The sequence below is a fragment of the Leptinotarsa decemlineata genome, unplaced genomic scaffold (genome assembly GCF_025532065.1).
Source record: "Leptinotarsa decemlineata unplaced genomic scaffold, Ldec_3_MD MMD2_P_RNA_scaffold_9, whole genome shotgun sequence".
Taxonomy (NCBI): Eukaryota; Metazoa; Arthropoda; class Insecta; order Coleoptera; family Chrysomelidae; genus Leptinotarsa; species Leptinotarsa decemlineata.
The window spans coordinates 4,521,339-4,665,517 of record NW_027412536.1 but is presented as its reverse complement, the minus strand read 5'-3'; the positions used below and the strand labels follow the sequence as shown (position 1 = coordinate 4,665,517).

At 34.9% G+C, this 144,179-nt stretch overlaps 7 protein-coding genes and 2 long non-coding RNA genes across 16 annotated transcripts in view; 3 read left to right on the top strand and 6 right to left on the bottom strand.

The window, feature by feature from the left end:
- The window catches only part of LOC111509695 (solute carrier family 25 member 35), a 9,575-nt gene extending 838 nt beyond the window's left edge, over positions 1–8,737 (bottom strand). Inside the window, exons 1-3 of the mRNA XM_023165487.2 lie at positions 8,412–8,737; positions 3,547–3,794; positions 2,407–2,629 (exon numbers count right to left, since the gene is read on the bottom strand). Coding sequence (XP_023021255.2) covers positions 2,407–2,629; positions 3,547–3,794; positions 8,412–8,643 — 703 coding nt within the window. The 5' untranslated portion in view covers positions 8,644–8,737. The remainder of the gene's footprint in view (positions 1–2,406; positions 2,630–3,546; positions 3,795–8,411) is intronic.
- An 8,742-nt stretch (positions 8,738–17,479) lies between these two features.
- Positions 17,480–28,510, top strand: LOC141480481 (uncharacterized). The gene is made up of 2 exons (XR_012464370.1): positions 17,480–17,647; positions 27,932–28,510. It is a non-coding gene; the product is annotated as an uncharacterized lncRNA (long non-coding RNA).
- Positions 21,731–43,476, bottom strand: LOC111509694 (solute carrier family 25 member 35). The gene is made up of 4 exons (XM_074170496.1): positions 43,152–43,476; positions 37,502–37,740; positions 28,965–29,190; positions 21,731–22,241 (listed from the first exon to the last, which is right to left on the bottom strand). Exons 1-4 carry the CDS (start codon positions 43,393–43,395, stop codon positions 22,036–22,038), a joined length of 915 nt encoding a protein of 304 aa, XP_074026597.1. The 5' UTR covers positions 43,396–43,476; the 3' UTR covers positions 21,731–22,035.
- Positions 29,197–32,556, bottom strand: LOC111509697 (uncharacterized). Its single transcript, XM_074170495.1, is given in 2 exon segments — positions 29,197–31,358; positions 31,361–32,556. Coding segments are annotated over 2 exon segments (975 nt in total). The 5' UTR covers positions 31,704–32,556; the 3' UTR covers positions 29,197–30,726.
- A 4,429-nt stretch (positions 43,477–47,905) lies between the features above and the next one.
- LOC111508111 (solute carrier family 25 member 35) lies at positions 47,906–76,946 on the bottom strand. 4 transcript variants are annotated; one of them, XM_023163541.2, is made up of 6 exons: positions 76,859–76,946; positions 62,190–62,317; positions 61,546–61,805; positions 56,800–57,038; positions 53,314–53,539; positions 47,906–48,689 (listed from the first exon to the last, which is right to left on the bottom strand). In XM_023163541.2, the coding sequence occupies exons 3-6, from the start codon at positions 61,787–61,789 to the stop codon at positions 48,487–48,489; spliced, it is 912 nt and encodes a 303-aa protein (XP_023019309.2). In that variant the 5' UTR covers positions 61,790–61,805; positions 62,190–62,317; positions 76,859–76,946; the 3' UTR covers positions 47,906–48,486. The 4 variants fall into 4 exon arrangements, with proteins under 4 accessions (XP_023019309.2, XP_023019306.2, XP_023019308.2 ...); XM_023163538.2 differs by having other exon boundaries at positions 61,546–61,851; positions 76,859–76,945; XM_023163540.2 differs by having other exon boundaries at positions 61,546–61,808; positions 76,859–76,945.
- LOC141480480 (uncharacterized) lies at positions 57,710–65,375 on the top strand. The gene is made up of 2 exons (XR_012464369.1): positions 57,710–57,934; positions 65,321–65,375. It is a non-coding gene; the product is annotated as an uncharacterized lncRNA (long non-coding RNA).
- Positions 76,947–79,378: 2,432 nt separating the features above from the next.
- LOC111508110 (E3 ubiquitin-protein ligase MARCHF2) lies at positions 79,379–80,822 on the bottom strand. Of its 2 annotated transcripts, none has more exons than XM_023163536.2 (2): positions 80,259–80,822; positions 79,379–80,203 (listed from the first exon to the last, which is right to left on the bottom strand). In XM_023163536.2, the coding sequence occupies exons 1-2, from the start codon at positions 80,385–80,387 to the stop codon at positions 79,481–79,483; spliced, it is 852 nt and encodes a 283-aa protein (XP_023019304.1). In that variant the 5' UTR covers positions 80,388–80,822; the 3' UTR covers positions 79,379–79,480. The 2 variants fall into 2 exon arrangements, with proteins under 2 accessions (XP_023019304.1, XP_023019305.1); XM_023163537.2 differs by having other exon boundaries at positions 80,361–80,821.
- Positions 80,823–81,878: 1,056 nt separating this feature from the next.
- LOC111508107 (solute carrier family 2, facilitated glucose transporter member 1) lies at positions 81,879–143,497 on the top strand. Of its 4 annotated transcripts, none has more exons than XM_023163532.2 (10): positions 81,879–82,031; positions 82,187–82,350; positions 107,052–107,171; positions 116,304–116,589; positions 133,956–134,096; positions 134,258–134,395; positions 134,445–134,644; positions 141,564–141,776; positions 141,828–142,099; positions 143,112–143,497. In XM_023163532.2, exons 2-10 carry the CDS (start codon positions 82,267–82,269, stop codon positions 143,260–143,262), a joined length of 1,605 nt encoding a protein of 534 aa, XP_023019300.2. In that variant the 5' UTR covers positions 81,879–82,031; positions 82,187–82,266; the 3' UTR covers positions 143,263–143,497. The 4 variants fall into 4 exon arrangements, with proteins under 4 accessions (XP_023019300.2, XP_023019301.2, XP_023019299.2 ...); XM_023163533.2 differs by having other exon boundaries at positions 81,891–82,035; XM_023163531.2 differs by having other exon boundaries at positions 81,901–82,133.
- Positions 87,874–91,904, bottom strand: LOC141480479 (zinc finger MYM-type protein 1-like). Its single transcript, XM_074170493.1, has 2 exons — positions 91,388–91,904; positions 87,874–90,979 (listed from the first exon to the last, which is right to left on the bottom strand). Exon 2 carries the CDS (start codon positions 90,964–90,966, stop codon positions 88,042–88,044), a length of 2,925 nt encoding a protein of 974 aa, XP_074026594.1. The 5' UTR covers positions 90,967–90,979; positions 91,388–91,904; the 3' UTR covers positions 87,874–88,041.
- Positions 143,498–144,179: the final 682 nt, after the last annotated feature.

Here is a 144,179-nt window from a genome sequence, read left to right as displayed (position 1 = left end):
AAAAACGTCAGGTATAAAAACCTGCAGTTCAGGGCTAACAAACCCGGAAAATAAAATCGACACATTAAAAATATTTTTCATTCACTTCGTATTTAAAACTAACATTATAAATAATCAAATGTAGAGCCGGTAGACCCAGTCATTGTAGCAAATCCATTTTGATATTAAGTTGAGTCAAGTTGAGAATATATTACAGATATCAGGAAATCATTCCTGATTTTTCTCAATGAAAATGTTCGCTCAAATTTCAATACTCCAACATCAGAGGACTGCTAATAATAAATAATATTGTTCTCAGGATGTGATAATATTGGTCATTTTTGATGCTATGGTTTTGCATGAAAAATTACCTTCATTGTCCATTCCAAGACATTGTCTTGCACTAATATTAGTCATCTGATGTTGGGATAGTGAAAATAAATCCCAGTATATGTGTGGAAGGATTTTGCTTTCAATCTATTGAAAAAGCATACATTATCAAATACACATCAACATTATCAACTTCATTTGTATCCACCGACCCATAATAAATTACTTTCAAAATTTGGAATGGAATATAATGAAAACTTATCAGCTCTAGAAAGCAATGTTCGTTTTTCTGGTGTGAGTATGAGCCTCGATAATTCATAAGTTCATTTTTTACGGTTTGAATACTGGTAGGACAAGAAATAGAGGTTCACAGTTTTCTCATGTTTTGGAGAGCCGAAAAAAAAATGCCGGTGAAGAAAGGAAGAAATAAATCTCCGAAGAACCGATCATGAACAATTTTATAATGAAAAAAGATATCCAACTCTTCTGCGACTCTTTGAATCCATCCGAGTCATTGTATATGAAACGTCACCAATGAAAGAATTGCTCCACTTTGTATGGAATCGAGAATCCTCAAACCATACTAATATGAACAGTATACTAAAATGGTCGAAGCTTAATACATCATTAGAAGCTATTGTGAAATGAAATAACTTCTTTCACGGAAAAAAAACTCTCGTTGTTTTTGCTTTGTCGTTATTGCTGTTTGTGACTTTCGGCTTGGACAGTATGATTTAGGTAAAAATCAAATCAGACTTTTTTTCTTTGATTTATAATTCCAAAATCTTCACAAGGTCGTTTGTCTCGTATCATGGAGTCAACTGCAAATCTATGAAATGACAAGAGTTGCGTTGTTAGGAGTAGTAGAATGGAAGCAAGAATTAATACCTCCCCAAGGTTACATCAATCACCACACGAAGACAGACACGAAGGCAGAATCGAACAAAAAAATCTTTCAGCAGTAACTTACGATCTTAGCTGCAAACTATGAGCAAGGCGTTCTTAAGAAGTTACTGGTAAAAAAAGGCTGTGAATTTTGGATATATCCATAACCAACTACTGCAAAGTTATAAGATCTCCAATCCAAGATCGAGATGATCAATATTGTGATCAATAACTTTATTTGTTTTCCAATTTATGTATAATGCAGCTGATCTGACAGATTTAACATTTTTCAGAAGAATAAAGTGAACGAAAACTGATGCGAAAAATGGTTACCTACCCCAAGGATATATTCATTCAAATGCGAATTTTTTTAACAAACTACGTATCAGAGAACTCATAGATTTCAAGAATTACCTACGAATGAAAATGAAATTTATTAGAGTTACTGCCAGCAAACACGAACGAAATACAGTCCTTAGAGATGTCCTTAGATGAGTGTGAAAAAGATTGACTATTACGTTAAGATATTTGACTACTATACTGGAGATTCATATGCAACTTAAACATTTTCAAGCATGCCACATTTTATGAAACGAAATTTCTCCGCTGCGTCTGTCTGTTTATTTGAACGCGATCAACTCAAATACTATCAAAATTGATTTTCATGGATTTTAACCAATGGACAGAGTGACTCAAGATGAAGGTTGGTGTGTATAATTACTTTTTTGCAAATTGGTTGAAATATGACGATGATATTGAAATGACATTGAAATTTGATAAATATCTCCTGATTTTGACAAACTATTTTTATCTGTATGCAGTGTAAAATCGAGTCATCACAAGCGGCATTTTGCCCTTCAAATATTTAAAGCTAGGATTCCCATTCCTTGAGGGTGAAGGGATGTAGGGTTGAAAATTACATATCTAAATGGAAACTTGGATACTAAATTCTACCGATCCTAACATTTTTTCAATATTACAAAAATGATGTTCAAGCTCCTTATTTTCAAAATAAAATGTGTTGACTACAGATCACGACAATATTGTAATAAGTACGCTACAAAATGCCTAAGTGCCAACTGTCTCGAGGGTCACCGATTAAACACCAGTCATGCTCAGATCGTGCATCATTCCACATCCTAGCCATCCTGTCCATATATTCAGTAACACAAATATCACTGAACTGGCGTTAATTAATGACATTATCATTACCTTGTTTGTACATATTTGTTAAGACCATATCGAAGGGGGTCATTGCCATACTGAGGACGACTCCAGCAGCTGTACCAGCCAGCATGGTGGTGAACAATGGATGTTGTTGGAACGTTTCGAATTTGTTTAAACTTTCTTTGGCAACTGCAAAGGAAGTTAACTGGGAGGTTCCTATGAAGGCTCTTGGCAAAGAAGCTGTAGCTCCTCTGAAGAATCCTCTTATCTGAAAAAAAAATTTATATAGATAAATCTTGATGATAGATGCCAAAACAAGGCTGATAAATAACAATATGCCTAGTGATGAAATCTGTTTGAAAAATCTATCAAAATCTATTTTTTTGTTAATCAGTTCTCACCTTCTTACGAACGACAGCTCTCAAAAGTCGAAAAAAGGATTAACAAAAGTATATCGAAAAGTATATCTGTAGTTGGATTCAGGCTATTCTTCGCATACATGCTGTTCCAAAATGAAAATTGAAGTACCATTCTTCAATCTATCATATTTTTTCGTAATAAAAATATTGCTTGCCTCAAAAATAATATTACTGGGATCAATGTATTGAAACGAAAATAAAAAAAAATAAGTAGATTATTAATAAGTTACACAAATCATGTTTCTTATCAATAGCGATATCAAATTCTTTATGTATGGCAATATATGTTATTACAATGATGAAAGCATATTTCTTTCACAATAATTATAGAATATATCCGAATATTTTCGGTTTGATAATTAGTTGCGATTTTCAAAATACATCGCTTTAGATTGTCAAAAAAGTCAATATTTGAGAAATTTAATGAAACTTTTTGAGAAATATATCCGATAACAAAACCTAATAAATAGAAAACAAGTTGAGCGTATTTCCTTGTTAATGATGACAGACATAATATCTATAATTGAAGACTGACGAAGCTACCGTGTAGTGAGAACATTGAGAACATTCAATAATTATTATCATAGATCGCAAAAATTGCCCATTTTTTTTTCTTGCTTTTTCCGTTGAACGACTAATGTTCTTCAGTAGAAAGGCTATTTTCTATCGTTTAAAAAATTTTTAAAAAGTTGAGTTAATCAACTTCAATATACAGATTATATTGATTTACCCCTTTCAAGAATTCCAAATATTTAATTATACTCACTCCATGTTCTCTGTAGATTCTCTTTATGGTATCCATGTAACCCGACGACTTTTTTTCATTGTTGTTATTGCTATTGTCAGCAGATTGGGCTTGGTCAATTTCATGTTTGGTTTTCACCAGATAAAATGGGTTAGATAAATACTGGCCTAGAAGGCCACCGACGCTGCTTGTAAGAATACTTTTGGGTACATTAACTTTTCCATCTTCGTTAGTAGTAAATCCCCTGTTCTGTCCAAACTGATACGTGCCTGAAAATATATTATAAATTTCATCATTAGGATTAGTAGTTAAGGATTTTCCTTTAATTATTATAATAAAAATAATAATATTCATCAACAGTACCGTACTGTCACATCAGATAGAAACCAAACCGTTTGCTGTACATGTGCTTTTTTGTCATTGAAACAGAATTGTAGTTTGTGTAATTGAGGACTTGTTTATTCTGTGGACATTCATGATCACTTTAATGTATTATTGCATGTTTATTACACATCTGATAAAGGAAGAAAATAAATTAGTTGGAAGCCATGGAAATTAATAAATCAATTAAAAACCCGAAATATTCACCCCTAAATGAGAAACTCGGTTCATGTAGGTCTCCACTCTTGAATTTATAAGTTTGACAACCCCGGTAATTTCTATAATTTCCAGTGTTGAATTTTATAGTTGGCACCCTTGTCCATTTAACTACCTCTCATTCCAGCTCACGTACAAACTCCCTGTAAAACCTCGTTTCCAGATCTCAAATGTATTATGTTAGTCAAGGAAGCTATAGATTATGCTGTAGACGACCGCTCCCGATATAGAAGGCCCAGACAATCTGTCGAATGAGGCCTTCATGTCCCCCGTTAAAAGATGAACAATATTTTCATCCAAACACCCCAGCCAGGTAGGGGTCCACCGTGACGGGCGGTACTGATGTCTGAGGACATTCATGCCACCACCCATGATCAGTCAGATCAGTTATGACCCGCTCGTCCTTCTGAATAAGCGCCAGTCCTAAGGGTAAGGGAGCCAGGCTCCAACCTGTTTGAAATCAAAACGACATGGGTCAAATGTATTAGTTACTTTTATACTTGATAATGGGATAAAACGCAAAACCGGTCGTGAAAATAAAATATCTAGTAGAAATTAGAGAGAAGTTTTTTCATTCATTACATCAAAGTGAAAATGGTAGTTGTGAAGAAGTTGATTTTTGGAGACAAAAAAATGAAATGGACAAAAAGTCAAGACTCTTCATACCACACTGATGAATGTGTGGTTCTGAATACGTTTTTCGGTGGAAAAAAATTAAAAACCTGTTATTTTCGACTCAATGAAGTTCACAGGTGTGGTAGAAGCCGTCATCTGTTTAGATTATAATGATAATATGAATAATATTCATAACAGTCCTTGAGGGTGGTGGAAGAGTATCAGGACAAACACCGCAGATTTGGTTATGGGAACTATCGTGGAAGAACAGAGTTGCTGCTACAAATATATTTGCCATTCCAGTTCTACTCTACTCGTTTGGAGTAATGAAGTGGTCGCGAAAGGAGCTGTATCAACTCGACGTAAATACCCCAAAAATGATGCATCTCCATGGGAGTTTCCATCCCAAAGAGTCCGTTTCACGGTTGTACTCCTCCCGAAACAAGCAGGAGCTCTTCATTTCTCTTCAGGGCAGCTGCCCGAGTGGCTGATAAACTCGGTTCAGTTGGAACGCGTCCAGCGAAAGGTCCATATAAAAGCCGCAGATATCACTTCACTCCTGCGGCAACACAAGGATAAGCCAATGCATGAGGTCTTCTTTAAAAACATAGGCTTATCAAAGAGCTTTGCTCAGGTTGAATGTGCTGACATCAGAATCTGAGGGGTTCATCAAGGCCTGCCAGGATGGTGTCTTCAATACCTTAGTCTACCGCAGTTCCGTGATGGATATAGAGGTTCCAGACCCAAGCTGTAGAGACAACCGCGAAGCGCCTGAGAACCTAATGCACTGGGTGTCAGTATGTTTAACATATGCGATCCATCGACGTGAGGCGGCCCTAAGAGTGCTTCATCTATCACGGCACTTTCACGGTATTGATGAGACACCAGTGTTGCCCTACGCTCCGGGGATATTGAATCCTTTGTGGAAAACGAGAAGTGCCGAATTTATTAGAACGATTCGTTCCCCACCCTCAGGCTCATACAAGCTAATGAGCCTGATGTAGTCCTTCTCGACCACCAGAGCAAGACGATATTTGTCATGGAGTTTTCAGCTCCTGGCGAGACGAATATCGTCCGAAAAGAGGAGAAAAAACGGATGAAATATCGGGATTTTCTCTTAGAACTCCGCAAACTCTATCCAGACCACTCTGTCAAGATGTTTGTTCTGATTATTGAGTCCTTGGTGGAATGATGCCCTCTCTACTCTCGAATCTTAAAATCATACTGGATTGCCTCACTGAGACAGAAATCTTAGCCACACAGATGCAGAAGGCTGTCATTCTTGGCTCACTGCGCTTGCTCAGGGCATATGATTCTCGGAACCAATGATCACTTAACGCACGGTGTGGGGAGTGGTCATTGGTTGATAATGCTAGTGCGCCCTCCCAAATGTATCGGGGCTTCGGGGGATAGGGCCTGACCAGCGCACACTACGGTGAAAAAAAAGTCAATTAAATAATAATCGAACATAAAGTAATTATATCGAGGTTAATTTGTTCATCTAAATTTCGTCTAGATACTTTTAATTTGATATCATATGATGAAACACTCATAGGTGATATATTTGTACTGATAACTTGTGCCTAGAAACTAGTGAATTTGAAAATTAGGAGGTATGAATTTTTGAGCGGCTATATTAGTATATTGAGTATATTGACTTTTTTCAGGAAGCATAAATGTGGGGTCATACAAATGACTCAAATCTACTATTTATTCCATCAAAATGGTTTTCAATATTTGTGGAAATTTCCTTTGTTTCACACAATTTAGCGTGACTTTAATTTTGTTACTCTCATAATTGACGTTTCAAGAAAAATATAAAAAAAAAAATCTGGCCTCAATTTTCAAACTTCGCATTCAAAATATGTTTGATTTTGATGAATGGGGAAAAAATGAAGATCATTATGATAATATAGCAGTCAAGTCGTTCAATGCCATCAATATTTTTTCATGAGAATCTCTTTTACACAGTTCCTCAACTCAGCAGATGATTGAATTAGATAAAGAGGGTCTGTTAACAATCCAGTAGAACTGGGTATATGAATTTATTCCAAACAAAACACATAGAGTTGACTCTTCAAATGATGAATACACAAGGACCTATATTCCAGAAATAGTAATTCAGATATTTCCATATTCTATAACGAAAAATAACGAAAAGTAAATTGAAAATGTACACACAAAATAATGAGTGGCTTTGAATCTGGAGAACTATACCTATAAATTAGGGGAGAGGTTGCATAATATTATTGTCACTTTTTTCCTATATGTATATATTGTCACTTTCATATTGCCTCGTTTTATAGTACGCTTGCGCCACACCAATTGAAACTTTGAATTCACGCCCTATGCAGAGAACGAGCAGGCCATTATATTCATTCGAAGCCACCGATATGGAAATGTTTCATTAAGTTTCTATTTAAATTAAATTATATTATTTTTGTTTTGGGCATGACGGACCTCCTATGCGTTACAATTTTCTGTCAAAAATATCAATATAGTTGTATTATCTCAAACTCATAGGGATGTGGTATTACAATTTTCATTATTGTAAATGTACGGTACTGATTTCATCACTCATATAAAGATGATTCATTGGAAATTTCATTTCTGTGGGAAGTTCAGCATATAACTTCAGTTTTTTAATGAAATCATTCTTATCGAAAACTTATGATTGTCTTTTTCATCAACCTTCTTTGGATATATTCACCTTCCACAAAGAAGGTCGATAAAATCTGATTTTCCTCCACAAAAATAACTTTATCGTTCAGTATTTATGATTGTTATTATGAAAATTCTGATATGTAAAAAATGGTACAGAAAATCATCATTAATGTTTTGATTGCAGTGTACTATTACAAAAGTCAACAATATTTCATCATGACGTCTTTTCTCTCATCATTGCGGATGATGAACTTGAAAAATATACATCTTACTAAGAAAGCTACAAAGATAAAATATTACGAAATATTGACAACCAATTTGGTCGTTTACTGGAAAGTAACTTTCACAGATTTTAACTCTCGTAGATTTTCCAAGCAACTTATTTTATTTGTGTATTTTTGAGTAAATAGAAATTGTTTCCATTTTAGGAATTTTCAAATTTTCATTTAACAACTTTTTTTTAAACAGCGAGCAGTTTCTGATCGCCGAAATGAAGAATTGTCACGATTTATTACATTGTTTTATTAACAGTTGATCATTTTCAAGTAAATTTGCTAGAAACGAATATTTTTCCAAAAATAAAGCTTATTTTCATTCAGAATAATTTGAGAAATGCTTATTTTTATAGATTTCAATAAACCATATGCCATGATTGCATCTACATTTTATTATCTAATAGGGACCTTTGAAAATGAAAAACCAAAATAGTGTTTAGAATCCGAAAAATAAAAATAAATCTTTCTCATTATTCAACGCTCAACATATTCCACCTACATACATACATCATTTTCAATTGTGTTGATGTTAATGAAATTTTTTTAATTTTTTGAGCCTTTCACAAGGATCACATTTTTTTTACTTAAATTTGTTTCAACATATGCTTTTTCGTTTAATGTTTCAATATATGTTTGGAAAAATAAAGAAAAATATCTACTTTTAGTTTTGGATATTTAAAAAAAAAGCTTGAAATTTTTAAAAATAATGGCTTATATTTGGATTTTTTTTCTTACCTAATTTCATTCCGTAACTGACAAGATATGCCCCAAGGGCAGGCGACAGTCCCTTCTGAAGACTCTTCAAACCATCTTGTCTAGCTACATGGTACCCAGCGTGCAAAAAGTTCGTATATTTTTTTGTAAATTGACTTTTTTTGCTGATTTCCATGTGATGTTTGACAACTTCCAAAGGATTTGTGAAAAAACCCGCACTCGTAGCTGCTAGTCCACCGATAAGAAACTCCATTGTGGCTATTGGCCGTTGAGTCGAGAATTTTTCTCAAACTTTGGGCCTGTCTTCGAACTTTTTTTGTGCACTGACGAGAACTGTGAGGATTTTAGGTGAAACTACATTTTTATAAGATTTTTTGTTAATATCAGTTGAATAAATTTAATTGTTGAAAAGGAAACAGGTGGGGAAAGATAAATCAATGGTGGAAACCGTACGGTAGGAACCGCTAACACCAGTGATCATTCCAAGTATCTTTACTAAACCATATCTATTGTGAATGATACTGTCATAACAGGGTTTGAACAGATACAGTTTTGACAAATTTCAACAAGATTTGATGAAATCAATCATATGGTGTTGACAAAAAGGTTACATTATAGTTACTGTAATTTTTTTCAAAATTGTTTCAATAACATCCTGATTTTTTTTTTATTTAGACTGTCATATGTTTTCAGATATTGTGCAAAGTCTTATTTAAAACACGTCTCTTCAATATTCATGTCGAATAATCATAATATCATGTTTTCATACATCTCAAACATCTTGTCAAATCTAGAAAGAGACTCGAGAATTATCTCTCGCTTTCACCGTCCTCTAACGAATGTGCATCTTGGGTGAGAGCACATATAAAGTTAAAAAGCTGTGATAACAAATATTCATTAGTGGTGAAAGTTCTCTATTTGTCCGTTCAGTAAATGTCAAGTCATATTTAATGAATTGATTCGAAATGTACCAAATGTAGGCAAAAAATATGCAGTGGGTGAATATGAGGAGTTTTTGAAAATTGCCAAAAGTAAAACCGTTTATTTTCTTATTATTCAGTGGGCTATGCTTGAAGACTGGCACTAAACAAATCTAAAGAAATTAACTTTAAACGTTCAAGCCAGTCTCGGATATATCTACACAGTAGGTTGAATGGACTGACGCCAATCAGAAAACAACTGCTCCCCTGGCTTATACCACGAAGGGCGTTGGATTATATCCGACAGGCGTCAGTGCAAGAATCTTCACAGTAGATGTTTTGTAGATAACTGAATATTTTTTAGCCTTTGCTGAATTGTTATCACTCCATAATAGGAAAAACACCATTTTTTCATTTGAAAGTGATTAATGACATTATTTAAATTTATCTACTAATTTGTGACGGAACGGTAGTAGTGAGTATAACTCAGTATAATAAATTAAATTAATCTTTTTTCTAATTTCTCACAAACACATGATTCTTTTTGAAAACAATTGAGTTTTTCTCTTCTATGATTAATTTCAATTTCCCATAAAAAATGGAGGGATTTCACAAAAATCTTTTCAAAAACATACTTCAAAATTATGTAATTCAAAACCAATCGAATTACTTATGTATATTCGAACGAGAATGTTTTATTATTTTTCACTACAATATTCTGGGAGTTACGAATTTGCAACCATCGATGGAAAAGGCATCCATCTTTCAAAATACCACGCATTATCTGTGTGGTTTTTTAAGGAGGAAATTTTGATAGGTACTTCGTAATTGAGGCTAGTAATAAATCTATTTGCATTATGCATGCGATTGAAATCACACTTAACATTGAGAAAACATTTGCATTATATACATTATATACAAACTCTAGTGTAGAACATCCATCTGAATAGTTTCTGCTGATTTTTTTGTTGAAAAATGTCATTCAATTCTATTTCTCCGATTGCTTTCACAACAGAAAAAATAGAAGAGTGACGCGAAATGTGAAGAAAATGGATGTGTGTTCAAATTAGTTCTAACGATTTTTCCATGTGAAAGTGTAAACATTTTATTCTTCCATCGTATTCAATTTTCATTTTGTTATTTTTTCGATAGAAATAGTTTGCAGTTTTATCGGTATATCAATACAAATGTGGTTTCTTGAACATTTTGGCATTTCTTAATCAAACTACCGATTCTTAAATCAAGATGTTGCTCTGTAACTACTAACTACTACCAAATAATTTTTCCAATTATGTATGAACAAACAACTTCATTTTGAACTTGTGGTACGTATTGAAAGTACAATAAAATTACAGGTAAAATCAGTAAAAAATCAATACTCGGATGAGAAAGCCAAAAAAATTGACGATAAACTTTCAACATACTTATAATAAATAAAGCAAGTTTGTGAGCTTTTCTGATCTGAAATGTTAGTAATTATTGAAATTTTTGAGTTGAATCACCTGCGAGTAATTGCAAATCTTATCTGTCTCACAAAATAATCTTCTCAATTTCGCAACTGAAAGCTACGCAGATCTATCAATAAGTTTTAACCGAACTCATTTGGATGGATTAGAATTCGTCTGTGAACATATATCAATTTACTCACCTGTAGATATGATAATTGATGGATGAAAAGTGTTGTTGAGAATTAAAAATCTATGTAAATTTGATACAAATGCTATCCAATACTATTTGATTCATCGTACTGAATTTTTGTGTAAGATGAAAAAACTTTGATGTACATATTGAAGGAGACTTCATTGTGAGATTTGATATAAGTTTACAAAACTGCGACTGGTTCATAAGAGCTCGAAATGGTTGCCTTAAACTTTTTGACATATGAACAGCCTATCCGATATTTCACGCCAAACATTCTCGAACACAGTAACGTCAATATCTCTACAAATATTTATTATTCTCTGCCGTATATCCAATATTCAAGCAGGTTCAGTTCCGTACACCTTTCGCTTCAAATAGCCCCATAAAAAAAATCCGAAGGTATCAAATCTGGCAAGCGGGCTGGCTAGTCTGTAGGACCCCGACGGCCAATCCAACGACCGGGAAAAGTATTATCTAAATAGTTTCTCACTTGTCTGGAGTAATGTGGTGGTGTTCCATCTTGTTGGAATACAATATCCATATCGAATTCATTAGGATTCGCTTCGACGATTTCATTGATGAGAGGGTCAACAGTAGTTTCCAGCATATTCAAATACAGTTCCCCTTTTGAATTTTTATCAATACATAGAGGTCCTACAATATGATTTCCCAATATTCCCGCCCAAACGTTAATTTTTTCTGAATATTGGGAAAACCGAAAACTAAATGAGAATGTTCTAACTGAACAATGATATTCATTGTCGTACTGATATTTTTTGTCGTTTTTATAAACCAAAAATAACTCAACAAACCTTATCGGCTTGCTGAAATTGCCATATAGCATATAAAAAGAAATATTTCTAGAAATATCGATATTAATGTGTTTGTCTTCAGGATTATCATTAAATGTTCCGCCATTTTGCAGTACGTGAAGATATTGACTTCATATTCTAGAGTTGCGAAAAGTTGGCACATTTATGTCGCTGGAATTGCAAAGGCTGCTTCTTAAAAGTTTGGCAAATTGTTCCGAATCAGTAAACTGAAGCAACTCTTAATGCTTTATAGAGCTCAGATCAGACCTTCTTTAGAGTATTGTTCTCATGTATGGATGCCATCACGTACAACTTTGATAGCCTGGAATATCGAAGAAAGGTTGGAGATTTGTCTCTCTTCTATAGATACTTTCACGGGAAGTGTTCAAGTGACTTGGCACATTTGATTCCACCAAGAGCGGTACATATCAGAAATACGCGACGGACAGTGGCTGCTCATCGTTTTGAGGTTCAACTCAGTACACCTCGAACTTCAGTGTTTAAAAATTCTTTCATCTGGAGAACTACGTTAATGTGGAATAAACTTCCTGAGAACTATTTTTCAAATTGATTTAATCTTCAGCGATTCAAATCCAATGTGAATCACTACTTTCGCACAGGCACCGATCTGAGAACACCTTAATAATTTTCCTGTTGTGCTTGTGTTTTGTTAAAAAAACGTATCAGCTGTTTTCTAACCAGCAACACTCAGAAGTGTTTATTAGAGTCTTGTAATCATTAGCAAAAGGCAAATGATTTCATCTTCATAAAAAATGTAAAAGTTAATATTTTTTTCAATTTAGTTATTAGGCTCATAAGATAAACATTTGTATAAGATCTTATCATCATTGTTTGACAGCAGATGTTTGTCAGAGGAAAATATCCGAATCTTATTTATGACTTACAAATATTCATTCCAGAAGTGACTGAGAGAAGATTATTGTACTAGACAAGAAAATGTATTTTTCTATTATTATGTATTTAGATCAATAAAGTGCGTTACTCGTTAATCTTTCATTTTGAAGCATTCTGATAACTAATCATTCGCTGTTCTGAATTACCTAAGCCAGACGACGTTATCGATGAGCTCATATTTTTACGAAAACTTCTAAAAATATTTCCATTGGTTGACTGGTCAAAAACCACAGATGGATATCGACTGTTTTGATTTTATAACTATATAAATATATTCATCTTTCATTTTAAGTTTGACATAAATATCATTTGTGAAAACTTCGTGTCAATCAATCAACTTATATAACAAGCAATTGACGTTGCACAATTCTCTGTTATGTTCTGAAAACATACTAACAATGTAACTGATTGATGAAAACTACTGACTTAATGATCTTGAATATACCCATACTCATTTAAATTTCAATTATGAATACTATTAGACCGGGAGCCCGTGACAGAAATTTTGACCCCGTTTTTTACCGTCTGCCTTTTTCAGGGAACATATTTACAGCTACAAGCAACACTATTATGCATTAAACGAATTTTTTACTCATGTAACACATGCTTATACCTCAACTCTAGTTTGCGAAAAAGAAGCTTTTACCGTCTGCCATTCATGCAAACGGGGGGCTAGGTTACGCAACCCGCAAAAAGGTAATTGGCAGACGGATACATGGTGTTCTGGCTAGAACATGAATTCATTTAACAAAAAAAAAATGGTTAACTGAAATCAATTTTTTACCGTCTGCCAAGCACAGCGTAGACTAACAGTAGCATGAAATGAACGAACAGACGAATAGACCGTGTTTATACAACTGGAAAATATTTTTTAATTTGCAAAAATAATGATTAAATTTTACCGATATTTTACCGTCTGCCATTGTTTCCTTGTAATATGTATTTTTATTAGGTAGACAAATTGTCAATTGGCAGACAAATAAACCGTGTTTATACAACTAAAAAATATGTTTTAATTTGAAAAAAAAAATATTAACTTTGACGAACGTTTTGCCGTCTGCCATTGTTTCATTGCATTATATATTTATTAAGTAGACAAACTGTCAATTGGTAGACGAATCGACCGTGTTTAGACGGGAGTAGTTGACAATATGTGATGACACAAGTGTCAATGATATTTCACAAGATAGATTTTTACTCCAATATTCATACCCAACCATTTGCAATGACTTAATTTTTTTTTAATTGACATTGTTGTTTACAAGGTAAATGTGTCTAGAACCGTTGTTATTAAAAATATTTAATGTTATAATTATAGGAACGATATTTCTTGTTTGTCTTTCGTTCGGCGAGAAAACAATAGATTGAAAGTGCAGCATTTGGTAGAATCTGCCGTATTCTATCTATATCATTAATGAATATAAATTATTAATGAATAATACAACGGTACCAAAAACCAAAACATAAATGTACAATTGTGTAGTACCAAAAATTATAGAACTTTTGATTCAGTAAAAACTTATGCTACACAGTGGAATGATGTTTCTTTGTTGAAGAGTAAAAGCGATCAAGTAAGTGCTGATTCAGAGATCAGCGTCAACATCAACAAAGATATTTTCTGCGCAAAGAAGATTCCGGAAAAGTTACTGAAGCATTTCAAAAATAAGATAAAAATAAATGTACCGAAATTCATTTTACCCATCGATTGTGAGGTTGTCATCAATATGGATGGTATATCAGGAAATGTATGATTTTGAGAAATGAAGTTAGACAATTCAATCGAAAACCAATTGGAGAAAATGTCACTGTAACTGACCTCATAGCTGGAGAATGTTCCATGCCGTCATATTCAACAAATTTTTATACTACCATGCTTGCTGAATTTAATTATAGACGAAGGAAAAATGCGCATACCGCTTGGCTTGTTAATTCTTTTGGTTCCGATGCAATTTATTCCATACGTAATGATTCAATAAAACTATCTAAACAAATAACTTTGGCTAGTACAGTGAAATTTATGACTAACAGCAAAAAACTTGAAAATTCTCCATAAATTTGATCATATATGCAGCTACGAAACAATTCAAAGTCTAGAAAATGAAGCTACATATTCTCTCACGAAAAATCCATGTATTTCTAAATCTCGTGTATTTGTCATTATTTATTCCCACTTTATCAAAACAATTGTTGAAAAAAATGGTAATAGAAGTTGTGTCGTTTCAAGTTGTGTCAAGAAGTTGTGTCCACTGAAATTGATGAAAATCTCTTATGAAGTAACATTGAAATTTGTGTCATCAAAAATTGTCTAATTTTCTCATCTGCACACGGTCTATTCGTCTGCCAATTGACAGTTTGTCTATTGAATTATTATAAAGTGCAAGAAAACAATGGCAGACGGTAAAACATGGGTCAAAGTTATTACTTATTTTTACAAATAAAAGAAAATCAGTTGTAAACACGGTCAATTCGTCTGCCAATTGACAATTTGTCAATTCAAGAGGCAGACGGTGAAAAATGGTTCAGAGACAGTGTAAAAAAATTGTTAATTAACTAATGCCTACAAATTATTATTACACCGGCAAACCGTCTGCCTTGTGAAAATTCGTTCATTTCATGCTAGTGTTATTCTACGCTGTGCTTGACAGACGGTAAGAAATTCATTTTAGTTGACCATTTTTTTTATTAAATAAAAAATTCATGCTTAAGCCAGAACACCATGTAACCGTGTCAATAATTTTTTGCGGGTTGCGTAACCGCATGAATGGCAGACGGTAAAATGTTGGTCAAAGAAGCATTCTTTTGCAAACTAGAGTTAGTGTACTCGAACCATAGGCAAACAATTCGTTTAACGCATAATACTGTTGCTTTTGACTGAAAATATGTCCCCTGAAAAAGGCAGGCGGTAAAAAGTGGGGTTAAAATTTCTGTCACGGGCTCCAGGCCTGTATCTTTTTCTATTCTATCCATTCAAGTTATTCCGTCTCAGTTTTAATGCGTTATCTTGTCCTATCTCTTTACATGTTTGCCTATGATCCTAGCGTCTGAGGGGAGGGGGACAAAAGTCCTGTTGTCCCCTTCTGGATTCGAATAGGACCAAATTCTTCAGGATCTTTTATTACTGAAAATTGTTTTGAGATAGTGAAAGGGGCTCACAATGTAAATTCAACTTGATTGCAAGTCAGAAGGAACAGTCTTCAATCGTTTTTTAATGAAGGTAAACTGTCTCCAAATTGACATTACATTATATCTTTGCAAACCAAAGGAATCGCTCGTCTAAAGCTTTAATTTTAAGGAGATTCAGAGACGCACAGGAAACTTCTCAAAACTCTCAGAGACCGATGTTTGTGAGAAAGGGACATCTTACGTTGGATTTGGAAAAACAGATTTCAGAAAGTGGTTTTCAAAAAGTGTCGTTCGAAATTCATCGAGCTTAAGCTCGAAGCACTGGGCATATAGACAACAGAAGTTTGCCATGTACCTCTTGACACATATCGCTCTCGGTGGAATCAAACAAGCTAAGTCAGTCGAACAATTCCAGTGAAAATATTCATAGAAAACAGGCAAGTTTGCAATATTTCTTCAATATGCCAGGTTATCGATGTTGAATAATGTTTAGGTTTTCAGTCAGGTGAATGCCTCTTTTCTGTAATGAATCCAACAGTTTCAGCTTGTGACTAGTGATGACGCTATGCACAATAAAGCATTAAAAATTGCCGAGGAAAGTATAAATTCCTAGTTCGAAATAGTGTTCCAAATTTCTGAGGATCTATGGCTATATCTGTAACATGATTGTGACAAGACATGGTGGTTTCCAATTTGACACCCAATAAATTAATTGAAGCTGCGGAATTGTATGCAATGATGACATTATTATGTCCGATGCTGCCACATTTGCCTTCTCAGAGGAAATTTATGCCTGGATACCTATTGTAAGTACTTGGTTATTGCCATCCCAAACCTAAATTTTCTCAAGATCTTAATTAGGATAAAAAATTTCTTGTTGTCGTCAAAGATGATTTTAGGATATCTAAATCGAAAGAAGAAACAAGCGCGCTGTCGTCAGCAGAACAGTGTATTGGATTTCTGGTTTTTCCCAATAGGTTCCTAATACTACTTGTGATTATTTTGCTGTTGCAAAAGTATCAGAGAAAGAACCATTGATGGTTATTTGTAAAAAGAACGGTGTTGAGAATATCGGAGTGCCACGAACAAAGACACAAAGATGATCGCAAACCATAACATCGAAGTTAAATTAGTAAAACCTCTTGTCAGACACAATTTAAGGCATATGAGATATCAAGCGCAACAGCCTGAGATTTTCTGTGTTTCTTGATTGCATTTTTCCAAGGCTGGTCACATATGTAAGAAAGTCGCCGGTTGATCTCTGTTTTCAGAAAGTATATAGAACTCACAATAATAATAATTTCAAATTTTCACAATATAGACTTTATTTCCAAAACGAGTTTCACTGCATAGTAGCATCCTCAGTTGGACTGTTGGACCAGTTCATCTGGTCAAACTTTTTCTTTACTTCCAATATTTTCAATTCAGTGCCCATTTTGAAAACAATTCCGAAAGAGGATACCTGATTATTTGCTTGAAACACTTGAAATATATGTTTTACTTTCTAACGATACATATATGAGATTTGAAATTCATTTTGGTTGAGTTCGTTATATCGCGATTTCAACGGCGACTTATTGACTCTAATTCTCTGAATCAATTGAATGACCCTGCTCTTATTTGCGTCATTGAAAACGAATAACAATTTTTCATTTTACCAACCACTCATACTTAGGTATGAACGGTGGCTTTCCAACTATGCGTACTTACGTCGTCAGTTTTTTCATCCTGTTTATCTGTGTCATTCAAAAGGATAGTGTGGTTTATGAAAAACCACTTGGTCTGGTTATGAACTTTTTCAAGTGAAAATAATTAATATATTATTAAGATTTTATTCGCAAATGTGGTAAGTCACAACATAGTCACAATGTGAATAATCAGATTGCCATTTCTTATCTGAAGTCTGCCTACTTGTTGATGTGCTGTTCTACTTTGATAATGGAGATATACGCTTCCGAAGGTCGAAAATATCGAAAATCAAAATATATTCCGAGACTATATTTGGCAAACAGAAAACATAAAATGTGTTCACATGTTGAAAAAATTGTTCTATAATAACTTTTCAATTTTTAGCCAGATCTTGATAATTTTTAATAAGGAAGGAGGAACTTTTTCCCAGATTGATTCTCATCAAACAAATTTTCTGTCATTTAGGTTTACGGCAGCTCTTAGGTGAAATACAACTCTTGGATGAAACTCAAAACCATCCTGTATAAAACTTCGGTTCATTCCCTATACATTGTTTCTTCATTTATTTTGATATCACGATTCGTTTCAATATATGATGACAATATATATAAATGGCGAAAATTCATAAGCATTGCATTTTCTCTCCGCGTTCTTTATTCTTTATAATAATTATGGAAACATTACAAATTTAACGATAAGCAGCAAGAAGTTGATAAAGAAAACAATAAAACAATTTTTTACTATCGGGTGTTGCCTCTTCTAGCTTGGACGATAACTTCCATTCTCCGAAGCATTCCACGAACTAGCGTTCGAATATACACCCGGAACATGTTATCCCACCCCTCTATGAGCGCAACACTAAGTTGTTTTTTGTTCGTAAATGGACTTTCGCAACTTTTTGCACATCTACTTAGATAGTTCCAATCCTCAATAGGATTTACATCCGGTGAGCATGTTTGATCATGACATATGACGAATATTTAAAGAAAATGCAATATTGTATTCAATGATTCATAAATTTGAAACGATTTGTGGCATCAAAATGAATGAAGAAAAAATGTATAGGTAATGAACCACGCTTGTATAGCAGATAGTTTTGAGTGTTATTCAAAAAATTCATTCCATCACAGATGATAGAAACACAACTTTGTTTTCACCCTGTTTGATGTGAATCAAAATATCAGAATCGAGTTGAATATAAAAACAGTTATTTCAGATTAAATTTTGTTGAATTTCATGGTCCATGTTTGTGTTCAATAAAAGTATAACTGATGAAACACTAGTGAGAGATTATGAATGTAAAAACACATTTTGGTTTTGAAATAAAGAGTCAATGGCATTTCCAAATGTCGAACAGTCATTTTTTCTCTCATTTCACATTCCCTTCACAAGTGACGAAGTCCCAGAGCTTAGAAATCCTAAATAGAAAACTACTAATTTCGCAACAAAGTTTGTTTTTGTGTATTGGCAGAATTGTCAAGAAAAATATTTTTTGTTATTTACCAAAATATAGTTTATATATTGTCAATAGTACCTACTTACTTTGTATTATGTAACATTTTTTCATTCTGGAATTTGTTTTGGGTCAGTAGAAGTTTCTACTTCAAATTTGATGATTTCTAAAATCAAATGAGTTGGAAGAATAAGACCCCCCGTATACAATTTTTTAATTTATTACAACGATTTTTTTCCAACACCAAATCGTTATTTTTAACACCTCGACACGTGTTTCGATCACCAAGTGATCATCTTCAAAGAGGAAGATTAAAACTGAACTCTCTGAAGATCACTTGGTGATCGAAACACGTGTCGAGGTGTTAAAAATAACGATTTGGTGTTGGAAAAAAAAACTCCAGTAATATTCATTACTACACCAAAGATTCCAAACAGTGCATCATAAAAACATATTTTGCGTACTTAGTAGCGAGATAAGTCACAATATCATATACCTAGAGTTGGGTCGACTGAAAATTACGCTTTTTTTTTCAATAAAATTTGCGATAAAACTCAAACGTTTATATAGCATATTTTTCATCTACAAGTAAAAAAGGAAGTCAAAAAAATTAACGTATGCGTTTGCTTAATCAGAGAGAGCTCTTTTAGAATGAGAGCTGCTCTCAGTACCTACACCAAAAAGAGATGGGTTACAAAAACGTAGGTCGTCGACAATTTCTTATATTTTGAGAGTATATGTACACGACAGTAAAAACCATAATAACCCCATTATTTAAAAAAGGCGATGAGACAGACATTATGAACTACCGACACATATCACTCACTACACACCTGAACAAAGTATTCGAAAAAATCATAAAAAAGGGTAATATCACATGTCTCAAAATATAATATTATAGGTATCTGACCGTCAATTTGGGTTTCGTGAACAATTATCTAGCCAAAACGCAATCTTAGCTCTTACTTCAGAAATATTATCTGCTCTTAATGAGAATAAACCCCTATGCGTTTTCAATGACTTGTTGAAAGCATTCGACACAATTGACCACAACCTTTCACTGAAAACACTTGAGATATTGGTATAAGAGGTATTGCTCTGAACTTGTTCAAGAGCTTTCTCGCCAATAGACTTTAGTGTGTAAACATTAATGACATTTTGAATGATACACAAGAAACTGTTATAGGAGTCTCCCAAAGCACAGTTCTGAGGCCAGTTTCATTCAACATGTATGTTAATGGCAGAGGTAAAATATTGGGCTTCGCAGATGATACAGCCATTTTTTACAAGGCAAATAGCTGGTAGCAACTGGAACATGTAGTTAAATCGGATCTGGTTTTGATTAAAAATTGGCTCGAACATCGATTACTGACAGTAAATCTGGAGAAAACTCACTGTATACCTTTCAGTTGCAATAATTCCTTGTTTTTCACAGCTGAAAATTGATCATTATGTAATACCTACTTCCCGAAGCTAAAGTGAAATACTTGAGAGTAATAATAGTATGTTTGTGATAAGTTCCGTTGTATACTTTTTAAATTTAAATTTTTGGTAAAAATATTAACGAACTCTAACCTCAAAATTTTGTACCATGCATTTGTAGCGAGTCACCTGAGTTACGGAATTGCTTGTTGGTTGTTGTTGCTCCAAAACAGGTTCCTGAAATCAATATTACACAAACCACCTTATTATTCAACTGAAACGAAGCAAAATTTTTAACATTCGCCAGCTCTTTTAGTATAATAGATATAGAAATTTCGCTCTACCGACTCAATTGCACAACACCCGCAGAAAAAATGATCATGTTATTCCTCTGACACAAAAATCAATTTTCCAACACTCTTATACTTAACTGGCTCGGAAATTATTTAATACTATTCCTGAGGAGGCAGATTTCAAATATATATCATGGAACCAAACACAATGTTGTAAGTTGAGCATATGAAGTTATTTTGTCTGAAACAAATTTGCACTATAATAATATCGATACCGTCAATTCATATATGCTCGTCCAATAATTTCAGTCCAAAAAAAATCAAACGAAATATAATTCAACAATTGAATACATATGATATAGAGCGCTAAACTATTCTGAAAAATTCCTTTTTTGTTTCAATATTGTCCATATCGCTTATACGACACAGTTTAACCAACATTTATGACCAAAAAATATATACCCTGACATTTTATGTAACATTTGTTTTTGTGTTTGATAAAATATCTAAAAATTAAACTTTTCTTATCCCTTGATTTGGCCGCTTTGTTTTCCAGAAAAAATAAAAATGAAAAGCGGATAACGCTATACATTGAAATGTTTTGCCATTTGCCAAGTTGAAGTTATTGCTGTGACGAAAACTCAGCAATACTATTTCATTTTGAATAATTTGAATATACTCGTGGTTGAGTTCATTTTTGATCTTATATATCAAAGGGCTGTCTACAAGAACCGTCAACCAAACAATCAAAAACCCGTAAAAATGCTTTCATAACGACTGAGCAGTGCGGTCAGTTTCAGAAAATTATTCATCTAATTATTTTTTTTATCAACCCCCTCCTGGCATCAAACCGGAATTTATTTTTCCACAGAAATTTCGAAATAAATCGAGTCACTATATTTTATATTGATATTTCAGGTTTGATTATGAAGGCTAGAATTATATTGAATATTTTTTCATTGAATGTATCTAAAAGGAATTATATTGGTTGGCAGAGAAATATTCGAGAAAAGCAAATGATCCGGCTGGTACAGTTCGAAGTCATCTAACTATTCAGGAGAAAAACACAAAATCTTCCAAAACGGTTTTTAATAATTTCATGCTCAGTTCACGACAGATAAAATTTTTCATATGTTTTCACATTTGAAAAAAAAATAGCCTATTAGAAAAATCATCCATCTCCACATTTTCGTTCATTGAGAAATTTAGGATAAACACTTTCAATGAACACCCTGTATAAAATATGTTTACAATATTCACCTTTCGTTATCGGTTATCTAAAAATTGGAGTAAATAATACAGTACGTATTAATGTATCCAAAATAATCAGATCTTCAACATAACATTTTAAAATGCGATAACCTGCAAAAATAACGATTATGGTTTACTTTCAGCAATAAATTTCTCATGGAGAGATTTTAATTGGTCCCAAAAAACTAATGATAACACTGTATGTGGACCCAATCTGAAGTACATGGGACCAAATCCTTTATAAAAAGCTGATAGTCCTTCAGTTTCATAGATTTTCATAACACAGTTCATATAGCTTGTGTACATTAGGCCTTTTCCTCTTGCATCAGTAGCTGAAAAAATGTCAAATCATAAAGAAATGTCCAACTATGTTGAGGGAGATATAGGTACAATACATTTTTACATTTTATCTAATATATGAAAATGAATGTTTGTTGGTTGGTTGGTTGGTTGGTTAGTTGGTAAATGATGAACTTCTACATTGCTCAACCGATCGTGATGAAACTTGACATGTATAAGTAATATTTCATAGAGAAGGATTTTAGGCTATTAATTTTTCTGTAACTCGTCACTAGATGACGTAGAACAATTTTTTGAAAGCACTGTTCTATAACGCTGCGCACGCCTAAGTTCGTTGATTCTGATTCTGTCAAAACATTGGAACAGCAGCGATACAGCAATATAGTCCTAATTAGTACTACAACTACCAAATTCTACGCGAGCGAAGCCGCGGACAACAATTAGTAATATATAAAAATGCCTTTACATTAAAAAGAGGTATATTTTTCAAAATACCTCTTCGATTGAAAACAATATGGTTGAACTTCAACCACTGAAGTAAGGCTAGCAGAAAGCGGCATTTCTTTTGGCAACTAAGTGTTACACTTGGCTGCAGCATACTGATGATGTACCAAAAGCCCGAAATACTTGTCTATGGTTTGTCCTTCTTAGTGTTATGTCCGATAAAATTATTTTAGTAGTTTTCTTGTAAACACAAGATCTGTTAACGGAAACTACAAATGTGCGGCTGGCTTCTGCCGATGTGTTGCCCATTAAGAAAAAACTTACGTAACCTTTAGAATAGAATATATTTGTGGGACGTAATATGCATTTTCTATACATCAAAGGCATTTTCTGCTGTTAAACATAATTTTTCATTCTTGCTAGTTTCTCCTGTGAGTAATTGGAACTGAAATGTTCAAAAAAGAAAAGTAGGTACTCTGGCTCATGATTTTTGAAAGTTGGAATAATTTTTGCAATCTTCTTTCCATACTGCGTAAATATGTGTTCTTCTCTTGAGTACAGTGTTTGCAAAAACTTGAAATTTATTCAAATTGAAATGTTATAACTTTGCTGTCGCGTTTTTTATCGACCTTTTTTGGGTATTTGGGAGTTTTGAACTGAATTTCACATTTCATAACACCTTTGACACACCCATCGAAGAAGTTGGGAAATAAATAATCAAAAGAAATAACTGCAAATATCTTCGAATTTTTTGTCCATTTCTGAAGACGGAGACAGATTTTGGCCTCCGAAACGTTAAGATAAGTAATAATAATAATAATAAAAAATAAATTTATTGACAGCAGAATATACAATATAGAGAAAAACAAAATACAAATTTGTCAATAGATTGAACACCTCACAACAAAAAAAAAAGATGAAAAAAATGAAAAACAAAGAAAAATGACAAAAAACCTAAAATTGTAATTGAAATTGTGATAGCGAGTACAACATTTAATTCGAATAAAGAGGGTAGATGAGGCAGATATCGATACAAATATTTTAGCTATGGCCTACAAGAGCCAAGGTGTCGTAGAAGATATTCGGGTATTATTGTTTTTTCAGAAGGTGTTTTTTCAGGCAGTACCTGAAACAGGTAACAGATTTCGACTGAGAGGAAGGTGGTAGGTTCTTATAGAATTCAGCTATTGTATATGTAAATGACCCTTTGAACAGTTCAATAGAGTGTCTAACAACATGGATTATTTTGCGCCTGATATTCACATTATGAACATCAGTTCGATAAGTTATTTTGTTATAGAGGTAGGGAAGTGGTCTATTGGCAATAACTTTATAAAATAATGTCGAAGAATGAAGAGTCCGCCTATCGTACATTTTCAGCCACCTAGCTTTTTTGAGTGTATGGGAAATCGGTTCTCTTTTCTTGATACCGTACGAAAATCTCAAACAAGAGTTGTGAACTCTTTGTATTCGTTGTTGCTCATTTTTATTCAGAAAATAATGATACACTACGTCACAATGGTTGAAAAGAGATAGTGTCAACGAATCACAAATGAGTAATTTGGTTTTCTGAAAGACATGAATCGAAAAATTTCAAAGTGCTTTAAGAAAGTCCATTATAATGTAATATAGATCGAAGTAGGTAGTTGATGATTCAATGTATCAAAAGCTTTGCTGAAGTCGATCAATAGTAGGACAGTGATTTCGTCTTTATCCGATTCTGCGACGATATCATCTAATATTATTATTAATATTATTATTAACTATTAAAATATTATTATTATCCGTGTTAGGAATCACACGTTAAAAGGTAAGACCTCGTTAATCCTTAGCTCGTACAAGTTTCTACTTCTGAGGGTTGTCGTTCGTAGGGGTGCGACAGCTGGTTAACGGAAAAACAGATTTTTTTTAAACAGATTACAGAATGCTGGGGACAAAGTCCTATGTAAGCCTAAAAACGAAGGATATCAACAAGTTAATACAACGCATGCAAAAAGAAAAGAAAAATAATTAATATATGCATAGAGGCGATTAAGCAAATAAGCAAATGTTTATTTTGTTTTTGAAACTGTTCACTAAGTCGGAATTCATAACATCGTTGGGTGAGTTATTCCATGTTTCGAAAATGCGATTCACCAAAAAATATTGTCTCTGCCTCGTTGCGAATTTTTCCTTTATTAATTTGAGTGTATAACCACGTAACCGCGAATCTTTGTTGAAAACAAAAAGTTTTTTCTGATTAGCATAGTTATACTTAGCTATACGGAAAGATATGATGAGGTACCCACGGAGTCGACGTTGGTCAAAAGCTAGCAGTTGTGCCATCTTCAGTCTTTCGGGATAGGTTGGACGCACTTCACCAAGTCATACGTGTGGCTCGACGCTGCACATTTTCCAACAAGTCCCTGTCGCACAAGTTAAGTAACTTTAAGTAACTTTGAAGTCGAAAACCGTTTTTAAAAACAATTTATTTTACTCAAAATTACAATACAAAGTTTCTAGAGAACTTCTCACATCGAGATCTGCCAATAGAATGAATAAAAAATTATGAAGATAATCGTTTCTGGATCCGGGGTGGGAATCTGCAAGCACTGCATTTCCTTGGATAGTCTGCAATATATCTTCGCATAACTTGCGTGAAATTACTCGTGGCGCTATTTGTGTCAGGTATACTATTAATGGGCCAAGTGATATTGGGGTAGTTAAAGTCACCAGCAATGATGAGGTTGTTAAGCGTCGATAAATAAGTAATTGATCAATTGGACATTGGCTTCATGGGATACATCATTAGGTCTTTAGATGCATACAATATTCATGCTGACAGCTTTCTTGGTAAGGTTGACATGTAAGGCCTCCACGCCTTGAATCACGGCAATATCTTGTTGAACTGCAAAATCGGTTATGATCTCATTGCATTGGTTTAAGCCATGTTTCTGTTAGGAGTATTATGTTAGGTTTGAGATCAACTATGTCACATATGAGTTCGTTAAATTCAGCAGATAATGAGTCTAAGTTAGTGTGAAGAATTTTCCAGCACAGATACGTCAGTTGTTGGTTCTTGTTAGAGATTATTTTGTGTCCGAAAGTTGATGGAGGTTATTTTGGGAATGCCATGTATATATTTAATGGTGAGATTTTGTTCTCCATTTGCTTTCCTCGTGTCAAGTTCCCCGCGCAAGTCCTTCAGTAGCTGAACTTGGGAGGCTGTTTGGTCACTTATGATGGACAGTTTCGAAGTAGAAACTTTCTCGATTAAACTTTTCTCATTTCTCAAAATAGTTCGAGCATCGTGTTCATTTGGCATTACCAACCTAATCATGCGGGGGTACTTGTTTGTAGGGTTGGGTTTGCCTACTCGAAAAATGGTGATTCGGTTAGCTGGACAGTTTACAGTATTCAGTTACTATAGATTTATCGTGCTCTTTTTCAGCATTTATGTCTCCTATTGTTTCAGGGACCCCTCGAATGAACACGTTTTTAGCTCGATTCAGTCTGTCCAGTACCTCTTGGATAACAACATCACTGGCTTTTCATTCAATGTCACGATTTTCAACTTAACATCTTCAAGCTCTCTACGCATATCGCTTTTAAATGACCCTATCAGACCTTTGATGTCGAGGGCTATAGTTTGGTCGGAAACCAGATTGCAAAGTTGGAAGTACATTGTTGTTGTGAAGGTGGTTTCTCAACTGTTGAGCAATAGCCTTTTCCAAAATTTTAGAAAGAAGTGGAAGAAGACTTATAGGATGCAAGTCTTTGAATTCCTTAGGTTCTTTGATTTTGGGTATTGGTAACACGATAGACTGCTTCCACATACTTGGGAAAACTTTCTTCTCCAAGCAAAAGCTTATAATATTCAAGAGAAAATAATCGAGATCATCTATTCCTTTTGATCTACTTTTTATTGGTGACATGAAGGTTAACAATTCATTTTCGGTGATCAATGTCAATTCAAGGAATGATGTGATAGAATCATTCATTCATTATTACTGTAAAATTGTTCCAGATTTGGGTCAAACTTATTACACCGTTGTTGCGAAGCAATAAAATAATCATTCATGGGAGGGAAGATTCAATATAGGTTTTTTATAGTGAACATCAAGTTTTTTAGTTTTAACCATATATCTTTAGAGTTATTATGATTATTATTAGAAGCGATGTATTCTAGATAAGCTCGCTCAATAGAAGATTTAGTGAAGTTTCTAAGAGTTTTGTAATATGTAATTCCAATCTTAAGACTTACCGGTTTTTCTGAATTTATTTCTGGCTTTATCCCTTATTTTCATCATAAACTTCATATTGTCTGTAATCCATGGTATATAAGGTTTGGTAAAAATTCTTGTGACATATGGTACATGATTATTGAACAACCTTTTGCATTATTTCTTAGCTATTTTTTTGATAGATAAAATTGTGAATAACTAATTTTTTCTCTTAGAGCTCCCAAATTATTTCTCAGCGTAGATCCGCTGCAAGAAACTTTTGCTCAAATATGTCTTTTGAAAAGAGTTCTATTACCAAAAGAATTTTGGATTATATTTTGACAAATTTCTAAATTTCATAGCTCATGTTTCACATATGTGATTTATCAACTGAATTGGTCTGCTGTAAAGCAAAGTTCTAAGATGAACCCTGAGGTCAGAGAGGTCCTAGGTGGCCATGTCTGTGATCCTCCATAAACTATCTAGCGATTATTATGAAGTGTGCTGAATTTGCATAAACCACAGTGGATTTCTTACTGAAATGAGAACATTTTCTATCAGAGAAAATAATAATTAATAATCACCGCTATTTCCAGCCCATACGGTCAAGTTCATTCGTGACGGCAAATCGCAAGGGAATAAAAACCGAATCTGTTGGATGTGGTAGAAGTATAGTAAAAAGTCAAGTTGTTTCAAATTTTCATTGAATTTAATCTAGGATCGTTAACTGAATTCAAAACCACTATCTAAATTTTTGGTATTCTCAGAGTAAGTTGTACTCCTTTCGAATAATTGTCTGATTGAAAACTTTTCACACAACCTTTATCAATGTTTGAAAATGTTCATGCATAGGAAATATTTTTATTTGAAAAGGACTCTCATATAAACCTCCTTCTTCCAATGCATAACCATCAGCAAGAACACAAATGTAATGCATATCTACAAACTCCTGAATTTGCACAATGGACTTGGTTTTTCTTTTTAGTAATATTATTAATTTTATTGACTTGAATACGTAACAACTAGACTGGGTAGACAACTATCAAAACTGTATGTTCACAAATTTGAGATTTCAGGAACTCCGAGGCAAATACACTACCAGAACAATCAGAAGCAGAAACACCACCGCAATTGAGACACTGGCTACCCTCATGACGCCCCGCGGAGGCCCAAGGAGGATCCCCAGAAAAAAGCTCCCATTTCCCCTGCCAGGCTCCCAGGAGCCCTGGAGGATATCCCGGAGCTGTTCCAGGACATCTTTGAAGAGTTTCCGCTGGCGATCAGGTAAAAGACAACCCACTGCCAGAGGAGCAGACCAAGAATGAATATCACCAGATCCCGAACCAACCAACGAACCACCTGCAACTATACCCGGACAACTTTTCCAAGGATAACCCAACCCATACGCAAAAAAATCAATGCAAATTAAGGAACGAGAGAAGACCTACTAATCGGACCAACACAGGACAAAAGCACTGTAACTATACACAAACACCCAATAGCAAGGACTAGATTAAGCTACACAAAAAAACAATTATTATTATTATGTTTTTAATTACCACAGCCCTTTAAGAGACACCAGCCTACAGAAGCCACATAAAACACATGTAATACTAACTAACCAACATTAGGAGAAAATAAACGTATTCGATCGATCGATGTTCACAAAACAAAATCTGCTCCTTACCTAAAATTAGTTTTCAATCTCTAATTTTAGCCATTTCCATAAAAATGTTCCAACGAGTGATTTTTTAAAATTTTTGATGAGAAAAAAAACTTAAACATTTAGAGACAAGGAATGGATGTTTCAAAAATAATTTTTGATTCAAACAAAAGCAGTGGTGTATAATTTTTCACTCTGAAATGATTACGATTCTCGCAACGGACGGCACCAGAAAATAGAAATATTATTATGTACAATAGAACATGCCTTTCAATGCACAGAATATGTCTATGTTTCATAAAAATATCTAGGGTTATACCAAAGTTGTAATAAAAAAAGAATTGTTTCCTAAACCCAACGTAACCTTCCCAAATAATAATATGTTATTAAAAAACACCCTGTATAGGTGATATACAAAAATCATTTCTTTCAAAATTTTTACTCACGTTGATTGTAATTTCTAACCATGATCAAATCAAATGGGGTCATAACAATACTAATTACTACACCACCAACCATGCTTCCCAAAAAACTAGTAGCGAGGGAATTCTCCTTGAAATAGTCGTATTTAAGTAGATGTTGTTTGGCGTATTCGAATGAACTCAGTTGTGTTACGGATCCTACGGTTGCTCGAGGTATCGAAAATGTTGCTCCTCTATAAAGGCCTCTTATCTAGAAAAGGCAATAAATGTTACGAATGATTCATATGTTCAATATCACAAAGTTAAACGTCAACTTTGTATTAATTATCGAAACAAAAACACATTTTCACCAATAAAAAACACGTCTGGCAAAAAACCTTTTTTCATGCCGGTATTATGAAAAACGTTCTCAACAATACATCCAGACGATGTGACGAAAAACAACCATTTTTGAATGTGCAGTTGAAAGAAACGTATAAGTAATTATTGGAAAAATATCGTATAGTGTGTGCTACGTCAAGCTTTCATTGAGAACCGAGAAAAAAGTGATCCCAAAAATTGATTATCCCTATATGAAAAAAACTGCACTTGATAAAATTATTAATAGGAATTGCAAATACAGTATTTTCGAAAATTTTTGTCAGAAAAAAATTATTCCGTATATTCTGTATATTTTTAAGAATAACTATTCATAGGCAATCAATCAAGTCGAAATATATGGAATGTTTCATGCATTGAAAAAACACAACTTTGATGAGTCACACATTTATTAAACACCTTGTATATTGATGGTTATTTTCAAAGCATAGCTTTCATTACTCACTACAACTTTTATTTGAAAATTTTTTCTATCTTGAACAGGAAAGCAGCTATCTTCCTTCCACCAATCGTCGATACACCCTGTATAGGTAATTACCTAGAGCTTGTAACGAAAATAGTTTCAAACACAGCAGAAACATCGAAAACGAGTGAAATTAATTCGGGACAAACTATGAAAAACCTGATAGAGAAATAATTAAATCAATAGAGAATCTGCTGAAGTGTAATGAAGAACAAACTGAAAAATTCTTCCCCAAAAGTTACCGCGTAATGTAAACTGTAGATTAGTCAGTAAGAGCCGTTACACATGGGACTGATGGTCAGTCCTGTTCATCCGCGAGGGCCATTATATTAAATACGACATTTCACATGTACAGCGTACTGTCAGTTCGTAGTTTCGTCCGCCGGAGCCTACGTCGAGCCCGTGCGCACAGCGTATGGTACGCATCAGGACGAGCTATTGTTCATATGAGATTTAACACACGTATCCTGATGGTCAGTTGCGTACAAAATCGCAGTTGAATACACTGTTGTACTTATTTTTAAAAGCATGATGGCGAAAAACGAGTTACGGATAGACACAGAAATTCTTATCAGTCTTATTGAAGAAAAAACATGCATTTGGGACAGCTCAAATGAACATTACAAAGATCGTGACATGTAAAATAAGGCATTTGCGGCTGTGGCCGCTGTGGTAGTATCGAACTATGATAATATGACAGAAGCCAAACAACGGGAAGCGGGTAAGTAGATATAAAAAATTGTTATTAATATTGTTTATTTCGTCTCGTATTTGTACAGTTTTTACTATACCTACCCTATAAAAAACAATGTATTTAATTTAATTTAGTGATCAATAAGGTATAATATTCATAATGGTCACTAACTTAAATAGCAGTTAATAATAATAGTTAGTAATAAACTAATTAACAGTTAAAGATGCAAAATAAGTTTGTAAATTTAATTATTATATTTTTGAGTCTTGCCAAGAAACTTTACCATGTGGGCTAATGAAATAATTAGCAAACTCGTCTCGTATGGAGAAACCCTGCCTATTTATTAGAGGTGCATCATTTTGATTATTATTGTATACGCCTTTCATTGACAAGGTGTGTTGAAATTTATATCCATCTCTTAAACATACATAATTATGCAGTACGCAGCATGATTTTATAATTTTTTTGCAAAGGCGCTGAGAAACATTAAGGGGTCTATGGAAAATACGCCATTTGTTGGTTAAACTACCAAAAGCACATTCAATAAATCGTCTTGCTCTTGTAAGCCTATAGTTGAAAATTTTCTTTTTGTTATTTAAATTTTTTCTCGCATACGCACGCATTAAATGCGGAGACAACGGAAACGCATCATCCCCTACAAGTACAAAAGGTAGTGGTTTATTATTTCCTGGTAGTGGTAGTTGTTCAACTCTTTTCCAAAATGTGCTGTTTACAAATATATTAGAGTCAGCAAATTTTCCATAAGGGCCGATATCAATGTACGTAAAGCAATAATTAGCGTCACAAATTGCTAAAAGCACGACTGAAAAATACTTTTTATAGTTGAAGAAATTTGAGGCGCTGTTGATGGGTTTTATAACTCCCCATCAACAGCTCCAATACAGTTTGGGAAATTGGCATATGTATTGAAATTATATGCCATTTCAAGCCACTTTTCAGTTGTAGGTTCGGGTAAGCTTTCAGGTCCTATAAATTCCCAAATTTTGTAACACACCTGCTCCACTATGTTACTAATTGTAGAGATGCCTAGTCTGTAGGTATAGTGCAAATCGGTAAATGTGTTTCCACTTGCGAGATACCTACAACAAAGTGTTAATTTCACTATAAAAATAAAAATACTGTAGCACGTTTGAATGACCAAGTAAATAAATGTTTTTATTTTCAGTACAAGTCGTGCAAAAGAGATGGAGAACAGCCCGAGATGCATACAGAAGAGACCGCAATAAAGTGAAAAATACTAAGTCTGGACAGGCGGCAAAAAAATATAAAACATATATTTTCTATGACAATTTAAAATTTTTGGATCAAGTCATGGAGTTAAATTCTACTGAAACGAATTTTGACTGTACCAATACAGACGAGGAAGAGACACGTGATAGTTCTGGCGAATCAGAGACTGGAGCTACAGAACGTCCTACAAGAGCATATTCAATAGCTTCCAGACCTACAAAGTCATCTGGATCTGGTCTACAAAAAGCAATAAAAAATAAAAATATTGATGATAAATTAATAGCTTTTATTGACGATATGAAGAAATCTGACGACGATGGTGACATGGCATTTTTTGAGTCTTTACTGCCAACGCTAAACAGTTTTGATATTAATAAAAAATCACAATTTCGTTCAGAAGTACTTCGTATAATGATGGAAATAAAAAATGTACCTAAATTTGATTTTGCAAACCCAAATGTGCCACAGTATACTAATAGGCACCCATCATATTATACAGATCAGCAGTTCTACAATATGTCACGTATGCAAGACAGACCTCCATATGACAACTTTGAACAGTATCAACAAATACATTTCCGTGAAAACTACTCGAGGGCTTCGTCTACAACATCTGTACCAACACCATCACCAGCATCGTCCAATGAAGACTATGTTCGACCATCTTTATTGCAACTAATACAGACTAACATAGACGAATACAACATGTAGTAAAGTTTACAATTACTTTTTTGTGTTAATATTATATGCTGTATAAATAAAAATTTAATTTAGAGTTTGTAACAATTTAAATACTTTTACTTACCTCAAAGCCACGCAAAGCCTCTACACAGAAAAAATTGAAATTCTTATCTGGTTAGAAAACGTCAAGGAATTTTCTAATTTATTGTGCAATTCATCAAACGTTCTGCTTGACATTCGGAAATAATTAAAAAACTTGTGTTCGTCGTTTCTTAAATTTGAATAGAGCGTCATAAATGCACCTTGGAGAAATCTTTTTTCACAAATTGGATGCACCCACATTGTTCTGTTTTTCCTTTTTGTTCTTCTCTCTAATAATCGTTTAATGCACAAAGCGGCAACAGCGCGTCGTTCCGCGCGCTTCAGATACATATTTCAAACTGTTTCATACGCAACATGTGAAAAGCATCCGTTTTGCGTTGCGTACCATCACGACTGATCATCAGGACTGACCATCAGTCCCATGTGTAACGGCTCTAACTATTCTTAAATTTTGCGTACACATTTTTTATGGTTGACGTTTCGGACAATGATCCTTTTACATTTTCAAAACCCACTAATTCACTTTCAAACACACGCATCACAGGTGGATTTTTTAGTTTGGAAAATGAAGAAGTATTTTCCAAAACGTCAACCACATAAAGTAAGCTAAGTATATTTTTTTCAAAGATTATTCAATATGTAGAGAAAATTTATGAATACAAGTTACTAACTAATTGGACTTCAATGGTTTATATTATCAGGTATCAGGGTGAACTACTCACTATACTTTTTATTACATTTCAGCTGATTTTCTATTGATTCAACTTTGTTTCTTTTTCAGAATGTGGAAGGACGCATCCAGAAAATGCATCAACAAAAAATGTCTTTCAAAGAATACCTCATTGGTAAATAATCCACATCGTTAACTAGGTTTACCTGAGATCGATAGTACCAAAAATTTGAGCTCAGGTTAGCTAGTTTCCAATGAAATTACAAAGTGGAATCAATAAAATAAACATGTTTTTTTTGAAAAAGAGTAAAGAATGGGAAAGAAGGGTTTTGGCTTTCTTCTCCTCCATCTTGATACAAATGAATGTGGGAATCTTACAAATGAAGAAAAGAAGTAATCAATTTCAAAAATTAACGTTTGTTCAAAAATTAACTCTATACAAAGATGTGTGGATCATGCAAAGAACTAACTTTCAGACACAAACTGGGGAAAAAAGCCCTCTCGAAACAGCTATTTTCATATAAACATTGAATTACACGAAAGAAAAATTCTTTCGAAAAAAATACTTTTATATGGACTTTCTCATTAGTCAGTACACTATGCTTGAAGACAAATGCTTGAACAAATCTAAAGAAATGAACTTTAAATGTTCAAGCCAGTCTCGAATACACCTACACAGTAGGTTGAATGGACTGATGCCTAACAGAAAACAACTACTCCAATGGCTAATACCACGAACGGTGCTGCATTATATCCGACAGGCGTCAGTGCAGGAATCTTCACAGAAAATTTCCTGCATATGCAATTGACGATACAACTGAAAGAGTCGACTTTCAATTTTGGAACGGGTCCACTTGCAGACCGGTTTCGGGCTCCTAAGCTACTCGTCAGTGCAAGATAGTGGCCATCATCGACCTAAAGTCAATGATACTCCATAATTGACTGATAGGCGTCAGTCCATTCAACCTACTGTGTACGTGTATCCGAGACTGGCCTGAACATTTAAAGTTAATTTCTTTAGATTTGTTTACTGCCTGTCTTCAAGCAATTTCACTCATATGGAATACTGGTATCCTCACTGCTAGACATTCGATGTTTCGCTGTGAGACACTCGGCTCTTCAGTAGCGTATACGGAATTATTTTTCAACATAATTTTGTCAATGATATTGTGTTCAAAATTTGTTTTGCGTGTTTCTCTTGAATCGCTAAGTGTAAAGGGTATCGACCTAAAAGTCACACACGGAATATTTCCGTAACTAGAGAGCACATTTCAATTCTGCAAATACAAGTAATGATGGCTGTGACTTGCCACAAGGGTCAATAGACCTTTTCTTGCATCAGCAATGTTACCTGTCAAATAATTAATAGTATGATAAAAACACACTTTAATAGCAACACAACCTAAAAAATAATTCGAAACTAATTTAAGATTTTGTTCAACATCGCTATGGCTTGGTGTAACATAACTTTTAATAAGTCTGAAATCAAAATTAATCTATTCACAAAAAAATTAATTTTGTTGTAAAAAAGCTTTAAATCAGGGGTCGGCAAGTAGTTTTAGGGGGGGGGGTTCGGATACTATGGGAAAATTTTAACGGGGTCCAGAAATATAATAAATATTAATAATAAAGTGCTACATATTATTTTGGTTTCAAATCACATTCTGAATTATAAAAGAAATACAAGACCTCTTATTAAAGTGAGAAACTACACCGACGGTCTTGAGCCAGTGTTTTATAGTTTGGTTCTCGAGAGGAACAGCAAATTCAAAGTGTGTGTTCTAGGTGAGCGTCTGTTAATCTTGAACGATATTTGTTTTTCAAAAATTTCATCTTTGAGAAAGGTGTTTCACATATGTATGTCGAGCCAAACATAGTGGCCAAATTGATAGCTGTGTTTTACAATTTTCATATTTTTCTGGCACATGTTTGGCCCAAAAGTCATCAGTGGATATCGTTCTATACATTTGCAAAGATACATCTTCTTGCTAATCAATTATCTCCATTTGAAGTGAAGGCTTTGACAGATTAAAGAACTTGGCAGCCACATCTGTCCATTTTGCCGCCGCATCAATTTCAAATGGAGATTTAAGAAACGGAGATTGTTTGCCTATCTCTGCAAAGTCTTGGAATCTTGTAGGAAATTCGTTCTTAAGATCGGTCAGAAATTTTACAAACTCCGCAATGTCTTCTTCAGAGATCTCCTTTTTAAATTCAAGAATTGTCAAAAAATTAATAAATTCTTGTTTATCGATATCTTTTTCAAAAATATCCAGCTTACGACGAAAAGCAGACACGCTTTGTATCAGATCACATTTTCTTGTAACTCTGTATTGAGCGCATTCAAATATTTCAAAATATCTTTCAGAAAAGCCACAACCAGCATATTGCGCTCGTCAAAGTGCTTTCTGGCTACCTGCGTGTCCAAGTTTTGTCAGAAGGAGGGTACTTGTTCTTTTATTAGCCAAAAACGTTCAATAACTTGTTCTTTACTTAGCCAACGAACATTGTTGTGTTGCAGTAAGTCTGAAAACGCAGAATCACATTCAGAAAGGAACTATTTGAAATGTCGGTGTTGTTCTCCACAAAGTTTTCCACAAAAAGGCTGCCTGGTCAATTATGCACTGATACGATATTAGACCTAAATTTTTATCTCTGATTCTCTTCACTACACCTTCTTCTTTGCTTGCTGGGGCCCCGTCAGTTGAAAGCGAAACAATTATTTCATAACTGATGTTATATTTCGTAATAAAATCATCATTGGCCTTGAATTAGTCTTCACCTCGAGTGTTACCTTTCAACGGCAATATTGCTAGCAACTCTTCCATAAAAATCTGACAGTCAATGTCAAACATATTACGTAGCGTAGGAAGGTGTCTTTTGCAGAAGTTCAAGAAGAGTGTTTTTAATGTCCGCAGCTAAAACTTCAGTTCTTCATGTATTAATTCTCGCTGACAATGGAATACTTCGAATTGCAGAGACATCTTTTTTTCTTCAAAAAGTGACGTAACTACTGCCAACATACATTCCTTCACTATCTTTTCAGAATCTGAAAATGGTTTCTGGTGTTTACTAAGCGTCGAGCACACACGTAACGTTGCTTCTGTGGATTTTTCTTGGTCGCTCATGCAACGAACTAGCAATTTTGCATTCCCGTATCCAGCCGCGCTGGATACGGGAATGCACTCTCTAAATTTTCTTTTTCTAATCAATTTATCCACTATATTTTCACTATACTTACTTTCAGCTATCTCTTTGATATTTTTTTGACATCATATCTCTCTTTACTCAAAGGGAACATGGTTAGCGAAACGTGCGTCAAGAGACAGCAATTTTGTTTTGGCGAGGGAAAAGTGTTTTCAATAGATTCATTTCACTCCAGAGTTTCCAAATTCTACTCATTAAGTAAACGTGTATATAAAATTTCTGCACAATAGGTTCAAAATAACTGCTTTAAAATGAAGTTGCCAGATTTGACCCAAACATTGCAAGTTAAATAAAAGCTTGTTGAGTAAAATATAAAAAATATGAAGAAAAAATTGTTTAGAAAAATGTTTTTCGTTGGAATTTTTTTGGTAATGGTAAAACTGCATTGTGTATAATAAAATTGGGATTCAATTGAAAATAGGGACGGTTGAATTAATCCACATTTTGACTTTATTTTTTGGATATCTCGTGGAATCGTTTGGTAAACCAACCGCTAGTATCTCATATTTTTCAACACTGCATTTCCGAATTTTCCGATTATTGAAATAGTTACGTCGTTACATTTCCAGTATCTGACTCTGTCCATAATTTTTTGTTGGCAGACCTGTTACCTATTCTTTGAACAAAGTTAAATGCGATATGGAGAACATATGTTATCAGAGAAAGTAATTTTAAACAATGCAATCAGATGTTTGAACATCTACAGTCAAATAAGGGAAATAACACAAATTGATGATTAACGAGAGTTTGTTTTAAAATAGCAGACACGCATTTGTCTTACTGCTTGTATGTCATTACCCCTCAAAGTAGCTGTTGAAAATATTCCAATGGTATACAATTTTTTATAATCGTAATAACTGAAGGATTTTTTTATTTTTCCAGCACATTATGAACGAATTATCCAATCTGTATTTTGTTCACAATGATTTTTTTCTGGTATAATCTGAATATTGGTCTCGGAAAATAGAAAATTTATCATTTCATCGTCTCCGTCGATCCTGCAGAGTTTCGAAATTGTACCTATTTTCCTCTGTTTCAAAGGATATTACGATATTTTGTATTGATGTTGATATTCGATTGTTTTGTTTTTCACTATAATATCATCACATATTTACCCCATGTGTTTCATAAATTTTTCGTAGACCCTTCCAAAGCCCTTCGTGATGATGTTGGTATCCAACAGCTATGGAAGATGTTGCTTTAGATTGAAAATGGGTTTTCAGTAAGAAAAAAGGGCTTGCTAGAAACTGTCCAAGACCGCCACTCAAACCTCCAAATATTACAACTCTATGGAATTTTATATTTCCGTTGGTGTCTTTAATGTGTCCTCTCTTCTCTGCCATATGAACTGTACCTAAAAAAATGTTAAATCATTGTGTGTGAGCTTGCGTGCTTATTAGTTTTTCTCTGTGGAATTATATTGAAGAAAAATATTTTTGTTATCTTGGTTCCTAAAAATATTAGTTTTCATTTAAGTATATAAAATAATGCATGAAACATTCGTTAAACTTGACAACCGACAGAAATAAGGTAAATTCAAATCTGACACTTGATAACTTGAGTAGTAGTTGAGAATTGTAGAATTGATCTAGAACTGCGGACGGTTTGGAAAATTCACCAAATGAGGAACTTCCTCTAGGATATTTCGTCGCGAATGACAATATCAACAAGGCGTCTGGCCCTGATGAAGTGCTCGTCATCGTACTTAAAAAGTGCGCAAATGAACTCGGACCAGTATTTTGCAGACTTTTCAACCTGTCTTACAAGAAAGGGGAAGATTGGCTCGCGTTCAGTCTATTTCCAAATAACTATATACCAGTCGCTTTGCTATCAGTCACATCAAAAATCATGGAGTAAATCGTAAACCTCTATATCCTCAAATATTTGGAATAACGCAATCGAGAAACACTGAAACTGAAAGAACGTTCCCTGCAACTTGCCATCGATGAATATCTCTCGAATATTTTCACCATCAACGCTGGTGTTCCTCAAGGATCCATATTGTATTCAACCCTTTTTTTATTGTATATCAACGACTTATTGGAAAAAACCAAGAATCCAATATATTGCTTTGCTGACGACTGCACACTTGTCTCATCATTCCATTTGGATTCCAGGGCATCGGCTACAGAGGCAAATCTTCACCGGCAGCAGGAGGTTGCATATCTTAATTAAGATGTAGAAGTGATTTCGAATTGGGGTGAAAGTAACCAGGTTCAATTCAATGTCTCAAAAACCCAGGCATCGGTTTTCTCCAAAAAGATGAATGTCTCCGAACCGGATGAAATAATGTCAGGTCAGACAATTCCGCTTTCTGCTTCGATAAGTTTCTTGGTTGTTAAAATGGACACCAATATGTCTTGGCACAATCATGTCGCTGGAATTGCAAAGGCTGCTTCTCAAAAGCTTGGAACACTGTTCCGATACAGAAAACTGTACACACCTCAGCAACTTTTGATGCTTTATAAAGCTCAGATCAGACCATCTTAGTAGTATTGTTCTCCTGTATGGAGCTCTGCCTCCAAACATACCCGGAGGTATACTCATACTCATCGTTTTGAGGTTCAACTCAGTACACCTCGCACTTCAGTGTTCAATAACTCCTTCATATGAAGAACTGCGTTTATGTGGAATAAACTTCCTGAGAACGATTTTCCAAATGGATTTAATCTCCAGCAATTCAAATCCAATGTTGCACAGGCACCGCTCTGAGAGCGCTTCAAGGATTTTCCTGTAGTTTTTGTGTAAAAAAACATTTATCGTTCTCCGTGTTTCTCCTGAAGCTTGTCTCCAAATGGAGACAAGCTTCAGGAGCTGAGCTCACCATACCAAGTTACTGAAAGATGCATAGAACCCTGGTGTTTGAACATATTCGCTTTTGTTTTGTCAAAAACTCTGACTCAACTTGGTACACATGCTGCGAAATCTGTCGCTCGATCTATGATTTATGGACCATAATGTAAAAAGCTTTCACTTGATATCAGTTCATTCCAAAATGTAACTAACATTAAAAACTGAAGTAGCAATATAATATTATCAAGTAGCGTCACTCTCAAGTGAACGCAGCACCTCTGTGAATGGATGGCTGAAACTTGTAGGATTTCTTTAAGCGTCGTAGGTCGAAAGTTTTTGACAAAATATTTCACACGGGAAAGAGGTCCAAGTGATCACACAAGTGATATTTTATGCTTCTTTGCTTAGTGGCTATATAAATATACTCATGTCTCTCCTTATGGCAGACAGCTCTCTTTCTTTTCACACGTAGAGGATTCCGCTAATCACAATATCATTTGGCTCCTGCACCACATTCAAATACTTTCTGGAAATTTATTCGTATTCCATGTTTTGGACAATTCTGAATTAATTTTGAGCTCAAGAATCAAACATAAAACGATGATAGGAACGAGTTATTCGTTTTATAATATAGCCTACCCCTAGATTCTCTAGGTCGGGACTAAGTAATATTTAAGGAACGAGTAACATGAAGATTGGGATTTTTTCTTATTCGTTTGAATTATTATTCTTTCTTTATTATATTCGCCATAGTCGATGGAAGCGAATTACCTATTATTCATTTGGATTGCCTTACTATTGAAAATTTCGCTGTCTCGACAGATTTATGGCGATTGACTATATCATATTTTTCTGTTTAGAAGTGGAATTCTAATACTGCCGTGTTGGCTCCTGTTTTTTCATTTCAAGTTTGGCCAACAATAAAAATACCCGATGGTATTATTGAGTGGGTGTCTTTCGCAGAGTCTGCGACATTTCTTCGAAGTAGAAGTTTATTTTCTCAATAGCTAAGAAATGAAAGATAGAACTGGAATCTCCGGTGTGGATTAAATCTAAAACAAGCACTGTTCCGAAACACCAGAATTGTAACTCTTCTCGTCTTGGTTGAAACGCGCCTCGAGAAGAGTGTTGCAGTTGTAGTGTGGAAATAGTGCTTATTTTGGAGCTGATAAAAGGCTAAATTTCTGTAACAACGCCTGGGATGTCAGTGAATATTATATCTTCCAACGTAGTGGCCTATCAGTGTCGCTAAACTTGTCTATGAATATCAATCATTTTATATTTAAAAATTATTTTTAAATTAAGATATGAAAGATATGAAAATATCAAACAGAAGTATGAAAAAACATGAAACTGAAAAATATGACAATTGAAAATAGTACAGTCTAAACTGCTGCTATCAAGTTATTAATATTTCCAAATCAGCCTGGATGTATTCATTGAGGGAATACAATGTATTCTCATGTAACAGTTTATTAACATTTTTTTTTAAGGAATGCAGGTTTGATAGCTGTTTAAGAGAGATAGGTAGTTTGTTGTATAACTTGATGGGCATAATAAGAGGGCCGTTTGCTGCTTTCGTCAATTTATGGTGGGGAACAATAAAATTATAGTTAGATCTTAACGTATATACTGTGGCGAGCCGAAGATTATCTCTTGATTCAAATTTGTCGAGATGAGCTTTGACATAAACAACACAGTTGAATATATATAGTGAAATAATAGTTAGAATATCCAAATCGGTAAACAGCTCCCTACATGAGTCATCATATTTTTTGAAACACATTGTTCTCACTATATTTTTTTGAGCTGTTAGTAATTCGTCAATTAGTAATTCCTCAACATCAAGCTAGATGTTAAGGAAAAATATTCTTTAAGAAATTAAATATTCGAAAATACGTTTCTTTTATAATTCGGAAATCAGGTTACATGTTGAAGATAGATAGTTTTTAAAAAATCGAAAATTTGAAAACACGTCCCTTTTAGAAATCGGAGATCAGGTTAAATGTTGAGAATTGATAGTTTTTTAAATAATGAATATTCGAGAATACCTCCCTTTTGCATTTTGGAGGTCAGGTTAGATGGAACGTTTGTTTCATGTCGTTTTGTGTTGGTGTTGTCTCGAAAATTTTTTGTTTGCAATGTTTTTTATTTTTATTTTTCAAATACGTATCTAATATGTCTGATGATTTTTAAAATAGTATTATCATCAACACGAAAAAACTACTTTTCGGTGAGTAATTTAAGAACTCATTATTTTTTTGTGAAATTGAAATAAGTTTTGTGGAAGGTATATTCATGAAAATTCAGTGTTACAGAGCCCTGAAGAATAATTTAATTAAATTCGAAACGTCAGCAAGAATACAATTGTTTTTTTGAGAAAAAATTGATCCTATTACCCAACCAACCCCCTTTTTCAAAATAATAATAATAATGGTTTATTAGTTCTTTAGATTATGTCTATCATAATATAGAACGAGTCGGCATAGTGCAGTATCAGTTTAAAAAAATATTTATAAGATAAAATTATTATTAAAAAGATTTTACACAAATTGTAGTCAATATAATTAATATAGTTATTGATGTAACTAAGGGCATGAAAGCATGTAAAAGGACTCAATATAATAGTATTGGTGGTTAATTATTTGTAATTGGTTCTTATTAGTGTTTCTTACATAATACAGAACAAGTCAGGTGTCAGGAACAGTTTGCCACGAGAATTTTCGATTATACAAATAGGAGACTTATAAACAGATTACAGATCATACAGAAAACATCTAAAAGCAATAAAAACAAGTATTTTGATTAAATATAAAATATGAAATTATGCATGCATACATAAAATCAGTTAAAATATGTGTCTTCCAAATACTCACTTATAGAGTAGTACGCTTTTAATAAGATATTTTTTCAACTATTTTGATTTTTATTCAAAGGAAGATCTTTGTAGCAGTTTGGTAAATGATTAAACAAGGATTTTAACATGTATTTTGGGCAACGTTCTGTTTTTTGGAGACGGTGATTCGGCACTTCCAAGATTGCTGAATTTCTTGTGTGATATCTACTGTTTTCCAGCGCTTTGAATAAGGCCAGCTCTGTTTTGGCATATATCAGTATATGCATGACATACAAAGAATGGAAAGTCAGGATTTTCAGCTGTACAAATATATTCTTACAGCTTACTCTCCTGGCCACTCCAACGATATTTCTAACTGCTCTTTTCTGGAGTTTGAGTATCCTATTGGCCTCCTGTGATACTCCCCATACTATGATTCCATATGTCATTACTGACTGAAAGTGTGCAAAATATATATCATCAATACAGATTTTTCGACGGTCTTTCTGAGTTGGTACAGGAGATAACACTTTGGAGCAAGTGTTTTGCACAGTTCATTCATACTCGTATGGGTAGTCCATGTACAGCGTTCATTCACATGCAGCCCAAGGAACTTCGTCGTTTGTTTTTAGATTGTGGGAGATCCAAAAACCCAAGAAAACAATATGTATTCAATTAATTTCATGAGCCAATTGATATATATTTTTATCTTGTCAAATGATGATGATGATATGCTAGCATCAGTTTATAAAATGTTATACATTCTCTAGCAAAAATATCAAAACGTTCTTTCAATTAATAAGTTTTCTTCACTTCGGCATCACTTCTTTGTGTTCCATTATAAAATTAGATTTATTGGTGAAATGATTATAGTTTTTTCTGGTTGTTGAATCTAACAGAATTTATAATAATGTTATTTATGTTATCGTAAGATATGAAGCGTGTAAATTCTGTATTTTTTTGTTCTTTTAGATAGACGACATGAACCGGAGCCTTATAACGATTTTTATTTTATATATTATATCACGATGTAGCAATTTTTAAATTATAACAGATGTTTATTTGTACCATATCAGTTTTAAAACTGATATACTATGTGTTGTATTTACTTTATCATCCAAGAATTATTGGCTTACCCAATCTTGTTCCATTCAATATTAATTGTACTGCGAGAGCAGGAGTCAGTCCTTTCTGAAGAGCCAAAACTCCGTCATTTTTAACGACTGTGTAGAAAGCATGAAAAATATTTTTGTAATGTACAGCATGTGTTCCTTTGGCTTTTAACTCTCCTTGTAGCTGCATACGAATTTTGAAAACTTCTAATGGATTTGTGAAAAACACTGCTCCCATTGACGAAGCACCGCCTATCAAAAACTCCATCACCGAGTATACTTTTAATATATTTTTCAAACTGTTCGACAAACAATCTGGACAAGGTATGAAATTTACATGAGAAATAATGTTCTTATCATTTTACTATATGTTGAAACAAAAGATAGAATCTTTTATCGAAATAGCAAGCAAACATAACATGTAGTATTTTAATCCGTCAAGTAATAAAATCAATTATTTGTATTGAACATAGGGAGAATTTTTTTGCATATTCAGAACAGTTGAATATGGAGTTGAATGCAATTGAACTAGTTATAATGCACTATCCAACAAAGTTCTTCTATTTCGTGTTAAAATACTGCCATACTCGTGTATATTTTACAAAGCGTACCTATATAGCGAGTTTAATTTTATTAGATACTATTCTTCTGAAATATTTCAAAATGTATACTTCAAAATGTAAGAAATATTTGAATTTATCAAAATAGCAAATCAATCAAAACATATTGTTGAGAAGCCAGGTGTGATTGTCGGCAGAGAGCGTGCGATATCGTACCAGAAGAAACATTGTATTATTTTGGAATCAACAGCCTGTGGATGATGTGACCGTTTTGCCTTTATCCAGCTCGCGTGAAAATAATGTTATTCGCTGCCGATTTTTTTTTATGGACTCAACTAATTTCAATTCCGCACGGAACCTACCTTTATGCATCTTTTCAGATTTTAAAATTTCTATAGCAATATGTTCACTGGCGTAACATTTCCCATCAACGCAATATCTGTATTAATTCCGTACACTCCTGAATTTGTGGAATTTACATTGGGTTTAATATTGCAATTGAGACCTTTTTTCAATAGACGAGTTCCATGTTCTGTGAAACTGGTGTTCGTTAGATTGATATAAAGTCAATGGACTTATTATGCGAAAATATTTCACTGTTTTTTCTCTCCTTCTTTTTCTTCGGTGGTCTGTTCCGAATTAAAACATTTAATTTTTTATCTGCGTTAAAAACTTAAAAATTCCACATATGTCACTCACTTAATTACAGAGGGACATGAGTTCAACCATGAACTTAAACCCCTCCGTTTCCAGAAGAGAGGTTTAACTTAACCTGTTACAGAGTATGGAAATGAAAAAAAAGTCAAAAATTCTCAATTTCGGTTGAACGATCAAACTGAACTGAATAATTTCCCATTATTGAATATGTTTATTCCCAAGTAAGAAAAGTTAAGTATAATTAAGATAATTAAGAGTATGTACGATAACATTTTTACTTTGACTTGATGCTGCAACCAGAACAGTCTGCAAAAGACTAACTCCTCGGTAACTTATAGCAGACATGACGTGTTTTGACTCATTTTGAAGATCTCAATGAGTAAATAGCTGCCGTGTCAGTGACTTTGGGGTTTCAATACGACGACCCAGACATGTTTTTATTTTTCTTTTGAGTCGGGTTTTGTTTTTTAATTTTGTTGTTCAATGTCCCAAAAAAGTGCATGGGTGAAAATTTTGGAAAAAGTTTTTTAGAAAATTGACTTATTTCAAATATTTCTTCAATTTCATAAACCCTTCTTCTTGCACCATCAGAGGGCCTCGCGTAATGTACCTTGCCACATTAATACATTTAGGTCTTGCGCAGCCACTGGTATTATCGGTGGAATTGAGAATTTTGTAAAGTTTTGATCAACAGTTTAAGCTACCAATTAGAAGGATCTAGACCCGTTGGGATTACCAAGCAGTTTATTTCTAATTCTCTCATTGTGAAGTTCTTTGCCTTCATTCATTCAGTTGCAGTTTGCAGTTGTTGCGAGCATTAACAAACCTAGTTAGGTTTTCGGTTCTGGGATTTTCGCGCTCCTGACGGTAGGCAAGATTTTTGGAGGCGACAGCTTGTTCGCAATTTTCGTTGAACAAGGTTGCACAAGTTGATACATCATTAGAGTTGAAACAAACATGTAGCCAGGAAAAATTTCGGAAACGGCCTTGGAGATCCTCCCACTCAGCAGATCTGTAATGCCAAACTTTGTGTGGGTTAGATTGTTCTCCAACATTTCTCGGTATTTCACTCAACACTGAAATGAGTTTGTGGTCAGAAGATCCTAATGGAGATCTTACGGTGACCGTGTAAATTTCTGGATTGATTGTTAGGAAGACTATCATATTCTCCATCACGGTCGGGAATCCTGGTTGGCTCATTCATAATATGAGTAAGTCCACTGCTTATTGCAAAAGCCTCAGCTTTGCAACCTTATTCGTTGTTGATATTTGAAAATTTGAGCCATTCGATATTGTGGACATTGAAGTCACCGAATATGGAAATTTCGGCACTGGGATGATTGATTTGCAGAAAGTCGATGATGTTTGCAAGTGAAGACAGTTGTGCCCTATATTGTGTATCGCTTGGTGGTCGATAAACGCAGCATATAAATTTAGTGATCTTGTGTGATATTATTTTGAACTATTTAAAATCAAAGTTTTGATTTGATTTCTCTCGTTAAGAGAGATCGCTTCTGGTAAAAAGAGAAATTCCAAAGTTACGTCTGAATCGGGCGTGGAAATTATAGCCGGGATATAGAAAATTGACGGGATTTGTTGAAGCACTGATTTTGGTTTCTGTGAGTGCAAAAATATGAGGACTACTTGTTTGCAGATATTGGGTCACTGAGTTTATATTTCAGTTGAGTCCTCTGATGTTGCAGAAATCATTTTTGAAACTGCTAGTGGGCCTCTTAGCAACTACAATTACTATGCTATTTCCCAGTGGACTGATGTTAGGAAGACTCTGCTTACTGTCAGAAATAGTGGTTATCGAATAACTTCTGCAGGATGATGCCCTCGAATCAGCCCCCACCCGGAGATCCGATTGGGGAGCTATTTTACCTCCGGAGTATGTTGATCCTAGGAGCGTTATCATGCAATTTTTTCTCATATTTCCACCCAAGAAACCGGAACTAGCGACACAGCAACGAAACGTTTGCTCGAAAGCAACTACACGATGCCTAAGCCTAAGCATACTCCGTTTCACAATTTTCTGAAGTAATATTCAAACCAGAACTTGCAAAAGACGCATCTTCATTACATAACGCTTCGAACTATTAATCGAAAACCTCTTGATTCTTTTAAAAATCGTCACTCGCGTTCATTTTAATTAAATTGAATTTACGAAAATCAATAATTCACGATAAATTTCTCACGAAAATCACAAAACTGAAAGAAAACATTCGTGGTGATATGATAGAAAAACCAGAAATGAAAAGGTTTCTTTAGAAAAGGTTACTTTTGTAGCTAACGCACAGACGCGATATCGAAGCCACTGCTACACTACTACGGGAATAAACATTTCAGATTGAAGGATTGGCATCACAGATATCCAGACCAATGATATCAATAACTTACACTTCACTGAAGACTTGTACATAGAAGTACAATTTGAACGCGTTTTTTCCTAAAACTTGTTTTCGTACATTATGTACCTTTTTTGGCGAACACCACATTACTGTCAAAATATGGTATCTGCACCTCTTTTATCTGCAACATGAAAAATGGTATATAGCAAGCGATGGGATTTTAATGTTGTCTGACCAGAATTTGAAAATTGTATACATTGGTGGGTATACAATATAGATCACAGTCCCGAAATTTCAAATCATATTTAAATTAACTCGTCACTCAAAATAATGTTGAAATTATTGTAGATTGAGAGTTAAATACTGATTTTACCGAAATTGATCTAAATCGTATTCAAGAAATCTATGTCAAATAAAGTGACTCCCACTCCAGAGATGTATGTCAATTTAATGAATGAATTTAATAGTAAATAAGTTTCTACAATGTGTCGCATTTGAGATGATGACCCCTTCATATCATTGAAAGAATACATATTTAAATTTCTGCAGAGATATATAGAATCACATGGCCTAGGTATTTGTAAGAATACTTAACAGATATTCCACTTTCAAAAAAATGTTCGCAATATTTTGCTTACTCCATATACCAAATTTGATATCAAAATTCACATTTTTGAGATTTTTCATTAGTTTAGTCTACGTTCAGACTCATTTCAAGTTTATTTGATTGATGATGATTACAGTATGCTATCGAGAGAATAATTGGACATTTGTTTCTGTCAGAACAAACTCAAGATTACTGCGTAACACTCTTGTGTTTTCACCTGATGATACCAACCAAGTTGGTATCATCAGGAGATGTTGGTGCACGTAAACATTGGCGCAAAGGAGAAGTGTTTTTGTTCATTCTGAAGCCAGAGATTCTAATCTTAGTTTTCAATGAATTAAATCATTGAATGATGAAAGTAGCATAGATGTTTTGTAGTATCGACGCAGAAAACTGTTGGGAAATTCATTTCATTCATGAAGGTCCCTACGCACTTCCTGGCCGGACAATCTGGTCAGAATGGCACTATAGACTCTCCTACAAGCATTTTGACTTGTCAGGAAATGTACCAGGGCTTTAAAGCTGCTGTACTAATGAAAACTTTTTTTTTGGTAGAAGTAAATCTCCTAGCGAGGACCCTCAAAGGCGAAACAAAAACACAAAAAAAACGACATGTTTTATTTTTGCTCCACTGAATAATCTTGCTAATTAGACACCCTGGTATATTTCAAAAATGAGTTATAATCATGTACGTCATATATCTAAAATAGTCTGTTGAAAAAAATTGAAGATATGAGCATTTTCTATAATTTCGGAGAAGACTACTCGAAATAAAAATAGATATATAATTTTCACAATTCATCCTCAACTAATCATTTTACAAATCAGCTATTGTGTACATTATTCTAGTTCATGATCGAATTACCTTCAGTGCTTGTCGTATAGTAAAACTCGAAGTTATAATTTATTTTATGACATTTTAGGGAATTGTAATCACTGAATACGAGTAATTTATAATAGTATCTATACATTTTCACATTTGCAATTATTATCACCTCATGTTTAACATTTATAATACACTGAAACCCTTGCAGTTCATAAAATAGAGAGTTTATAAAAATTCACCATAGGTGAATTTCTTTGACTCAGATCGCATTTACATATGTCTATGTTTCAAAACAACTCATAGGACTACATTTAAAATTATGCATGACTAATAAATAACACTGTCTTCATTTCTTTCTTCAGTTTTTCAAGGTGAAAAAATTCGCATGAAGAGCATTTAGTTGATCCCAAAACACCAGACATAATACGGTGTGGGGACCTAACCTAAGATACATCGGCCCAACTCCTTTGTAGAAGGCAGCGCTACCCTCACTTCTGTAGATTTTCAATACACAATCCATATAACTGGAGTAAAGTTTTCCTTTTCCTTTTGCATCGGTAGCTGAAAAATTAGTTATTTACAAATGCAACTCAGAAAGCTCCAACTATTGGTTTTAACAGGAAATTTGATAGTTTTGTTTTTTTGTCAGGACCACTCACTTGTCCTTCAATTAAAAAATGTTTGGTTCAAATTCAATCAATAGCAACCTCTTTGAAATTCTTTGTTACATAAATTCGGCACATTTGATACAGCGTGACTCACGGTGAATGCTAGGTTAGACGTTTATGGTATAAATAATTTCAGATATTCGTTTGAATAATCAATATTTGCATTCATTTTGGAAGATATTTTAAAACACCGTCGATAACTAGGTATTTGTAAATTACTTATGAAAGTAACCAAACTGTTAAAAGCTTTCACTGCTACCTAAAACCAAATTCTTAAAAAAAATAATGTTTCCAGACTTCATTTAGAAAACTTCATGATTTAGTTATAGGGACATGAAGAATTTTTCATCATCTTTCAATTTATCGAGTAATATACAGAGGATTTCATTTGAGAAAAATAACTTTTGACCACTTTTATGCATAATGGAAATGCCGTGTATGATATGGAGTCGATTTCTTGGTGTTAATTAAATATTTTCAGTTTATTCAAACTATTATTAAAATATTAACTTTTCTGATGTACTTAAGTTCAATTAGGGCTATGTTTTGACCATAATTAGCACAAATTATTTTCAATCTCAAAAACCAATAGAGATAGGTATAGGACATTGTTTGATAACAAAAAAGTATCATAATGAAAGATTGATTCCAAAAATGTGTTAATATACGGGATGTTCTATTTAAAAAAACTTAAGTTGCTAGGTCTTTTTGATAGGATCGGCAACGCCGCAATGCTGAAAATATTTTAGATCGATAGAAAAGATAAGGAAATGTAAGATGTGAAATTTTCAGAAAAATCCTGCCATGCGTTTTCCAACCAGCGAAGAACATTCCGTTTTACAATGTTCACATGGTTTCCACTTACATAGTTTTTTATTAAAGATCGTTTTGCAAACGAGAGTACACATTTTCGATATTTATTCAATTTCACACAACTATAACTTTTCGCACTACTAGAATAATTACTGTACTGACATTTGCTAGTATTTTATATTTACCCCAGCGTGGCTCATCTGGGCTAAATTTGGACTGAGAGTTTTGAAATACTTTCGAATACTCGTATTATATACCAAATACGCGTTTTAATATTTTTTATATATCTGATTACTCTTACTTTTTTCTTTTGTCACATTAGTCATTAATTCACTTTCACAGACTAAATATATTATTATTCTGTATGGTGAATGTTACGGATTCGGACTTCTTTTGCTTGAAAGGTGGTAAAAAATTCGAAATGTATGAATGAAAAAATAAAATCAAAATAAATGCAATGTAAAAATTATTGACAATACCAAATTTAGTTGTCTCAAACAGAAATGTCAAAATGAAAAAAAATTAGAAAATTAAAAGAAAATTTATGAAAAAAACAAATTATTGTGACCTGGAGTGAAAATGAATCAATGATAGGATAAACATTGGGTTGAATGTTAATTTCACGTAAACAATAAAAATGAAAGAGATAAAAAATAATTGATATTCCACTCATTGCCTTACCCATTCATTCATTTATTTCTTGTCACAATAAATTGTTTTTTACAAATTGGCATTCTCACACTTTTAACTTTTATTATTTTTTCGAATTTTATGAACTTTTTGACATTATTTCTGTTTGATTTGGTTAATTTTAGTATTATTCATTTATGTTTCTTCCATAGATTTCAGATCTGAAAGTCCCAACCGATAATATTTACAAAATTCATTAGTTATTATCACAAAAATAAGATATGTTCTTCTAATGTGAAATCTCATGCACCTACTTCAAATAGGCAAAGTATTCATAGACAAATTTTTTGTTAACATATTGCCTACATAATCTTAAAAAACATGGATTTTTTCTGATTGACTCGGCCGTTACTTGACTGAAGATCCATTAGTAATTACAAAAAAGCTACTATGATAGCCAAACATGTGATATTTTTGAAAATGAAGTGAAATTAACCCTTCGTTTCATCTTGTTGCAGATTTGCAACAAGACCATTTTTTATCTTCCAATTCACTAGTCATGTTGTTGCAAGTTTGAAACATACCTACGCATTGGTTCAGTTGGCATGGGTAAGGGTTTAGTAACCCTTAGTAAGGGTTACTAAACCCTTAAGGGGTTTAGTAAACGCGGGAAGTGGTCATTAGTGACAGTGCACATGTTTCTGTTACCCGAATGAACCAAAATAAGGATTATATTAGTTATTTCTGTGAATTCATTTGTTGCCAAGTGAAATTGGATTGAATAAGGTATGTAATTTACAGTAACATGATGTTATTGCTCAAATTTCTACACCAAAAAAAATATCAAGTAACCTAAAAAAACTGTTGCAAATTTGCAACACCATGGGAATTGCTACATGAACTTGGTATTTTGTTATTGTTTCAGATGTCGAGTAGGAGGAAACCGTTGACTGAAAAGGAACCAGCCGACATTGCTAATAATTGGGCGTTTAGTGATGATGAATTCGAGGATTTTTCTGATACCGATAGTTTAGTCGATCCAGAGTATGTTCCGCATTCTGAGGATGATAGCAGTGATATGGAAAGTGATGATCATGACAATATAACACAATCTCAAGTACTCAAGTAGAGCAAACAACTATCGCACATGATGTTGGACATGAGACCAGAGAAAAAGATGAAGCTGAAGCTGAAATTCCAGTGAATGAAGTATCAAAAGGGACCAGTAAAGAATCAAACAAAATAATTTGGAAGAAGGAACATTTGGTAGTTGATTCCGGTTCTTTACTGTTCAGGGGTGGAACTGATCTTCCTCAAGAAATATTGGATCTAGAAACTCCGTTCAATTATTTCAAATACTTCTTCACAAATGAATCACTGGCCCATATAAGGAATCAAACTAATTTATTCAGTACTCAAAAAACCCTAATAAACCAGTAACAGTTTCCACCCAAGATTTGGGAAAATTTCTAGGCATTTGTTTGTATATGTCTGTATCAAAGTTGCCTCGTACGCGTTGTTACTGGAGACATGATATTGGAATAACGACGAGATTGGAACCTTTGGTGTGAAAGTTGAATAACTTTTTTCGAAATCAATTGCCCTAACACCAAACTGATATTTTTGCACTCGACGCGCGTTTCACCAACAAAGTTAGCATCCTCAGGAGAAGAAAATTGATCAATTGTCAATTTTCTCCCGCGAGCGGTAAACTGAAGAACAAGGTACCTGGAGACCTTGTGACTGAGATCACAAGGATGATAAGTATACAGGTGTCCTAAAAGTGTGACTACATGAGTATGTGTATGTAGCTCAGTATGTATGAAGTGCCTGAATGATATAGACGCGTTAACTATAAGTGGTATGGCAAAAAAAGGAAGATTGATTCAGGTAAAATATCCGTGAATCACAAAACTATTGCAAAAACTGTATTTGCATTCTATGTTGTTACTGTATCGATGGTGCTTGGCAAGTGAATTTTGCAATTGATACAAAACTATCATGCCATAAAGCAACTTTGAATATTGGAGCATGAGTTGAGCCCTATAGTTCCCTTACAGGCTTGGTGGTGTCGGATTTTATCAGCCAAGCATACAAAATAATCGCTACGAACGCGTCAAACTCTTTCAGAGTCAATGGTTTCCATTGCTTCTGCTTGGTATAATTTTTTTGATTTCATGTAGCGGCTACCTGGTTGGCCTTGCAAGTCATTTCGCGTATGATAATTTCAGCAATATCTTCGGTGATCAGAGAACGAAACATTGAAAGCGGATCATAAATCATCTTCTTCGATGGTCCTAGTTTGTTTTGTTTGTAGTCGATAACATTATGAGCACGTATACGACTGCTCGATGGAGGATATTTCTACCGTTTCGTACCATTTTTTGTAATAAAGTAAGTTGCATCAGTCTCAACATGAGGAAGAGCAGCAATCGCTGCAATTGATTAACATCGACTTTTATCTTTCCTTCAACTTCAACATCGGACACATCCATATCATTTTCTGGCCGATACGTAAGGTCAGTGTCATTATCGCCGTCATTTCAACATCCATATAAGCCCGACATTTTGAATCGGCGATACGTTTTTCTTCCTCAGTCAACGCTGGTACCGTGCAGTTTTATTATTCAGAACCATGTTCACAAGATTGTGGCTGGTACCTAGCTGGTATCTGGCTCAAATACACATTCAACAGTTTTTTCCACAGTAACCCCTTTCTCATATATAAGGTCCACCTGCGTTTGAGTCGAAAATGGCTTAAAACAAAAGAAAAAATGGAACCGGAGCGTGAATCGTATTGAAACCTATTTTAATCGATTCAGCATGTCGTTTTTATGGAATACATGTAGCGGCACGTTTCTAGCGCATGATAACAAAAAGTTATGAACTCACAAATATTGTAAAAGGTTCGTACGGACCTTCTCACTGATCGAAGGGTTAAATACATTCATAAGATTGGTATTTATACTTACTTATACTGTGAACGAAGTGTTACAAAAATCTTCTAATTTTCGAGAGATTCATGCAAAATTATTTTCCGTTTCCTTCTAGGTTATTTATCAATTTTTACTTACGTTGGTTGTAGAGTCTTGTCATGATAAGATCGAATGGCGTCATGGCCACACTGATTGCTACACCTCCGACCATGCTACCACAAAAGGCAGTGAGAAGTTTTTTATCCCTGAAATATTGATATTCGAGTAAATACTGTTTGGCATATTCAAATCCCATCAGTTGCGAAACTGATCCTACAGCGGCACGTGGAATGGAAGCTGCAGCTCCTCTAAACAGCCCTCGTATCTAAAACCATCAATAAATTTGAATTCAAATGAAAAAAATTATCTAAAGCCATCATTAGGTGATATAAGGAAAATTTCAGAGACGACTTTGCATAATAGCTATAACGCCCCCTTGTGGGCGCTGGAGGCCTATAGGGGGGCAGTAAAGGGCACAGAGAAGATTGGGGGGCGTTGAAGTGGTTAGGAGGACGTTGAAGTGGTTTAGGGGGGGGGGGATGACTAATTTGAAAATGTTTTTTGCTTTTAACACAAACTTTACCGCTCCTTTACGCTTAACGCCCGTTTCCTCGTGTAACGCCATCTAGGGGACTAGACAGTAACTATTTCCTGTCCGATAGTTGCCAAACTATACAATAGATGGCGGTTAGCTTCAATGCGAAGCGAGAAGTTTCTAGTCTCCATTCTCGAATGTACTAGACCCGCCTGCTGGTTCATATAAAAGCGCGCGCGCCATCCAGTCAGTAATGTCATTCGACGATATTACGAAAACCAGTGGATTTAGTTAGCGACTCTGCTGTACGTGCGGTGGTGAATACTGTGAGTGGTGTCATTAGCAAGTTTTTATTACTCTATCCTTTACTTCGGCATTTTTAAAGACAAAATTATGTCGGAAGCAAAAAAGAAGAAACGACAGTATAGCGCGGAATAATTAAAATATGGATTTATTGAAAATCCCACAAATCCATCTTCGCCTGTGTGCCTTCTTTGTCAAAAAACATTTTCGAATGAAGCGATGAAACCCTCAAGGCTGCAAGATCATTTGAAGAAAATGAATTCAGACAAAAAAGACAAAAGTGTGACTTATTTTCAAGAACTGGAAAAGAAACACTCAGCTCAGCCAACTTTTTTCAGCGGCTTCTAAGCAAGACGACGACGGACTCCGAGCTTCCTACAATATTTTCTCGCTAATTGCTCAAACAGGTAAACCTCGCACTATTGGAGAGGATTTAATTTTACCAGCAATAAAAAAAGTAATAACTACTGTGCTCCATTAACCAGCTGCAGGTGTTATCCGAAAAATTCCTTTGAGCAACAGTTTCGTGCAAAGACGAATTGCTGAGATGGCTGAAAACATTGAAGAGTCATTGTGCAATCATCTGAAGACTTCTAAATTCTCAATTCAGTTAGATGAGTCCACTTTACCAACCAATGAAGCACTACTATTTGCCAGAAATTCAGAGACGGATACAAAACGAGAAACCATATATAATTCACTGGAAAAATTTTGTGATGAGAAAGAAATTCCACTGAAGAATATTATATCAGCTGCTACGGAGAGCGCTCCGGCTATGACAGGACGTCACAAAGGTTTCATAGCGTACTTATAAAAAATAAAATTTCAGATGTGCTCGCTTCCAGATGTACATTGCGTCATTCATAGGCAACATTTGGTTGCGAAAAATTTGGGTGAGCCCCTCTCTCAATCACTGCAATATCTCATCAAAGCAGTCAATAAAATTCGAAACAGCTGTTTAAATGACAGATTAGTTAATCAGCTTTGTGTTGCTAATGATGAAAATTTCAACCGATTGCTATTTCACACAGAAGTGCGTTGGTTATCAAGAGGTAACTGTTTGACTCGATTTTACAATCTATTTGACTCTGTAATAGAGTTTTTGGAAAACAAAGACAAAGAATTGCACGACAACCTCATCACTTCAAAGAATGATATATTGCTTACTTGAAAGATCTGTATAAATTATTTACTGATGTAATTCTCCAACTTCAAGGTGACGACTTGAATTTGATTAAAACAAAAAATATCAGTGCTGCTTTTGTAGCCAAATTGCTCTTATACATGAATAATATCGGTAGACGTGAGTTTCGCAATTTCCCTAATTTGTCAGCAGTATCCTTCAACAATGACGAGTTGCTTGTTTACTGCCAATATTTGGAGAGCCTCCACAGTGAATTCGCAGAACGATTCCAGGACGTTTTAAAATTGGAAATACCAGACTGGGCGTTGGATCCTTTTTCAAATGTCAACACAGCAGGATCACCCTAGCTGGAAGAAGAACTCATAGAACTGATCACGAACGAGGAAATAAAAATAAAATTAAAAAATAGATACCAAGGATACCAAGAATTTCGGCTACAAACGCCAATCCCGCAATTGTACCCATCATCGTATTTGGGTGAACGTGGATTTAGTGCTGTGGCACCGTTGCTAACTAAAAAGAGAAATCGGTTGCACATTACCGAACGCGGTGACTTACGGCTGTTTTTGAGTAACTTCGAGCCTGATATTAACAAACTTGTTAAAAATCATCAATTTCATCCTTCACATTAGATCAGTTTCAAAATTCAAATTGAAATTTTTGTTTCAATAACATGAATAAAAGTTTTCCTAATATTACAAAATGGTGTTTTACATTACCCTCATCAGAAAGTCTTATTTTCACGTGACACATATAATTTATTTATTAAAATAATGACTGCGATTGTGATTCTTAAGATCTAGTAAAGTAAAAAAAATTGGGGGGCGGTAGACAAAATAAGTTCGAGAACCTCTGATTTAGGATCTTCACATCCAAAATCTCTAAACTATGGGTCACTTGTAGATGAAACGCAAAATGAAAATTAAAAGGGCTGTTTGATATTTGAATGATATATGGATTATTGACTCCAGAATCAAAGTGTTTATTTAACAGTTATTGCTATTCTGATATAATTTTTACAGTTTATAACGATTGAGTATCAGATTAAATCCAGTCTCTAAGTAATTTATCTTCCGTATTTCTTGAAAATGTGTTTACTGCATTTATAATCTTTCTAGACGTTTTCCTTATTTATATTTCATTACCAAACACTTATCAAAGACCTTTGGGAGTTTTTGGACCCTAGAGTTAAAAGTTGTCGTCCAAAAAGAAAAGACAAAATATCGAAACAGGGCGATCCAGGGGTTGAACCTTCTCCTTAAAATGAAAGCGTATCATATTTATTTTGTAGTAACCGATTATACCGAAGGGTACGAAAAATGATACTCTCACTTGATAAAACTAATAATAGACACATATTCTAAAAATATTGGAATTTGTAAAAATATTATTGCATAAATCTAGGGAAATTCAAAAATGTTTAGTCAATGGTTAAAAACTGAGTACGAGACTTTCACTGAAGTCGAATTTGTTTCATGAGAAGTGAAAGGGTGGCTGTAATTACTGAGTCGTCCAGTAATTTCCGGAACTTCTGTGCATATATTTCCATATTATTATTATTTTTTATTACTCAACTCAGAATTTTGTAAATGATTCTACTCACCCCATGCTGTCCATAAATTGTCTTCAAGGCTTGCCACAGGCCATCATGATGATGTTGATGCCCAACTGCAATGGAAGCTGTAGCTTGTGCTTGAAGATGAGTTTTTATTAAAAAGAATGGACTACAGGAAAGCTGGCCTAAAGTTCCACCTACACCAGCAACCAAGACGCTTTTATAAAATATCACATTTCCGTGTACATCCTTTACCATTCCTCTATTATTTGCAAACTGATATGTCCCTGAAATAATATCCCAATATTAAATAAGCTAGTTTCCTAAAAAAATCTAGTTTTCCGGAGAGAGGTTTGAATATTTCCGAATATTAGCTGTCGGTTTGTTTAATACCTACTTCTCTTAAATTCAAATTTTAACTTTTTTTACAATTGCATTGCAAAGCTCTTACCTTCAATAATAATTTATAGGTATTTATTATCTGGAGTTCACGCGATATCATTCGCTATTGCAACTTGTTACGAAGAATTCAACAAAAATTTTTTGCTACATTAGCTTCAAACAATTTTTAACACAATAATCAATTGAGTTGTAAATGAATGTTTTTCTGTTTCCCCGTTAAGAAATATCAACTATGATTTTTAAAACCAAAAATAGTTCAGTTCTGGTGTTTGGAAAAATTTTTTGTTTTGGAATTCCTTAACCAACAGTAGAAAAATTAAAAAAAATCGGAAAATTGAAAACCGTGTAAACAAAGTTCAATTAGGAAAAAATTACTCATTTCAAAGTTTATTTAAGACATTTCATAATTTAAAAAATGTCGATTCGTTCCGGAGATATTCGGAAAAAACCGAAAATTTCCAAATTAGTTTTAATTTTTTCTGGAATCGTTTGAGAAAAAAAAACAAAAAAACGTAATCTAGTGCGAGAATGTAGTTCCATATGAGTGAAATTTGTATATACCCTTTCATATGTCACCATGTGTAGGCTCCTTGTAAAATTTGCTTCGATTCCATTAAGAATATTTAAAGTATATACAAACTGATTAGATAAAAGTGTTTTTTTTATTACTCACTGTTCATATAAAATTTGCATTTCTGTTATGGTTTTTGTCGTATATTATAATAGATGTATTAGTAAATATCATATATGCGAATGCACATTTTGTACTACATGACCGCGAGTAAGTACTTCCAAAAATGAGTGTTTTAGATTTGGTGGAATTAATTTTAAAATAGAATACTCGTGATAAATTACAAATCATCATGTGAAGTGAAGTGAAGTGATTTCGATATTTATGAAACCATGATGTGTATACAGGGCTTTTCATGATGAGCGTTAATTAGCCGTTTCTGACAAACTATTTAACGGATCAACCTGAAAATTTCACAGTATGCATAAATCAATATTACCTACACGCCTAAAATATTTCAGACGAAGCGGCGTTGTCGCTTCTACTATAAAGTAGCGGCTTCTTTGATTTTTCAAATAGAACACCCCGTATATAATATCATATTATGATTCATTATCACTTTGTCAACAAATTCATATACTATTTCCCTATACCTATCTATTACCGTTTAGAAGATATAAATTAATTTCGATATTTTTTTTACCAAACATGAACTTTTATAAATGCTGATAATCTTGAACTCTCTTGCACTAAAACGATAAAATTTGAAATAGAGTAGAGTGATACTATGAGGATCTTCACTCCGAGTCATATTTTCATTTGCCTCATACAGGGTCTTCAAAAAATGCAGATACTTTGATCTCATGAAAAAATTAGTGGAACTCAATTTTTTCAAATGGAACACCCTGTATATTTCAACATTTTTGAGCTCTACATCCAATTTCAGATTAACTTGTTCAGATAATACTATTTCTATTTTGAACCGTTTTCGAGAAAAACTGTTTCAAACGGAAACTGACGTGGTTTTCTTGCTCGTTTTTTTGAATTCATCACTTATTTTGGATATTCAAAATTTTTTTATACTTAGTAATATTTATTTTGATCCAGTTTTTTAACTGTCTCAGATCAGTCAATTCGAAATTGGTATGTACCTACCTTTGAAAAAGTTACAATTTGTATACCTTGAGGTGTTGGTCTCTAACGTACAACAGTACACATTAATATTTTTTAATTGTGTGCTTTGGAAAAATAAATTTAACGTAAGACTTTCGTTGGTGGTTTTGAATGATTGTGATAGCTACCAATTATAATAGAATAATGTCAAGATTAGGTTACAGTAACGAAGATTTCTTGAATTTATTAATAATTTATGGTGAGTGCAATAGAATTGCAAGTAGAACATGCCGAGTATTTCATGAAAGATATCCACAACTTCCGAAGCCGAATAATAATGTGATAAATCGACTACTAAAAAACTGTAGGTTGAATGGAACCTTCCGTCCAAAAATCATTCGTAAGAAGACTAAAGTGGATGATGATGACAATGGTATAACAGTTTTGGGATGCATTTCCAAATGCTTCTCTGCACGAGGCTGAAAGGGGGATAGGTATACCCTACGTGACAATTTGTCGAATTCTTAATAATCATAAATGGCATCCCTATGAGTTCTACTGTGTCCAACATTTGAAAGAGACTGATTTACCTCGTAGAGTGGAATTCTTTGAATGGTAACTTGTCAAGACTCAAGAGGATGAACATTTCCTTGACAATATCATATGGACAGATGAGGCCAAGTTCACAAAAAATGGAGTTTTCAATAGACACAACAGTCATTATTGGGCGCCAGAAAATCCCCATGTTGTCCGCCAAAGGGGTTTTCAAGAAAGATGGCAATTCAATGTATTTTGTGCCATAAATAATGAGTCAATTTTTTATATCGAGTTTTATGATGATAATTTGAATGCATCAAAATATGAAGATTTACTGAGGAATGGAATTTAAATGATTTTAAATAATAGACCAGGAAGAGAACGTGTATGGTACCAAATGGATGGTGCTCCACCCCATAATTCTCATTCAGTCAGCGAAGCTTTAACCGAAATCTTCGAAGACAGATGGATTGGTAATAATGGACCTTTTCGTTGGCCTCATAGAACACCAGATGGCAATCCAGATTATTTCGTGTGGGGTTTCATTAAAAATATGGTTTACTCTACTCCAATAACAACAATGGAAGATATGAAATCGAGAGTTACAACTGCTTTCAATAGTTTGACTCCAGACTTCATCAGAAGCGCTACACATAACAATCTTTTGAAGAGATTACATGTTTGTTTAAGTAGAGGTGGAGATGTGTTTGAACATATTCTGAAATACACTGACGATTAAATTAACTCATTAATTTATGGGTTTATTATTTTCAGTTCGTGTTTCAGCGTAATAAAACTATTGTTTGAAGAGAAGTTTCATTCGATGGTTGAGAAGTATTTTAATAATTATCTTTTCATTGTATTAGCTGTGACTAATTGAGAAACATCAAACGAAATCTGTTTTACAAAAATGAGTGATGAACAAGAAAACCATGACAATTTCCGTTTGAAACAGTTTATCTCGAAAACGGTTCAAAATAGAAATAGTATTACAGTAGTAACAAAGTTGATCTAAAATTGGATGCAGAGCTCAAAAATGTTGAAATATACAGGGTGTTCCATTTGAAAAAATTGAGTTCCACTCATTTTTTCATGAGGTCAAAGTATCTGCATTTTTTGAAGACCCTGTATGAGGCAAATGAAAATATGACTCGCAGTGAAGATCCTCATAGTATCACTCCACTCTATTTCAAATTTGATCGTTTTAGTGAAAGAGAGTTCAAGATTATCAGCATTTATAAAAGTTCATGTTTGGTAAAAAAAAATATCGAAATTAATTTATATCTTCTAAACGGTAATAGATAGGTATGGGGAAATAGTATATGAATTTGTTGACAAAGTGATAATGAATCATAATATGATATTATATACGGGGTGTTCCATTTGAAAAATCAAAGAAGCCGCTACTTAATAGTAGAAGCGACAACGCCGCTTCATCTAAAATATTTTAGGCGTGTAGGTCATATTGACTTATGCATACTGTGGAATTTTCAGGTTGATCCGTTGAATAGTTTGCCAGAAAAGGCTAATTAACGCTCATCATGAAAAGCCCTGTATAGTGAAAAGCAGAGGACCGATATTGAACTTTTGCGGAACTTCACAGATTATATCAGCACAATTGGAAGCCTAACCTTCTAGAACTACTGTGAGGGACCTATTACTAAGATAAACCTGTATCAGATTACAATATTCATCAGAAATATCTACATAATGGAGTACAACCAACAATATACAATGACTAACAATACCTCTATCAAAATCTTCAGCATAGTCGAATGAAACTAAAAAAAATAATTTACCTCGATGACTCATTTTTCTGAATGATACAACTAAATGGCAAATAATTTTTGTATAAGAATTACTATATCAGCAACAATTGATATACAGCTTGTCAAATGTAGGAAGAGCTTTCTGAATTCTGTTATCGTCCCGCCCACTAGATGTGCGTTTGTTAGAAGACTATGAGAGCAAGAGAGAGAGAGAGAAAATTCTTAAGTCTCTTCCTAGATTTGACAAGCTGTACATACATTTTATTTTTTATGTTGAAATCCATATAAATAGGAATTGAAAGTGACGTTTTTGAAACAGCGTTAGTAAATGACAGTTTTCTATTATTGCAATGTCAGAACACCAAGAATGCCAGAAAAATTAAACATTCCAGAAAGGTTACTCAATAAGTTTTCATTTGAGGGACATAGCCCTAAAGAATCAAATGAATTTGACTCACCTACCTAGTCTCATTCCATTCAAAAATAGTTGTACCCACAGTGCCGGCACCAAACCTTTTTGAAGGGCTAATATTCCATCATTTTTAGCAACTACATATCCTGCGTGAATCACATTTTTATAATGAACGGCGTGTTGACCTTTAGCCTTCAATTCACCTTGCAACTGCATTCGAGTTTTCAAAACCTCCAGTGGATTCGTGAAGAAACCAGCACCCATTGCCGCAGCACCACCAATTGCAAATTCCATTTCCGCCGGTAGAATACTTCTTAAAAACCGTGAAACAAACACAGGACTGGTCATGAAAACATCTTCCAAAAAATATTGAATTTGTTCATTCGGTTATTGAGTAAGCGATTACATGTGCTTACTACACGCACTATCTAGCTATAATTATTTGGGTTATCATTTGAAACCAGTGGAGTGTCAATGTGTATCACAGAAATCGCTTTCTCATTGATGAATGACTGCAATCATATTATTTTCGAATCAATTCGTTATCAACAAGCAACACTTCAAGAAAATTTTAATTTGAAAAGCAAAACCAGAATATTATAAAAATGACATCACCAATCACGATACACGTTGCCATATCTATATTCTCTGATAACGCATTTTAGTTAGTTTTTTATTCCTTCAATAAACTTACTCGATTTGGGGACAAAATCTTTTTTTGTGATTTTTCAGTTTCTTAGATGGAAGTGAATATATCGAGAATCCATGTTCAGTCTCTTCAAACCAGATACTTTTTCGTGCTGTTACTTATTCGATAAATAGCTGAAAATCAAAACATATTTTTTTCATTACTGAAAATAGAAATTTCATCAGTCGTAAACATATTCAACTATGTGTTTGATGTGAAGATAAATCTCACAACTTAATTACAATTAGACCCGGGAAGGAATACATGTACTAATAACTGGTTAGTTCAAAGAATAGATTGTTACAGTCTGCCCAGAAATGGGAGAAACTACATCAGTATATTTACATATATTAGTGTCATAGGCGTACTGCATTCAAATCATTTACTCTCAACGAATTTAATAAATGAATATACATTCATGAATATACATTCGTAACAAACAAAATAACAAATCAACAATATACGACAAATGTGAAAATATGTCCAGTTTCAACCAAGACATTCTCCAACAAATAAGTATTTAGTTGAAGGGGATTGAAAAATCATTGTTCTTTCAAAGGCGGTATGAATAGATATTCCTTTGAATTATACCGTCAACAGACTCTTTGAACTCATCAATAGGACCGACTCGGCTTTTTCCATTGAAAGAAAATATTACATTTTCTGTTGGGAGTTTAAAGGCCATGGCAGAGGGGTTAGTCGTTATATTCTTCAGTTTATTTCGAAAGCGTGTTGAATAAAAAGCTATACAACATGAAAGCTATAGTTCGTTCGGTATTGTCTGAGAGTAAAATAATTCCAAGAATGCAAACATGTCGCTACATCAAAGAAAGCAACATGGTCGTCTTGAACAAATAGCACTGCAATTCACCCACAAAATCATTGAGATATATCTACCCTTTATATCCCTTGAGGACGCCGCTAACGAGCCATTGAAATAGGGATATGCGACAAAGAACGCGAAAACACCGACAAAGAATGCGAAAATACCGCCAAAAGAACCGCTCGATGTTTTTTCTGATATTACGTTTAAGATAATATTAATAGGCGTCGGACTGGGGGTATTAATATAACTTTTCCATTGATATATTTTGTATGATGAGAAGATAATTTAAATATGGTGAAAATTAATTTTATTTAAATATTTCATATTTGAAATAGTTTTTTATTATTTAGAATTGTTACCTTCTACAGATCTATAAAATAATCAGAATATTAAATTTACATATAAATACAAATGTAGAAAGAGCAAAAAGTTACTGCATTCGATAAATTAGCTTTTTGGAAAAAAAATCAGATTTGTCATTAACTTGAATTTAAAAAATTTTGCATATTAAAAGAAATATGTATCATTCTTCTAAAGACTCTATCCATTTTCTTTATCCAACCTATTTAAATCAAAATATTATGATTTGTAGTTATGATTCGTCTTTTGATGTAAATGAATTTGATATCATTATTATCATTGACACTGATAATATCAAATTGATCGTCGGTATGATAATGAAGATGGATAAAGTATTCGAAACATCACCAGATAAGTATACAAATAGAATAGATTTCCGCGGTTAGAATTTTGAACATCTGATTTCGAGTTGAACCGCATTGAAAATTTTGCGTTGTTCGACGTTTCGGCTTCGACTTTGACATTTTCAGGAAGTAGAAAAGTGTGGCTGCACTGAGAGATACGCTTTATATATTCTTGTTGGTTTGGAAATAAAGATTCATATTCCTTATTGGATTTTATGGTTGACTCAGAAAGAATTTTATAGATTTAATTTACTTCGAATAGCACATTTCAATAATTTTAATCTGAAAAAAGTCTACAGGAATTCGTTGAGTGATTCTTCACTGGATGAATCAGTTTCATTAGGATTGATGACAACTGGAATAATTTTTTCTGATAATGAGTCTATGCGATCATCCAGATCCCACATCTTCGATTCTGATTCTTTTTCCCAAGCTTTTTGGTCGACTGTTTCCAGAGCACTGTATAGGTATTTCTTTACTTCACACAGCTTGAAGGTCTTATTATTCCTTGGGGTGTCCATTTTTTATTTGTATTGCCCCGCTTCAAAGGAACAGTTTGTGTATTTCAAAATATTTTTTAAATAAGCAACAAAGTGAACAATATAACTTCTATATGTATGTCCAATAATCAATTCATGTGCAATTCAAATTATACGCTATCTTGTGTTCTTATCATTATTTGTTATTGTTGATGATAATTCGAAAACGTCATGAAGTTTTGAGTGACCTTCGAAGGTCATCACAATTATGCAAAGTGATAACGCCAATTGAAATCCCTGATATTTTGGAATCGATGCCATACAAGAATAAATGACCTTCAACTCTGACTACACGGTAGAGGGTTGATCTTATCTTCACCACCCCGTGCAACAAATACTTTGTACGACATATCTATACAAATGACAATTGTTGAAACAAAGAACAAATTTTATAAATACCATACAAAAATTTATGACCTCTGCACATATACGTTACTTTTCCTCTTCTCCAGTCCCACTTTTGGCGTTTGGTTAGGAAATATTCCAGTCGTAATTAGTATCGAGATGTATGAAAGTAGTACAAGACTTTTTGAAAAATTACACCTCACTCCAGTTGTTGTTTTCACTTTTCTGAAATTTTCACGTGTACTTGCAACTTACAAGACTGAAACCCATTTTACTTCAGTACTACAAAAGTCATTCATTTTACAAGGTATCAAATCACCCCCTAAAAAACTGGTAATTTTTTATATGTTATACATCCCTCGTATGTTTTCTATTTTCCAATTTATAAAACATATTAACATACAGTGCGTCTCATTTTTTATGGAAGTGCCCCCGCAACTTCCGTAATTATCAAGGTAGAGAGTTTATGAAATACAATGATTTTTTCCCGAAAAAACATTTTCAGTAGATAGGTATTTCTGTTGGTTGAATTGATTTATTTCTCAACTGAGAACTCCATGAACTAATACTTAGATTTTATCATTATTCTCCATCAGAATTATTGGTTCAGGTGAAAAGTGTTGATATATCCTTCAATTCCGCTAGTTCCACTATTCTACGTAAACATTTTTGGAAAAGAAAAGTGAGGCAAATTTGGATTTTTCAGGGCTGATATTTTTTCAGGAAAAAAGTAATTTCGGGGTTCTGACCACGAATCTGAAGGAATTTTCAGCCTATTTTGCCCACTAGTATGATTTACTGTAAAAATGGATTCTCCCATCGCGAATGGCGGGCAGTGTATATCACTTAGACTTAGACCAACGCCATTTAGCCGGTAAGTGTATTTTTAGCATATTCATCAATCGTGCGATTTACATCATTCTACCTTGATAATTACGGAAGTTACAGGGGTGCTTCCATGAAAAGTTTTTAGCGAGTGCATTGGCATGGGATGTGGGGGTTGAGCAAACCGACCATCGGATGCCTGCTTCCACGTAGCCCCGCTGGATACGGGAATGACACAATCACTTGTTATTCCCTAACTGAATGGCATCCCAACGATAACTTAATCCTAAGATCTGTGTATCCGTACCGAGAGGATGAATGACACTTGAGCCTATAAGCTGTCTCTACGGAACCTTCGAGATACCGGGTGCCCTCTCGTCGTAGCATCGCCTTGTCACGGTAATGCGGGGCTCTACCGTGATTGACCTTCTTTCCCTAGCTACTCGTGGGACTTTTATGGACAGAGTATACTTAAAAATTCTTTCTGACGCTGAGTCTACAGAGAAGATGGATGTCGAGCTCACGACTCCAACTGACCTCCCTGTAAATTTAGATCAGGGGCGAGAGCTTCTTAACTCTCCAACTCGTTATCCAATAACTGAACCTAAAAAAAGATTTGGTGGTGCAGCCAGGAAACGACTGAGTCATTTCCTTAAGAGCGGGGTTAGCAAACGTTAGCGCTCAAGTGATGATTAACCAAAACTAGAGGCGAAAAAGCCCTGCACGGGTGAATCAAAGGCATCATGTAGCTGACGTGGCAAAAACCCTCATATGGGAAGGTTGTCGCGGGTATCAAGGTAGGAATCTTGAACCTTGACTATCAGACTACCTCATTAACGATGAAACAGCAGAGCATATACTTTGTACCTGCCCCGCTGGGTACCGAATCAGGTTTTTAGAGTTCGGCAGAGCCGTACTCTTACCATCTGGCCTGAAAGACCACTCACCATACAAACTAATCGGCTTCGTTAAGAAGCTGGGTTTATTTGATCGAGTGTGAATAGGTATGAGCCACAATAAACCCTTGCAGATTGCGGTGGAGGGTTGAATAGATTCACTCACCTTGATAATTACGGAAGTTACGAGGGTGATTTCATGAAAAGTGAGACAAATTTGGATTTTTCAGCGCTGATATTTTTTTAGGAAAGATATTTTTTCATGAAAAAGGTGTACCTGTAGGAATTTGGGGGATCTTGATCACGAATCTGAATTTTCAGCCTATTTTGCCCCCTGATTTACCGTAGAAATTGATTATTCCATCGCGACTGGCGGGCAGATATGATCCCATCATTTTTGTTGAAGGATTGTGCAGGAGCATTGACAAAACCTTTAACGAGAATTTTTAATTATGTCTGATATCTGGAACATTCCCAGATATTTGGAACTTAGCTAAAGTATGTCCTGTATACAAAAGTGGTGAAAAATCATATATAGAGAATTACAGACCCATATCTATTTCAAGTATGTTTTCTAAAATTTTTGAGATTATTTTATATAATCGCATACCTATATGATTCTGTTCAACGGCAACTATCTCAACATCAACATGAAAATTTGTTACTAAGCGTTTTACTGTTACAAATCTAGTCATTATTACTCAATTTATTTCCGAGGCATCAGATAACAATGACCAAGTTGATGTTATATACACGGATTTCTCTAAAGCATTTGATAAAATTGATCATGGTATCTTGCTCAGTAAACTGATGAGTTTTGGTTTTTCGAATACTGCCTGTCAGCTGATGCAATCCTATCTGACGGTCTCCTATAACGGTTATAAATCTAGAACATATATAGCTTCTTCTGGTGTGCCTCAGGGCTCTAACCTAGGTTCTCTTTTGTTTTTATTGTTTATTAATGACTCATGTGAAAGTTTAGCTTGTGAGCCGTTATGCTTCGCGGAAGACTTGAAATTATTTTCTATAATTAAGGAAGTAGGTGATTGTGTAAATCTTCAATCTCAATTAGAATTTCTTGTTGCTTGGTGTAGCAATAATAAATTGAAACTCAATGTGGAGAAATGTAAAGTAGTGAGTTATAGTCGAAAAAAAAGAGGTTTATACATTCCCGTATGTAATACAGGATTCAGATCTGCTGAGATGTAATGAGATCAAATACCAAGGGGTAATATTCGATCATAAATTAATATTTGGTAGACATATTTCACAAAAAGTTTCAGAATCTCTCAGAGCTTATGGTTTCATTGTTAGAAATTGCAGAAACTTTCATAATATTAAAGCCATGAAGCTGTTGTATTTCACCTACGTACGTTCAAAGATAGAATATGCAAGTATCGTCTGGAGTCCATACTATGAGATTCATAACATAGCCATTGAAAGAGTTCAAAGAAAGTTTTGTAAATTTCCAATTTTCAGAATAGATGGTTCTTACCCTGAGAGAGGTATCAGTAATGATGTCATATATGAACGTTTGGAACTTTTTAATTTATTAGAGAATCGCAGAAAATGTGCGTCGCTCATATTTTTATTCAAGTTAGTGAATGAGAGAGTTGACTGTCCTAAAATTCTTGAACAAATTAACTTCACGATCTCAATCCATTTTCAGACCTCTCAGAGCAAGAACTAACATTATGCTCAATTCCACAATATATGTTATGTACACAAATTTCAATAGCATTTGTGCCCATGGTGATTTATTATTCACTAACCTTCACAACATTATTAGAATGGCTAACATGTACTTGAAGTAGGTAATTAGAATTAGTTTTTCTTTTTTGTTTATTTTATTTTTCGTTTATGGTTAAGTATTGTGAATGAAATTTTATATCGTCCTGTAAATGGGTAACTGTTGGACGATAAAGCTATTATTATTTAGCCAAGGAAGCGGCTGGACTAAGAATTTTAGGACCCCGTGATACCTACGGCCTGATGACTTCGACAAGTGCGAAACTAGCCAAACGTCGCTCAATCCCTAAATAGATGGGATGGAATCAAAGGATGCAGTCTTACCAGGATCACTTTGGGCGACCTTGGGAAGTGGCGCCGAAGAAATATCTGGCGATGACCAGGAAAAACCTACGCTTAACAGTAGGATTTCTGACTGGCCACTGTCAACTAAGGGAAAACCTCCATATTATGGGGCAAGTGGACACACCTCTATGCAGGATGTGTGAACAGGAAGATGAAACTGTCAGGCATGTCTTATGTGAGTGTCCGGAGTTATCGTCAATAAGAGAGTGTTTGTTCGGCGAGTCTTGGCCTAAACCTGCCGATATAAAGGAGATGTCTCCAGTGACCTGTCCACCTTCCTGGAAAGGCCAGGATGGACGATGACCTAGAAGGACAACTCCTCGAGAGGATGTACAATGGGTCACATGTGGCCTAAGTGCTGTGGGCCTACACTCACCTTCCCTACTCTACAGATACAGATACATGAAACATTACCCGACTCAATTTTACATACAACCCGTAATTACAAAACAAATGTGATTGTAAATAAGCAATGTTTTTTAATAGTGTTGGTTAAGTTTTCCAAGTAGAATTTGGATTTGCAAAAAAAATTCAAAACAATTTCAAATAGTAAATGACACTTATGATGCACTGTTTCGAACCTTTGGTGTAGTAATGAATATTACTGGAGTTGTTTCGCAACACCAAATCGTTATTTTTAACACCTCGACACGTGTTTCGATCACCAAGTGATCATCTTCAAAGAGGAAGATTAAAACTCTTCACAAAAACTTTTTTCGAATGTTTTTTTTTATTTTCTTTTCAAAATAAGTATGCATTAACCTTGGAGTGGACGTGTGTTTTTCTTCACAAGAAGGGAGGCATTGTGTCCAACATATTCACAAAAAAAGGATATTTCCCAAAAATTAAACATATAAACAAAATATATCAATTAGAAGTGATACAGAGGAGATTCATGAGGCTGATATACTCTAAAAACCTCAGATATCCTTCTGACAAACTTTATTCTGAATCACAGATCTTAGACCTGAGGCAGTTATACTTCTTCATCACAAGTATTAAATATCATACTTCAAAACACTCTAACCAACTCCCTGCTCATAACTGTAACACACGAATTAAAAACTATTACAAACTTCCTTCTATGACTAAAACAACAACACAAAGATCGTTTTCTTACCTTGCACCAAAATGCTATAATCTCATTCCGGAAAAGATTAAATCTCTGAAGAGCACTAATATGTTCAAAAAACGACTGAAATGCTTCATTAATAGCAACCCGAGAAATGTGATAAGCGAATTGTTAGACAAATAATGCTCACAGTCGGTCTGAGTTTACCTAAATCATGCCTCCTACTTTTTGTATCAAAATCATCATAATCGACTCCCGGTTAATTATATATTATATTATATTGTTCATTGTCATATGTGTGTGTGTATATATGTGTATGTGGATGTATGTATATGCGTATGTATGTGTATATGTGTATATATGCGTATGTGTATATATATATGTATGTGTTTATGTATATATTGTCAAGTTATTCATTCATTTTATTCGTTTATTTATCTATATATTGTGGATTTATTTATATATTGTGTATTTATTTATGTATTGTGTATTTATTCATGTTTGTACGATATTAGTGTATTTAACTATGTATTGTATATTTATTCATTCATTCATTCATTTATTCATGTTATACTAGGCGATATCACGCACAAGAAACATTTTTTTCGACAATGTTTCTTTTGTGATGCTTTTGTTTGTTCACTCCTATTTTATAATATTTTTGTTGTGATCATTATGGTGAATAAACTCATTATTATTATTATTATTATTATTATTATAGTGTTACTGAACTTACAAAGGATACCTAATGAAAAACAGCAAACAAAAATATCGATTCTTTAAAAGAAAATTGAAACGCGATATTGAAAACCCTGTAGATATGTTTCTAAGCAAATTAATTTTTGGCAAATACGGCACTTGTATCATGTTTTGCGATCTCTGCAGAATGCGCCTCTGCCTCGTTTATTTTCAACTAGTGACACTGGCATCACCATTTCAGTTCCAGTAATTGGCAAGATTGTTCAAAAATATTCGTCTGTCAAACTTAATATCTACTTCTTTTCCATGTATCATGGCATTACATTAATGAATCGCGAAAGCATTTATTCCAATACTGTTGACAAGTCCGTAGCCACCATTGGCTATCTTCCTATTTTCCAAGCAACGTTATGCTTACAACTCAGTTGGTTCACAGTATCAACTCCACATTTTTTGGAGTTGTAAAATGTATTTATTCTCTGGTGTGGTGTCTTCGCCAGAGTTTGAATCGATAGGGTAGTCAAGGTGTAGAGTGGACAACAAAATAACATTTTTATTCCGCTTTAGAATGTAGAAAACAATGATTTCATCTTCTGTGAACCCGAAGATACTGGTTTTCAAGGTCTTTTGATGAAAAATCAAATGATGTTTGCTTACGTAGTGTCCCGATTATTGTTAAATTATGATTTTTCAGTAAATCATCAAAAGTTGAAACAGACGTGAACCAATTGTACATTGTAATACTACGTGTTAGGAACCACGCGTTAAAAGGTAAGACCTCGTTAGTCCTTAGCTCGCACAAGTTTCGAGTTCTGGGGGTTGTCGTTCGTAGGGGTGCGACAGCTGGTTAACGGAGAAACATATTTTGAACATATTTTTAAAAATATTCTAGACTCTGAAAGGGGTAAACACATTCTATTCACTATATCAGTGGTAGCTTTACTACGACTGAACTTTTGGTTGTATGCCGCAGTAGACCTCCATATTGTTTGTATAAAATGTGCGCGAATCGACTGAAAATAAAACTTTTAATCCATATCTTGCCGGTTTATTCGGGATATACATCCTAAATCGACGTCTCATCAAGGGCAGCATATCTGCCCACTAGTAGGTACCTACTTTTGATATTTTCCGTTTATATTTTGAAATGAGTATCAGACTGGTGCTATATTATTCTTCGTTTTCCGAATTTCTCTCGTTCAAATATCAGTTTTTCGCAAACACCTCATTAAAAAACGAAATCTTTTCAGTGCTATTGTGGCGGAAAAAATCTGGATGTATATGCCGTCAGTAGACCAAAATTCAAAAATTGATGTTCTACCAGCAAGATATATACCAGGAAGGTAGAGTAATCCAAGCAGAGCACTAATTTACAGTAGACTCCTCGGTCTTACATCGGTTTTTTCTAATATCGGTCTTGAAGTATCTCCATTATAATATGTATTTGAATTTCGCACAATTTCATTCAGTTCAGGATTATCAGAAAAAAGTTGTCAACAGTCTATCGGTGATGAAGCAGGACCTATAACTCCAGGTAATCTGACAATTATAATTATTCTGCCGGTTTCGAACATTTTTTGGAAAACACTTTGTACCATTTTTTGAAATATAAATGACTGCGGCTTCCAGCACTCGGATAAACAGGTGATTCTTGCATTACTTACTACATCTACTTTAGGCTCAATTTCACTCTCAGATATACATACATCAGCGTCAGCTACAGAACATACAGAGATATTATACGTAGCCGCTTGTCCCCAGATGCCTGAAGCATACATGATGACAGGCTTGAACATCGTATTATAGATGGTAATTTTGTTTTTGAGACTCATTATAGATTTTATGTTGATCAGAGTATACAGACGTGCTATCCGATCCTCGATCTTTGATTTAACGCACATAATGTGCGGGTTCCAAGTGAGCTTACGGTCAACTAGAAGGCCGAGGTACTTTATCCGCGCTTGCCAGTCAATCTCCCTTCCACAGATTCTCACTTTTCTGGCTGGAAAAGATAGGAATCTTCCCATGGTTATCGCCTGAGTCTTGTTCGGGTAAAATCGGATCTTCCAATCGAGGTACCAGCGCTCGAGGTCGTCCAATGCACGTTGCATGTAGACGACGCCAAGCTCCCGACCCATGGAAGACGAGAGGAGAGCCGTGTCATCGGCGTATAGGGATATCTTCACACGCTCAGGCCTCGGAAGATCACTGGTGAAAAGTGAGAACAGAGTCGGATATAGAGTATTGCCCCGTGTGGCACTCTAGCGAGGATCTCTCTGTTGTCATACAGAGAGCCCTCTTCTCTAACCTGAAATGTTCTGCATTCCAGGAAGGACCTAATCCACCGGATCAGGCCCCGAGGCAGGTCGAACTCGATTAGTTTGTGCAGAAGACCTTCGTGCCATACACGGTCGAAGGCCTTCGAGATATCTAGCAAAACAATGTGCACTTTTTTGTTGATATTCAGTTCGTGGATGGTGTTTTCGACCAGCCTTAGAGCCTGTAAATCAGTGGAATGTTCTCTCTTGAAGCCAAATTGTTCATCAGGCAGAACATTTCGGTCCTCAACTTATTCGTTGAGCCTTTAGAGAACGACTCTTTAGCCAGCTTAGCCGCCGACGAGAGTAGACTGATAGGGCGATTCACCTACTAGTCAGCATCAGAATGTTATAATCAACTTGAAGGTACTAATGGACACATACTTCGAGGTACCCTCTAGCGGAAGCACAAATACTATTAAGATTTACGTGGGCCAGACAGGCTCTACGCGTCCACTTCCAGGATTAAAAAACCTTCAATATTCAATGCCCATTCCGCAAAAAAATCCACAGTCAGTAAAATTAGCTTACCAGTGAATTTATTTCATCATAAAAAAACAAACCATTGTGTTCAGGTGTATCACACCTGAACAGCTGATGAAGAGAGCTGACCTTGGCTATAATAATTCAATACATAGTGTTACCAAATTTACACCTTTCAAAGTAATTAAAGGTCACAATAATAACACAGACCCATTTGATTTAAATGACCGTATAATTGTTTCCGATTACATTCAAAAACACAAAGAAAATGTCAAAAAACTATATCAATCTATTTAAAATTCCAACTAAATTACTAAAGAAAAAGTCATTGAAAACAGAAATACCCAACGAAATGAACCCCAAAGTTTGCAAATCAACAAGTTGCGTATATTAGAAGAAAGGCACGTAATAAAGATCGACTGAAACTTAAGAAACCTGAAATTATTGAAGAGACCGCTATCAAACTTAAAACAAATAAAAGCACCTACCACAAAACAATAGCCAGAAAACCAAAAATTCCAAAAAATCTTTTGTTACAGGTAGTAAAAAAACATGAAGATACACGTATTGATACCGCTATACCTTCTACTTCACGTCCAGAGTGACGATATTTAAATAATTCCTATAACCAACCCATCCTTCCCATACAGCTGGGAAATGCAAAAATTATATTCAGGAAACATACATTTTTATATTACATAGAACTAAGCTCTATAATAAAACAATTAAACAAACTAGACGACTACTTCCAAATCATCAAAAATAATTTTGATAAGGGAACAATTAATAACCCAATTTCCTATCATGGATTAGCATACAGCCTGCTAGTCAGAACCGAGTATCTTATTGAAATGACAAAAAAGAAATTAGAAAACCTCCAACCCCATATCTGTACTAAAAGAGGAATGATAAATGTTATTGGAAAAATCGAAAATTGGTTATTCTGTACTCTTGATGCTGATGATGGTAAACGATACGACCAAAGTATCGCTATATTAGAACGTAACCAAGAAAATATGATTAGTAAGGTAAACATGCAAATCTCTCTGTCCAAAAAATCAATCAATCACTATAATAAAACTATCCAAATTTTGAATTCAAATCAAGAAAAATTGGAGAACAGTCCAAAAACATTTCAAATTGCAGTTAAAAAAACCATTGGCGACCTGACGAACTACATTAGTTTTCAGGGAATAGTTTCACAAATAACCCTTGACTGCCAAAATAGCATTACTTTTATCGATGATTTAAAAGATGATATTACATTTGCGAAGTTAAATACCTTACATAATTCAATAAAACGTAGTTCTGAACTGAAAGAAATAATAAAATATTTAAGCAACATTTACTCTGATTCAAAAATCCCGAAATTTGAAAGTAGGTTTACTTATTATCAATTTTTCGGTGCACAAGTAACTTTTTCAAATGACAGAATAATTTTCACAATACATGTTCCTATTGTCGGAAACGAAGTTCTTACATTTTTCCACCTTCATCCTATCATTCAAAATCACACTATTTTTATCCTAAAATACCCATATTTGGCACGAGCAAACCACAATATCCAGTTCGAAGACAGTCCATGCCTAGTATTAGAGAAAACGTATAATTGTCCAGATTACTTTTCCGAAGACCAATGCACATCCCACCTAATTGAAGGCAAAGTCAGCCTCTTCCAATCAATGTGGCAGAGTCGATTATCGAACAATCACTCAAGAAGAAATCCTGGTAATTCCGATATAGAGCGAAAGAATATTTTCCAAATGTAAAACCGATCGATATTTGGAAATAAAAGCGCCCACCCTAGTTGAGATCCCAAAGCACGAAACTTATCTTACCTAAAATTGAAATGAAAAATATCGAAAAGTCAATAATATATGAAACACAAAATTCATCGAAACTGAATTTTGAAGAACTCTACGAAATTCAACAATATAGTGGACCGATTGAAACCAATCCACAAATTTAACAACTCCGAAAATAACACTATCATTTTTGGCGTTTCTGCAGGAGTTACTATCACTATAATTGTCCTGATATTGACAGCTTTTAAGTAAAATTGGATTAAAACCCGTATATTGGGATGCTATTGCTTCAAAACACCCCAAAAAGAAGAAAATACCAATGAGGAAGATATGGTTCCAAGCCGCCAAAATATTTCCATTATTTTTTCGGTCTAAGGAGGGAGAAGTTACGTGGTCATAGTTCCCATGACATGGCCATTCACACGGAGATTCAGCTGACTAAGAGATATTCCAATTAAATTCTGTTACTAAAAATGTATTATATACATTATATACATATTATATATATGAAAAGTACAATTATAGAACAACTGCTGATTTTAATACCTTGCGACGTTGAAGAGCCTTGTAATATATTTCAACTATCTGAGTTGACAATTTCATAGGCATTAACGTTTAATTCTTAAAGTGAAGAGGACGATGGTGTAACGCTGGAGCTAGCTGTTGGGATTATTCTTTCAGCAATAGCCTTTTTATAAGAAATATATTGATCGATGTAACCCTCAGCTACTGTTGTAGATTTCCATCCTCCGTGCTTCTTAATTGGGTTATATTTGCTAGCAAAGAGGCAGAAGAATAGTGACCTGTATATTCCTTTGGTTTCGAGAGGTTCAGAAACTCAGCAATGGTAGAGGGCATTTTCCCAAACGTGGCACTGCATTTATAGTTTTAGTATTTCAGAAAAAAACGTTGATGATTGATTACAGAAGGGCGTAATGCAACGTGTTTATTAAAATTGTCAATGTTTTTTCCAACAATGCAAAAAGATAGACCTATTTTCGTTTTTGTATTTGGAATTTAATGTCTTATATTAATAAATGGCATAGCTCTTTACGCCAGCAGGCTTCATATATTCCGACAATTGTAGCAACTTCTATCATCAACTATTTTTCATCTGGCGCCTCATTCATAAACCTCTGGACATGTTCAAACGTAAGTGTTTTTGATTTTGTGGGCCTATAACTTTCATTTCTCCGCTTTAAGAATGCTATTACCTTGAAATATTTATTTGCTTGCATTAACACCAACTTTAACGAGCGCACTCGACTTTATCATTGAAAACTTGCTCCACAAAGTTGACGAGTTCCATATTTTTTATTTCTCTTCTAGACAGGCTTAGAAGACAGTTTAAGCTCTTTTTGCAGCCTCTTCAATATCATCAGGAACTCACAATTCCTCACTATTGTTCTTCATTATGCAAGACATTAAACACCAGGAAAAACTTTAAATGAGACTTGAAATAAAACGCGTGAGCTGTAAACAATACTGTTTGTTGATAACCAGGTAATTAGGCGTCACATGACATGGCCACTTCACAGCAAATGCCATAACATGAAAATAGTTAATTGACAAAAGATTTAAAATGTGTTTTATAGAAATATTAAATCTATCTATTTTATTATGAAATCTGGATAGTTGTACAAAAAAAATTCTATTATATTTGTATAAAAACTAATTTTAATTTTGTTCGTGAAATTGCTCAACTCGCTACGCTCGTTTCGCAAACTTTTTCACTCACAAAATAAAATCTTGCTTTTACCACTCATTTCATAATAGTTATTATGGCATAACATGAAACTTACAGAACACACTAGTTAACTAGATGACATTGAAATTAGCACACAATAGTGCACAAAAGGACGAAAAATTAGCATTAAGGAAGAACTCCTAATGTACCTAAATTCAAATTTAATCTGATTCATGCTACATGAAACGATAAGCGCGAAAGCAATTTTTCAAATTTTTAGTAGTTATTGAGGTTAATGCTAATGGTAATTTAGACTGCATGATTCCACCCTAAAATTAGAATTTTGAGGGTTGCTAATTATATATAGGTAAAACAAACTCACAAATATTCCAAAAAAACAGCCACCCACTCCCCATAACCATTTCCTAATACTGACGATTAATAACTCATTTACTGATGAATATATATATACGGGAAAATAGGAATTCTGTGTCTAGTTGGCCGTTTGCCGTGATCACAATGAACAGTTCCCAAAAAAATATAAAAAACCATTATTAATGAAGGGTTGTGTATAAATAATGGAGATGCACAAGAATAAAACCCAGTTTATTTTCTACTAATAGTACTTTTTTCACTTCTGAGGCCATAATAGACTCAAAGGCCTGCCATTGCATCTGATGAATTCTCAAAGCAATAGTACCGAAATGTATTTCGACTCGACCAAATGAAAGAATCCACGTAGGTGAATGAGAAGGTAGGTAGGTATGCATTCGGTGTGAATTCAGTAACTTGCCTTTAATCCATATTCACTGTTATTTGGTAGTGACAGTTCATGTTCTGCAATTACTGTAATCATGATTCTGACTTTTTTCTCATTTTCAGTCTTGGTGTCTTTTTGGTAAAAAATTTTGTTCCGCAAAAGTAATTTATTTTTTAACACCCCCCCTACCGGCATCAAACCGAAGTTTATTTTACCACAGAATTTTCGAATCAATTGAGTGTTATTACTACGTTTTATATTGATATTTTAGACTCAACTGTGAATGTTAGAATTATGTTGTATATTTTTCATTGAGTGTAGCTAAAAGGACTGTTATATTGTTTGGAAACGAAACAAAAACCAATCTTGAAAATATTGTATATTTTCTATTTCTGTTGTGAATTCGGGTGACAATATAGGCGACAATCATTTTTGACGGTATCCAATGCCAATCTTTGACGTTAGGTTCCAGTATTTCACTTACCCTGCGAGATTCAAACCGACCAAAGCGATCGAAAAAAAAATTGATCTAATACAGAATTGTCGTAGAATCTGACCAAATATTTGTTAATTCTAAAGTTAAGTTCATTCTTCTCTACACTTCTCTACCTTAAACGGATTTCTAAATGCCTGCAATTCAATCCTCCAAATCGAGATCTGTTTTGTTGGCGCGCCTCGCCCAAAAATCGAGAAGACGTGAGTTTTTCTATCCGTCACCACTTCGCAAAACTTTGTTGTTTACCTCCATCACAGCATATATGAATTTCAATAGTTTCTGCTAATTTAATATTGCCGAGTTACATCCCGGGACGGCTATACAGGTTTTCAATTTTTTCAGATCATTTTACGAGCTAAACATTTGTCAGGCACTTCATGGCCTATAGAATCGTCCCATCCAATTCTTGACCATCAGGGATACGAATTAGTGATAATGGTCCAACTTTCAAAGCTCAGAAATTAAAGAATTTTTTTGAGAGTAACGGAATTCAGCAAAAATACCCAGTATTATAACAAATAGCGAAGTTGAAACATACGCCCAAACAATGAAAAATGCTATTGAAGAAAACAAAATCCGGGCTAGTAGGTTGTGGTCGAATAGGAACTTAATGAAGTAGTTTTTCACAATTTCCACTGAAGCTAAATCTCTTTAAGTTGCATGTAATGAAAACTTTTTCATACAAATAAAAATTTTCGAGAAAAAATATTTTCAATCGCCAAAAATTATTTATTTCTCGTGAAATTTTATGGAAAATTACATTTCTGGTTACTGGAAAATCTAGTATTCATTAATAATATTTAGGTATGTGAGATTTGGAGGGGTGAGAATATCAGTAACCATTTTGCTTGTTCGTCAGAACAAGCAAAACAGAATAAAGAAAATGGTTAACAAACGAGTTTTGTAACAGATAAAAAACAAATAAAAAACCGGTTTTTCCAATTTCTCTCGGAAAACATAAGGTTATGTGAAAAGTTGTAGATCTTCATATTCCCTATAATTTTTTTTCAATAAGTCCAGTTTCAGTGGAAGTCATAAAAATCAATTTCCACCCCTAAAATTTACCACAATATTTTCTAACTTTTTAAATATGTTTTCTTTTTCTTTTCAAATTACCAAAGGTTCAGAAAGTTTTTTGCTTAGGAATAAATAATGAAAAAAAGCTTAAAATGAAACTACATTGGGAGCTGGATCACCTGCCATCACTATTTCCGAATAAATATGAAAATAAAAAAAAAATTATTTGATATTTTGGAGCTCAATTCTCTTTATTTTTTGAATTGGCTATTATGGACAAGTAAGTATATAGCATTTGAAGCTTTGTAAAAATTATGTACATTATTTAAAACTGTCTGCATTAATTCTCATGAAAATTTCCATTTTTGGTAGCCATTATGTTATGCTTGTTGTTGAAAAATATAAGTATCTCTTTTCATAATGGCCTAAAGATATTAATTTCTTATTGCCAACTCTACAACTACAACCATTCTGGACAATTGGCATTCATCAATCTGATACCTGCCCCATAAGTAGGTATATAAGAATTTCATTTACTTTTCTTAAAAAATCACCTTATTAAGTAGAAACAAGTCAAACCTATGATTCACAAACACCTTTAAATTGGAATGAAAAATAACATGAGAAAATTTCTATATTCATATAACTTTATTTTCTGTGAGTGGCCGACTCAGGTAATCACATTGACATTTTGTATTTCAATTTCCTCAACATCTTTTTCTAGGAAAAGATTAAACTATGGTTTCCTGTATCTTGTGAAGTTTCACTTCGCTTTTGGGTCTGTTCATAGCATTATCCCCAGATAATAATAAGATAGTATAATTTTCAGTAGTAACTGTTGAATTGTTTTGTTGCACTGCTTCAACCTCGTTTTCAACTGAATGTACATCAAGATTAACATTTACTGCAGTAGAAGATACAGTGTAATCACTTCCCTCTGCCAAGTTGATAATGGAAGAAAAATCAGGCTGATTATGATTATTTAAATTTTGTAATGTATCCATGCGAGTTCTACTGTGAGGAATATATCTCACATCACATGTTCTTTGCCACCAATTATACCACATTCTAGCATGCATTCTAATGACAGAATATACCCACATATAGTACCCAATGAGCATTATCCCTATCATAACAAGAAGTGAAACTGATGTCCATCGAGCTGCTGGGACGTTGGAAAATTTTTGTTGATTGTAATATTCCGAGGAGAATAGGCACACATAGGTTATAACTATGGCAAGAGGTGTAATGATTCCACATGCAAGAATGTCATTTCTAACTCCTTGTGCTGCTCCAGTTGGTGGGTGTCGACACCAGTACCAAATGGATCTACTTGATGTAAACCTTGGAGTTCTCTCAGTTTTAAATATAGTATGGCATAGTTCACATGTTGTGGAATTGGATTCACCCAACCAAGTTTCTAAACACGATCGATGAACGAATGCTACTGTTCCCTGTAAATTATTAATAGATATCATTTAAATTTTTCACCAAAGTATCCCAAATGACTTTGCAATTGCATGGTGTTATTAATTCCTCTTCTTTATCACAATCATAACAAATTCTGCAAACTATAGATATAACCGATGGAATAGTTCCACACGGCCTCACCTGTGAAGGTGATAAATCTTTTGTCATATCTGATTTTGAATCTGCTTTCTATTTTAAAATTTTGTAAAGATCTGGGTAGCTTTCTTTTTACTAATCTGAAGCCGCATGAGGGTTCGATTCTTTGAACGGTTTTCGAACTGTCAAATGTAGTCGTACAGTTGAGACTTGAAAAGTTTTGCGCCAGCTAGGTAACTATTTTCGACGATCCTATAATTTTCGAACTGCGAACACGAATACGCCTTGAATTTGCATAACCATACTCTTCACTCTAGTTGTGTTTTGTTGGCAGTTAGCACCCAGAAAAAGACATTCCCGCCAAAAGTTATTGGCTATTTGCTTGATGTATTATGATCGTGCATGGAATTAGAGCTACATACGCTTCTCCGTTTCAAACAATTCCGAGCCTTAATACAATACACAACTGCGTGGCGTGGTCTACAGTGTTGCCTTACATTTTGTGAACAGTGGAAGCCCATGACGAAATTACGGGTGACATCCTTCATTCAGTCGTCTCATAATTGAACTTTGCTGGAAACTGTATGGCTTTAGGTTGGAAAAGATATACGCCGTCTTTTCAAATGTTGATCTGAGCTGACGGTACATCTGTTTAATACATCTGAGTTCGACGAAACTGAGGCCAAACAATTTACAAATGTATCAAACGTTTACCAATTCTTACGATATTACGATACGTCAATATTGAACCGCAAAATATTGAGATAGTTGTGAAATAATATGTAATCCGCCATTTTGTAGCTGCAACATCTCGAATTTGCATCATTATTGAAGTGTAATACTATTTACTATTCAAGGTATGTCATTTGATACCCATATCGAGGTAGTTGTGAAAAAATATGTAATTCGTCATTTTGTAGCTACGGTCATCTTCATCTTCAATGATACAGAATTTATTAATTCGTATTGTCATCGAAAGTAAATGTGTGTACCAAATCAATCAATCTGTCAACAAAAAGGGAGTTGACCCAAACAAACAGGGCAAGCTAAATGAAACCGTTTAGAAACTAGATAGTTACCGAACGTCGGCAGTGTCTTTGTATGTCATGGGCGGCGTAGTATAATTTTTTTGCCAAAATTAATTTAATTTTTCATAAACTTACACGGATTTTTTCATTAGTAGTAAAGACTAATGTTATTAGTCTTTACTAGTTAACGCCAGTTAACGCTTTCCGCTTTTTTGGCCTGCAGTCAATTAATCTTGTACTCTGTACTCTGTTTCTGAGTTCTGTCATTGTCCGTGGTTATGTGTCTTTTATCAGTGACCTGAAAATAAAAGAAGAGAAATGTGGACTGGCTATTGAAGAGAGAACATTAACTGCAACAAATGAAATAAGATGAAAAAAATTCATGTCCTGGCATTTGCGTCACTCATACACAGTAAACGTCAGGTACAACCTCAGGATGTTTTACATGCTGCATATATTTCCATGTGAACTTTTTGGGATTTGATAAATATGTCACATGATGCTGTGACGCATTGGCCAAGACGTTGTGTAATCCCTGTAAACTGGAATATACGTTTGGCTCAGTCCGAGTCCACATTATCTTGTCTATGTTATGTATGTTTGGATCTCGGTCTCAACAAGCATTGAATTTGGTGTTGTTAAAAAGTTCTTTGCGCGGTAATGTTTAAATGAGCTTTATTTTATTTACGTAGGTAAAACTGATTTCCATAAATGAATATGATAAATGATAATAGAACATTAGTATGCGAATGAAAACGAGATAGATCACAAAACTAAGGGATCATAAGAGGTATTTATAATAGTAATTGCACTTGAATATAAAAATATTTCTGTTATTTTCAGATCATGTACAATAGTTCAGGTTTGATTCCTGCTAGATTTTTAATTTTGATATCCCACTTCATTATTTGTGTACTAGTATTATGGAACAAGGAGAATATGAGGGAATGTGTAGAGAAAATGGATATGGGGGAAAATGTGATATCATTCAACTATCACAACACTCAGTAAGTTCATCCTTTAAACTAGGAACGATCGTTAATTTAACACACACATTCTTATAACAAAAAACTTTTGGCAATATTATTGGTACTTTGTTTCAAATTATTTTTTTATATTAGATAATGACTACCTGTAGTTTTATGTTGGTTGCGGTGGAGGGTAAAATAGACCCACTCACTTTGGACCTAACCTGTAGTTTTGAAATAAAAAGGATTGGCTGTAGGGAAAAGTTATAAAATGAAAGGTTTACCTTATAAATTATGAAGCAATTCAGTTAAATCATTCCTTAAACATGGACTCTAATAATCTTTTATCAGCAACATCAATTAATGTGTTATAGGACATTTATTAAGGTTGACTTTCTCCAACTGAAATGTTTTCCTTTTTTTCGTTGAAAGAATCAACAAAAGATTTGAAAGGTTTGTATTGGAATGAGAATTTCAATTTATTTTGTCATAGTTATTTCTTACAGTGTTTTTCCTTTTGTGAAACTAGTTCTAACTAAATACAACCTTTGTGTAATTTGTATAATGTTTCAATGTCTCCAATCCTAAAGAATGTTGATGTCATTATTTTGCAGTCGACATTTTTCCAAATATTCTAAAATTGTCAATTGATTTTGTGTTAGTGCCAAAAACAAAATTTCAATAAAAAATTAGTAAGTCCACGATATAAAATTTTTGCCATGAAACTTATTCATATCGTATTTAATGTATGCTTGAACTTTCTTTGATTTCAATCAATAATTGAATGTGACGATTTTCCTAAAAAGGTGATGCGGAACATTAGACAAACATTTATTGGACTATTATAGGGTGGCCAGACCAACTTCATATTGGGAAAAGCAACTTTGTTTACAGCTATCAGGGAATCTATTCTTGACCCATCTCATTGAGAAAATGCCCATTTTAATGTTAACTAATAAAAATTTGAAACTTCAGAGGGTGATTCATTAGGTATTTTAAAATGGTACCTATGAACATTAGAAAGTTGCTTAGTTTTTGAGAAGCAGGCAGTTGAAGTTTTCAAAAACTGGTATTTAAAAAATATCCTTGAACAGATTTGATTGAAATTTGGTAAACTTATTTGAAGTAATAAGGAGCTCATTCAGCCCTAACCAAATTAGGATGATTAAGTAAAATAGAGTCTTTATGCACCACCGCCAATAATATTGAGGAAAAAATGTTCACCCACTACTGTCTTGTTTTGATAGTTTCTTATTTCTTCAGATCGTGCTAATAAAAATATAATTTTTTGATCTTTAAATCAAATTGGTCTTCAAATTTAGCTTTATTTAAAAAAAAGTGTCACTTCACTTTAACTCACTATCCAATTAATAAAATACATGACTGCAATTGATTTGTCGTTGATTATCTGACACGATAAAAAATACCTGGATTATTTCTCAGGACATTGCAATTGTCAATTATTCGATTCCTCAAGTCATTCACCATGAATAGAATTCTATAGGAATCATATCACAACTGCGAGCTGGTCAATTCTTATGTTTTGCACATTCAACCAGTGATTAGGGTATTGATGTCAATATGCTGACGAGCAAGCACAGTAAAATGAGCTGTAGCCCCATTGTACATAAACCACACGTTAACTCATACAAGTATGGGTACTTCTAACAAAAGAGGTAAATGATCTCACAACAAGTCTGTGTAGTATTCACTCTATTAATTTTGTTGGTGAAAAAATGGATCACATGCATACTCACCAATAAGTTCTATCCAAACTTTCTGCGGAAATTGTTGCAGAAATTTACTTTCTTTAGTAACGTGGGGATTTTTGTCGGTTCATAAATGGTATTGTGAAAATTTATAATAGCATCTCGTGAAAAATTTGCTTCATCTGTAAGTGAAACATTTGTTAAAAAATGGTTATTGTGTGACAAGTATGAACCAATCACATACAAAATGTTAATTATGGTTGAAAATTCTGAGGCAGTAGAGCTTGGACCCTCTGTATGTGATATGAGTAGAGAAGGTTTTCCTTTTATATCTTTCCAAATTATTTTCACCATTAGTAAAATTATTCATGATGGAATCACTGCTAGTGCTAATTGACAACTCCGAATTTGACTGATATGACAATACGGTCAGCTGGTCTCCAAAGCTGGTAAGAAAGTACTTAATTGGACTCAGCATTATTTGTTATAAAAAGCAGATGAATGTTTATTTTAAAAAAATAAGCCTATTGAAACCAATGACGTTACACATTTCAACTCAGTTGCTTTGCAAAGCAGACAAGTGGCTTTAATTTTTTTGTTTGAAAACGAAGCTACATATGAAGAAAATGCAAGGGACCAAAAAGTGTATTTTTAGTAGTTTGATCTAAGTATATTGAAAAAAAAAATTAAAAACAAGCTAGTAGCACACGTTTTTCTCAATTTTATTGGCTGGGGTGTCCATTGAGACACAACAGGACCTAATAAATTTCACTAGTTCGGACTTCCATTGTCTACTATATAAAATGATTTGAAATCCCTGAAACAAGTAAAAAAGGATAATTAAAAAAGAATAGTTGAAAATAACAATTATATAAAGCAACAATAAACCTGAAATGAAATGATAGTGAAATAACCTACAAGTAAAAATATAATAATTGAATAAATAAAAATTAAAGGAATGCAAAAAGAAAATAATAAAAAAATAAAAAGTGTAGAGATTCCAAGTCACGTTAGTTCACGACGTTTCGATTGTTGGTATCTACAATCGTCTTCGGGTGATGACCAGTCACTTTTTATTTTTTTATTATTTTCTTTTTGCATTCCTTTAATTTTTATTTATTCAATTATTATATTTTTACTTGTAGGTTATTTCACTATCATTTCATTTCAGGTTTATTGTTGCTTTATATAATTGTTATTTTCAACTATTCTTTTTTAATTATCCTTTTTTACTTGTTTCAGGGATTTCAAATCATTTTATATAGTAGACAATGGAAGTCCGAACTAGTGAAATTCATCACGAAACATTGTCAATCACCTTCAAACAGGACCTAATAATTTAAATTTATTTAGCGCTTCATCTCTTGAAATAATTATACCAAACATCAATGAAATGATATTTCATTAATAATCTTCAACGTCCTGTATTTTAGAAACGAATCAACTCAGGAAGTATGTTTATTGGAACTTTTTTTGTTAAAGCGACCTAATGAATTATCCTTTGAAGTTTCATGCCGTAGTTAGGAAACACCCTGTATTATACGTAGTTATCTGTACTTGATTTTTGTGTCAAAATCGTTTTTACAAGTGTAGGAACGTTAGGAGAGGTGAATGATTCAAATTTCAACAAAATATTTTCTTAGTACCTATGTATCTCTCTTTGACACAGTGGTCAGACTGATTTGACTTTTCAAAATGTGCTCTCTTCGTACGTACCTTTTGCTATCAATATACCGAGAAACGAAAGTTTCTTGTACTAATTTCATCGTGCTTTTCCATTCACTAATGAAACAAAAAATCTTTCATTTCACCTTATGTTACCAAATTATAAAGTTTCTCATAAAAAATGTCAACCGGAGAATGGGGGAAACCCAGTGTCATTCCGAATTTTTACTGAAAGGATTAGCATTTCTGGACAATCTTAATAATTTGCCCGAAATTTTATTTTACAATAGAAATATATTTTTTAATTTGAATTGAAGGGTTATATATTTAGGTGTGATTAATTTTTGGGAGAGAAAGTTTTTGACTTTCTACTACTCCATCTTGATACAAAAAAAGAGATGAGGCAATCTTCCAAAGAAAGGAAGGAAGTAATCAATTTGAAAATAAGTAAATCTATACATGGATGTGTAGATCATGCAAAGAAGTAACTTTCAGACACAAACTGAAAGAAAGTCCTCCTGAAACACAAATGATGACGAAGATATATTAAAAGTGACACATTATGTCCGGAACATATGTTGAGAAATATGTCTCGAGGATTAAAAAGTCGCAGGATAGTTGTCATATAGCATAATAGAAGGTGAAATAGTTATTGGCAATTAGTCCTTCAATAACTATAAGTAGGTTTTGAATTTTATTTTCATTTATTTCAAAACCTATAACAAGTACAATACCTTTATGCATATTGACTCAATTATTTACTCAATTATTAAAAATACACTTCACACAAAAATTACTACATCACATATTTTTGCAATTTACAGCATTCTATATTATTCGTGATTGCATGTGGCTAACAACAGGAACTATTGCTAATCAATAGGAGAGTTATTTGTGGTTCAGAAAAAGTCAGTTTATTTTATTCAGGTAAATCTGAAGACGTAGTTGTGAGTTTCATATTATTGATAGAATATATTTTTCTGATTATCTGTGCTAATAATAGATGCCCATCGAAACTTAACACAAAATTTGATTGAAGTGGAAGTGATGAGAGTAATTACTCTGCAATTCTAAAAATTGCATGCATGTGAGTGTGGCAAATCCTATATCAGAGAAACCAAGAATCTGTTGAAAGTACGCATTGACGAGCTCAACAAAAACAACAACTGAGAAGAAGCGTAACATCAAGTGTTTCAAAACTGAAATCACCCACAGGAAGCAACACTGGTTTAGGATGGTTTGCGAGGAAGTTCAAAGAAGCTGTGTACATGTTAAACCAAAGACGCGCTCAGCCAAGCTAGAGTGGAGATACGAAATAATTTTATTTCATTTGTTGTTTCTTAGATTTCACATCTGTTAACACCATTTTAGGCAATGAAACTTGCTTAATAATCATGTTCTCATTTTTTGTCATTCTGTACATTAAATCTATACAATAATTAACACAACTCATCAATTTATATTGATTTAGAATCAATAAATACAAATCTTATGAAATGTATCACTAAAACTAATTTTTTCAATAGTAACATTATTCTTAAACATCAATCAAAAAAGGCAATCTAATATTTTTGATTCAGATTTTAAATCAGTATGTTTCATTTGTTTTGTTCCATCTAGAAACATGAAATCATATATCATGAAATAAAGCAGTTTCAAATCCGTTTTCATGTAATTGATTTTTTTCTTTTTTTTAATCTCTCCAAATTAATTTTATCTGCACTTTTTTATCAATCATGGCAAACATGTTCGGATTATTCCATTATATATTTGGAGAGTGGGAGTGAATATGTCCAGGAATTGAAAACTGATAATGGATTGGAGAAATAAACGAATCCAGGCCCGTGCTGGACCCTTTCTTAGGGCGGTGGACGGCCATAGCCAAAGGGCGCCAACACCCCCCCCCCTCCACCATTCCTAACCTCTGTTTTTTTAGCGTGTTGATCGCTCATGACGCTGGGTTCAATTTGCTATTCTGGCATCTGGTCACCGTACGAGCGAACGATCACACTTACACAATCGTACCAGTATTTGTCAAACAAAATGGCCATTTATTGTTTGCTCAAGAATAACGGTAATTTTAAATATTTGCAATGCGGAATGGGAAAATAACTGTCGTACTTATATCGTTTGAAGAAATGTTTAAGCTTAAGCTTTTAAGCTAAAATAAAATAATTAAAAGAGAAAGTAGGAGTTGAAACGTAATAAGTGTAATTTTCGGTAAACATTTCACATATAACATGCAATATATACATTTAAAAAAAAGTTACCACTTATTACATAATTTTTAAGGAAATAAAAAAATATATATAATTCACAAATGTAGGTCTTCTTTGAGTCAATTTGCAAACTGAATCTAAACCTGAAGAAGTCTTTTAAGTTCGGAGCTGGAGTTGCAAAGATAGTCAATAACGCTGTCTGGATCTATGGAGTTCAAAATATCAGCTTCTGATTGCATCAACAGTAATGATTCTAAATTGTCATTTGTCAAAGACGATCTTAATCTGGTTTTGATAAGTTTCAACTTTGAAAATGCTCGTTCGCAAGAGACTTGAGTCAATGGGATAGTTAGAAGAAACTTATACACTTTTGAAAGTTCTGGGTATTGTAAACAGTACATGTTATATTCTAATATAACTTTATATGCACACTTGATACAGCTATTGCATGATGCCGACTCTTTGCACTGGACCTCGTGGTCTTCATCATCTTCTTCTTCTTGCGCATCGATTTTCTCGTCTGAGACATCTTCATTCTCATAGTCGGCGTTCAAACTTGCATTTGAAATCTGGGGCCATACATTTACGAATGAGATAAGTTCTTCTTTCAGCTTTTCTTCATCAACGTTCAAAACTAATTCTCCTATTTTCTTCAATGCTTTAGGTGGAAGAGATTCTTGGGATTTGAATGTTTTTGGGTCAAAACATGCCAGATCCAAGTATAGCGATTTGTGCTGCACAAAACGGCTTTCCATAGTTTGGACAGCTCTCTCTACAATTACGAAGAAGATCTTTATTTTGAATTCTTCTTCCGGAGAAGTTCCAACACTGTCGTCTTCAGCAAGTTCTCCTGCCATTTTCTTTACTTTCTTCTTTCTTTTCTCAGTTATTGCTTTGCCAATAACAATCTCATTAAGAGTTTCATCGGCCTTTGCTCTTTCTTCGAGTTTCTGCGTCATTTTCAAAACAAAGCGTTGTGCTGCATTCAAAGTCTCATCAAACTTCTCCCTTAGGTGTTTTAGCCTACTAAGAGAAGACTCAATATTCCTCCACGCTTGGGCGTAGTCCAGATTCTTTGTTTGGAGGTAATCCGATAGTGGCGTAGTGATTTTGAACAATTGCAAGAATATCATGCCAACAAGTACTGTTTCAAAATCCAGATACTTCTTAAGTAAAGCAGTTGCTTCATGTCTCACTTTGGCGTTGAAATCAGCTGAATGTGAAATTTTGAACAGAGCCAATACCAACTCCAGATAAATGTGTTTGTTAGGTTTAGCTGTGTTTGAAGACTGTTCTTCAGAAGAGGTCCACATGTCTATTCTGCCGAATATTTTCGTTGCTGCATTGCTGCGGCTTCGCCATCTGGTAGCCCCAATGGCTTCCAACTTGTACTCAGGATTTTGCTTCCTAAACATATCCAGTCTTTTAATTGAATCCTTCAAAAAAACCTGGGTCTCTTGCATTATGCTGAAAAATGAGATTGTTACAGTGAGGCATTGAGCTGTATCAGATATTACGAGATTCAAAACGTGCGCGTAGCACCACGTGTGAATGTGATTTGGGATTTTGCTGGCCATTTGTGCAGTCAAACCATTATACTGACCGCTCATGTTAGACGCACCATCAAACGCATTTGCGACGCAATCACTCAAAGGTATTTCAAGTTCTGTCAATACACCAGAGAGAGTGTCAAATAATGCCTCTCCTGTAGTAGAAACCACACTTTTTAATGCCAGTAGTCTCTCGCACACTTCATGACCTTTAACATACCTGGCAACTATTGCACATTGATCATTGCTACTTATGTCTATCGTCGTGTCCATCAAAACTGAGTATTTGCCGGCCGATTTGATTTCATTTGCCACGACAGATTTGATTTCTTTTGTCATACAGATCATTATTTTTGCTACCGTGTTGTTACTTAGAAATGTCACGGCACTTCCTCTGCCCACCCTTTTGTTTTTGCCTTTTTTTTCGTGTTCCACGTCTGTTTTTTTTGTTGACCTCTTAGACATGCGCGTATCACTTTCTTCAATAGCCTTTTTCAAGTGTTTCTCTAACTGTGGATCATACTTGGACATTAACATAATAATTTCTAAGAAGTTGCCATGGTTGATTGTGTCATCTTTAAGAGAGTAAGCAGCTTCCTTTGATGCACGAAAAGCCAATCCTTGCTTTCCTATAAGCTTCAAGACATCTATTACAATTTTCACCACATGTCTCCTTTCTAAGACTTCTTGTTTCCTCTTATCTAGTTGATCACAAAAAAGAAGGTCACGAGTACTTTTCTTACGTTTGGCTACCATAAAAGCCTCGACGGATTGAAAATGAGCTTTGGACATTTCATGTTCATTAACTCTTTGGTGGACATGTTTCCAGTCTTCAAACCCTGTACAAAAGGTTGAATTGGAGTTGCTGCTGTAAACGATGCAAATAAAACAGAACAGTTTCTTTGAATTTTCGTCATATGAAATCCAATGTCTCTGAAAGGTTTCTCCATCGTTTCGTTTTACAGTGTATAAGGGTTTTTTGTCATTAAAAGGCAACTCTCTTTCATCAGGTTGTATTGGATGATAATCAAGATATGCCGATAAATGTCTTTCGCTTGGTTTTTCGAAGTAATTGATTATATGTACTTGAGATTCTTCTACTGAAGAATAACATCTTCGAGCCGAATTTCCTGTGTCAAGTGAAGGTGCTTCCAGTTTACGAGGACTAAGATAATTCGGGTCTTGCTCTTCAGTTTGTAAATTTTCAACTAATTTGAACCCCTGAAATCTATCAGAACTGAGATCGGAAAACTGATTATCATAAATCATTTTGGAACAATCAAGATTTGATGAGCTTGATGGTGAAGACAAGTTGAAGCTAACAAATTCTGCTTCCTCAAACGTTTTGTTTTGTGCATGTGATTCAAGATTTTCATCTTCAGATGGGCCGTCTGGTTTTTTAAACAAAGCTGTTATTTTTGAACATGATATTGCAGACTCGAGTAGAAGTTTGTTTTTCTTTTCTTGACGAAATTCATGTCCACTTTTTTTCCTTTTATTTTTCTTGTCCATGATTTGTAACCCGCTAAAAAAAATTTAACTGATCACTTTATGTATTTAAAAAAACAAGATTTAGTTTTAAATAAATGCAAGATTAAAAGAGCATACTTTGACAACATGTGGCTATTTGACAGTTCGAGTAAAAGATAAACAAACATAGTATGTTACCAATAATAATTTTAATGTGATCTGTATAAAATATTTTGATGAGATGATTAGTAAAAGTAAATGCTTTGGCCAACTTAGACGCCCCTTATATATACTCTGTTTTTTTCTCAAATTTACCAGCCACTGTTGTGAGAAAAGGCTTAGGTCTATGCTATGCAGAAAAGGCTTAGGTCTATGCCTAGTATTTTGCTTTAGGTTATCTATATCTATGTGCTTTTTCCACCTCAAACCTCAACTCACTAATAAGAATAATAACAACACTTACCTTTAACATTAAGGGTTTGAAACTTGCACGGGAAGAACAGTAACAGCACCGAATAACTTGAAATAAAACACTAATACAATACTACACAAGTACAAGTTACAATCAGGCCGACTGCATGAGTTTACTGACTAGTGAGTAACATGTAACATACAAGCATGAACAGGTAGACGAAATTGGGACTCTCGTACCGCCCCCACTCCCCACACTTCCTGAGGGCGCTGTCGTAGTTCATTCTGTGTAGCCTACAGCCGCAACACTCAACCCGGCCGCTCGGCAATATCGACGATAAGCTTCGTCTTATAATGATCCAAATTTAATTATATTTATTATTTAAATTTTCTGTTTACTTAAACGGTGTTAATTATGCTGTTAAACATTTAATGTTGGCATTCTAAATGTAAAATTTGTAAGGTTCGGGGCCGGAGGGTGCCAGAAAGGTCCGGCCAAAGGGCGCATCCGGCCAAAGGGCGCACCGGGACACGTTCCGGTGTCCCGGCGGCCCAGCACGGGCCTGAACGAATCCATCCTAGAAAATTCAATTTGTAGAATTTTAATCTTCTTGGGTGGGAAATAGACAAGAATTATTTTGAATCAATTATTTTGATATACAATTACTGTATTGCATTATTTCAGATTGGTTACTGGAGTGAGTCTGATGATCGCTTTTTTATGCTTTGAGATGCTGGCTTTTGTTTTTGGACTAACCATGTTCAATAGTAATTCTGCGATGCTGTGTATCCTTTAACCGCCATTTTGCTGCACATTCTTTTCATTTCTAACACTTCATATCTATCCAGTACTATACAGTATGTTTAAAGAAAATTTGGTTTTCCAATAAAATAATTGATAAAAATTATTCTACACCATGTTCAGGGTAGGACATTCATAATTGGTATATTATTCAATGAGTGGGAAATGTGAACATTCTCACGAGAATGACATTCATCGACTCGAGCGAGTAATGCTCATTTCTCGCGAGAACACATTATGGTCTGAAGATTATAGTTTGGAAGCTAAAAATTATTTGAGTGGAAAACGAGCCACCCTGAATGAACTTCTGTACAATGTGTTACCTAGGTTTCATGGGTGTTTTTGTGAAGTATACTTCAAAAAAGTCTTATTTTGCCTAGTTGAGTTTGAATTCGATATTCTCTTCATTTTGTATTTGTCTCATTCTACAATAACGATTACTTACCAGGTGAAGTCACAATTGGTGTTTTTGTAAATTCTTGAGAAGCAATGGTTTATAAGCTTCGAGATCGGATTGAAATACTGAGTTTGTACTACCAGAATGGAAATAGTGCTAGAGCTGCTGCCCGTATGGTCAATGATAATCCTCCAGGAAGAAATGTACGACACAAATACGTTTCGGAATTATTGAACAAATTTATGGTAACTGGATCTGCAGTTTTAGGGCACGTTGGACTAATGGAAAATACGCATTCTCTTACTAAGTTATCTCGATAATCAGGAATCAGTCGTACAAATGTTCTCATGATCTTTCATAAATACAAATTTCATCTATATAAGATTAGACTAGTTTATGAATTGAACGAAGATGATTTCGATAGACGTATCGAGTTTTGTGAAAGTCTCACTGAATGGATCAACTTGCATCAGAATTTCTTGTAAAAAATTTGTTTTTCGGATGAATGTGCATTTAGTTTGAATGGAGAGGTGAATCGACAAAATTGTCTGTATTGGAGTGATGCGGATCCTCATTTATACCGTCAATGACCCAACGACCTCAAAAACTTAATGTTTGTGCAGGAATTTTAGGTGATCACATCATAGGACCTTTTTTATTGATGATAATTTGACTAGTGATAAATATTTGGATATGTTGGAGAATCGAATAATACCGTGCATCAATAGGGCAATTGAGGAGGATATACATTTATTCGAAAACGAAATAGTTTTTCAGCAGGATGGTGCACCTCCTCATTATGCAGCTACAGTGCGACAATTTTTGGATGATCATTTTCCTGGTCGCTGGATTGGCAGAAGAGGTCCTACAGAATGGCCACCAAGGTCTACGGATCTCACTTCTGTAGATTTCTTTCTATGGGGTCATTTGAAGTCTGAAGTGTATGAGATAGAATCAACAACATTGGAAGATTTGAGAGAGAATATCATGAGGCATTGCAGATGAATAACTCCCGAGATTCTCAACCATGTGAGGGCGGCAATGGAAGCTAGTTTGTACCATTGTATGGAAGTTGGTGGAAACGATTTTTAACATTTACTATAGAACATTTTTTTCTTCTCATTGTCAAGTCATCTCTTTTTCTGACTGAGTGCTTCCATATTCGTCTCTAGAACGAATATTTCAAAATGTGGCCTCCTGTATAATTGTTGACCTATTTCATTATTTCTACTGTAAATCATTGTTTCAAAAGTTATTCAGGGTGGCTCGTTTTCAACTCAAATAATTTGTAGCTCCCGAATCATAAGTTTCAGACCATATGTTTTATACTTTGTTGAAATCTGCTCATCATGGAGCATCTGATAATGCGAAACAATTAGGGTGATCTATTTGAAAAAAATTGTTGACATGCTATAGGCGTGCTATAGGGGAAGTAACATCAAACACCAAATAAAAATAAATACCATTATATCAATGAAGAATTATACACTTATCAATTATTCATTGTCTTTTACCGTTGCTAACTTCACTTTTATCTCAAACTGCTTTCAGAACTAATCTGTAACTGAATGTAATCTTCCAAAATCTCGACTAGCTCTAATTTATAAATCAACATCGAAAGCTCTTCAACCTTCTGAACTGTCCTTACTGATCCATTGTAGGTCCAAAGTTTCACTTGTAAAACAAATACTAGATCATTAATTTTGTAAATAAAAGTGACCTACACTTGTGAAAAAAAACTTGTTTTTCTCTGCAAAACTTGCAATTTGCATATGTGTTCTTCTTTCTACATAGTGTGAGTAAGTAATTTAAAACCGGTTTGTTGAATTATAAAAGCTTAGTGTGACAACTTGGAACTGGTTTGTTTTAAAATCTCCTGGAAGAAAAATCTAGTTGTGCTTGTTCAAATTATTACAATGAATTGGATTATCATAGACTATACATTTTTCTAATATTTTTCTTAACTATTTTATATCAGCTGTAACTGGACATTTCTTAGCCTGCATATTTTTGACTGGAATGGTATTGAATGACTGGCACTGTTTCTGGTTTTGGTGGATTTTCACTCTTGGATCAACTTTACCATTCGTTCATGACATAATTATAACTTTTGATATATTGTTAAATAAGAAATATTAACAATCAATAGGATTATTTTTTGCACCAATTGTGTACAAAATGACACAATTTCACTAGTTCGGACTTCCATTGTCTAATATATAAAATGATTTGAAATCCCTGAAACAACTAAAAAAGAAGAATTAAAAATGAATAGCTGAAAATAACAATTATATTAAGCAAAAATAACCTGAAATGAAATAATAGTGAAATAAAATACAAGTAAAAAGAGGACAGTTGAACAAAAAATAAAGAAATAAAAATGAAAATAAAAAGTTAAGTTAGGAGCCACGTTAGTTCACAACGTTTCGATTGTTAATATCTACAATGGTCTTCGGGTGATGACTGGACTGATTCCTCCGAGAGATGACTATTTATGGGTCGTTCGAGTACTTTCACCTATCCCTGCTTTCCATTTTTTCCGCTTCACTGGTTCAGTGGGAGATGACCGTTTGGCGGGAGTTGGCCATTTTTCGCTTGATGATGGGTTTCCATATGTTGCGTATCTCTACGCTAGCTTGGCTGAATACGTTGTTGGACAGCATGTATGCGGCTTCCTTGAATTTTCTCCTAAACAAATGTTCCTCTCTGTGTATGATCTCAGCTTGGGACCACTCGATGTTGTGGTCCAAACATGGTCTGATATTCCTGATTTGCTGGTTTCCCCTCGCTGTGTGTGTTTCTTGTGCTCGGCAATGCTAACATTCAATGGCCTCTTAGTTTCACCAATATAGGATTTTCCGCACTCACAGGGTATCCGGTAAATGCAATTCTTGGAATCGTAGTCCGCGTTATTCATACAAATGAAAGGAAACAACACTTAAATAATATTGTGCTTATTATTTTCTACTATAATTTTTTCTACTTTTTTGAAGATTTCAAACAACTCAGAATTCTCTTCAAGTTATGCATCTTGGGAAATCTCAACCTTCTCCTGGTTCTTTTCCTTTTCTTATTACCTCTTCTTTTCTTTTCTCTCATTTTTATATTTTTAATTTTTATTCATTTTTTTACTATTATTTTTTTATATCTTCATGGCCCAAAATTTCCCAACTTTTTCCAAAATCGAAAAAGCAGGGGGGGAGGGTCCCCCCCTCCATCCCCCCATGGCGACGGCTCTGAGGGAAGTGCAAGCACTGGTTGTGACGACTTCTCTTCCTTGCGAGGCTCCTGCTGTCTTTTAGCCAAAGTCTTTTCCACCATCGCTTTGGAGTAGCCATTCCGTTGAAGATCATTTTTGATGATGTCTAGTTCCTTCTCGAGACCTTCCTTCGTATTATAGAACCCGAAAGCATGGTCTAATAGAGTCTTGATGATTCCTCTTTTAGTCGATTGATGGTGGTTGGATTCGTGGTTTAGATACTGTCCTGTTTGAGTGGGTTTTCGGTATACAGATGTTTCCCACTTAGTGTCGGGCCTCATCACCAAAACGTCTCATGCTATTGATGTGTTTCACGAAGGCATCTAGTTCAGTATTTCCATTGTTCCATATTATGAAGGTATCGTCAACATATCTCAACCAGGCTCGAGGTTTCTTGTGGGCTTCTTCAATGACCAGAGTTTCAAACCACTCCATATATATATGTTGTTAGTTAGTTAGTCATTTTATATATTAGATAATGGAAGTCCGAACTAGTGAAATTCATCATGAAACATTGTCAATCACCTTCATACAAAATGGCACGTTTTCTGCATTTCATTAGTTTGGACTTCCATTGTCTAATATGATATAAATTGATTTAAAATACCAGAAAGAATCTATAAAATCGACAATGGAAGTCTCAACTAATGAAATGCACAACAAACATATATATATATATATATATATATATATATATATATATATATATATATATATATATATATATATATATATATATATATATATATATATATATATATGGGGTCTTTCAACAGGAACAATTGATATCGGCCATCTTGTTGAAGCAACATCTGTCAGATTAGTAGCTATTTATTCAGTGTGTTTTGCCAAATCACCATAGACGGATATAACATTCAACAACACGTGCAGATAATAAACTTGTTTTATCAAAATGGTGTTCTGTTCGGGCAACGTACCGCGCGCTTCGCCCATTTCACGGTCGCCATAATCGTCCTACCGAGTGGTGGATAAATTTGAGTCCACTGGTTCAGTAAACGATCGACCAACACCATCGACCATAATCTGCGGGAAACATCGCCGCTGTCTGTGAATCCGAGGCAGTCGATTTCGCGTCGCAAACAAGAACTCGGCCTTTCGCAGACCACAACTTGGCGAATTTTGCGTCGTGACTTGGTTCTTCATCCGTACAAAATTCAATTGACCAGTAACTGAAGGTAAACGATCATAGGCAATGACGTGTGTTCGCTGAATAAGCTTTGGAGCAGTTGGCAACTGACCCTAATTTTCATCAAAAATTCATCTTCAGCGATGGATATTATGGATGAATGGGTACGTGAACAAACAAAATTGTTCAATTTGGAACGATACCAATCCACATGAGTTATTGTTAGGTGTGGGTTTTGGGCTGGCGGCGTAATTGGTCTATATTTCTTTGAGAAAGACGTTGGCCAGGCTATCACTGTCAACGGTGAGCACTATAGGTCGATGATCACCAACTTCTTTTGGCCTGAATTGAATTATCTGGACCCCAACGACATGTGGTTTCAACAGGACGGCGCTACGTGTGATACAACTCATCCCATATTGAATATTGTTCCACACATGATGGCATCAATAGGTTTCTCAAACGACATTAATGAATGTCTCTATTCCTTATGTAGTTTTAATAACACAATATCCCGTTTTTCGTTCAGTAAAGCCACGAAGTAAGACGTAATTAATTGGAAATAACTTGAAATGGGGTTACCTGGCATTCTGATTTCGGGAAATATTTGAAACACCAATAAGAAAGAATAACAACTGAATAAAGTGAAGAACTGTGGCAGGTGGGTCTCCAATAATGACTGATGCTGAATGACCCACATCATCCCAGAACCATATTAAAAAGTTAACTTCTGCTCCCTGGTCGTCATAGTCACTTGATTTTGTCGAGAGTAATACCACAAGATGAATTTACGTTTTTTAGCAATACCGTGAGATCAACCAGCATGATAAAGCCACGAGTCCGTAGGACGACTGGTTTAATCTATTGCTGGTTGCTCGATTGGTATCGTTTGGAAATAACAAAGTTTGAATTTGAAAATTTGAAATTTTTTTAGGACGAGTGGTATTCCTAAAGATTATTTCATGATATATTCTCAGTTGAATTTATCGATATAAGAACAAACTATCAATTCTCAAATGTTCGTATTTGAGGAGAGTACGTAATGACTAACGTGGTATTTGTAAACAATGGCTAACTTACTTGACGTGGCTAGATACATCACCAATACGTCGCATATTCTTTTCGGTTCGATTGAAATTCAGAGTAACGTATCAGTTCGAATTGAAAATGTCTCATTATTCGAATAAGTTTCGATTATAATCTTGAGATTTCTGAAATTCATATATGAATTGTCGATATTCAAGGACTTTTAATTGAAGGATTGTTTTCCTATTTTTGTGAGGTTATGTGAATCAGTGAAGTGTGACAATTCATTTTCAATTCCGGTCTCTTGTATCTGTTCATATTCATTCGAGTTGTTTCAGTAGAGTTAGGGTCTAGTTACTCTTATAATCATAACATCGAATTGAACCTGTTAATTTATGTTGAGGCATTTATGCAAAGTATCAATATTAAGTCAGTTATATTTTAATATATGATTCAGTTTGATTAGGACAGTGACAGTGATTGAAATTGTTAGAATGATGCATAACTAGATTTCGAGAGTCACGTATGATCCAAAATAATTATATCTAGATGTTAATTTCATGGCTGGGTTTTATCGTTGGGAAGAAGCGTTTTGTCTATGTAAAACTCTGTTTTGGTGGCCTAGCCTTCAATTTTTCCTCATTTTATCGGTTCGAAGGAAATTATCAAGTTAAACTACATATTTTTTATGCCAAGATTATACGCCTTCGGAAGTGGTCAAGAACATTTTATTTAAAAAATCTGCCTTTGTATCACCTTTTTTTGTCGGTACACACCGTACATATGCATATATATTTTGTAGAAATGCGTTGGTCAAATCGCTATATATCGCATAATTATTGGTTTATCGTTTGTTCACGTTATCAGCATTTCACAATTATTTAATGAAATATATTTTACCAAGTATGTTTTATTTAGTAGATATATATTCGTTTCGTTACTTGGTGTTTTTATCCTTGATGACTTGTGGAAATATGATCATGTCTGTAAGTAGTGATGTGTTTAAATGTCATCATGAATTTCATGGTTCACTGAACATTTCCTTAAATAAATGAAAACTCGGGCTAAAGTCTAACTTCCTTACATTTTTTTTTGGTTGACTTCTTTCATTTAAGATATCTCGTGAAGACTCCCCCAAAAGTGTACTATTATATAAAATGCGATATTTTTTCCCAAAAATTCGATTTCCCATATGAATAACACACGAACATTTTTTTTGTTTCAACTCGATTTTTCAGTTTCAAAAATTTTTTTCTAAAAAAATAAGTGTATAGTTTTCGTAGGAAATTGAATTTGCTAAATAAATTCTCTTCGATCAACAGTTTGGTGGAAATGTGAATGTTAATAATCAGTGATAGCAAGTTTTCTTCAAATTGGAACTATTGATCTTACATTAAATATTATTTACAGTAAATTCTACACAGTTATTGAATTGTTAATTTTAAAAACGGCATTTTGTATAGACAAATTTTTATCCATAACTACGATGAAATCATAATATCAATGAACTAAAATTCAAATTTTCGCGCATATTTTAATTTTCAAACTTCTAGTTTTATTAGAACTAGCGTCAGTGTATTTGGGAAACCGTTCCACGAAAAACACTTTTAAAGATCCTGGACCGACACACCATGCACGATGGCTTTTGAAAGCCATTTATTGCTTGAAAATTTTCCTGTTGCAAGAACAATTTTCCCTTAGCAGAGTAGAAAGTCAAGGACTTTGTCATATCTGTATTTTCGTAACATTATTGTATGTATGAGCATGGTATTGTGCGCCTTTGTCAATTTAAGCTCCGCGGAATATAAAATGATCAATAAGATAATTTCAGAAGCAGCGTCATGAAAAAATTAGCAATCATCTCTGGTATTTGTCTGAAGAATTTGTTTGTTTACCACTTTTCGATGATAATGTAAGCTCGGAAATTGAGATTATGGAACCAATGAATCAAAAAGCTAGTAAATGTATGTTCGCACCTCTCACTCTTGCCCTCACAGTAATATACGAAACGTTACTCTTTCTCTTTAAGTTTTCACCAAATTATACCTACCTCTTAACTTCCGTTCGCCTCGCCTGATCACACTTCATAACGCTCTCGTGACGCATTCACCAGCTCACTCCCCAAGTCAAGCGCACGTAAAGAAGTTCTATTTCAACGTTCGCCCGATCATTCTTTTCGTAACGCTCCAGTCACGAATTCACCAGCTTACTCCCCTAGTAAGTAAGCTCGTAAAGAAGTTTTACTTCAATAAACATTACCAATATGTCCAAAGTTCCACAAAATTCTTGAAAATTGTGACACTTTAGAAAATATAAGGATTTGAGATGAAACATTCAATGTAGAGAAACGTAACTCCGGTGTCTCAAGCCGCGTAAGATACCGGAGAGCACGCCAGCTTAATCAACCAATGATCACTTACCATATGAGGTGAGCAATCAAACAATTATTCAAACGGAATGCGGAATGTTCATACAATAAATAAACAAATTATTATATAAAGGCTAAACCTATTTCCTTCTTATACAGGCTGATTCACGGTGGATGGCACATTAGACGTTTCTGGTGAACCAGACAACGGATCACTTTGAAAATTTAATGGAGGGCATATTCGGACATTCTCTAGCTAACTAAAATATTTTCGACAATGCGGTGTTGCCGCTTCTATTAGAAAACAGTAGCAACTTTGATTTTTCAAATGGAACACTCTGTATATAATATTATTTTTGGAATCTCCAACAATTGCCCGACAACTTTTCTTGATATTTCCCTATACCTATCTGTTACCGTTTTCGAAATAAAAATTAATTTAAATTTTTTTCTTCGAAAATCATGACTTCTAAAAATACCGATATCTTTTAGTTAAGAAGTACTATGATATCGAAATTTGGTTTGGAGTTAGGTGATACTTGAACACTTCCCACACGTCAGCCTAATCTCCGTTACTTCAAGTAACGAGGCAAGTTTCTTGGTGCTTTTAAAGTTTATCCAAACATATTGAAATTGTTCTGAATTCGTATAAATTTCTTGAGGTTCATTGGCGGTAGATTCGGATACATTTCATTGAACTTTCTACATGTTCTGCTGATAATTTTGTCACACTGTCCAAAAATAATAAACAAATTCATAAGAACTTCGTTTGAATAGTTTTGTTCCATCGTTTTGAAGGTATTTGCAACTTCTGAAGTGACGAAAATGTCGATATTATTAGGAGAATATCACAACGCTACTGTCAAATAGTAATCATGGCCTGCTTACCAAATACCGATTGGAAATACCATTCTGAAGGGACATTTTCACAAATAAATGTTCATAAGTCCGAAACTTGACTAGTTAGGTATAGGTATGATATACATAGAAAGAAAGCAAATTTCAGCAGCTTTCCTAATTTTCAATAATATACAGGGTGTTCCATTTAAAATAATCAAATTTCAGCAACTCTTTCAAGCAAACGAAAAAACTGTATTTTTTTACCACCCTGTATTGAAGTATCGGAGATTAGGCTGACGTGTGGGAAGTGTCCAAGTATCACCTAACTCCAAACCAAATTTCGATATCATAGTACTTCTTAACTAAAAGATATCGGCATTTTTAGAAGTCATGATTTTCGAAGAAAAAAATTGAAATTAATTTTTATTTCGAAAACGGTAACAGATAGGTATAGGGAAATATCAAAAAAAGTTGTCGGGCAATTGTTGGAGATTCCAAAAATAATATTATATACAGAGTGTTCCATTTGAAAAATCAAAGTTGCTACTGCTTTCTAATAGAAGCGGCAACACCGCATTGCCGAAAATATTTTAGTTGGCTAGAGAATGTCCGAATATACCCTCCATTAAATTTTCAAAGTGATCCGTTGTCTGGTTCACCAGAAACGTCTAATGTGCCATCCACCGTGAATCAGCCTGTATAAATAATCTAAATCATTCGTCATTTTTAGTTTCAAAAAACTGATTTTGAAAAGTGATTCTTTTTTCCACATGAAAGCAAAAATTATCAAATTTGTTTTTTGTCAGATTTCATGATACCGGCTGCATCGAATTTCAAAAATTAATTTTTCTAACCTTTGAGGTTCATTGGCTAGCCCTTGTTTTGGTATTTTTTCCCAGTGTCCCAAATATTGACAACTCCAATCTCGATATTTACCAAAACCAATTTTATCGTTCAAAAAATGACATTCAAAATTCTGTTAATTCAATTTATTTTCATTTTTACGCTTAGTTGTTCGCTTTATCAAGTTTGTTAATATGTACACAAGGATCGAGTAACTATCTGGTGAGAATCCTCATATCTGTTGCTGTTATTCGCGTCATATTTTCGAAATTCATTTCGGCGGAATCTACTTCAGCTGTATAGTTATCAGTGGACTTATTTTTGACCCGTGAATATTTTCACACGTACTTCTCCTGTCGGCAAAAGAATATACAGCTTGTCAAATGTATGAAGAGCTTTCTGAATTCCGTTATGGTCCCGCCCACTAACTAGATCTGCTTTTGTTTAATGATAGTGTGTGTGTGTGAGAGAAAAAGAGAGAGAGAGAGATAAAAGATAGTGAGAGTTAGAGAGAGAAGAGTGAGAGAAAGATCTCAAATCTCTTCCCAGATTTGCTGCACAAATAGTATGCTATAAGTGCATACTTATATCATATTCTTAAAAGTTCGAACTCGGGCTTCGCAAATTTAATCTTTCTCTTGAAGATGATCCCTCGGTGATTGAAACACGTGTCGAAATGCTAAAAATAACGGTTTGGTGATACTGCAGTGCATTACAACTTCGCAAATTTATTCACATACAAATAATTATGCATGTACCACTTCGTGGAAATAATATAAATAGTGCCTCATGGATGTTACGTAATCTCAGTTTCGGAAACTTTCTTAAAATATAAACTTTGATAGATAGTAGGATGACGGAAAGTATGATCCTTGATCTCTGAATTTATCAACAAAATGTTCAAATCTGTTTCCGAGATAACACGCAAAGTAGTTTTTATATAATAAATATGGAAATATGAAAATATAGAAATTAATACCCCCTTCATGAAAATAAATACAGTGGATTTTTATGTCAATTAATAACCTGAAAGAGTTATTTTATTATTGTTTCTATGACAGTTTCTCGTTGTACGATTGACATCAGTCTGAATTCAAAATATGGAAATATCGATGCGAACACCCCCTTTATGAAAGCAAATATTGACTGACATTTTGACTTATAAAGAAGGGTTATCCTACTACTGTTTTATTGAATATGAGTCTTTATCTGCCAAAAAGTTAACGAGATTGGCATGATAACCCTCGCGATATCACGTACATGCGAATTTATATTTAAGAACAAACAGAAAGGGGGAGTTAACACCCCTGATATAAATATATTTCAATAACAATTCAGTAAAAATGTGTTGATATCGTCATGAATCTAGAACGTAAAATTATTGAAAATAATACCCCCATAACAAACCTGTATATGATTCGGGCTCAATAACAATAGGAAGGGAAACTCACCCCTAGTGCTACAGTTAATAAACGTCTCACCTCTAAAAACGAAATGAGATCGGCAAAAATTATATTTCTCTCGAGTGGCTTCACATGGAGTCTCGGGTGATTCAACGCCTGTCGAAAATATTGTTTCTCGTTAGGAGATCGATATCAGCTTTTTTTTTGTGTACTTTGGGAGCTGTCTGACTTGTCCATTTAGTCCAAGTCTCCAGAAAACATAGCAGCCTCTTGGGCTTATTGCGTTTATTCTCCCATCTTCTCATGACACCCATTCCATCAGTCTCGTTCCCTGTACAGGTTCCGTGTTGGATGTTCGTCATATTCTTCTGGGCGTAATTTTGTACGTCCATATATTGCCCGCCTCCTGTGATTCAATGCCTCACATTCGCATAAGATGTGTAGAGCTGTTTCTATCCCTTCGTTGCATAATCTTCAGCTGAGGTCTCCATTGTACAGCCCCTTTTTATTTAGGTGTCTTATAAGCGGACAATGACCGGTTAGTAACCTTGTAATTATTCTGAGCCGATCCCTAATATATTCAAGTAGTTCTTCGGTTCTTTTCTCGGACGGTTCCCTAATGAATGTTCTACTGTGTTTGTTGCCAGGTACTTTTGTCCAGTACTCTGTGTACTTCTTATTGGTTCATGTTCTAATCTGGTTTCGTACCAATGATTTTGGTGCCCCCAGAGCTGGTTCAGGACCTATATATGAAATTGATGATCGCGTCTAGCGCATTCATCAGCTTTATCATTACCTGTGATTCCTGAATGCCCTGGCACCCAGTTCAAAGTTAATTTGTTCCTGTTTGCAAGTTTATTCTGTTCTTCATGGCATTCCCAGGCCAGTTTTGATGTCACCTTCGGGTTTCTCAGAGCCCCTAGTGCGCTTTTGCTGTTTGTAAAAATATTGATCCGCTCATTTCTTGGAGGTCTCAATTCAATAAGCCTTGCACACTGCAAAATGGCATACACTTACGCCTGAAAGACGGATGTGTATAGTCCTTGCGGATAGCTGTAGTTTAGATTTCTATCCGCTCGGTATATTCCAGCTCCCGATCCATCTGTATACCAGGTGTTTTTTCCAAACATGTTTTCGGGATGACTAATGGTCTTTCACTCTTCACGGCTTATGATTTGGCATATTCAATATGTGCTCCTCCACTTGTTCCGAAATTTCTGTTCGGTCCGGATAATAGGGGAGGCCGATCCTGGCCTCCCCTATTATCACGAAGTGTAAAGGAGGTAGATTCAGGAGTGTCTCCAATGCAGCTGTTGGGGTAGTTCTCATTGCTCCCGTCATTCCCAAACATGCAAGTCTTTGCACCTTGCCTAGTTTGTTGATGGCGGTCGCCTGCTTCATCTTTGGCCACCAGACCAGATATGCGTATGTTATCATGGATTTAACCACAATCGTGTATAGCCAATATACCATGTCTGGTTTTAGCCCCCATGTTTTTCCATAGGTGAGTCTGGCGAGCATCAGTGCTACCTCCGCTTTCCTCTTTATCCTGTCCAAGTGTTGGTTCCAGGTCAGTTTGAAATCTAGGATTACTACCGGATATTTAACCTTTCCCGACACTTGTATTTCTTCACCTCGAAGTTTTAAAGGTCCGAGACCCTCCGTTTTATTCCTTTTGGTGAATGCTACTATGGTCGATTTGGATGGGCTTATGTTAACCCCTTCTTCTTTGGTCCATCTTGTTATAATGTTCAGGGCCTGCTGCATGCATCCCTTCACTACATTATTGTATTTACCCTGGACTAGGATGACTAAGTCGTCTGCATAGCCCAGTGCTTTATACCCATTATGGTCCAAGAGACATAGTAGTTCGTCCATTACAAGGTTCCATAACAGAGGGGATAGAACCCCCCCGAGGATAGCCGCTTGCTACCCGTGCCACGACTGTTTCCCCCATAATGGTTGCACATACCAATCTTCCCCTAAGCATGCAGTCTATCCACCTGCAGCTTGTCTTGTCGATCCCTCTTCTCCTCGACGCCTGGATGATTGATTCTAACGACGTATTATCAAATGCGCCCTCAATGTCCAAGAAAGTATCTAAAAGTACTTCCTTGTTTTTGTAGGTATATTCAACTTTTTCTGTTACCCGACATAGAGCTGTTTCTGTTGACATACCTGACCTGTATGCATATTGGTCTGTAATGTAATGGTCTGATAGTCATTGATACGTCCCTGATATGCCTGTCAAGTAGTTTTTCTAGCATTTTCAACGCAAATGAGATGATACTGATTGGTCTCAAAGACCTGCTTGTAGTAGGCTTTAAACATGTTCCCCTCCAAAGTCCTGAAGGAACTTTCATTCGTGGAGTAGGCCAGGATTTGTCCTTCCTCTTCCACTTTTCTGCTCAGGAGGATCCAGTTTTCCACTCCCAGGGCAGGATTCTGCTTACTGAGGCGTGTCCTTACTGTAGCCTCCTCGTCTTTTTGGCCCGTAATGAAGGTTAGGACTCTCGGTCTCTTTGGGAGTTCGTTTGCCTCGACCAGATTTCCCAAGTTTCCAATGCTTCCTCTGAGTCATTCTTTTGTCCCTTCATTCGAACAGGTTATCCATAGGACCGCTGCGCCGAATGAGGTCTTTTTGAATTGGAGGTTTTCGAGGCTACCAGAGGGAGTATTGTCCAATTCGCAGACAAGTTTCTCCTGGATCAGGTCTGCTTGACCCTGACTCAGGGTGTCGCGTGTCGGTGACCGCCACCCTCAGGCTCCTAGCAGTTTCGCTATAGGTCCCAGTTTCTTTGGAGGCCCTGGGTTTTTTCAGTACCTTCTGCGGGAGAGTTTTTACATCTTCTCTAGGTCTCTTTTTGGCCCTTTCCACAGAAGTTACTTTTGTTTTTTCCGTTTTCCTGCGGTCTTTTGTGTTATATGGTTTTTCAATCTATGTTCCCGCAGCTATTTTTCGTGCTTTCATCACTTTGCGCCCCTGATGGCCTTTTCTTCTGCAGTTCGACTTTCGTCAGTCCTGCAGTTATGCTTTCGGCGGGGCTGGTGTTTACCGCCGTTTGATTATGACTTTCCTGGTCAGTTTGCACCTCCAGGATAGTCTGATTTTGCGAAGAGTCGCTCGAAGAGTCCTCTGATATTCTTGTACTTGTTCCTTGTTCCATCCAAGTCCCACGAGTATGGGGGAAAAGGTTGTCCACATCCATGATGCCCCCTATATGGATGTAAGACTAGATACTTTGGGAGGTCGCCTGGTATCCAGAAGGATCCGTTCAGGTACCATTCATCCTTTGGCACGGGTCGCATAACACCTTGGATTAAGCCTAGGCCGTTCTTGGTCTGACTGTTCTGTTATGGCCTCTTCGGCATGGGTGATCCAACCAGCAGCTAAGCTGCCTCCGACATAGCCCGTAACTTCATCACAGTATGCAAGCACACCCACCACGGCAAGGTGAAGACCCCTCGGGAGGGTCGATATCAGCTTAGTCAGTCTAAAATGTGGAAATTTGAGAATTAACAGCCCTTTCATAAAAAATAAATTACATTTATTTTAATATAATTTTGAATATTGAAAAACAAAAAAAATATTAAAATCGTAAAATCATTAATTGAAACATTTTATGTCAAGGATAAACAATTAACACAGCCAGGATGGACGAAGCTTCTTATGTTGGCTGGTATATCAACAACTTTGGGTCTTTCCCTACCAGTAGGATACCATATTGGAGTTGTGAATACGCCTGCAAACGTAAGTACCTTAATAATGTAGAAATTCTTTATATCGAAATTCAGAATGCATGCAAATTTTGGTATTCAGTAAAAAAATGATGTGTTAAAAGAATTATTTGGAATTTGAAAAATTATTCTTTTTGAGTTTCTATCGACCTTTTTTTGAATATTTTTAACTTCCACAATCTGAAAAAAAAAATTTAATACGGAAGCAGATTTTAGCCTCCGAATTGTTAAGATAACTATCTGTATAATTTCATGGTTTTTTCTTCGATAGACAGAATTATTGAATACGATGGTTACTGATGAATGGAACATTTTTTTTTTGTAAAATACTTTGAATTCCAGTAGTAAGTTTTCGGTGTGAAAAGTTTTCCCACTCTAGGTACACCTGAATACATTTCTCCATTACAATTTTCATATTTATTTAGATTGTGAATGGTGAAAATACCCAAAGAAGGTCGATAAAAACTCTGTTGTCCTTCACAAAAAATTACAGTATTTCTTTTGACTTGAGCTCGTGGTTCCTCTGATGCGTAAAAATATGATGGTCATGTTTCATGTTTTGTGTACATGTTTCATGTACATGTTTGATGGTTTTGTGGAACATCCTGTTTATGCCAAATAATTTTATGTTTGACCTTCCTCTTGAAGGTCATTACTTGGTGACCGAAACACGTGTCAAGGTATTAAAATAACGGTTTGGTGTTGAAAAACAAACTCCAGTAATATTCATTACTACACCAAAGGTTCCAAACAGTGCATCAAAACAGGTAGATTTAGAAAGCACAAATTTATAGAATATTATTTCTAGGAAAACATTTGATATGCAAATATGTTAATATATGACATTTAATGAGAACAAGTTCAATAATGGTGAATAAATAACTTCCTGTTGGTCGTTAAAAAATTGATTATTTGCATTTATTGATTTCCAGAGATTCTAGCAGGTTTAACTTTGGTCCTTTATTTTCTGTATGTAATATGTCGTAATCGATAACTATGATTTCAACAGCTACTACGCCATATTACATACAAAAAAATAAAAAACAAAAATTAAACCTGCCAGAATATCTGGAAATCAATAGACGCAAACATTCAAATTTTCTTTTAAACGACCAACACGAATGTAACGAATTAAACAATTAACTGGCTTAAACAAATTTATTTTTGAACAATATTTCACTATCACAACTAATTTATATTCAACACTTGGCAACTAACGCTTAATTTATCTTCACTGTTCGAATTCTTTATTTAAACGCACGATTCGCTTTCTGAATATAGACTGCCGCTCTGGATTAGATGCGGCCTTTTTATATCGGCAACGATCGCTCCAGATCTCTCTAGGAGTTTCGGCACTCATCTATACCTTTCGCGGTGGTTCGCGATGAGTCATGTGTTTGCTGGCTGAGATATCGTTCAGGGCCGCCTTCAGATTCGTTACATTGCCTTCTTTTCGTTACATTTCGCCCTGAAATGTCATCCTTGGCGTGTGTCGATACCTGCAGGGCTCCCCATATCTGCACTGTGAAGTTTGAAGGGAGTAACACTCCACAGTCGTCATGCTTGGTCGTGGAAGATGGTTACCGCACACCAAAATCTGAATGCCGCTGGATCTGAAGATCGTTTCCAACATGCTTCTCACAATTCTCCAGTCCAGTCTGTCGAGCCCAGAGACTAATTTCGGGATTGCCAAGTTCACGAGATTCTGGTCGAGCATCGTGTCCTTCAGTCTAGTAAGACTCCTCCAGACATCTTCATAGGACGGTTTGTCTCGCGAATGCTTTTTGGTCACCAAGTAGAAAATGTTTCTCTTACCCTTCTTCAACTGTAGCACTCCTCCGACTTCAGGATTCTGTTCTCGTAATATTGGAGCTGACCAAATTTCTTGTTGAATACCACAGCGATACCCTTGGACATTTGAAGATCCTCTGCCACGCAGTGAGCTAGTGCGTAATCAACTGGAACCTTGAAAAGGTCTCGTGACTCTTTTCGAGTTACCCCATGTACGACCCTCTGTCCGTTCAAGTATAAGGACATGAATTGCATCAAATTAGGTCACCAGTTTCGAATCCTTTATCATTCGCCTTGTTGTCATAGGCCTTTTTCATCCTATCGTTGGCACTCCGGATGTTCAGACGGACTCGTTCATGTATGTCGTCCATTCTCTGCCGAAGTTTGCTGACATAGTCTTCCCCGCAGTGTCTTGTTCTGGCGGCGTCCCAAATTTCAGGTCGCAAGGAAGCCGCAGCTCTCGTCCCATTATAATACTGGCAAGGGTTTGGCCGGTTGACTCGTGCACTGCCGAACGATAAGCCAGCAGCAACAGGTGGAGGTCTCGTTGATGGTCAGGACTACCTTGGACAAGTGGCGGTTTATGGTCTTATTCATTCGTTCCACCATTCCATCGGACTGTGGGTGTAGGGTTGTGGTTCTGGTCTTTCCAATGTCCAACAGTTTACATATTTTTCGGAACAAGTTGGACTTGAAATTTCTGGACTGGTCCGAATGCAGCTCCAATGGGACACCGAATCGACATATCCATTTCTGTACCAAGACGTCAGCGACGGTAAAGGCTTCCTGGTTGGGCATGGCATAGGCTTCTGCCCACTTGCTGAAGTAGTCCATGGCTACTAGGATGTATTTATTTCCATGGTCGGACTCTGGGAACGGGCCGGCGATGTCGATGGCGATTCTCTCAAAAGGACTACCCACGTTATACTGGGGCATTGGAGCTTTCGGTCGTATCCGAGGTCCGTTACTGGCAGTCCATACAGCACAATTTCTGCACCAGTCCTTGACGTTGGCTTGACAATTAACCCAGTAAAACCGTTGTGTCACTTTCTGGAGGGTCTTCGTTACTCCCTGATGTCCTCCAGTGACTCCATCATGGATTTTCGTGAGCACCTCCCGTCGTCTGCTCCTGGGTATCTCTGTCTGGCGCCTTTCTTTTCCACCGTCTTCAAACTCCATCACCCGCTTCAGAACCCCGTTTTCCAAGGTAAGGGAGTTCCATTGGACCCAGTGGGACTTTACCGCTGGCGAATAATCTTCAACCTCCTGTCACGATGGTCTTTGATTACTTTTCTTCCATCCGATGACTAAACCAAGATCTGGGTCTTTCTCTTGGTCTTCCTCGATCCTATTGTCCTTCCAGTTGTCGTCTACAGCTGTAGTTCTACAAATAGCTGCTTCCTTCTCTTCTGCTCGTCGGCAATGTAAGCAGTCATCGGGGCATGGTCTCCGTGACAGGGCATCCGCGTTTTTTACGGGGGCTTGCTGGATACAGGCTGACGATTGCTCCTTCTCATGGAACCTCTCTAGTTTTCTTAATTTGGTGTTGATTCTTTTGAATGCTTGGACATTTGCTACGCACATGCCCAATTTTCCCGCGGTTCCAGCATCTTATTTGTTTTCTTTCTGACAAAACTCCTTTTATTATCTTTCTAATAGTGGCCTCAATATCAGGAAAACCCTGTCCATCTTCCTCCACAGTTTGAACTTTGCTCTGGCCCTTGCAGGATTGTTTTACAGCCTCAAACTCCAGAGCTCTTGCCAGTGCATCCACGATTTGTTTGAAACGAGCCAGCGTCAAGGCCTGCCTCGTTTCTTGGTCGCGAAGTCCATCAAAGAATGCCTGAACTGCTAACCGCTCCACTACATTTTCCGGTGTAGCAGGATATGCCAGACGGTCCAATCGAGCTATGTCGGCTTCAAACTCCTTTAGGGATTCTCCTGATTTCTGACAGCGGTTCTTCAGCTGTGAATGGTAAACGTGCTCTAGGTGGGCCTGTCCATACCGCAGCTCAAGATGCCTTATAAGTTGGTCATAGTCTTCCTGTTCTTGGGCCGTGAGGGTTTGCAGAATATTCGTTGCTTCTCCACGCAACGCCAATGTTAATGCTACCGCCTTTTCTCCTGCATTCCATCCATTGACTCTGGCCCCAGCAGCTTCAAATTGTCGGCGGTAATTTGCCCAAGGAGTTTTCCCGTCGAACTGGGGCGACTTCATGGAGAGCTTTTCTGGTTCAGGACTGACTTTGACATCTTTCAGTTCCGGAATTGAGTTTTTGGTAACCGTTTCTGTGGGGTGGGTGGGGTGGGCTTCTTTGATCTTGCTGATTTCTGCCTGAACTCCGCCTTTGATTTCCTCTACTTCTGTGTTCATTTCCTTCCTGATTTTATCTATCTCTGTCTCAATGGTTCCTATCCTTTCTTCGAGTAGACTCGCCACACCATAAAGTTCTTTCTTCAAGCCTTCCGCATTTTCTAGAAGTTCTTCCTTCAAGCTTTTCGAATTTTCCAGAAGCTTCTCTTCAAGGCTTACCGAATTTTGTTGAGGTCCATCGAGTTTGCTCATTATTGAACTCAAATCACCCCCAGAAACTTCGAATAAATATGTTTCGGGATCTTCTCCTGATTCAATCAAGTTGTCCCACAATCTCTTCTGGAGTACTGATTTCTTCACAGAACAATCTAGCTCTCTCTCCTTCAATTCTTGCTTCAATTCGGCAATTTTCAAGTCCACTAGGCTCACTTTCCTTGAACACATTTTGTCTCTTATTGTCTATTTTCCACAAAACTGAAAATTTCCACTTATTTTAATCGAGTCCGAAACACTTGTTCATTTCCACAAGTCTATTTTTCGCGAGAAAAGTCTATCAGTTTATGTTTCCGAAACACAATGAATCACCAGTCTCTCTGCGCGAAAGTTTTATAGTCAATTTCACCGTAATATAAAGATTGTCCACCAAGCGCTCACAAATTTATTTTAAAAATCCACTTCTGATCACCAGTTGTAACGAATTAAAGAATTAACTGACTTAAACAAATTTATTTTTGAACAATATTTCACTATCACAACTAATTTATATTCAACACTTAGCAACTAACGCTTAATTTATCTTTACTGTTCGAATTCTTTATTCAAACGCACGATTCGCTTTCTAAATACAGACTGCCGCTCTGGACTAGAAGCGGCTTTTTATATCGGCAACGATCGCTCCAGATCACTCTAGGAGTTTCGGCACTCATCTATACCTTTCGCGGTGGTTCGCGATGAGTCATGTGTTTGCTGGCTGAGATATCGTTCAGGGCCGGCTTCAGATTCGTTACAAGTTATTCATAAACCAGTATTGAACTTTTTCTCAAAATTTCAATAATGAACATATTTACATATCAACTGTTTGCCTAGAAATTGTATAAGTATTATTGGTGCTTTCTGAATCTACCTATTTTGCCAGAATTAATTATTTATCTAATTGAGTTACACCTGTTTCCTAGAAGTATTGTTGTATTGTACCTTAGTATTTATTCAAAATCTACCTGGTTTACCAGATTCAATCACCTACTTTTATATGAAAGATTTTGTATGATAGTTTGATGAACCAGTAACTGATGAAGCTACCGTATAGTAAAACGCGTTTGAAATAATATTTATTGTAGAAATTATATAATTGCATGAACGCTTTTTACCGGGTTTTTGGCCGTGGTCTACAGGATTGTATACCTGACGTTTTGTCTACTACTGCGGTATACATTATCAAAGGCGCAGTTTTCGTTACGGGCACTGCGACCGTTACTGCACAAAATTAGAGTATTTCGGTTCTAATTGGAATTTCCTGAACGCCAACTGTCGTTTGGTTTTAGATTTTCTCATTTTACTGGCTCTCATCTTGAATCAGTCATACAATACAATAATCGGCCGTTTTGATGGGCGAAATTGAATTCAGTTAACAAGTAAGTAGGATATTTCATTGATAAAACTAGTTGGGTATTTCGCAGTAATCATAGAAGTAAAGTAGAAGTTTACCCCCTCCCCTGCACAAAGTTTTTCAATACAATTTATATTTTTTTTTTAGTTTGTGAATGGTGGAAATGGGCAAAAAATACCACAAAATACTGACACTCATGGGCATTGCTTTGATATGTTCCATAAAAAAACATTGAAACTTAGGTATTAAATTTCACGCTCTTACATAACATGTAACTCTAATATCGATCACTATGTTTTCTCTTCAACAGAGAAATTCTAATTAATATTGATAAACTTTTCGACCTAACTTCAATTTTTCGAAAAGAGAATTTTTCTTGTCACCAAAGTGAGTGAAATATATATACAGGGTGTCCCTGGACTTCCTCTTTTCCTCTCGGGAATGTATAGATGGGGTCAAAATATCACCAGTACTTCATATAACTTTTTTTCCTAAAATCCTTCGTTACCAAGTAACGGGCCCTCGAAGTTACAAAATGAAAAATGTTTTTCTTTGATAACTTTTCAAGTGAATATTCAAAATCATCCAAATTTTGGTAATTGACTAAACAAATGAATTCCTTCGATGAGCTTTCATGCAGGAGTCAGTTGTTTTGCTACAAAGTCAGGAACGGACTACCCCCGATGGTCCACACCCCAAAACTTTGAAATGACAGATATTTTTCAATATTTTTCAACAAATTAAGGTTACTTGGACAATTTTATGAATAAAAGTACTCGTGTGGAAAGTCGATCGGAGCAACGAGTCTTGATAAAAATGTAGTTTCACTCGACGACATCAAACCCGCTCGTCCACCATTATTTGAAATGAATAATTATCAAAGCAGAAATAATAATGATAACGTTAATTCAACAATATTTATCCTGAGATGTCTACCATTATTCGAAAATATTAGTTTTTAAGGAAAATGGAAATGATAGGTAAAATGTTCATAACGAATTTTTATAATGCAAACACGTTTAACTAACGAAACTCAAGAGCCTCAAGAGCAAACAGAAATGAAAAATCCGCTATAGAAACTGCTCGATATGACCACCTTCTCTCTCTATACATTTTCTTAGTCTGCGAAGACACCCTCTCTGTACTTGAAATAACATTCCAGGGTCGTTTCGTATGGCTTCACAATGTAATGTTATTCTATTCAACAATGCATCTCTTGTGTGAATAGGTGTAGCGTAAACAAGGCTTTTTAGATGCCCCCACAGAAAGAAATCCAATGGATTTGAATCCGGAGACCGCGATGGCCATGAATATGGCCCACCTCTACCAATCCATCTATTGTGGAAAATATGGTTCAGATGGTCACGCACAATCAAACTAAAATGAGGAGGAGCGCCATCATGCATAAACCACATATCTCTTAGGGTTTGCAATGGAACATGTTCCAAAAGTCCATTCAAATCGTTCTGAATGAACTCCAAATAACGTTCTCCATTCAATCGGTCCTGTAGAACGAATGGTCCTATAAGATGGTTTCCTATGATACCAGCCCAAACATTCACGTTGAATTTCCATTGGTGTTTGGTTTGCAATATCCCATGGGGATTTTCTTCGGCCCATATATGGAGATTATGAGAGTTGATAACTCCATCTCTACTGAAACCTGCTTCATCAGCGAATAAAACTCGATTAATAAAAGTCATATCCTCTCTTTGCCTATCCATGAACCAATTGGCATATTCCAGTCGTGCTGGAAAATCTTGAGGTGTCATGGCATGTACCTTCTGGATGTGAAATGGGTGGAGCAGTTGTTCCCTAATTATTCTATGAATAGTGGACTTGGATGTATGGAACTGTTCTGATAGATTTCTGATGCTCATTGAAGGATCATCAGCGACGGCTTCCAAAATATTTTCCTCCAATACAACGGTACGTACAGTCCTAGGAGCGCCCTCACCACCTCGTTTTGGCAAAACTGTACCTACAATAATATCAAAATAAAACAACGTGCTCAAATTAATTATCAATTATTACATACCTGTCTCCCTCAAGCTGCGATCGACACACTCGAATGTTTCTCTCTACCGTTCGATTGGGAAAATGCTCGGAATACAGACGACGAGCTTCTGCAGCATTACAAAATGCTCGTCCATAAAATACATGCATATCTGCATATTCATTGAATGTAAACTGTTCGGCCATATCAAAAAAATTCAAAATACCCTATAGAATATTGACAATACAATGATAGTCATATGACAACGCACCACTCAACAAAACAAAATCGCATTCCTGTTTCTCATTTTTTATCAAAACTTTCTAAAAGGTTTTTTGTCAACATCTGTGAAAGAAATGGAACATAATTATTCCCTGGATATTTTTCACCTGATCATGTGCAGCCGTTTTTGTAGTTCATTCGTTTGCTTTTTATTAGTATAGTAAATATTTTTTCCGATGTGCGTTTTTTCAGCTAAATTTAGATTCGTGTTAAAGAATTTCTCCCATAAAATTATAATTATCAGTGAAACTCCTCAACAGTTTAGCTGTGAAGAAGAATTTGAAACATTCGAATGTTGAGTTTCATGAGATTCAGATAACTGATCAACACGAAACGTGATTATTCCACACGTATTATGTACATACAAAATATGGAATGAATTCGATATTTCATAGTAGAGTAGCTTGTTAGTTTAAAAACACCACGAATCTACAGAACTTGATATTTCTTTTGAAAAAATATCTGCTATCACAATTGTGACTTAAACTTCCATATAGGTACTGTACTTTTTGTTTACGACTTCATTTTAGCATACTTTGTATTATTCCTGTTATAAATGTTGTTGAATTAACGTTATCATTATTATTTCTGCTTTGATAATTATTCATTTCAAATAATGGTGGACGAGCGGGTTTGATGTCGTCGAGTAGAACTACATTTTTATCAAGACTCGTTGCTCCGATCGACTTTCCACACGAGTACTTTTATTCATAAAATTGTCCAAGTAACCTTAATTTGTTGAAAAATATTGAAAAACATCTGTCATTTCAAAGTTTTGGGGTGTGGACCATCGGGGGTAGTCCGTTCCTGACTTTGTAGCAAAACAACTGACTCCAGCATGAAATCTCATCGACGGAATTCATTTGTTTAGTCAATTACCAAAATTTGGATGATTTTGAATATTCACTTGAAAAGTTATCAAAGAAAAACATTTTTCATTTTGTAACTTCGAGGGCTCGTAACTTGGTTACGAAGACTTTTAGGAAAAAAAGTTATATGAAGTACTGGTGATATTTAGACCCCATCTATACATTCCCGAGAGGAAAAGAGGAAGTCCAGGGACACCCTGTATATGTTGACAGAAATCACAGTAATCACAAAAATTTCAATCCTGAAGAATCGATACTCCATACTACTACTACAATCTTTTTTGCAGATCATGAAAGAATTTTGTAATGAGAGCATGCAAAGAAGGTATGACCTGTATATGACCAAGAGCCAACTAGATCTGTTATGGTCGTCAATCGTGTCCATTTTTTTGGTGGGAGCTGCAATAGGATCACTCGGTGGTGCAGTTCTGGCCGACAAGATTGGCCGAAGAGGTGTTTTGATAGTGAGTTCCGTTCTAGGAATATCAGCAGGTTTACTTTTTGTTGTATCAAAGCCAACACATTCTGTAGAGATGCTATTTTTGGGAAGATTGTTGGTAGGGTTTTCAGCAGGTGAGTTCTATGAATTTGGTGTGCAATACAAATCCTTTTGAAGGATTTCTACTGTTAGATATCCCTAACATCTAACATAAATTGTAGTAATTGAAGACCTAAGTGGATAAAGGTGTTATGTCACAAAACTGAAGTTTTGAGTAAATAGTAATAAACCGTTTTGATTTGGGACTTTTTTGTTTTATTTTTGCTTTTAGCTTGCGGCCTTTATTAAATGGGTATATAATCATTATTTTCATTTCCATAAATTTTGATTAGTAAAAATAGAGAAAAATAGAGTTTCATGTACATAGCACCTTTATTCACCAAACTTGAATTTGAAGTGTGGTTTGGTTTATATGGATAAAAGAGTCAAGTATACTAATGTTTGTTTATCGCTTCAATAAAAATGCACAAAAGCTGGTTATTGAAAAATTTAACATATTTTTCTCTTCTTTTTTGGGTTTTCGATGTTGTTTTTAAAAGGTCCTCGTAAAGCCACCTGTATTCCTCATCAACAAATTTGATTTGATCTTTTAAATTTTGTAGCTTATCAAGACTCAAATCGCCTGTTTTCTGTGTGAGTCTAGTTGGTTTTACTTCATTACTATCAAGATTTTGCGTACCTTCTTTTATTTAAATCAACTCGACGAAATATTGTATAATCATGTAAACATGTTTTATAATGATAGTAGGCAAATTCGTTCACTTTAATTCATTTTACATCATTCCGAAGGTTAATTTTGTCATTTAGAGTCTTTTCTTCTTCGAAATCATAGAAAAAGTTTTCCATGTTTACACAAATACTATTTTTTGTACTTTATGACTTTATAATGTCACGATATTGGTCAGGTATAAAATGGTTTGATGTTTCCTAATAACTTTTTCGATCGGCCGAAGTCCCTATCAAAATCAAGATAGCTATGACCTACTTCCGGAAACTTGTGATCAATTATTTTAAATAGCAATTTAAAATTAAATATTCACATAGGCAAAAAATCACGAAGTTCTTATTCTGTCCGGCACACGAATCAGACCATACAATCAAATGATTTGTTTCTGGTTATTCTTTTTTGAGCATTTTACCAAACCGAAACAGACAACTTGCAAATTCATTGCTGCCTCTATTGGCTAGATCCTCAGTCCACGTGAAGAAGTATGATTTCTGTCCTAAATAGGTAATACAGTGTATCCCAAAATTGTATAGCCACATTCATCTGAAGTAAAATGCTTTGAGGCTTATAGCTTGGGCAGAGGCATAGTTTGTTGCAAATCCATAGTGATGTAGAGTATGTTTTTGTTGGAAAGTTGCTTTTGCCTGTAAATTTTTTACGATTCGAAAGCAAAGGTATAGTTGTCTTTGTGATCAGCAATATTTCCACCGGTATCACATACACTACACTTATCCCTCTTGGGGTGACCAAATGAAAGGTTAAATCTTGTTTCGAATATATAACGATACATAGAAATTTTGACGAAATACATGTCTTCTAGTTTTTTCTTTACATTCCTTTATGTGCATATGGTGCATCTCTGTTACGTTAAGTAATGGGGATAAAAACTGTTTGTTTTCATTTTTATTGCGTGAATAGTGAGAGTTCTCTGCCGGAAACATCTTAATATGATTCACAATTTAGGCTATCACCTCCTCACTAATTTTGTGTGGCCTATTTTTATGTCGTCCTTGTTTACTTGGCGATGGAGCTGATAGGCCAATTTTGAGCTGTTTCTGTATATTTTTTATCTTTTTTCTTCCTTCCATGTTAGGAATCATACGTTAAAATGTAAGACCTCGTTAATCTTTAGCTCACACAAGTTTAGATTTCTGAGGGTTGTCGTTCGTAGGGGTGCGAGAGCTGGTTAACGGAAAAACAAATTTCAAACAGACATGTTTCAAACAGATTTGATAAAGGTAACAAAAAGCATCTTCGCACACCGGTATTTTTCGTTTCTCAAAACTTATTGAAAATACAAAGGAATTTTGCTTCTGTTGTTTTGTACCAATTCCATGTCGAGCAACTGGATGTATATCAATGCTTTTGAACAAAAGACAATTTTTGGCATTATTCTCCAATTTATAATTTTTTTTAAAATGGCTTCCCTAGCTTCTAGATTAAATTTAGATCCACACTGTAACCTGCATTTTTCTTTCCACAAGTCTTTCTCTGTTACTTTTTTTGGCATGACGTTTCCTCTTTGCGGAACGTATTGCAATCCCCTTTTTCTACACATTGTAGCTTTTTTTCGCTTCCATTCTTGAGGATGTCGTAGCCGTTTTCTGCAAATTTTGGATATAATAAAAAAAATTCTTGGTTTGTTTCTGTTTTAGAACTGTACGTCATTTCTCCTTCGCCAGTAACATGCAACTGTTCGTGAGCAATATTTTCATTTTCATAAGTGTACGATGCACGCAATTTATGAAACATAACCTCAAAAGTGATATGTTACTGCAACACAACTCGTGCCTACCAAACAACCGTACGTTTTTTAGTAGATAAAGGTGTTATGTCCTAGATTTGTGACATGACAGTTTTATCCACTAAAACGGTAAGTATGTTATACGACATACCTCTTTTATCAACTGGCAGTTTTTTTTAAATATGTAGTTTTAGATATGTATGAGGTACCTTATAAAAAGTTACATTAGAACCTCGGGCCTCAAAAAATAAATAAAATCAATTTTTCCAAAAATGTGACATAACACCTTCATCCACTTAGGTCTTCAATTGACAACATAATTACTAACAATCAAATGAACTGAACGGTTCAGGATCAAGTTTAAACAATTTATTGCTTCCCTCAATGTGACTTGTGGGCAAACGATCTCGACACAGTGACATCAAACTAAAGTTGTGGCGAACATGATTTGAAGAGTCTGTAGATGAACGAAAAGCCTGAATGAATGATTTTAAAATTTGATAACCTCTCTCCGCTATTTCATCTATTTTAAATGAATACCAAAATAAACACTTGTCACTTCACACAATTTTGCAATATTCTTACCACTATCTTGTCAGTTCCGATGAAAACAAAGTAATTTTGGTACAAATCAACAATATTTAGTAAACCTACGATCAAAAATGATAATAGAAAACATAAAACTTCATTATCAAACTTCATACATTCGGACTAACTTCAAAAAAAGTCACCTAACACCATGGATATCAACATATCTAAGAAATTTCCGCATGACCTTCACTTTGAAATAATGAAATATTCACTGAGTTGTAAATCCAGCAGGAGCTCGAAATACACTGGTTTGAAGGTATAACCGAATGTATAACCTAGGTCCAATGCAATTGATATTTGGCTAGTAGCGACTTGTATTATACTTCTATTACCTTTTTACATTTCTCAGATTCTTCTCCAAATAAATGCACACAGTTCGTTTTGTAAAACTCAAACCCGGGGTACTGTTTTATTCCTTTCCATTTCAGGGTACGTTTTATTTTCTCCTCCATCTTCAAGCATTGCCTCATTTTATTTTCAAGTGGAAAATATCCAAGTTCATGTTTTTGAGATTGCCCTCGAATCACTCCTCTTCCGATTCAACTTCTTCAACATCAAAATCCTTGTAATTAGTAAACGAAGTGTTAGGTGTAAAACTAAGCATAATTTGGATTTCATATTTATTTATACAGTTTCTCCTATTTTTTACGGAAAACTATCTTCTAAAAAATAATATCTCTAGCATTAACAAGCCTTCTAGGATTTGAAACCTGTTGAAAAAAATGCTTTTGAAGTTTTACTGTACCCTACGAAAGTACATATTTCAGATTAAGTATCACGCTTACCCCTATCATTTTTAGGAATATGAACATAAGTCTAACATCCAAAAATTTTCGAGTGACTCAGATTCGAACATTTTTCTTCTGGGCTATATCAGATAAAACTGAAGCAAAAAACAAAGCATCCGTAATCCAATACTAGACAGCGCCATTTCAACCCGCCGAGGTATCTTTAATGTTGCCAGATTGAACCAGGAATGCATTGCTGAACTCAACTGTTCTTGAAAGACAAGCCTGAGTAAGTAAAGACAATAACTCCTCCCTTTATTATGGGATCAACAGAAGACTCAATATCAATATCAAATTTAAACCTGGCTACCTCCCCAAAGCCAAGTTTTAACATCAACTGCCAACTGTCTTTTACTGCAAATTTTCCTGTAAGGCAATCAGATGAAACTGGCATTCGTGATACAATACCTGACAGACAATATATCAATTGTCAGTACCTACTTACATTATTTGAAAGAAACTTAGATGACTATAGTCCTTCATGACTTCAGGGTTTTTTGAACTATTCTTGAGGTTGTGATATCTTTGTTTGATGTAGCGTGGTTCTTTGCAATTGAAACATATCACTTCTTGTGTTACTCAAGTTGTTCTTATTTATTTCTTTTTTTTGCCTCATTTATGTCGTTTCGCTTCATTTGAGTAGGTTTAACACCATCTCAGAAATTAATTGAACATGTTTGAAGGTCATAGTAACTAGTAACTAGGAGATCATAATAGCTCCAATAGACTCATCATTAATTTATTTTCAAATATTGTCCAACTGTTGCCTTTGTCTGAAATTTCAGTGAAAAAAACCCTCCACAGGTCAAAAATCAGTTAAAAGCAATCAATATAGTTTTCTCTGAAGATATCTGTCTTCGTATGCTTTAGCTAGGGCACTCCAAGCGTCTGTGGCTACTTCATACCTTTTAACTAATGTCAGAGTAGTTTTAACTTTCAAAGTTAAGGAGATCTTTCAAAGTTAAGGAGTGAAAGCTCTTGCTTCCTGTTTTATCACTATGTAGATAACCGACTACGACTTCCCCTAGTCTTTCGTGCATCAGATACATTTTCTATCAACTCTCTAATCAATGTAACCAGTTCTATCGTAAAACAGTTTGATAACTGCAATACTCACATCTCCGACAATAACTTTTTTTACTCTTACATCACTATGTTAAACTATCAAAATAAAATTGCCTACTGAAAATCAAATAATAATAATATATATTATAAAGTGAAATAAAATTGTCTACTCAAAATCAAATAATAATAATATATATTATAAAGTGAGTGTATTGAAAAAAATTTTTAAAGTGAGAATTGAAACTTTTTATGTTTTTTACCACTTTTATTTGTAACTAACGTTACTGCAGTTTCGTCCTATAGGGACATTTTCAAACTTATACATTGAACATTACTAAAGTGGTAAAAACATAGAAAGTTTCAATTCTTATTTTTCATAAAGATTTCCAACCACGAAGTAACGGCTACATCCATCAATTTATTGAAAACAACCAACGGTAACCAAGTTAGCATCATCAGGAGATGATTAAAACTGCTGCTTACAAACTATGTTGATGTTTTTATATGAATCTAAACCAGGGGTCGGCAAGTAGTTTTAAGTGGGGTCCGGATACTGCGGGAAAATTTCAACGAGGTCCAGAAAAAAAGAATTGATAATAATTAAATGCTACCTATGTATTATTTTGTTTTCAAATAAAATTCTGAATTATAAAACACAAGACCTAAATTTGATGTGAGAAACTACATAGACGGTCTTGAGCCAGTTTTTTTATAGTTTGGTTCTCGAGAGCAAATTTGAAGTGTGTATTCTAGGGAAGCGTCCGTTAATCTTGAACGATATTTGTTTTTAAAAAAATTCTCTGAGAAAGATGTTTCACATACGCATGTCGAGCCAAACATAGTGGCCAAATTAATAGCTAGTTTCTTGCAATTTTCATATTTTTCTGGGACGTTTGGCCCAAAATTCTTCCATACTGTTTTACACAGTTGCAAAGACACATCTTCTTGCGAATCAATTACCTCTATTTGAAGTGATGGCTTTGACAGATTTAACAACTTGGCAGTCACATTTGTCCATTCTGTCGCTACATTAACTTCGAATGGCGATTTAAGAAACGCAAAGAGCTTGCCGATCTCTGTAAAGTTTTAGAATCTTGTAGCGAATTCGCTCTTAAGATCGGCCAGAAATTTTACAAACTCTGCAATGTCTTTTTCAGAGGTCTCTTTTTTAAATACAAGATTTGTCGGAAAATGAATAAATTCTTGTCTTGCAATATCTTTTTCAAAGATATCCAGCTTGCGACGAAAAGCAGACTCGCTTTGTATCAGATCATATATTAATTTTCCATTTCCTTGTAACTCGGCGCTGAGAGCATTTAAATATAAATTCTTTCTTTTAGAAAAGTCACGACCACCATATTGTGCTTGTTTATTATGAACTCAAAGTGCTTTCTGGCTTCCTGCATATTTAATTTTTGCAAATTGAGCCAGTAATGTTCAATGGCTTGACCTTTACTTAGCCAATGAACATTGTTATATTGCAGTAAGTCAGAATACGCACAAAGATCGATGCTGAAGAGCAGAATGAGATCTCATAAAATTAATCAACTTGACCAAGCTGTCCATCACTTATTTCAGAGTAGCAGTAAGTTAACCACGAAGTCCTACCTGTTGAATTATGCACTGATACGCTATTAGACCTGGGTTTTTATCCCTGATTCTCTTCACTACACCAATCATTGCTGGGGTTGAAAATGCATCTTTCCGTAAAAATGGTATGTAGTTCAACCGATGGATGTTTCGTGTGCCTAACAAAGATTTAAAATTATAACTAATTCGCACAAATAAACACGCACACACAGGCTAGATAGAAAACTGATCAAACCATATTATAGTTGTAGGTACTTGTAAAACAAGTTAACTAGGTAACTTAAAATAAAATAAGAACTAAGTTAAATTCTATATGGCTTAAAATATTATTTCAATAATTGAAGGTGAAGAATATCTTATCTATGTATTGATTTATACTTGGTATACAACACATTACAATATTCGGCGGTCCGAGGTCCGTTTGCGGACCGCGGCCCGCCTGTTGCCGACCGTCGATCTAAACGAATCATTATCTAGTATTTTCTTATTGTCTGTTGTTATTTACAACCTGAACAATAACTAATCTTTACTATTTCTTCTATCTGTAAAATAACCGTTCATAGATCTCATTCCACATTTTTCAATTTCTAAACTTTTGAAGGCATCTAGAAAATTGTTGTCATTTGCAACACCAGCATTCCTTTCTCTGGCATGTTGAACAACACTTGACTTTTCTGCTCTGGGAAGTCGAATATGTGAAACATGTTCCTTGTAGGGAGATATTATACTACAACTATTATACTACATATTCCATTTCATAGACCAGTAAATTTTGGTGTTGCCAACATGCCATAGAAAATGGCCACAGAATGAGCGATGAATGCTTGAATCTTTCAAAACCGGTGCATGACAACAAGTTTTTGGGTGCCTCTGAAAGGTCAGAAATCGAAAAATGTGGAAGGAGATCTATGAACGGTGATAAAAAGTCCCATTCCTTATATCCTAATTAGGTGTCACTCAGATAGAAAATAACAATAGGACAATAACAAATTACTGGGAATTAATTAATTGACCCTCATTATTCAAGGTGTAGATGCATATAAAAACATTAACATCGCTTGTAAGGAGCAAACTCGCCATTGGATGCCTGCTTCCACGTAGCCCCGTTGGATACACGAATGACAGAATCACTTGTGCTTCTCTTATTCCCTAACTGAATGGCATCCTAACGATGGTTTAGTCCTAAGGTGTGTGTATCCGTGCCGAGAGGATGAATGACACTGAGTCTATCAGCTGTCTCTATGGAACCTTCGAGATACCGGGCGCCCTCTCGTCGTAACATCGCCTTGTCACGGTAATGCGGAGCTCTGCCGTGATCGACCTTCTTTCCCTAGCTACTCGTGGGACTTTTATGGGCAAAGTAAACTTAAAAATTCTTTCGAACGCTGAGTCTATTGAAGAGATTGATGTCGACCTCCCTGTAAACTTAGATCAGGAGCAAGTCTACAGAGGAAATGGATGTCGAGTTTACGACTCCAACTGACCTCTCTGTAAATTTAGTTCAGGAACGAGAGCTTCTCAACTCCCCAACTCCTGATCCAATAACTGAACCGAAAAAAAAGGTTTGGTAATGCAGCCAGGAAACGACTGAGTCGTCTTCTCAAGAGCGGGGTACCTTATAAAACCGCCTTGCACCAAATTCTTGAGAGGCGTACGCAGGTTAGCAAACGTATGCGCTCAAGTGACGATTCACCAAAACCAGAGGCGAAAAAGCTCTGCACGGTTGAATCTAAGGCATCGTCAGGTGTAGCTGACGTGCAAAAACCCTCATATGGGAAGGTTGTCGCGGGTATCAAGGTGGGAATCTTGCACCTTGACTGTCCGACTATCTCATTAACGATGAAACAGCAAAGCATATACTTTGTAATAAATGACCGTCGGGTCTGAATTGGCGATCCCTATATGACTACTACTAATGAATATATAATAATCATTTCAGTTTACTCGCACCAGAAAAATTCACCCCTCCTGTATATGGGATCGTTCAGCCAAAGGTATTTATTTTCTTAATTTAGTTTGGTAGCGTGAGAGTTGCTGCCACCAGATCAGAAAAAGTTTGAAATCCGTCCTGATCACACGGATTGAGAATTAGTAGGCAACTTGGTCAACAGCTGAATTTTTCCTATCTTCTAAACTTCGTGGAGAAATGACTTGGTTATACCACCAATTATATCCTCAGAGACTGGATTCGGCCACGGCTTAAATGCGTGGTCTTTTAGGGGTTTGAGGGAATGAAATAATATTAGCAGAGTTTTCACAAACCAACTCTTGATGAGTAAAGTTGGCAGAATAATCGAATTAACAATAAAAAAAAAATAAATGAACAAAAATGGACAAAAAGTATTTACACTATATAAAAGAAATATAAATATATAATTATAACCATGAGCAAACTATGGATAAACTACTAAAACAAAATGAGAGGAGTATTCCTTTGAAAATTGAAGTAACTTCACTCAGGGCATAGATATGCCTTGCCTGAATTCTACTAGCTATGCTATAAAACCAACTAAAATACAACTCTAAGAAACTATCAAGAGACCCACTTAATCGCTCCTCCCTGTATAACGTAGGAAATTACTATGACCTAAATAACCCAATAAAATGAAAAGGGAACCCGATTCGTAGCTATATTATTATGGTAAATGTTCACTAATACCCTAGGTGCCAAGTCGAAAATATAATCCACATACGCATGCAATAACATCTACACTATATATCAGAATTGTTCAAAATATGCTCACCAAAATTATCGTAGACGGACTCCCCTAAAAACTCCAACAAAAGCCACTATTTCCCCAAAAACTCTTACCAGGAACTCGAAAAAATCTCTAAATCACTAAATTGAATAAACCCTCAATATTTCAATTCACTCAAAATTTCCTCTAGAATTTCCAGCTACTGTAGGAAATTCAACTGGATTTACCAAATCTCCGCGCAACACTGCCTTAAATCTTTTCAAAAAACCTCACCACCTTAACTCTGTTAGGGGATGTAATTAATGTTATCTCAGAAAATTCTAACCAATCGGAAAGTCTGAAATTGTTTCTAAGACTGGTACTCTTATCGCCACCTCATGATCCGGCGAATAAGTCCGCAAGAATTCAAGTCTAGTTCCCGACATTTCTAATGTCGTGAGTCTGCTACTGATATATAGATGTCACTGCAAGGGTCATTTTGATATTTTTGCTGTTTTGAATAGTGGTATGTAAACTATGCCAGACATTAATTTTATTATGTCGTTAAAATTAAGGCTGACACTAACCCCTCGGAACATAAATTTTGATATTTATTATACGTTTAATTGCTTTTTGGACTTTTATTCTAAATGGGGTATACAGAATGGATAACATATTTTCGACCCTTAACGAAAGATAATGAAATGAATGATGAGGTTGAATGTTTCAAAATATCGAATTTCTTAGCATCAAGCAGTTAATTTTAACGACTTTTCCTTTAAATGGCTTGGCTCTGTTGGCCTTAAGGTTATTTCTGAAAGATGATATGGTTCCTTTTTCATACGTTTTGGTATCTAAAATTCAACGAAAAATATAATAAATCCAACTTATTACAATACTCCTCCTTTTGAAAAAGTTTTGGCTTAATTGCCATAACTTTTCTCGCTCATCCTTACTGACAAATACAACAACGCCACCTCATGTCGAATTCAAATATGAAAACAGAATAGGTATCACCTCAAGTTACGTGACTTTCAGTGGGGTTGTCCAGCATGCTATGATTAGGGTTTCCCTAACGAAATATTCCAAATTTTACAAAAAAAAGTCATTGAAATAGGAGTGAACGTATCTCCTTGTATACTATAGTTCGCGTTATCACATCACAACAGAGGCCATATTCACTCACGATTCACTGTAGTCTTTTACGCCTTGGTGAATTTCCATCTCAATAATTTCCATATGATATGCTACTCTTTATTGGTCAACGGCACATTATTCTAGATACGATTCGAATAGATTGAACTCAGATTGAATTCAATCTACACAGATCCTAAGTTCATCCTACAACTTTGTACCGCACTGATTGAAAAGTCTTTTGGTTCAGTTACTCAAGCTGCTTCGTTAATGTCTTTGTTCACAGTCCAGTGTGTCTGGGGCAAAACAGGGTAACCGCCAGTGGTATGATGGGCAGTCTGCTGGGGTTCTGCGATGGTTGGCAATGGCGTCGTCGGTTCATCTGGTTGGGCTTCTCTGGGACGCTCCCGTTGAATTATCCACCAGGTCAGGGTATTCCACAAACTTGCTAGTAATGATATTCCACACCTAATAGTTTGATACAGGTGAACGCCATTTAGGGTAACACCAATAGTGTACTTCACAACTCGGAATATGTAGTAAAAGCTAATAATTCCACTCATGAACATTCCTACGTCGGAAAACCAACCCCACAGTTGTTTCATGGTCGACTTCGCCAGCTGCTTCATCTCGTTGGCGTTGAACAGATTGAGCGTTGTGAGGATGTTCTCCACTGCCTTGCGTTCCATTCCAAACGTCAAGGTCCGTTGTACTTTGGAAATTTCCTCTTTGGGTATACAATCCTCTAGTGCTAAGGGGTTGTATTGGGGCAAATTGCAAGGGCTTTTCCGGATCCACAGCTATTTCTCGTGGGGCATTCTTAATTGTGGGATAAGGTGATATTCCTATCTACTGGTCGTCCAAATAGTAGGCAGAGGCGTCAGTCTATTGCAGTCTATTTCCGCGTACTCCTGGATGACTCTGGTTATTGGAGCTACAAATTTCGATTGGTTGTTAACGTTCACGGGTAGTTCATGGTAACAGCGATCAGTCCGTCTAATCGTCGCCGCTTTAGGTACGCATCTCAAAATGTACAGCACCTCACCCAAGACTCTTCCTACATGTCCTCCTTCTTCTTGCAAGTTCTGACAAATGGCGTGTGGTGTGAGAGGAGCCATCATTAATCGATTTCTCAGTATCTCCCTCCGTAGTCGGCATCGCCTATGTATGGTGTCGATGTACAATTTGTCCAAGCCTCTTTTATATGACTGTTCCACATATAGAAATTTACTATTAACATATGCCATCAGATCTGTATTTTCTGGAAGAATATTTATCGCTGATAGAATGTTCCTTCCTGCTTGTCTCTCCACTACTACGATTCTTGGGTGTTCGGTCTGCCATGCTTCGATGTTGCATAGCATCTCCTTCCGTAGTGACCTTGAAACGTACTTGAATCATGTCAACGGTATCGCCTGCTCGTCCATATCCATCTGATGATAGGCTTCGGCTACATCAGTAACCGAGAAGAGCATGTTAGTACCTGCTTTGTGTCCTTGAATCAAATCCGATATGTTAGGAAGGGGATAGTATTCCTTCTTGGTTACGTTATTGAGTCCTTGGTAGTCGATGCACATTCTCACTTTCTCTTCTCCATTAGGCAGGCGTTTTGTTACCAGGACTACGGGTGCAGACCACGGACTACATGATGGTCTTATAACTTTCAAGTCCAATAAACTTTTTATTTCTCCTTCGAGTACTTCTCGTTGACGATAAGGTATGCGGTATGGAGCTTTACAAATGGGCTGTGCGCCTGGTACCAAGGTCAAGCTATGCTTTACCTTTGTCGTACTAGTCAACTCTTCATCTTCATCCCGAAACAGATGCTTTTATTTTCGAATTAACTTAAATAGCTCTTCTTGGTTCATTTCATCCAAATGATGTAGGTCAAATCCATTCCTCATCTATTCATCGTTTGAAAAATCCAATTTACAAACATTGCTATTAGATGTGTTAACTTGGGGTGATTCCTCACCCACAATAGCTCTACTAAGTTTCTGTCCTCTCTTCAGAATAACCTCTTTCCACGATAAGTTTATGATTTTCACTGGGATTTCTTTTTCATTCCTGACAACAGTACGGGCTACGTGTGCTTGAGGATTTCCTATTTCGAAGGGCTCACAAACTGGGATATCACCTTCTACAAGTACTTTCAGACTTCCTCGTATATAAGCCTCTGTCCTTGGGGAAATTACCAGATCCTCCATTGCTACCAGGTCCGATTCTGATACTGGCTCATCTGATGTCTGATTCTCGTCTGGACTGATATCAGACTTACTCTGTTTCGCGTGCGATGGACGCACTCCTGAATCTGTCTTGGAAGTACCGACAGTTTCTCTAAGTTTGGAAAACTCTGGTACTCTGGCGATTTAATTTTCTAATTCCTGAGAAAAAATTCTGCCAGCATCGTTGATTCTGCTGATGTCTTCAGTTTTATTTTCGTCATCTTCTGTGTACGTTGTATTCTTTCCTGTCTCGGCTGCTGCCTCTTCTGTTGTGATAACTTGTACCGCTAAAGGTACCTCGGTTATTGCTTCAGTCTCCTCTGCATCGCCTTGCTTGTTGTTTCCTCTTCTTTCAAATTTTTCTGATATTTGTTGATGTCTATTTGTCCGCTGAACTTGTCTTCTGTAACTATCGAAGAAGATTTTCACTTTTTGAAGCCAACCAGCCCAGTTATTCTCTGATCCCCGTTGAGGAAAAGATGTGGTTTGGGCCATCAGCCTGGTTTCCATGCGCGTTGCATCTATGCTCCTTCCATTACTTTCCTTTTGTGCTCTGCCTATTAGATTTTTGTCGTTTCTTCTCCTGGTGATTTGTCCTATCTTTGATGGTAATTGGCATCCAATATTTTCGTCCATGTTCTTTTTGTGCAGAAATGGGATGACCGTGCCCCACATAGCGACTCATGGCACTTGCTCGTAGGAGATACGTTCTCGATTGGCATAGAGGAAATCCCTTCCCATTAAGGCTTGAACCGTTCCCAATGTTTCGTCCTCACAAACGATTGCGGTACATCTTGTGTTTACATCTCCATCCTCAGGTCCTATCGTCATACTCGTAGTACCCCACGTCCGCAAAGGATGTCCTATGACACTGGTCAACTGATATTTATCCGCTCCTCTCACATCTACTTCATTCTCCAGCGTTACCGCTGCTCCTGTATCTACTAAACAATAACTCAATACTCCATTCACACTCACTCTTATAATATGGGATATATCCGGTATATCTCCTGAATTTACCTCCGGTATTACCATAACCCGTTTACTTTCTCTTTTATTATGATTTTGTACACCCGAATTTCCCAATTTCCCTGTTTTATATATTTGATACTGCATCCTTGTTTGTCGATGGCCTCCATCCTGGCAGAGGGAATTCAGCCTTAGAAGTTTAAATTGACATTGTCCCCATCTTCCTGTCGTGGCCCTGAAAAAGAAGTCGACAGTGATGCTTGTCTAGGTATGGCTCCCGTATTCTGCTTTGCCTCTCTGCTGTTCTCAGCTTCCGCATTTGGTTTTCCATATCTATTGTATCCAATTACGTTTCTGACCGGCTTTCATGTACGTGGTTGAAATTCTGCAACCCTAGCTCTCCTATAAAACCTACGAAAATCTGATCGACCCTACTCTGATTGTTTCTTGGACAATCCCTTACCCAATGATGTGCTTGTTGGCACATATAACATCCATTACTGTTTTCGGGATGAACTCTGCGACAGTCTCTGGAGAAATGACCTGGTTTTCCGCATGAGTAACAATTCCTTCCTAGAAGTGGATGATTTTTGTTCCCATAATCTCTGGAACCTCTATATTCATCTCTATTGTTATCCGTGGTATCGCCCCTCAATTCCCTAGACCAACGTTCAGAATTTCCACCGCAAGCCTGGCACTCGCCCTGCTTATCTACTGCCGAAATTTTCAAGTTCGCACAAGTCCACACAGTCAGCTGCCTGTAGTTTTGCTGAAATCATCTATAACTCCCTAGACAATGGTATGCACGTGGCAGGAATATTTTTTGACCTCTCACGTGCATTTGACTGTCTTATCTTATGACTTTATTGAAACCAAACTTTTTAATCTAGGATTTAGGGGTGTATTTTTGTAATGGATCAAACATTTTCTTTCAGACCGTACAATGTTGGTAAAAATAAAAGATACACTATCTGATCCTCAACCAATCAGTTCAGGAGTTCTTCAAGGGTCTGTCCTGGGACCGCTTATCTTTCTATTATTCTTCAATGATCTACCCAAATACTTCAACATCAACAACAATAGTCTCACTCTCTTTGCTGACGATACTTCGTTAGCGGTGTCAGCACACAGCCTAGAGGAATTAAAGTCATCAACGGAAAGGTGTATAACACACTTCTTAGATTGGTGCAAGTTAAACAATCTGATTGTTAACTTGAATAAAACAAAATGTATTCATTTTAGTTCTTCCATCGGTCTTGATAAACATCCTAATGTCTTTGATATTAGAGGGGTGGAATTGGTATCAACGAATTTTACAAAATGTCTAGGAGTCTATGTGGATGATTGCTTAAGATGGTCTGAACACATTACACTCACTTGTTAAAAAGTTAACCAAGCATATTATGCTCTCTCCAGGATAAAACATTTCATGCCATTACATGCCTTGCTGGACGTATCTTATAGCTTGGTCTACAGCCATTTAAGTTACAATGTGGTTCTCTGGGGATATGCCACCAACAAAGATAGGGTTTTTATTTCCCAAAAAAAAAATTATCAGAAAATTATTTGATATCCCTTAAAGAGAATCGTGCAAACAGCACTTCATATCATATCAAATCCTGCCATTCCCTTGTATTAACATATTTAAATGCTTACTATACATCCACGATAATTTAACAAAATATGACACAAATTCTTCTTACCACAGTTACTCAACCAGAAATGGAAAATTGTTAAGTATTCCTAGACACAGATCCTCTAAATTTGAACAGTCACCCAAATTGGGAATAAAATTATTCAATAACCTACCTGATCACTTTAAAACCATGAGTTTGATGTCATTTAAAAGAGTAGTTGAAAATTTGCTCCTGTCATCCAGATTTTATTATTTTATTATACATTTTTATACTTTAAAACTACTGAGATATTTTATCTTATGTATGTTTATTTCCTTTATACTATTTTAACGTGTTGTACTGACATGTCCTATACGTTGTTAACGTCTCAAAGGATAAATAAATATTATTATTATCATTAATCGGCTTCGTTTAGAAGCTGGGTTTATTTGGTCGAGTGTGAATAAGTGCGAGACACAATAAATCCTTGCAGGTTGCGGTGGAGGGTCGAATAGACCCACTCACTTTGGACCTAACCTAACCTAAGGAGTAGTTTTAGTAATCTCCTGATGATGCTAATTTGGTTAGCGAAACGCGCGTCGAGAGACAGAATTTTTGTTTTGGTGGGAAAAAAGTGTTTTCAATAGAATAACTCAACGCCTGGGGTTCCAAATTCCATTTTCCAAATATAAAGTGACGTTTGTGTTGATGATATTAGTGGTAGAAATATAACAGTTCACACTCGATTTTATATAAAAACTTCCTTCCAATCATCTGTTTTGATTACAAGAAAACATGATCACTCATTGAAATCAAGGAAAACGTACCTTAGTTAATTGTCCATTTTTTTATTTTTCGTGTTGGTCCAGTGATTCTGTGATCCTGGATGAGTTCATGCAATGTGTGGATGTGGTTCCAAGATGCTTCTAAACTACTAGGGTTCAGTCCTTGGTACTCATACATAGTAAGTATTGCACGATGGAAACGCGAGCGTTCTTAAATTATTTTTTCTTGTATTATATGTTTCAGTATAATATATACAGAATAGGAACTTGTATTCTCAATAAGGGTCAATGTTTTTCAGTCGTACTTGATTTTTATTTCATAGTGATCACACTCGAATATTCTTCAAATTTCCTCAACCATGGACTACAGAAAAACATAACTCATTGAGATCAACAATAAGGTATCTTTCCATTTTTTATTTTCGTGTTAGATATTCAAAAAGAAAATTTTGATTTTTTTTTAATTTCCTGAGGTATTGACTCGGTCATAATCTTGCACTGATGAGTAGCTAATGAGCCCGAAACCGGTCTGCAAGTGTGCCCGTTCCAAAATTGAAGGTCGACTGGTTCAGTTGTATTGCCAATTGCATATGCAGAAAATGTTCTGTGAAGATTCCTGCACTGGCGCCTATCGGATATAATCCAAAGCCCTTCGTGGTATTAGCCAGGGGAGCAGTTGTTTTCTGATAGGCGTCAGTCCATTCAACCTACTGTGTAGGTATATTCGAGACTGGCTTGAACGTTTAAAGTTCATTTCTTTAGATTTGTTTACTGTCAGTCTTCAAGCATAGCCCACTGACTACTTATGGTAAAAAATATATTAATTTTTATGCAACATAGATTAGGGAAATTTCAATCTAGGAGGAATACTTAGGATTTTCCTTTTTCTTGTATAGTTTCTGAACTGAATTTCATTCCCGAATAATAGAGTTTCTGAGATAATTTGTGATCTTCTATCGTTACCAAGATATTAATAAAATTAGATTTTTTCATTTTTTGCCGTAATTTCCTGAAGTATTACAGACATGTAAACGAGAAACGTTTTTACCTAGGATTTTAAAAAAACTATTTTTGCAGACAAACGGCGGTCGACGATTTTCCCTTCTTTCATCTTCATAAATGTTTATCAGTTTTAATTAAGTGAAAATTGAAACTAGTTTTGTTAGATAGTTATCGTGGTTTAGAATCCCAATGACAAGAGTATTTTGCAAAATAAAATGTTTTTCTCATCCTAAGCAACACATAATAAACTATATCAATAAATATCAAAATTAACTAGAGAGTTTAGCGTTTTCATAACATATTTTAAATGTAAAACTCTACATATGATAATAAAACTCAACAAATTACTCTCTATGTAATTTATTTCAGTTGTCATTGACACATTAATTGACTGCAGGTGTGAATATATGAAACAAAACTTGAATAGTTGTAAATTTATCTCCCTAAGTTATAGTTTTTCTATTTCAGTCAAAATACAACCAAACATGAAAATTTCAAAAATAATATTTGAATATCTCTCTTTCAGGTTTGACTACAAGTGTTGTACCAATGTATTTGACTGAATTAGCACCTATTAGCCTAAGGGGTGCAATGGGGGTACTATGTCCCTTGGGAATCACTATTGGCGTTTTGCTGGGGCAAATTATATCCATACATGATGTGTTAGGTATGTCACTTACTGCAAGTAATTTTCAAACTGTACACTTGAAAGAATCATTACATCTATCACTATTTTTTTGTGTTTCAAAGGGTATATACTCTGAGTTATTCTCTGAGCTTTCAGAAGTACATTATATTTTTTTCCAAGTAAAATAAATATTTTTTTAGGTACCAAAGATTTATGGTCTTATTGCATGGCTGCTTATGTGCTTCCTCTGTTTTTTTCTACATTGACACTGCCAATTTTGCCTGAAAGTCCGAAATATCTCTTTGTGATAAAGAAATCACCAAACATGGCCTTGAAACGTAAGTAGGGTCGAATCTTTTTTTTCGTTGAGTATTTGTTAATTTGCAGAATTGAAAAAAATTAGGAATTTAGAAGAAGAATTCTTAACTGCCGAAATCAATGAACTGAAGGTGGAACAACGAGAAATTGAACAACATGTGGGAGAATCATGGAATATGAGAATAGTGTTGTCTAAGAAGTCGCTTTTATTGCCAGTTTTACTAGTATGTTCTCTGCAAATGGGACAGCAATTTAGTGGCATTAATGCGGTGAGTACTTTATCAACACTGATAAAAAAATTCAAAATATATCTAGTATTCAAAAACTGAAGAATCCAGAATCTTTCTTCAAAAAGTCACATCGTATGAACAGTGTATATACATACAAAATCGGTTTCAGCTAGTCGTGACTGAAAGAAGGAAAATAACGAAAGTGATTTCTAAGGTAGTAAATATGCGCTTGTACAGTGTTTGATAAATTGTGCACAAAGTTCTTACTCTACATATTTTTGTTGATAATTTTATGTATTTTTTCATGAACAGAGCCAATAAATATATAATAGAAGTTGCAAAATTGTCCCAAAATAAATTTTATTTAATTGTAGGTTATAGAATGCCGCGAACTCTAAAAAAAATGCAATAGCATTTCTTGTTGAAACATATTATCGACTTCATTTTGAATTTTTATCGATGAGAGGGATAAAAATTGGCTGTCAAAAATATGCTGTTACAGTTACAATATGCTAATGCTTTGGAGCGAACCTCAGAATGATGAAATTGGTTTTCACTTCTGCATGACATCAACGCGAGGATTTTTGAAAGAAAATAAAAATAAAATTGCATATTCGAACATCGCAACTGCAAAGAGTCCAGTTCCTCGTGACGAAGGCAGTTTTTCTCCAGTACCCCCAATAAAAAACGAGATGGAATATGAAAATATTTCTGGACTACAGCCTCAATCTAGTTTTCATTCTACATATTCATCTTTATACACTTCGTATGGATCTTGTGCATTAAAAGGCTCAATTACTCGGATCAAGATTAAAACAGTGGAATTTGTTGGATAAAAGTACGAGCCTCTCATATATTCGCATAAGACAATAAGATTTTACATGTTATTTTTCCAAAGAAAGTGACTTGTATTGTTGCTGCAGGGTTTTTTCAAGAAGGAATTTCCCAAAACAAAATGAATGGAGTCTTATTTGTGCCTCGAAGTATAGTTTAATAAATACCCATTAGTGCCCCTCGCACATACAACAAACGTGAAAGAAAATTATGAAAATCGGGAGGTATCACTTGTGAAAATAAAATATTCTCACTAAAAATTTTTCTGACATAAAAGTCGTAACGCGACAGTCGCGCAAGAGATAAACATCACAAAATGAAAACTTAGCTACAAAGAAAATTGACATATATGGACTCAAGAACTTTTAGTGCCAAGTGACAAAATTTTTCTGCCACCACTATACATAAAGTTGGGACTCATGAATAACTTTGAAAAAACTATGAACAATGATGGTGCAGGTTTTCATTATTTCAAAACGAAATCTCTTCGAATCAGTGACATGAAATTGAAAGAATTTTTTATTGGTTCGCAAATACAAGAGCTCATGACAAATGAAGCTTTCGATTAAAAGTTGAACAAAACAAAAAAAAAACTTGGGCAGCTTTTATAGACAGAAGTTTGTCATAATTTCCTTGATAATACAAAAGCTGACAACTACCAATAAAGCATTCGAGAACTTCTTTGTGCTTGTAGAGCTTCATGATGCAATGTCACTGAAAAATAATTTTTGGACTCGCATGAAGATTGCTTTCCTGACAATCTCGGAACTGGACCAGATGAGCATGGTGAAAAGTTTTATTAAGATATACACATTGAAAGGCGCTACAATGGAAAATGCTCAGGGGCAATGCTCACTGATTTCTATTGGTCGATTCATCACCGAGAAACGACGAAAAGAAAATAAACCACAAATCACCTTAATTATATCACCATAATGAGATAAATTTACTGATATTTTTATAACTTTTTTTAACTGTAAAAATATCATTTTTCACTGTAAAATTTGAGCCGTAGTATTTTTTCAGTTTTCTGTGATCATTGTTACTTCAATAATGTCTTCTTTTTTCTATTGTTACCATGTATGAAAACAATGAGGAGAAAAAAAATGTTTTTTGAAGATCAGTGAAATTAATCATTGCAAACATTCACAGACAACACAGTAAAGAATAAATTATTAGGTTGTACACCAAAAAATGTCTTTTGATGAATGAAGATGTTCTGTTTCATCAGACCTTCTGAAATTGTTTAAATAAATATTTTCATGTTATTAAGAAACATCCTTTATTGCATTGTATAGGTAATGCATAATACGTGCTACCGTGATAATAATTGACATGACAATACAGAAGTCCGGTCGTCACATTCTGAAGCGTTTCATTAAGGTCCTATGGCGCAACAACATCGGTGTGTTGTAACCATAGTTGGTGCTAGGATTTTTTATGCAAAAAAGTGGAGGATTTCTTGTATCATAAGATTTTACATTGAAGTTAATAATTTATAAAAGATAACTACAGTCGACTTCACCTTACAGTAGTTTGTAAATGAATGTCATATCATCATAAAAGCGTCGATTATTTAAAGTATTTTGACGATTAAAGTTGGAATATGTCTTCATATTGAAGGATATATACTTTAGACATCGAATTTGAACATTTTCAATTTTTTCAATGTCACATCTGTATTATGGGAGCTATGCAACTGAGGCATATTCCAGTGCTGATCTAACTAAAGAAGAATATTAAGTTTTGAGGGTATTACATGACAACTCTTTACCATTTCTCATTATAAATCCTAACATTTTGTTTCCCTTTGCAGAAACATTATTGAAGTGTCTATTAAAGTTCACTAATCTAAAGTAATCCCAAGGTCTCTTATTTTGTTTTCCCTGTCGAGTACATTTCCATCAATATTATAGTCATCATAAAGGATATTTTTTGATTTGGAAAAGATGATGATGTTACATTTCTTTATGTACAGGTACAAATTGTTTTTTCAGAACCAATCATGTATAATATCTCATTCATTCTGAAGAATCTGACTGTCTAAGACATGACTAACTGATAAATATAATTTCAAATCATCTGCAAATAGTAAAGACTTTGCATACTGTAAACAATTTCCAATATCATTAACAAATATATTGAACAATAATGATCCACAATGTGATCCTTGAGGCACACCGGAAGCTACAGGAATTGTTTCAGAAATGTAATTATTAATTGAACCCTGAAAACGTTGTGTTAAGTAGCTTCTTATCCGATTTAGTATACCAGTACCAAAACCTAGAGCTTTCAGTTTTTCCAACAACAAATGATTACCTCTATCAAATGCCTTCAAGAAATCGGTATAGATAGAATCTCTTTGTTTACCATTCTCCAAGGCATGTAACAGATGTTGTTCATATGTTATAAGATTTGTCATAGTAGATCGTCCTGAATAGAAACTATGTTGTTGTCGAATTATTATATTCTTGCAGGCCCAGGTCAACTCACAAGTTGACCTGAGCCTGGGCATCAACTCAGGTATTACAAACTGAATGCAAATTCCTCTATAATTTGTAACATTTTCCCTATGGCTCGATTCGAATATAGGTGTAACATAGCTATTTTTCCAGTAATCCGGAAAATACCCATTATAGAGAGATTGAAAAGAAACTGTGATGGTACAGTTAAAGTGCAGATACAGCTCTTCAACAATACCTTCGGTATACCATTAGGCCCATGAGAATACTTGAGCTTCAAGTTATGGATACTATCAAAGACATACTAGTCCAATATTAATGTTGTTAATATCAACTGTACCTTTATAACAGTAGTTTGGAATTATAAAGTCTGTGTTAGAATAGACTTTTGCCAAGTGATGGGAAAACAAATTTACAAAATTATTTCTACTATGGCTGGTCTGGTTTTCCAGATACATTGATTGAGGGTATGACGATGCCTTGTGTAAATTGGAGATATGTTTCCAAAAAAAGTTTGGGTTTTGTTGAATATCATATTCAATATTGTTTAGAGCCCAAACTATTTATAACATTCTCGATATCGTGAGATATTCTGTCTTTTTGATCCGGAAGGTTTGACTCTTTCAGATTGTGATTCAAAAAGTTTTTTTGTCCTTGCTGTTACATGAATTTCATTATGCAGTGTTTCAGCATTAAAGGCATTTCCAGGATTTGAATGTATAAAAAGTCTTTCTGCCGAGTCTGTCCTCATGATGAATTTTTATTCTCAATCTTCAAGGTTCAAGACTTTAACCATGAAGTCTGTGTCGAACATGTATTTCAGTATCATGTTCCTCCACATATTCCAAAATTTGTGTTTTGCCGGATCTTATGTTACTCAATGATTTATCCGGCCTAAATTTAAATTTGCTCACCTTTTCTTCCCTCATGTTGAGGAGGAAAATTCAAGAATGTCTCTAATGCAACTGTTTTGTCTTTGCACTCTGCTTAGTTGTTTGTTGATAGCGGTCGTTTTTTGGCCACCAAATTATTGATGCATATCTTACTATGGGTAAGATCACCATGGTGATCAAACCCATAATGTTTGATTTCAGTTTCATGTCTTTCCGGAGGTGCATCTGACCGTCATCAGTGCTACCCTGCCTTTTCACTCTTTTTAGATGTTGCTTTCAGGTCAGCCTAGGATCTAGTATCACTCCCAGATGTTTGACCTGCCCCAACAGATGGATCCCTTGACCTCCAAGTTTCAGAGATCTTCCGCCCTTTGTTGGTTCTCTTGCAGAATGTTACTTTGGTTAATTACATTGGGTTTATGTTCAGCCCTTTTTCATCGGTCCATCTAGTTCAGGGCCTGGGTAAGCACTTCCTCACTGTATTATTATATTTGCATACATTACAAAATTCCATGACAGTGGGGACAAAACTTCCTCCCTGAGGGCAACCCCTTGCTACACATGCAATTACTCTGTCTCTCATAATGGTTGTATATACCAACCTCCCACCTGCTGTTTGTATCGTTGACCCCTCTTTTCCTAAATGCCTGGGTGACTGAACGTAGGGATTCTTGTTATATAAATAAAATGCGCCTTTTAGATCCAAGTAAGCAGCTAAAAGCACTTCTTTGTTATTGTAATCTTATTTTTTTTCTTGCCCCGGCATAAACCGGGGCAAGCATGTTGGACTCGATGCAGTGGTTTGGTAGCCAGTGCTATGTGACTAATATGGATTTCAAAGGGGTCTCTTGAAATAAGGTTGAAAAACACTGCACTAGTATACCTTGATTTATATCGAATGGCAATAAACTTTGAATAAACATGTTTTTAATAAGTCTACGATAATTCAATTGCTATATCAACCCTTGTAATAATCTTGCTGTTGCTTTAAATACATTATTTATTATTACATTATTAATGGCAAATTCAGTTGTGCTGAACTCCTAGAAAAAATTTATCTACATGTTCAAAACCGCTCAACTCGACAGCAACAAACATTTTACATAACCATTTTATCGTTTGAACCACACATTCAATAGCTGCAATCCAAGAATCTTACGATTAGCCAATAGTAACGTAGATCTTGAGATGTTCAACATCTTCTGGCATCATTTTAAAAGTCAATTACGGAATATTGTGCTTTAATGTTTTAGTGTATAGTTTATGGTAGTATATGTAGTATATGTTTTATTGTCGCTCATTGTTTTTTATTGTTTTATACTCTAAAATTAACCCCTCAACTTGCTTACACTGGTGTAGGGCAGGTTTTGCGGCCTCTAATAGATACACTAGCGAGTTGGGTTGTTTTTTTAAAAACTGGTCATAAATGCTACTTTAAATTTTTTTGCGAGCTTTGACAGGTGTTAGAAAAGCCGAAAGTCGACATGAAACAACTGACTAGCCCGGGATTTGTCAAATAAGTTGGTGAAATTAAAGAACAATTCCTAACATTATTGAGACTGGTGCGTGAACAAACTTCTAGTTCTAATTTTTTGAAAATTGAAAGGAGTTGAATGAAATTGTAATGAAATAAATATCATATTAGTAAGAAGAAATGTATTTTCTCCAATTTTAAAACTTGAACATATAGTCTGACACATCTGAATTTCTGTGGAAATTTGTTGTAAGTTATTATGTTATATTTGACAACCTTCATTTCGGTTCTCATATTCTCTTAAAAATGAAGCCAGGTAAAAATGCAGACTACTCAAAAAAAATTAATATATTTTCAAGTCAAATACCTACCCGACACATACATAGGTACATACCGACATGTCGAATTTAATAATCGAAATTTCAAAGTTGAATCAAGACATTTTCAATGATCTGTAATAATTGAAAAAAAAAACATATCTTTCATGAATCAATCAACTTCTAAATTATAATATAAAATGGCACTTATTATCACCATTAGCCATCCATGAAGCAAGAATAATGCTAATGTGTAATGAAACAGCCCATATATAGTTATAGGTAATGAACAAGTCAATGCATACCTATACCTATTTCTAACAAGTTCATGCAGCCCCTTGCGTTTCGCTACTGTTGCCTCTCTTTTTTTGTTATTTATTGTTGCTGCTTTTTTATATTTATTTCCTTCAGACATTTGATTCACAAATATTTTTGAGCTTTTAGATAATAATAAATAAGAAATGTAGGTACATAAATTGCATATTATTTTTGGTCAGAGAAAAAAATTGTTAAGTATGTATTTCGTATATAACTTGATAACATACCAAAATGTCGCTCCTCAGATATGCCGGAGGAATATCTAGGTTGCCCGCTCTTTGAGCAGGCTTTGGTCATATGTAAACTTCTTATACATGTGTGATTTCCTTCATCTTATACACGAAATTTTAAATTTTTGGTTAATTTTTTTGGAGAACTTCTCCCTATTCTTGTTCATATATTAACTGTATTGTATTAACTGTAACTGTATTTACGAGTTTCTGTACCACTATTCCTGTCAACTTTATGAAATGACAATTATCACGAATATTTTTGTAGCTTAGGATTTTTTATATTTTTTTTTCAATAAATTTGATCATCTGATAATTTTCTTGGGATCATTACTTGAGTTTATTTCAAACTTCATCAAAAAAATGTTGAATAACCAATCATCATACCAAGGAATCTATGAAAACCTTATAGAAATATTATATTTTTCAGGTATTCTATTACTCCAATGTAATATTTCAAGAAGCTGGCTTATCAACATCTCAAGGAGAGCTTGCTACCATTGGAACCGGTTTTTGTAATCTGTTTATGGCTATATTATCAATATGGTTTACATCGAGGTTCGATAGGAGAGTTTGTTTGCAACTTAGTATGATCTTGTCCATATTTTTTTTGATTTTACTAGGATTTGCTATCATGTTCATTGTAAGTTCGACAGTAATATTTATAAACAATTATAATCACAAATTCTTTCAGAAATCTTATACATGGATTCCTTATCTGAGTATTATTGGGGTGTTAGGTTTCGTAACTACTTACGGGATAGGTTTAGGCCCAATCCCATATTTTGTGGGTTCTGAACTCTTCGAGATTGGTCCTAGACCAAGTGCAATGTCTTTGGGTAGTATGTCCAATTGGGCTGGTAACTTAATTATTGGTTTGACTTTTCCCACCATGAAGACTTACATTGGACCAGCAAGTTTTTTCATTTTCGCCTGTTTTGTTTTGATTCTACTGATATTTATAAGGTAAGTAGGCATCTTAATATTAGGGAACTGCAGAATTAGGGTTATAGTATTTGGCATAAATGAACATTAAAAAGGTACTTCGAGCACTTTTTTTGTTGTTTTGAGAAAAACAAAAAATTTCTGAGTCAAATAGTTTTTGTAATTGAAAAGTAAAAAAAAAATTGTAATATTTTTAGATTAGATAAGTGAAATCATGTGATTTTACCTTATTTACTTAAAAAAAATAAATTGAAATTTGAATGACAGGTACTTTTTAACTTAACTGTCTCATCTGGGTAATGAAATATACCATTTGTTGTAATGAAAACAATGAACTATATAGGAGTAAAAACATGTTCATTTGGACAAATAATTGCCAACCTAACGTAAACCAAGTGAAAAATCTAGTACACTTTGAAATTAGCAATATTAAAAGATGACTTGTTTTTGTTCATCAAAATCAAATTACTCTTCCTCTTCTGCTGAATTTTCATTTGTCGTGGGCTAATGGACTCAGGTTCATTTTTTGACTCATTTAAAAGATATAGAAGAAAACATACCCTTATAATGAGAAATTGAAGTGCCTTTTAATACCAAAATTGCGCCTTCTCTAAACAACTAAAAACTGTATTTGACTGAAAATAACTAATCACAAATCTAATCACAAAATGCCCTGGTATCTGATATATCAAATGGAGAAACAAAGTAGTGCTTTCTGTGATCATGTTCCTTTCCCATTCAATATTGAGTTTGACTTATGCAATAATGTTGATTTTTGGTAGTTTTTGCTTTTTTACTGATATTCAAAATTAGTTTGAGTAGCATAGAGACCTAGGGAATGTTAATACAATTGCTATCTATAGTATTGTTATTATTGAAAATAGCTGTGTGCAATTAAATGTATGTTATAAAGCATTAATAAAATTGTAGGTTTTTTTTTGTTGAATCTAGTCACTCTTGTTAATGATGCAGTTTTGAGAAATGAGTTTGTATTGCTCCATACATAAATGAACCAAAAGATGATATTTTTCAGATTTTATCTTCCTGAGACGCGAGGTAGGGATATTGCCGAAGTTGCCGCACTTTGTCGGAATGGTTTTTCATCAAGGCCTTTAGAAACAAGAGAAATTGCAAGAATGAAATGTGAAGAGACACAAAAGATATATGGAAATCAAGTCGCTTGATATCTGTTGGCAAGGCGTATATTTTAAAACGCCGAAATTTTAGATGTACCACTTTAGACTAATTTGGGATATTTTTGTAATCATTCAAGTGTACTTAATTATCTTATCAATATTTTAATTTAGCATACTTTAAAAAAATGTACTTTTTTATTCGCTCAAATTGAATATTTCAATATTCACGATAGTCTTTTCTAATGACAATTTGACTGCCATTCAAATTAAATATTAGAAACAACTGAATTTTTTTTCTCAGACATTCCTTCCTTCTGCTATCAAAATCAAAAATATCTTTTTATCCTCCGTATATTTCTAATTTGTTGCTTGTCTCTTAGATATGATATTTGTAGTTACAAGACAGTTACCAGCAAACTATGAGCAGTAACAGTTACCCTTTAGAAGTCATTTTGTGAATACCACAGGAGATATATCTCGTACTGATTATGTCATATGTCCGCCACACTTGGTTTACAAATGGCATTTTTAGTGCAAAACTGAAATGTATTATTGAAATCTACTTAGAAACATTCTCTTCAAAGTGGTTTAAAGCTTTCTCAGTCAGAATTATCAATTAATCGTGATATGAGTTCCAACATATTTTTTAACCAGAGATTTAATTTTGTTTTCCTTAAATATATAACGATAAATCAGATAGACAATACAACTGAAATTTTTTGTGTGATTATTTCATAATCATATTTTTATGAATTGAAGGGGTTATATTTTTAGGAGTGATTAATTTTTGGGAAAAGTTTTTGGCTTTCTACTACTTCATCATCAATTGAAAATAAGTAACTCTATACATGCAAAGAAGCAACTTTCAAACACAAACTGGAAGAAAGCCTTCCTGAAACAGCTACTTTCATATAAACATTTAATTACACGAAAGAAAAAAAATCTTTCGAAACAAATACTTTTAC

Excerpts from the sequence above, each read along its gene's own strand:
- LOC141480479 (XM_074170493.1), bottom strand. The coding sequence starts at position 90,966 with ATGGACAAGAAAAATAAAAGGAAAAAAAGTGGACATGAATTTCGTCAA.
- LOC111508110 (XM_023163536.2), bottom strand. The coding sequence starts at position 80,387 with ATGACAAAAGATTTATCACCTTCACAGGTGAGGCCGTGTGGAACTATT. Across the intron at positions 80,204-80,258 it reads TAACACCATGCAATTGCAAA|GGAACAGTAGCATTCGTTCA; the intron begins GTCATTTGGGAT and ends AATAATTTACAG.
- LOC111509694 (XM_074170496.1), bottom strand. The coding sequence starts at position 43,395 with ATGGAGTTTTTGATAGGCGGTGCTTCGTCAATGGGAGCAGTGTTTTTC. Across the intron at positions 37,741-43,151 it reads ATTGAATGGAACAAGATTGG|GTACAGTTCATATGGCAGAG; the intron begins GTAAGCCAATAA and ends ACATTTTTTTAG. Across the intron at positions 29,191-37,501 it reads AAATTTATGAAACACATGGG|ATAAGAGGCCTTTATAGAGG; the intron begins GTAAATATGTGA and ends TGCCTTTTCTAG.
- LOC111508107 (XM_023163530.2), top strand. The coding sequence starts at position 98,851 with ATGAAATATATTTTACCAAGTATGTTTTATTTAGTAGATATATATTCG. Across the intron at positions 107,172-116,303 it reads TTGTGAATACGCCTGCAAAC|ATCATGAAAGAATTTTGTAA; the intron begins GTAAGTACCTTA and ends TCTTTTTTGCAG. Across the intron at positions 116,590-133,955 it reads GTTGGTAGGGTTTTCAGCAG|GTTTGACTACAAGTGTTGTA; the intron begins GTGAGTTCTATG and ends TCTCTCTTTCAG.
- LOC111508111 (XM_023163538.2), bottom strand. The coding sequence starts at position 61,843 with ATGACCAGTCCTGTGTTTGTTTCACGGTTTTTAAGAAGTATTCTACCG. Across the intron at positions 57,039-61,545 it reads TTTGAATGGAATGAGACTAG|GGACATATCAGTTTGCAAAT; the intron begins GTAGGTGAGTCA and ends ATATTATTTCAG. Across the intron at positions 48,690-53,313 it reads GACAAGACTCTACAACCAAC|CTACCGATGCAAAAGGAAAA; the intron begins GTAAGTAAAAAT and ends CTAATTTTTCAG.